General features: G+C 37.7%; 2 protein-coding genes across 7 annotated transcripts; one reads left to right on the top strand and one right to left on the bottom strand.

The window, feature by feature from the left end:
• Positions 1-16,634: 16,634 nt before the first annotated feature.
• On the bottom strand, positions 16,635-72,394 carry LOC139765487 (solute carrier family 41 member 1). 6 transcript variants are annotated; one of them, XM_071692911.1, is made up of 10 exons: positions 72,264-72,394; positions 55,114-55,354; positions 31,601-31,810; positions 31,027-31,206; positions 27,720-27,864; positions 26,262-26,408; positions 24,579-24,726; positions 22,665-22,873; positions 22,298-22,446; positions 16,635-20,222 (listed from the first exon to the last, which is right to left on the bottom strand). In XM_071692911.1, the coding sequence occupies exons 2-10, from the start codon at positions 55,333-55,335 to the stop codon at positions 20,037-20,039; spliced, it is 1,596 nt and encodes a 531-aa protein (XP_071549012.1). In that variant the 5' UTR covers positions 55,336-55,354; positions 72,264-72,394; the 3' UTR covers positions 16,635-20,036. The 6 variants fall into 6 exon arrangements, with proteins under 6 accessions (XP_071549012.1, XP_071549013.1, XP_071549017.1 ...); XM_071692912.1 differs by lacking the exon at positions 72,264-72,394 and adding an exon at positions 59,177-59,341; XM_071692916.1 differs by lacking the exon at positions 72,264-72,394 and adding an exon at positions 59,177-59,313 and having other exon boundaries at positions 31,601-31,723.
• Positions 72,395-102,251: 29,857 nt separating this feature from the next.
• On the top strand, positions 102,252-123,110 carry CCT7 (chaperonin containing TCP1 subunit 7). Its single transcript, XM_071692910.1, has 11 exons — positions 102,252-102,374; positions 104,480-104,632; positions 104,803-104,910; positions 105,120-105,278; positions 105,717-105,908; positions 110,710-110,874; positions 112,319-112,452; positions 112,665-112,817; positions 115,370-115,521; positions 120,875-121,063; positions 122,561-123,110. The coding sequence occupies exons 1-11, from the start codon at positions 102,372-102,374 to the stop codon at positions 122,776-122,778; spliced, it is 1,626 nt and encodes a 541-aa protein (XP_071549011.1). The 5' UTR covers positions 102,252-102,371; the 3' UTR covers positions 122,779-123,110.
• Positions 123,111-132,270: the final 9,160 nt, after the last annotated feature.

Below are 132,270 nucleotides of genomic sequence, written 5' to 3'. Positions count from 1 at the left end.
CTGAGAGCATGTCATCCCAGATTCACCAAAGATATATAAACAACATTTTCATCTGCGTAGATTATTCACTGGGGAACCTCAGTAACCGACTCCCAGAAACTTCAGACTTTAAGATTTAGAATAAACCTGAATAATAATGCTAAGATTCCTTTCTTGTATGTAATAGTGAGTGCCACAACAGGATCCTTCATCACCGCGTTTATAGAAAGCTAACCAACCAAGGTAAATGCATAAATGGAATAAGTGAATGCACTGACAATTACAAGAGGATGGTCATTAGGACATACGTGAGAAGAGAGATTAAGGTGTGCTCAACCTGGCAATTTCTACACCAAGAACTTCAATGTGTCCAGCAAATGTTGATTAATAATGGATATTCAAATAATGAATTTGATGAATTTGTGAACACCATAAGAGAGCTACATCTCGTGGCAAACAACCTCAACGTAAAAACACTAAAGTTTATTACAGGAACACATTTCCGACAACATATCGAAAGGACGAGAAGGTCTTGCGAAATATTAAGGCCAGAAACTGTAAAGCGATTGATGAAGACAAGGAAATCAGTCTGATGATATACTACAACTATCCCAAAACATGTTCACTAATAATGAACAATACGGTAGGTCGCTCTGGAAGTTTGAATCGTACCAAAGACGTATACGAGTACCGATGCAATATTGAGAAATTTCAACCCCACCACATAGACTACATTCGACATACAACCTGCATCTTGAGCCGCCGCCTCTCACTCCATTTACGAGGCGGAATCCAACAACATCATGAACAAAAGCATGGAACGAGACTAACAAGATTATAGTGAATAACACCAAAATCATTACTAAGTGCAGTAATCAGAGGAGACTACAGATATTAGAAGCCATTCACATTCGAGAGAAAGCACCCGTCATTAACATCCAAACGGGACCACCGCCACACAAGTCTCTAACAGCCCGCCAGTAGGACGTAGACCTAATGCCGTTTTAGAACGGATGGGGCACGTCACTGACCCGCCAGACGGTACCGATTCTGCCATTTCTAGACAGCAGGAACGCGGTCCTGGGTTAAGATGGTCAGAGAGAATCAGACGAGCCCAACCTGACCTCAGCTCTACATCCGGACAATAATGGTCTCGCTTGGCTCTACTTTTGTGTATTTAGTGATGGACTTTCTATATTCTTACCTCTTTTAATAATGTTGTGTTTTTCCTCAACTAAGTTCTATATTTCTGTTTCCATATGTTGTACCTGGATTGTAACTCATACTACCCTTCATGATAGTGTTAATTTGTTTCGCTTTTAGTGTATTTCCTTAATTTATGCGCTATGTGCTGTGTTTTTCCCGAGATTTTTGATGATTGATATTATCATCATTTTTTTGCGTTTAACATGTCCAAGTTTTGTGACGCAGTTTTTCTCTTTTTGTAGATTCCTGATTATGCCTCCGTGAAGGCAAAAGCTTGATTGAAAGTAAAGGTTGATTATGGACACCTGGTGTCTGAGCATCCACCTAATGGTAGAATACCGAGAAAATTAGAGAACACAAGAAAGAAGATTTATAAGTAAATATGTTGTCGTAGAGAAAACCTGCTCCCAGCTTACTGACGCATTGCTGGTCCTGTTCTTATGTTCAATTTACAATTAATGGTCACTGTCGGGCGCCAAGAATTTTTACGTCAACAGACATTAGTAGGAGGAGCGTGTACCCCGCCAGACTCGGGCTAATAAGTGGCCGGGTAACTGCGTTCCTCCACGTGCAGCAAGCGTGGCCGAGAGTTGGAGGTGGTGTGGGCTGGGGAGGTGGGAGGATTTGGAAATTCCTAGAGGGTTCAGGGACCTCAAGGGGGAACGAGGTGAATATGGAGGGTCAAGGAGATCCTTGCCACTGGTGGAGCAGCTGTGATCGGAACACGGTGATCATGGTGAAGAGGCAGGACAGGGCTGTCGCCAGATTCATCTGAATTCGTATTGGAAAATGATACTAGTTAACCCACACTGTAGCACATCTGAGTGTTGCAGACTGAGAGAACTCGTGATGTGAAATAGCCGATGCTTATTTTCCATGCATCTCATGCAGCGCCGGTGCATCAACCCCCAGCGACCGGCGAGTCTGTACTGCACCCATTAATTTGACCTGAATCTTAACTCCTTTGAGCACAATGATGCGGCTCTTGTCGATGATAGCCTGGCCTTGACCTAGCCCTTAAGGGTTAGATCAAAGGGAGGACCTTCTCGCTCAAGAGTAGTATAGTCATGTCCATTGCTCAAGGTATTATATCTTCCGAGATGCATTCTCGTGTCTTTGGAAATGTCATTTCTCATATATTTTTGAACAGCTATTGCACATGAAGACTCCATGTCACACAGACAAAGATACACATGTACTGGATTGCCACCAACACACCACATTACCCTGGGAACATCCTCGCCAACTAGAAATCTAGAATGATCAATTTATGATTATTAGTCCAGCTTAATTTCACTGGTAGCTAGAACAGTTAAATCAAGGGTCCCCTGACATTGCAATATATATATATATATATATATATATATATATATATATATATATATATATATATATATATATATATATATATATATATACACGTGGACACACACACACACACATACACATACACACACACAAAGGGACAGAAACAGAGATACAGGACCCAAAACATACATGCCCCTCCATACGCATACATACGCGGAGAAACATACAAAGGCCGTGATGATGATGATTAACCTTTGCCGAAATCTAGTAAGACTAAAACCTGACACGACAGGAAGCTGAGCATCAAATCAAGTATTAAAAAGGTTATTAGAACAGTTCTTCAGATATGAGGGAAAAAAAACCAGATTGAATCGAATAGCACGTATCTTACACTGTAACTATAATTATCATTAATCTCTGCAGGTAATACTCGGGATCCAAACCAAATAAGGAAATTTATGTTCAAAGTTTGACGCAGTGTGTGAAATTAAAAGAGCATGGCACATCGACAGAACCATAGTTCTCACAATACTTATCCCGCTTGCTTACAAGTCACAACTGGCGCTTAGTATTGGAGGGCTTACTTGCTGGCTTTTGCATGATCACTCAGTGCACAGCATGACATATGTCAACGCCAGAACACATGGGCATAGCGATATCACGGTGGAAGGAACAGGATTTTGTCATGTACACTTGCAGGTACCATGGCTTCTTTTCCCTTCAGTTCATCTATTACAGTGTATATAAATACGTAAGATTTGAAAGTATTCACAGAATCACAGCAGTTACACCACACTGCTTCGGATGAGGTCGTGAACTAGCAGACGTGATCCGTATAGCAGTTCCACTGATGGAGCATAATTTTGACCTGGCAAGTAAGTACAGTCGTGCTACTCCTGCAGTTCCCAGTAGGGTTTGCTCCAACCCACTGTGACGTGAGATTTGTGGTTTGTCATTTTACTTGTTCATTGTGAAAATTTTCGCTGAATAACTACGTTCAGATTTCATTAAGTACTGCCATTCTGGTGGAAAAAGTACAACTCTTGGTCCCGTCCTTTTCATATATTTTGCCTCTCCCAACAATTTTCACTATATTCATAAACGCTACTTACGTTAGTTTACTAAAGTACTACTTCGAAATACACGTAAATGAAGTGTGGGTCCCAGTTCACCTTTACGAGAAAAAGGCTGAAATCGACAATAAACGTAGAAAAAAACTTTTATTGCACTAATTTTCATTCTGTTCAGGAGCAAAATGATGTTGGCCAATCAGAAATTCATCGTTGAAAATTAGGTTACTTGATTGTAACTTTCTGCATCTGACACATCAACTATATCCTTATCGCCAAGTGCACTCTTTAGCCCGCACTATTTACCAACCAAACCTCGTCGAGAATCATTCCTGTTATACATCACATATGTATCATATCTTAACTCTTAAACTTCTAACTTGTTCAATAGTCTATAACAAGCTGTTGTAGGTTGGTGGTAAAGAAAAAAAAAATCACGTTAGGGATTCGAAGCTTCACGCGCCTGATTATGAACCAACGGCCTTATTGCACGTAGGAAGTTACATATTCCTTCTTAAAAGCCTAGTATACATTTGTCTGTTAGTCTTCAAAGTTTTGTGTGTAAAGATCTGGAAAAGAGTAATCTATGCAGTTTTAAATGACAGAAGTTTAACGAAACACTGGGACTTGTGTCATACCATAAAACAAATCGTTCGAATAGATATGAATGAGAATTCATACTTACAGAATGCGTACGATCACATGAAAACACGCTGATTTTCTAAGTGTACGAGGTATAATGAGCATAATATTGTCACGTACCTTTGTATTGTTGAAGTGAAATGTAAAGAACCATACAAAGTGTCTTTAGTACGTCTCAGACCGTTCCAGATTCTTGAATCTTAAGATGAATGTACACGACCCTAACACTTTACTGCCTGTGCCTGACACTGAGATGACGGCGGTAATAAAGTACACAATAAACAAAAACCGGCGAGGAGCAAGAAATCGTAAAAAAGACTTTTAATAATACTCTAAGGCAGATTTGAAAATTCATGGAAATTATCGCAATCTCTCACTAAGAAATTTAGTATTCAAGAGAAGATTACGTACTTTTTAGTTTCAGCCACTGAATACCAATGCACTACGAACTTATATATTTTATATATCTATACATGCACGGCAATGGTATACTTATTGTTATCATATGCTGCTCTACATTTCTTTCCTATGCCTTCAAGTCTGCATATCCTTTATAGTTCTTAAAATCTTGCCCTCAACCATCACTTGGTTCAATATTGAGGTAAAATACAAGGGAAAGCAAACAGCAACAGACAACCAAATTCATTTCCAGGCTATTTAAAAAGGAAATGATCAGAATCAGAAATTAACTCGACTCTAATTATACAAAGGCGCAAATAAAATCAGTCGCGAAATTTTACGTATATGTCATGCTAATTTAATTTACTCTTTCTGGTAAATCGTCCCACAGATCAACAATGCTGCTGAAGAAAAAGTACCTTCTATCATTCGAAGTTAAACTCTTGTCCACGAACTCGTATCCAGTGCCACGCGCGACAAGTCTGATTTAGCCTTGAGTACTTGAGAATATCCGTATCATTCAAGACTTAATTTTGGAAACCTTCATCAAATCACCTCTTAACAACAGATACAGGTGTCTAGTCTTACTAAAGTAATTATCATCATTTTGGTGATCATTGCTATCATCATCATCATAACTTTATTATTATTATTATTATTATCATTATCATTATTATCATTATTATTATTATTATTATTATTATCATAAAGGTAACTCTGGTACAAGGTTGTTCTAATGGGTTTACCTTCGTTAAGGACTGTTAAAATTTGTGCATCTTCATTAAGGAATGTTCAGGTGTGTTCATCTCCAGTAAGTATTGTATGGTTGTGTTCCCCTTTGATAAACACTATGATGGTATCGTCACCTTCAGCAGGTATTTGGTCGTGCTCAAGGTCATCGGCCATCTAGGCGAGAGTTGCTAGCAGGACGGCGACCAGGAAAACATTTCCAGTTTGGGTCCGTTTGGCCTGCTTGAGTAGTAGGATGGGGGAACCTGAATCTCTCTCTCTCTCTCTCTCTCTCTCTCTCTCTCTCTCTCTCTCTCTCTCTCTCTCTCTCTCTCTCCTCTCTCTCCCCGCCTGCAAGAGTGTGCACCTCGGGAGAAAATTAATTTTTCCAAGGCTAAATAATCGGGAACATAGCCTCATCAAAGAACTCGTATCAAAGGAGCCTTGGGCTGCGACGCCCTTAGAAAGACACAGGGCAACATCAGGACTACCAGAATAAATTCTTCCCGAGATAGCTATGAATAAAAAGAATATGAAAAACGTATGAGTATTGCTGAGGAAGGTAGATGGCATTATGTTACTTCGTTAGCGAGAAGTCAATAGGGCTTGTGACTTGAAGCAGAGAGTATTACAAGGATAATACGTGCAATGACGTGAGAGGATAGCCTCAAGGTGAAACTGATATTTTTGAGTGGTCACCGGAAGTCCTAAGATGACTCATGTGATCAGAGAGAATTTTGTGGTTCTCTTCAAATATGACCAGACCAACGTTTAAGAAAAACAAGTGAAGTGACCAATAAACAATGGAAGAATGTTTGGCTTGGCAAGATCATTTCTAAGCTGCTTCCTAGACGTCTAGTTCGTAGACCCACCACAAATCCGTATTTGGAGTTGTTGTATGAGTGCGAACTTTATTTGAACAATGACTTTTCTAGCTGCTTCTACTAAACTGTTAAATGATAAACAGGAAATGGCACATTATGTATCGTTATATGAGGTGTGCAAACTTACTGAACATGAAAGAAATACAGACAATATTACGAATGCTGAAAATGACATATTTGAGGTACAGGGGTAACTGTAAGCTGGCTAAGTGTCCAGTAAGTACATAGCTTTTTTTTTTGTTTTACAGTGGACAATGTACGAATATGAAGAATACTGTAAATATATACGATTTTAAACCTTTGTCTCTTATGTGGTTGATGATCACCCGATTCTTTTGAAGCAAAAACACTTGACTTCCGGAAGATTCATATTTTACAGGGGAATCCCTGTTACTTCACTCGTCAGTGTACCTCATGAACCACTTGCTGATAATCCCAGTCACACATCAAATCAAATTCTATCTCGTCCTTCAGTGATCTCCATATTTACTTCACACACAAGGACAACTTTTAACATCACGTAATGATGAGTAAAGTTTGCAGAAGTGAGATTTATTATTGCATGTATGTACCTGGTGAGAACGCTGTAGTATGTAATAGGCCCAACTTCCTGTATAAGTGCTGTCCTCGTGGACGGCACTTGCCGCCGCCTATCTGCGCCTTTACTCCTGCTAGTTTTTCAGCCACTGTTGCCTCAGATGCGGACCGTGGTCGGGGCTGTCCAAGGTCAGCACAGTGTAGACGGTGTACCGTTCCCCCCGCACAGTAAGACTCGTGCAACAGTAAAATGCCTTACTTGTTATGTTGCTTTTGGTCATGCCTGCAAAGAGTGGTTTTGAAGGGTACTTAGAACAAACACATAAGTCATGAGACTATCACAATAAATCTAGGATACTTGGCGCAAGTGAACTAAAAGTTTTCCTGTATAACGGACTGGCAGCCATCGTTGTTCACTTCACCGACTGAGCTGCGTATCTTTTAAATGATTACACCTGTCTCGGATGGCTCTTCTGACCATCCATAAATGACTCCTTAGCTTACCACAAATAGCCTGCTCACCTGACTCAGGCTACGCTCGCCAAAAATTGTTTTCTAACATGTCTAATGATCCCCGAGTCTGCCAGTAATAGTCCCTCGTGAGATTCCTTTATATACCATGAATATCCCAGGTGAACCTTCACATACCAGTAGTGACCTGCTCACCAACAATAGTGACCCTTTTTCTTCAACTAATTGCCACACTTGCCACTGTAACCCCCCTTTGTGACCATTTCCTTGCCTCTAGAGATTCCCAAAGCGACCATTACTCACCGCAAGGAAACCTTCGCCCGCTGTTAAGGACCTTTTCCCGCAGCCCCATCTCCACATACCTTCGGGGACAAACTGCATTTTTTTTTTCATCTTGAAAGTAATCAAACAGTGAGACATTTGAAGATTCTGGTGATATCAGATGCTCTTGAAAATGTGTGACTTACATTCAGTGGCAAATGTTCGTTGTTCATGCCTTGCATATAGTTGGTTTTTGAGTGGAAAGATTTTTTACTATGGTTTAAATGTTTCTTATGTGACGTGTAACGTGCTTACAATATCAGAGGCAGTTTAAGGTTGGTTGAACATTAATTGCATGTGGAGCAAATATCATATCCAGGACAGGGCAGTAATAGTCCCGAAATACCTCAATTACCTATATAATAACACTGTTCCCTTTGGCGAAACTTAAATTTCCCGTATCGTCAGCAATAGACCCCTCATGGAGCGGGAAATATTTTCGTCCATTTTTGTGGAATTCATTGTATCCCATTAAACAGTATATGTAGCATGCAAAATGCGATGAACGTAAGTATTTATATTGAATGTTTGTGGTAAATATGATCTAACTTTTATAACATGAAAACATTTGAGACTCAAAGTGTAATGTTTGTATGTGCAAAGTGCAAAAATTAATTCATAATATCATTTGTGAAGATCATCCAGTAAGTGCAATTTTATAAAGGTTAGTTATCTCCAAACCACTATTATTTCCTGGCTCCGCTTGTACTTCAGATGCTTGTCTTAAGAGTTGGTAACCTTGCCGATGTGTCCTTTACTAGGTAGGGTCTTGTAGGGCTGGTAAAAATTTGAGACAATGTTTGATCGAGTTAGAAACTCCTGAGAAAATATTGATTCGTAAGTTTCTTTTGCAGTAGCTGCTTTTCTTAAAGTTATATGCCGACATCTTTTGATAACCAATAATAATCATTGTACAAACCAATGCATCAACCATTTATTTATTATTTAACTGTTTATGAATCCTCAAACCTTTTTTCTGGTAAAAAAAAAAAAAAAAGTAATCTAGTAGTACGTGGGAAGCGAAATAGTTTGCTGCTTTAGTGACATCTACTTAAATATATATTTTTACCTCATAATCATATGATATAAAGCTGGAGGGTAGGATGCGTTGGCAATTAAATGTTTGAGAACAATATGTGGTGTGATAAGTAATAAAAGGGTAAGAAAGAGGTGTGGTAATAAGAAGAGTGTAGTTGAGACGGCTGGAGGTGTGATAAAATGGTTTGAATATGTGAGAGGAATAAGTGAGGAGAGGTTGACAAAAGAGGATACCAGTAAAAAATGGAGGGGACAAGGAACAGAGGGAGATTAAATTGTACCCAGAAAGATGGAGTGAAATCAATTGTGTTGAGAGCAAGGCTTGAACGTGAAGGATGGTGAAAAGCTTGCAGGAGATCAGGTGAACTGGAGCCAGTGTGGTATATAGGGGTCGTGTATGTCATTGGACTGAACATGGCATATAAAGCAGCCAGGGAAAACCACAGAAAGGTACGGCCTGGTTGTGGTTAGGCGCTGTAGTTTTAGTATGTTACACATGACAGTTAGAGAATGAATTTGAGCAAATGAGACCTTTCCTTGTTTGTCCTTGGCACTACCTTGCGGGACACACTGAATTTGTATGGAAAAAAATACTGTTGTATAGCTTAAAAGTCCTTTTCCGATTAATTTGACCTCAAAGAAAAATAGAATATTAAAATTCATGGAATGGCTGTAATAAATGTTCTAAGCCACCATAAGTAATAAATAGTACATATCTATTGGACAAGAAGAGATGGAACATCACCTTTGACAAGGCTGTGTCATAAACTCTAGACATCTATCCCTTTCATTATCACAAAAAACAATTCAACACATCCCAAGACCAATAAAGCTCTCATGCAACTACCATGCTCATGATGTAACTACCATAATGAAGATGCTGAACACACACTGTTCAGTTTCTTCACATTCTTTACACATGTAGACATACATCACCACACTTTGTGACCCATATTTCTGGACACATCCCCTTACATACATTCTCTAACTGTCACATGGAATATACCGAAATCACAGCTCCCTATCCACAACTATAAACTATGGTCCAGCTTGGTGGCGATGGCCTGCTTCCTGAGTGCTGTGGGAGTTTCATTCAGGACAAGATGTGTGTGTGTGTGTGTGTGTGTGTGTGTGTGTGTGTAAAGTGTGTGAAAGAAGACAGCTGAGAGTGAATGTAAATAAGAGCAAGGTTATTAGGTACAGTACGTTTGAGGGACAAGTCAATTGGGAGGTAAGTTTGAATGGAGAAAAACTGGAGGAACTGAAGTGTTTTAGATATCTGGGAGTGGATTTGGCGGCGGATGGAACCATGGAAGCGGAAGTGAATTATAGGGTGGGGAAGGGGGCGAAAGTTCTGGGAGTGTTGAAGAATGTGTGGAAGTCGAGAACATTATCTCGGAAAGCAAAAATGGGTGTTTGAAGGCATAGTGGTTCCAACAATGTTATATGATTGCGAGGCATGGGCTACAGATAGAGTTGTGCGGAGGAGGTTGGATGTGCTGGAAATGAGATGTTTGAGGACAATATGCGGTGTGAGGTGGTTTGATCGAGTAAGTAATAATAGGGTAAGAGAGATGTGTGGTAATAAAAACAGTGTGGTTGAGAAAGCAGAAGAGGGTGTTTTGAAATGGTTTGGTTGCATGGAGAGAATGAGTGAGGAAAGATTAACCAAGAGGATATATGTGTCAGAGGTGGAGGGAACGAGGAGAAGTGGGAGACCAAACTGGAGGTGGAAAGATGGAGTGAAAAAGATTTTGAGTGATCAGGGCGTGAACATGCAGAAGGGTGAAAGGCGTGCAAGGAATAGAGTGATTTGGAACGATGTGGTATACCGGGGTCAATGTGCTGTCAATGGATTGAACCAGGGCATGTGAGGCGTCTGGGGTAAACCATGGAAAGTTCTGTGGGGCCTGGATGTGGAAAGGGAGCTGTGGTTTCAGTGCATTATTACATGACAGCTAGAGACTGAGTGTGAACAAATGTGGCCTTTGTTGTCTTTTCCTAGCGCTACCTCACGCACATCTGGGGGGAGGGGGTTGTTATTTCATGTGTGGCGGGGTGGTGATGGGAATGAATAAAGGCAGACAGTATGAATTATGTACATGTGTATATATGTATATGTCTGTATGTGTATATATATGTGTACATTGAGATGTATAGGTATGTATATTTGCGAGTGTGGACGTGTATGTATATACATGTGTATGTGGGTGGGTTGGGCCATTCTTTCATCTGTTTCCTTGCGCTACCTCGCTAATGCAGGAGACAGCAACAAAGCAAAATAAATAAATAAATAAATAAATATAACATATATAAGATATAATATATACATATGCACACACATGTACATAGATATATTAATATACACATACATTTACATACACATGATTTTCATACTCGTCACCATCATCCATTCCTGACAACACACCAACCCACAGGAAACAGCATAAATACACAAAACATAAAATGAAAACATATACACTTTTTTCTTTCCACAACTGATCAATGCCCCCTGCATCTATGAGGTAGTGCCTCGAAACAGATGAAGAGAGGCTACATCCACACTCAAGCTTTCATGTGTAATGCACCAAATCCTCAGCTCCCTATCCGAATCTGAGCCCCACAAACCTTTCCATTGTTTACCCCAGTCATTTCATATGCCCTGGTTCAGTCCAATGACAGCACATCAGTGGAAGAATTCATGTAATTACAGGTTGTCCTAAAAGTCCCTATATGAAATTCCCACAGCACACAGGAACCTGTCATGTCCACCAAGCTTGACCATAGTTTGTACTTGTGGATAGGGAGCTGTGGTTTCAGTGCATTCCATGTGACAGCTAGAGAATGGATGTAAGCAGATGTGGCCTTTTTTCGTCTAGTCCTGGTTCTTCCTCACTAATGCAGGAAACGGCAATCAAGTATGAAAAAACAATTATATGAAGGAAAATTTTGTAAAACGACAAATTATGTACTCTTGGTTTCATTTAAACCCTTTACCATTCTCTTTTGCTAAATATTTTAGTGACTGTTGCAATCAACCTGTCATTTTTCTATTTAAAGCATTTCATTCTTTTTCTGACTTTTCACACAAGAAAGTAACAGGTTACCTCTATACTTATATTAGCACAATATCACAGCAATTACTTTTCCAAATTATTTCTCTGAAAAAAAATAATTTTTCAAAATTGGAGAAAAACTTTTACTTTCCATAAAACTGATACTGTAATTCAAAGGTACCTGATTAAAGATAACTGTATGATGAAGGTTATTGATACAGTAATATTATTAACAGAGTATGTTTTCTTTTTATTAATCATCTATAATTCTAAGTTCCATAAAACACCTACTTATCTTTGAACATACATCACTCTTTATCAACTGCTTAAAGTGATAATGGAAGTAAAGAACTGATGACAAGGCACTAGACACATGTGATTATTATTTCAAATCCAGCTTCTGTAATTTTTGCCTGAGGTATTTAAGATTTCTATCTTTATCATGCAGATAAGTCTTGGAAATATAAGGATAGAAAAGTAACCATTATAAAAAATATATTTTTACAGTATTTCATAATGTACAAAATGTATTTCCAGTATAATAAAACACCATTAGAATTACATAATTTACAACCTATACTTCTGTACAGATCAAGGTAATATAATAAAAAATGTAAAGTTCCATTGTACTTTTTAAGTAACTTTCCTTTCACTATGTTATACATCTTCAAACATCAAAAAAAAAAATATATATTCTTAGCATAATCTTTTATGATATACATTAAAACATAAAAATAAAGTTACTAGAAATTACAGTTTTTAATGAAACAAAATAAAGGTTTCATGAAAAAATAAGTAATGAATACATTTCAATAAATTCCTGAAGAAAAAACACATATATCTATAAAACAACTACAGCACTTTATGATTTATTTTTTCAAAATCACTGTCACTGATGCTTTTATTTACTTCAAAGCTATTACATATGTAGAAAGGGTTAAGTACTTTAAGCACTATGAATTAAAATTATCAAAATAGTTCGATTCTAAAAGTATCACAATTTCTGAAATAGTAGTACTCTTCACACATCCTTTGTGCATTCTAAATTCTTGTTAATTTTTAAATGTGCATTTATAACTACACTGAACACATATTTGAACATTTACATAACATTATGCATTTTCTGACTTTGAAAAGTATATGATCAACTGATGCTTGATTTTAAGATTTGTGCTGTCTGAGAAGGAAATCTGCTACTTGAACCTGTTTCCCTCTCACCTTAACCCACTTTTATAATCAATAAACTATCTTTTCATTACAAGGACTTTGTAGACAGAACTGCAATGTGAACCTTTAATTCTGCACAAAAGAATTCTGAGATCTACATGGATGGAATATACAACATGCATTCATTAATATTATTCTGTTAATTCTATCTAAAATCAAATAATTCTGCCTTTGGTTGTGAATACATTTACAATTACAGGAAAATTGTTTGGGAGAATAGCAAAAGTAAATTCAAAGGTGACTGTGTTGGAGAATGAAGGTCCTTAATGCTGTGTTCATACACTTCTTGGATGATCAAAAGTCAGACCTTTTTCAAGCCCAATGAAACCATTTTTTTAATTAATATTCACTAGGTTTAAGCATTATCAGTTCTAAATATTTGTAATTTTAAGATAACAGTATTATGCTATAAACTATTAACCACTATACCCTGAGAATTGAACCCTGGACCATCTGTGCCTGGAGTTCAATTCTCATAATATAGTGGTAAGCAGATTTCATCAGATATCTTGTGTATTGTGTGCATTACATGATTGAGATATATTACAGTATTAATTAAAAACACAGATAATCAGTAGAAAAGGTGCATTCCATGAAATAAGGAAAAGTTCAAGGAAACAAAAATATTTTGGAAAATATTTTTCAGGGTGATAAGTTGGAATTCTGACCAAATAGCAATATTAAGGCTATTTTTGAGACTCCAAGCCCAAAATTTTAACAATGAAAAACTCAAGCTCATTCATTCTTTTGTAGAGCCATACAAACACTTGAACAGGAATTCATATATTTATAAAAAGATTTTCAGCATGGTTGGTAAAATGACAATGTTTAGAAAGTAATGAAAGACAAGATAAGCTGCTGAGGATTTAAGGGTCATTTTGAAAGAATACAAAGATAAGATGGGCTTTATCACACTGACTATACAATCCAAACTATGTGATGCTAAAGAAACATGGGTCTGTAAAAAGAGAATGGGTATAAGAGAGTAAATGGACTGGGTTGTTAATAATAGAAAAGGAGTTGAGTATACAAACCAGGGATTCACAAACTTCAGAATCTGTCAACCCAAATCCTTCATCAACCCCTCATAACATTTTTTTTTTTTAATAATATATATTTTTGTTGTTGACTGGTTGGTGAGGATATTCAATGTATATATATGGCTCATGGTGAAGTGCCTGGGGATCGATGGAATGCATGCATAGTGCCATTGCACAAAGGCAAAGGGGATAAAGGTGAGTGTTCAAATTACAGAGGTATAAGTTTGTTGAGTATTCCTGGGAAATTATATAGGAGGGTATTGATTATGAGGATGAAGGCATGTACAGAGCATCAGATTGGGGAAGAGCAGTGTGGTTTCAGAAGTGGTAAAGGATGTGTGGATCAGGTGTTTGCTTTGAAGAATGTATGTGAGAAATACTTAGAAAAACAAATGGATTTGTATGTAGCAGTTATGGACCTGGAGAAGGCATATGATAAGAGTTGACAGAGATGCTCTGTGGATGGTATTAAGAGTATATGGTGAGGTAGGCAAGTTGCTAGAAGCAGTGAAAAGTTTTTATCGAGGATGTAAGGCATGTGTACGAGTAGGAAGAGAGGAAAGTGATTGGTTCCCAGTGAATGTCAGTTTGCAGCAGGGGTGCATGATGTCTCCATAGTTGTTTAATTTGTTTATGGATGGGGTTGTTAGGGAGGTGAATGCAAGAGTTTTGGAGAGGAGGCAACTATGCAGTCTGTTGTGGATGAAAGGGCTTAGCAAGCGAGTCAGTTGTAGTTCGCTGATGATACAGCGCTGGTGGCTGATTCGTGTGGTGAAACTACAGAAGCTGGTGACTGAGTTTGGTAAAGTGTGTGAAAGAAGAAAGCTGAGAGTAAATGTGAATAAGAGCAAGGTTATGAGGTACAGTAGGGTTGAGGGACAAGTCAACTGGGAGGTAAGTTTGAATGGAGAAAAACTGGAGGAAGTGAAGTTTTTAGATATCCGGGAGTGGATTTGGCAGCGGATGGAACCATGGAAGCAGAAGTGAGTCACAGGGTAGGGAAGGGGGCAAAGGTTCTTGTAGAGTTGAAGAATGTGTGGAAGGCGAGAACATTATCTCAGAAAGCAAAAATGGGTATATTTGAAGGAATCGTGGTTCCAACAATGTTATATGATTGCGAGGCGTGGGCTATAGACAGGGTTATGCCGAGGAGGGTGGATGTGTTGGAAATGAGATGTTTGAGGACAATATGTGGTGTGAGGTGGTTTGATCGAGTAAGTAATGAATGGGTAAGAGAGAGGTGCGGTAATAAAAAGAGTGTGGTTGAGAGAGCAGAAAAGGGTGTATTGAAATGGTTTGGTCACATGGAGAGAATGAGTGAGGAAAGATTAACAAAGAGGATATATATGTTGGAGGTGGAGGGAATGAGGAGTGGGAGACCAAATTGGAGGGGGAAGGATGGAGTGAAGAAGATTTTGAGTGATCGGGGCCTGAACATGCAGGAGGGTGAAAGGCGTGCAAGGAATAGAGTGAACTGGAACAATGTGGTATACCGGGGTTGACAGGCTGTCAATGGATTGAACCAGGGCATGTGAAGCATCTGGGGTTTTATGGGGCCTGGATGTGGAAAGTGGGCTTTGGTTTCAGTGCATTATACATGACAGCTAGAGACTAAGTGTAAACGAATGTGGCCTTTGTTGTCTTTTCCTAGCGCTACCTCACGTGTGTGGAGGAAAGGGGGGTGTCATTTCATGTGTGGCAGGGTGGCGATGGGAATGAATAAAGGCAGTAAGAATGAATTATGTACATGTGTATATATGCCTGTATATGTATATATATGTATATGTTGAAATGTATAGGTATGTATATGTGCGTGTGTGGGTGGGTTGGGCCATTCTTTCGTCCGTTTCCTTAGGGATAGGGTATGAAAGAATACTTCCCTTGTATTCCCTGCGTGTCGTAAAAGGTGACTAAAAGGGGAGGGAATGGGGAGCTGGAAATTCTCCCCTGCACAGTTCCATCGACCCCTTGGGGACTATAATGACCACTTTGGGAACCACTAATGTAAACTGATATACTAGCGAACAAGAAAATTAGATGAGGATACAAAGTCATCAAGTTAATAGTTACAAATCATGAGATAGTGGAATGAAGTTGCTTGAGCATATCCAGAGAAAGGGTATAGAGAACATATTCAAGGGAGATGATACGTGGATACAGGGAAAGACTAAAGGTTAAGTGGAAAGGAAGTGATTACAGAGGCAGAGTGTGTACAGTGATGTGGATCCCTCAATGGAAAAATATACAGAAATTTCCAGATATTGCAAAATGGATGATTTAATTTTTTTTGTTTGTGTCAAACCCACAACTCTCTTGTCAGAACTACTTGTAATCTAACTTGTATTACTTTTCAAGTAAATGCAAAAATTCAGTGATCAAACTCTGTTTGGAATTTTCATGTCTGAAGGAATAGCAATGAAATTTATGTAATTATTAGGTGAAAAAGAAAGGGGGGCAGGGGGATGAAGGAGTATTACAGCAAAAGAGATGTACTGGAGAGGTTTGTTGATTTAAGAAAGGGAAAAAGGCAAATATCATTTTGATAGCAATGCATAATTTTGTATGGAGTTTGGAACAGAATCAATGAAAGGAAAAAAGCTTGCTGCATCACAACCAAAAGGAACAGAAAACTGATCTGTGGATATCCTAAACAAGAACCATTGTAAATGACCATCACCTAAGTAGCATTACTTGTCTTGTAAAACTGGTTACACAAATAAGAACAAAAAGAATCACATTATAATATTTATTCCAAACTTAATCAAACAAACTTAAGTAAATCAAGAGATGCAGTTAAGTGTTTCATGTATGAGAGAGGAATGGCTCAATATTAACAAGAAATGATGAATGATTTGCAGCTTGTAATATGTTCTGCAACAATCAAAACACTTTTATTACTTAATTAATTCATTTCACCAGAATCTTGAAACAATAAAGCTTCAGCATTATCAGTAAAAATTTACTAAATTATAATTTCTTAATACTGATGAAATAAAATACACAATAAAATATTTATCCACATTGCACACTGACAAATAAAAAACATCTGTCTGTCTATCTTTCTCTATTATGTTTGAGCCATTTCCTGTCTTTACAAATGAGTGGGTCTATGGAACCTGAAATATATGTATGCAATTAGCCCTGACCCTAAATTTGTCAAAAAAGCTCAAAAACACTTCAATTCAGGAATTTCCAATGGCAGATATATCATCATAATGTTGATTAATCAACAGTATTTTCATTATGTAATTTCACTGACTGCATATACAATTTAGAAAAAACTCACATGACTTCTATGAATGTGAAAAATCATTATATGATAATTATTACTACACCACTGGCATTCTCAGTATCACAGATATGATGCATCAAACAAAAGTCTTTAGAGTAAAGATGTTTTGGCATATGCTTTACCTTTTCCTCATATCTACTAGTTCTTAGTGGATTATCAATGCAGATAATGTACTGGATTTTAGTATAACCATTCTACACAATGCAATGGACTTTGAAAAGAAAATCAAAGATTAATAGTACATAATTTCTATAGATATCATAAAATCACTACATTTTAAACTTGCCAACCTGGTAACAGTACAACCATAATTGAAAAAAAGGAAACAAATAAATGCAACAAATATATGGCTACAAAATAACCCTCTGATCACTTACAGTCACAACCATTTGTGCACATAAATAATTAAAATATAACTTTGTGTCATACACTTGAGGTGTACAGTAGCTACCTGTGCACATAAAAGAATAAGCCACAACCATGTGTGAACATCTGTGCTCAAAATGCAGACTGTATTCATATCAAGCCATGTGTGCATACAGTGCTATGTAACAATACAGATCAATTGGGGAAACCTGTTAGTATCATTAAACTTTGACTTCAAAAATATAAAAAATTCTTTTGATATTTGCAGTGATTATATAATCATTACCAACATACTCAGATGCATATCTCAAGGGCAAAATAGAAAATTACAAAGAATAATTTAATGCATTTCATAAAAAAGTACAAAAGTATGGGAGAGCATGAAAAGAATTTTTCATGAGTGATCTGAAAAATATTAACAAGTGCTTCAACTGGTCATACATAATAAGTCTCATACTACCCAAAGTGTCAGTATCCATACAATAAAAAAGTGCCATTTCTCACACAAGTTTTCATTAATGCATCACACAAATTTTACACTAAGGAAGAATTATCATACTTACACGTGGATACATTAAATAAACATACACACACAGGCACTGGCACACATGCAAACACATCCATTTACACACATATATGCACACACAAACATGTAAACACCACACAAAAATGCAATACACACAAGTATACACAGACAGACAAACATTGGCACATATGTACACACATATTACCATATGCATTGGCATACATGTGCACTCAAAAGCACGTACACACTCAACCAGTAGCAGATGCATCTGCAAGAATCAGAATCATCTATGCCTGAAGAAAAAATTACAAGGGAGCAATTCAACAAATGCACCTACAGTTCTGGTAAGGGGAAAGATCAATACTTTGAGAGGCCCCAAAAAGTAGTCTGATGAACAAAAATTGAAGGCTCTGTGGTACGACTGGTGAAAAAAAAAATGTACGTGTCTAAGAATGAACAAACCCAGCACCAGATAACAAAAGATGCCAAGTAAACAAACTGTAGCCTTGATTGTTGTAAGCCATCAAAATCTCATTAACAGAAGATAATGTGATTGAGTTTAGGTAAACAAGTTTCTGAAAAACTTGGCAATAGTAAAAGCTCAACACCATATTTACAATAATGAGGAACTATATGATGCCAGTTTGCAACTTTGCCAGCTCTAAGACTGTGTTCCTTAGAAGTTTACACCACAAATCCTTAGCTGCAAAGAAATCTGTCTGCTGGAGCTATTACCTTGACAAGAATCAAAATAACAGCTCGCTATAAATCAACTAAAAGAAAACTGAAGTTTTCTAAAAGCTAGGTTAAACAATATTCCTCCCTGCCAGTTATTTTTCCAAAAGAAGAAACAGAGAAGGGGGGCCAAGTAAGGATTTTCCCTCCAAGGCTCAGTCCTTTGTTCTTAACGCTACCTCCATGATGCAGGAAAAGGTGAATATGTACGGGGGAAAAAAGATCAACACAGTGGGAAAATAGAGAGTTCTATGTGTACAGCAACTACAGATTTTGGTCCTGATCCTAAGTGGTTTTTTTAACAATGAAAAGAAAACTGAAGGAGGGATGATAGTTCAAACAGCTGGAAGAACAAATCAAAATAAACACAGAGATTAAAATTTTTTGTAGAAACTCAGGAAGCAAAGAACACTGTAAAGAAACATGACTGCAAAATTAGAGTGATGGAAGAAAATCAAGGCAAAAAGCAAACGCAATAATGTAGGAATTTTGGGAGAAAAAGTGATAGCTAAGCAAGTAAAATGCTCATTCCTCTTTTTATAAGTGAGTACAGAAGGAAAACGAGGTCAAGAGTTAAGAAATAATTCTGAAGCTGAGAAAGTAAAACCCAAATCCATCATGGCTAGCAGCAGAGCAGGGATTAGGGACCATCTATTAAGAAAAAGGTTACAAAAATAAATGAAAGGGTTGGCAAATATACTCTGAAATGGAACAAAGATTGCACCACAACTAAGGGAACAGAGCTACAGAAAGAGGCTAGTAACCAAAGAATTACCTACAACAGATTAGAGAAGGAAGAGAGGATATATGACAAAAATAAAATTTGTATAAATTTGTCAATATATAATGAAATGTGCCTTTAAACTAGAAAGAGCAAGTCAATCATAGTTTGTAACAGGAAACTATGTAAGAATAAACTTACAATTGTTGTGAAAAAATGCAACTGAATGAGCAGCATAGACAGGAAAATGTAAATGCAGTTCAAAAGACTGTATAGTATGATACAAAAATAATTTAATAGATGGGGGCCTTTGAAAGTACACTTCCCTTCCCTTACTATACAAACAGGCAAATCACAAATACACACACACACACAAAACATACACACAATATATTTATATATATATATAGAGATATATACATTCAGTAAATAACTACTAAAAGATCTAACAGATCCATGATAAATAATTCCCAAGAATAAACTCCAAATTTAGTCCCCAAGATCACTATCTCCATCACCAACAATATAAAGGAAGTGGAACGCTATGGCTAAGAGCCCTGTTCCCAGAAGATCTCCAAGGGCAGTCAGGTATGGAATGGCAGAGTTGTCTGGATCAATGGACATCTTCCACATCCAGTGCACCATTACATGTGCAACATACAGTAGGATTGCCACCTGAAAATTAAGAAAAATTAGCATAAAATCTTATGACATCTACTCATTACCCACATACTGCAAAAACAAGTATCAAAACAATAAACTTATATCACCATCATTACCACCACCAATACTGCAATCACACTAACAGGAATGTAATGACACCTCATGAAGATGTGTGGCACTATACATGTCCCCAGTGAGGTCCAAGGGCAAGTGTATGACCTATTCTCTCATTCTTGGTTATCTTAAAGCTTACCCGCACTGTTACACGAAAAAACTATGAAATGCAATCATTAATCCTTGATTCTTTTCTTCCACATTCATGCCAGACCCTTCCACTCTCCAAAGCCAATTATCCTAATGTGTTCAGTTTCCATCATTCTTGTTAGCTATTTGCCTTTTCATATAATAATTCATTATCTGATTATCTTTTCATCCTGGAGTTAAGATTATTACCCATGTATCTCATGTTTATCGTAAAAATCAACTAAGGCATGTAGGAGTGCTCGGTTAAAGTAGATACAGAAGGATCCAAGCAAGGATTTTATTTTACAGTTTCAGTTTCTGATGCTTCATCATTAAAAGGAAAAGCAAAAACAAAAAATAATCTACTAATATTCTTTAAAAGTTTTCAAATTTTACTTCTGATATTGATTTTTTCAACTTTTAAGTTGCTATGATATTAAGATTACTGTTGTGCAATTAAGAGGATTTTCAAGAAGTTTGTTTATTCATCTATAACTGCCCTAGGATCCCTTTCTTGAAAGGGTTCTGGTGTTACTGTAGGACCATTTTTCTAGGAATGCCAAGGTTGTGCTACTTTCAGCAGCAAGGAAATGATGAACTCCTTCAGAGTGAGTTCTTTGAGAAGACTGTACTCCATTTTATCAACAAATGAAAATTCAGCCTTGCCGAAGATGACATTTCACATGATATGTAACCGAAGGCAAACAGACTCTAATTACACCTCTAAGAGGAACTAACTCTTAATATTTTTCAGGACAAATGTTATTCCCTTGGTCTCCACTATCATACGTTATTCCTTTTATAGATAACTCCCACTTGTAACAAACAGGTTTGCCAGAGTTCAGAATGCCATGAAATGTTAATGCAACAGCAAGATAACACACCTAAAACTAGTCACTGAAAAATATTTGGTTTTATGCACAAATCACTAGAAATACCAGAAAAATACTGTGTAAGGATCTAGCATACATGAATTTCAGTCATTCTTTTTAATCGCCATCTTAAGCTTTACACTGAACATAGTAAGAACAAACAGCAGTTTCTGGAAAACGGGAATCTTCGTAATTTTGCTCAAGTACTCCAAAGATTAAATCTACAACAAAGTAAAGGTGAAGCAAACTATTTATCTAATAGACTTTGTATCACCTATAAAATAACTGAAGATGAAACTATTCATGCATGTGTAGTTTCGATAATCTAGTGTCTCAAGAGTCTTTAATCTTAGTAGCCAATGCCATTATCCTCTTACTACAAGCCCTTATATCATTACCAAAATCTAAATTAGTAATAAAGATACTGCCAACTGATGATCCACATTAATTAAGTCCTATTCACACAGGTTTATATAACAAAATCAGCAGCTTTAATCAATTCCTGATATTCAGCAGGTGAATACACAACAAAGATCACTTACAAACATTTTACTATATTTTTCACATGCTTGTATAAATATTATATCTTTTTATAATCATACAACCCAAAGACCCCTTTTATGGGGCTCCCACAGCTTCTACGCTGCACCCCAATCAGGAACAGGGATATGATGGACTCCTTTCGAATGAAAACTTCCTTAACAAGGCTGTACTCTTCTTCATCCATTGATGATGATATGACCTAAATAAAGGTAACTTTTCACCTACGGTGTAATCCCATGCAAGTAGAGTCTGTTGATACTTGTATAAGATCTTAACTTTCTATTTCAATTTTTAGTTGTTAGAATTATTTGTATCAGAATAATCTATCAAAATTCTGAATTCATTATGATATCTATTTTTCTTAATTCCTATCTTTCTCAAAACTTGCACTTTTCAGCTACATATATAGGTTGTGTAATTTTTTCTTACCTGGAGGAATGCAGCCAACAAATATGTAACAACAAAGATAGGAGTGAGGGATGTGTGGCCAGCCTTCAGGTAGGAGATGGTGTACATGAAGACCAAATGTCCTGGCACAACTAGGAGTAAAAGAACTCTAGCTGTTCGAGGATGACCAGCTGTGTACAGGCATTCAGGTTAGTGCATATGAAAAATCATTAGAAAATTTAAATGCACCAGCAAATAAATCCTGATAAAATAGGTGCATGTAGTTCATACTAATATCAAGTACCTTAATCGACATATCATAGTTATAAGGTATCCTAACATTTACACTGTAATGATTATAAGAAAAAATTTTCAGTAAAAATGCACAAATACTTGTTAATATACTCACTTCTAGCACAGTATGCAGAACAGGGATTGATACAAAGTTCTTCACCAAACTTAGGCATCTTTCCTAGTGGAGCAGCAGCATGGAGAGCAGTGGAGATACGTGAAGCTTGTACTGCTACTAGATTTCCTCCTACACCATTTATCACAGGTTGGAATACAGCTATGCCCTTGTAGCTGGATACCGTGAAGTCTAGAATCAGACCTCCCAAACTGAAATACACAAGGAATTTTCAAAATCAATTTACCCAGTTGCCATATATATTTGCCTTCACCAGTTCATTCACTGCATCTGTCCATCTTTTATGTTGTTTAAATCTCCTTGTATCTTCATTTACAGATCATCTTTGATACTTTCTAGTCTACTATACATTTCAAAAGTCTTTCATCCTTATGCTTTTCAAATTATTCCTCATATAGTATACCTAATTCATACCTTCCTTCTATACTTTGCTTAGTTCTCTACTTCATATGATTATACCCCATTAATTTCATTTAAACTCATCTTCCTTTTCATTTGTATTATCCAAACTTACAGAAAATGAAAACGCATGGCTTCCAATCTTTCGTATGTATTACATAACATTCTCATGGGTACTAATTACAAAAAGCATAAGGACATACATATAAAAAGGTAGGAACTATGTTCCCATGTAAGGTTTGGTCACACATGCATAAACCTAAGCGAGACATCCAATTTTCCTTCTATATCAGTCAACTAAATACATCATCAAAGCAACATACCATGCTATCCAGTTTCTATACTGTGACAATTTCCATCTTCTCCATAATGGGTTGAATGTAGGCTATAATTATCCCTTCTCACTCTCACCTCACACATTATCCAACCAACAAATACAATAAATGACCATGAAAAAAATTATAGACATCAATACTCTAATAATCTCATACGAAGTCATGGTCTTTGTTATATGAACAGAACCTGAGCACATTACTTCCTTCAACACAAAGTTACTTTATGCGGCACTTCTTATGGTTGATTGCAAGACTGTATGTATCACTACCATTGAAAGCCATCATAACTCCAAGAAAATACAGGTTTAACTGAACGGCCAAATGATGTATGATAATACATGCAGCAAGGTGAGTTAACAGCTGGAGGCTGGGTAAAAGCTGGTACTGGTAATTAGGCAAGGGCAGTAAGTTTATAAACTGTAAGATTTGAATCAATTCAGTTAATGATTGGTAGGGGTCTGGTTGTTCATGTTTCCTGAAATAGCCATTTAGTCAAGAAGTCTGACTCCTGTTTGATAAAGTCTATGCTTATTTTTCTGACAGGTATGAGCAGTAAAGTACTAAAGGAAACAAGCTCTCACTTCATGCACTAAGTACTTTATCAATCCGTGTCTATATATCAGTCAGTGAATAAGCTTCAGTGTGATGAAGCGCAAACCAACCAAATCTTTTATTTCTAATCCAGTAATATCTTGATGATCAAATCAAAGGAGGGTAAGTCTATTAATTATGAATGAACACATATAATCAAAGATATACCACTTATGCTTTGATGTCTTTCAATAAATCTATCAAACAGAGCAGCCTAACTTGCTGCATATACCTAAAAAAAACGAAAATCTAGTCTTTGCAATGTAGTACAATTTCTAATAAAACTGTATTATCAAAGTAACTATTGTAATACTGTGCACTTGCAAGATTTCACATCTGAAGCATTTACGAGCATGTTCAACCACACATATGCCATATCTCACTTTCTGTGATAATGCAATTATAGCTTTCTGTCTGTCAATCAGGGGTCTAGATGGACAACTACAAACTACGCAACTGATGAAGTATTAGGTATATGTTGCAACATTCACACCACAGTGAAATATTTATACTATTTTCTAAACCATATATCAAGAGTAATGTCCAGTAACATTTAAAGCCTCATGTCTACCTGGAGATCATCATGGCAGAGATAACAGGAGTCCATCCAGAGTACAGAACTTCTTTTGTATGCTTGTTGCGGGAGGCAAGCCACACCCAAAGTGGAAGAGAAAGTAGGTAACCAGCAACAATCAATGGGGACAACCACAAATCCGTATCTGAGATCAAGAAAAAATAAATATAAAATCATTAAGACATCTTTTTATGCTACATTGTATGGTAAGCTTTCCTATTATAAAAAAAAAAACTTTTATAACACGATTTGTTAAATTTTTGTCATGAGGAAACGCATCTGCCTCACTAGAATGGTAGTTGCATAGTATGCCTCTGGACAGGACAGAAAGACCAAATGGTAGTTTGGTAATTAAGTCAGAGTGGAAAAAAGGGGCAACTGATAGTTTGATAATATGAATCTGGCAGTAAACTGAAATGAGTCAATGAAGAGATGAATTCTAACTTGCTATTGTCTTGTTGATATGTGATTTTCCAACCAGACGATGTCAAGAGAAGGAAGTGAGTACTTAGAGACAATGCCAGCCACATCTGCTTATTGCATCAACATCTATGTACAGAATAAGCTCTGTGATCCATGGTTTTGCTTTGGATCCTGTTCTGAAACAACATGAGCCTATCACTTCCTCCTCAGCTGTAATGAAGCCCAGAAGAGGATAGGTACTTTGTGAATATCATTCTAAAGAGGAATGACTTCAGCAAGCTATGAGTCATGAGGGATGCTGTAGAGACAAATCTACAGCAATTTCTGGCATCTTGGACAATGGAGGCGATTGATGGGTGCTAGTTTCTTTTGTGCTTGTATGGACTACTCTAAAGTACTGATATTCCAACAGCCAGGGTAATTTATATTTATGGTCTTTTATAGCTGTAATTTCAGAAGTTCATCAACCCCAGGTATGACATCTGCTGGCAATCCAAACTTTCAATCCTGTTTAATTATGTGTCAGTATGATGCTTGATATTCACAAGTATGAAGTAATAAAGAAGTGGTGAGATTTCATTTTTTGTCTAGTCCTACTTTTCAACTGGAATATGCTCGATGGCTGGTGCAATAGTGTTCATCATTTGTCTCTTTTCACCATAAATATATTACACATATTTTCGTTTGGATCTTTATTACCTGAAAGCATTTGCTGTGTTTATTCATGACATGAAAGATCCTGCCTAAATCATGCAAATCTAGTTTTGAGTAAAGATATGGTGTTAGTTTCTATTTCTGATACTATAAACATCCATTAATTCATAACTTGATAGCATTAAGGTCTTTGACAAATATCTTCAATATATCCTTATAAGTTAGCAAGTTTGTGCCAAAATCATCCCATTCAGCAAAAGCATGAAATAAAAGTTGAAGTATGAGCTTTAGCACATAACCATACTTACTAACTACTTGGCCCAGTTATTAAAACCTATTCCATATGTTGAGACACAGACCACCTTAATAAAGTTGGCAAAAATATATTACCATCCTCTTGAAAAGTGGATGTTTTCTATAAATTTCTAATGAACTTAACCTTAAATCCCCAATGCTGATATGATGAAGTATGACAAACAAAATTACAATAAAACTTGAATAATGAACAATGTTACATATATGTAAAATTAAAGAAATAACTACGTTTGAAAACAATACTAGGACGAGAGTTTATAATGTATGATACTCTAAATTAAACAATACCTTTTGCATTATACAGAATTGAGGCTATCCATGCTAATAAACCAAGGGTAGTAAGATCCCCAAGAGATGCAGCAATAGGAGTAGCTACATTGTCTGGATTAATACTGCATTTTCTTGATGTAAGAATCACTCCTGCCATTATCAAACCTAAAAGTATAGGAAAAATCATATAAACATTTTACAGTACAGCCAGTGATATTTTAGATATATCACTTATCTTTCTTTTTTAACAATCTATGTACTACTACATTCTTCTCCAAGAACAAAGAGTGGATTAATTTCAAAAAACAAAAACTATCATGGACACAATTAACAAATAGATTTGCAAATTCTGTGTCCCCTACCAAAACTTATGAGTAAAGACGAAAACTTCATTCCTGCAAGAGCACACAGTTATTAAAAAATTTTCTTACTTGACAAAAGTTCATTGTTTCCTTTTATAATGTTCACTATAACTACACGTTATTCATTACAAAATATATCTTTTTCATTAGAACATTATGTCTAGTATCTTTCTAAGAAAAGCCTTCTGATGTAGTTATTAATTTTGGTGAATGAAAACCAACCATCAATATACGTGCTGCAACAAATTTACTGTTGAATCAGGTAGACTTCACTGTGGAATTATTTGTCTTAAGGATATGTATCTCTGAAGTGAGATGTCACCCTATATATTACAATGTATTACTCCTCATCACAGAGATGATCTGCACAGGTTTTCTGAAAATCAAATACATCTCATCCAGCAATATGCTCAGATTATACAAGCCTGCCTGCCACAAGGATAATCAACAACCAGTGTCACTCTTTAATGACCTTATTCATCATAAATACCCAAGATGAAAGAAATGCTATTCCCTCAGACTGGACACCCTGCTGACTTAGTACAATGCTTATTGCATCAATAAAACTTATTGCATTTATAAAACAAAATAGCACATTTTTGAAGTCCTAAAGACAAAAAAGGAAATGTTCACAGTACTAGTCTTACTGCTGAAGAAAAGAGCCTCATAATACAATGAGTATATAACCTGCCATTTCTAAACCTTCAAATGATACCTCTTCCATTCAATTTTGCCATAGCAAAGATGCATGGAGCAAAGGCAAAAGCTATGAGGGAGAAGAAAATGGAACTAAATTACAGATAAATCAGAGGCTATTATCTAAACTTACCTGTACTCACATTATCTATTACCATTAGCTTTATTCCTATTTCCACATGATGGATTACATGCATACAGGTATAAACTTTTTGTGGGCATTAATTTTTGAGAACTGGGTCCCCTATCCCACAGGCTGAAAAGGGCAGGGTCACCCAATTCCAATGAGAAGGGGTAGGTGGGTGGAGGTGGGGAATGCTAGAGGAGAGGGAGGAACCTGTTACCTTGCTCTCCCATGTAATGACAATTAAAGAGTAAAATTATATTTCTAACCAAAACATACACTAATCTGCCTTACTTAGGATTAATGATGCTAAAGATGCAGTGACAAGAGCTGCAGCACAAAGAAGCAATGTATGAATGATATCAAAGTGCCCTTCAGGGATCCATCCCATCACAACAGCAGCTACTGATGCCAGGAATCCAACCACTATGGCTTGGCACTGAGGAAATAACATATTATTTCAGAGAAACATCACAAACAAAGACAAAGTTATGAAAATCACTGCATGTTTAAAGATTAAACAAATTTAAGAAATGTACAAAAACTATAATAACTGGTGCAGTATAAGATATGTTACAAATGAGGATAAGTTGTAACAGTGTCACCTAACAAAATTTCTATGCCTACTCTTTATCTGCTCACTCACTTTATCTTCCTGTAATCTCTTATCATCAATTCTATGGTGCATTATCCTGAAAAGGAAAAAGGAAGAAAACTTAACTTCTAAAGGTACCTGTAAGGATATTTCCCAATCAATGACCTTCAGCATGAGTTGAAATATTTCACTTTAACTTCTGTGATGAGCAGTCAAGTCAGTTAGAACCTAAACTTTAATGGCAATCAATTTATAACCTCCCTGTGCTCAGTGGTAAAGGCACAAACACTAGCAAAATTGTAATCCAAATACTGACTGTAATCTAGCTGTTTCTAAGGAAGCATGCTGAGCTTGTGGGGAAATTTTCTACCCCCATGTTTTGGAAAAATCTTGCTGAGCCTGAGTGGAAACTTTTTTCCCAATATTTTGGAAACAATCTAAGTCTTAACTCTATGATGTAAGTCAACTGTGTCCAAAGAGCAAAACAGTATTACAGGCTTAGCCAATGACATCATATCATCCATCAATAAAGTAAGGAATTCTAATCACAGAACGCAAGACATGGGGTTAAATATAAAATAAAGTTGTTGAAATTTTTTCTGTACTGAATTCAATGACCCATACAACTATTCAGAGTTAGCTGAAGTGGTAAACATATCAAAACGTCAGGCAGAAGTGATGATCATAAAGTGTCCTTAAGTAAAAGAGGTGTCCAGTGGGAGATGAAAAATCTCTCTAATGAATCATGCAAGTAACTACTATTATAAGCTATTTCTTTTTAATCACTTTTCAAATTTTGATTCAAATGATAACAGACATGCAACACAGCGCAGATTATATTTGTAATAAAGAAGTTCAGATCAAGTTTCATCATGAAAGTTAATCAATGCACCCCTCCACACTTTGCATGTTGGATGTGTTCTATGAAAAGGCCAAGAGAAATCAATCTATGTGGTGCTAACTTTCCATAAAGTATAACAAGGACACATTCCACAGCCCTTCTATTTGCACTCCTGTCTCACAAACAGTGATACAATATTCTTTCATAATACAAAAATAATTTCTAATAATAATGGATCTTGAAACCCACACCACAAGCCATAGATACATGAGAGGAGGAGAAAGGAGATAGCTGATAACCAGATGCTACATTGTTAAAGGTATCACAATCTTATTATTTGTTTTGTTTTTCTACTTCCTGTATAATATCATACACCCAATAGTCTGTATTCTACTGGGAAAAGTGTTCAAGAGTTGGTATGATCTTTAGTCCCATTCTTAGCTAATCAACAAGTAGAGTGAAGATAAGCCTTTGGGATTAGGCCTTATAGCTTGTAAGGATGAATGCTACTCAAATCTGCAATAACATAAGTATGATTTACTCTGGAATAATCTTGGATGAATGTACAACGTACAACATACATCCAACTCTTTATCTGGGTGCATACAGAGCTCATATAAGGGCAAGTCGGGAGCCAAAACAACATCATATTGTCATTCTTTATGGATGGGGAGGTCCATCCTGGAATGTCTGATTTACCTTAAGTAATGCAGACCTTTCATTCTTTTTGCCAAAACCTTTGATATCCTTATCAGCAAAAATCACTGGCCAGTACACTTGCTCAAACCAAACAGCATACTAAAGCCATGAAATTGGAAAGGTGATTTCTATTCTTTTTATCAACTCTCACTAAACAAAATCAGTGGGCTACAGGGAGTTCAGGGACTGCCAAAATATTGCTCTGATGTTAGACCAGATAGGTGTTTTGTTGTCCTATCTGATGTAGCACTTGGGTCTGCTGCCTTCAAAATATGATACTGTCAAACAGAAGTTCCAGACATTATCTAAGGTATGCTTTTTTTTTTTATAATTTTCTTTGGTTTTTCATATTTTTCTCCAAGTTTACCTTCCTTCATGTGGGTATGCTCTCAGATTCTCATGGGATTTTGACGATTCGTGAGAAATACAGGTTTTGGAGATTAAAACTCATTTGCTACCAGAAGTAGAACCCTCCCTATGAAATTTTTTTATCATCTCCCCTTTCCTTCACTCCCTTCTTTCATTCTCAGAAAAATTTCTTTTGGCCTGAAGCACACAAACACTCACAAAAAATAAAAAAAAGTTTTGACTCCCACATCAGTTGATAGATGCATCTTCCTGGTGCCCTGGCTGTCGTTGACTGACTACTGAGCTTTAAGTAATTAGCATCATTCTAATTCTAAACGCCAGTGGAGTTCAGAAAAGGGAGGAAATTCTCATGAACTACCCCTCTCAAATAAAATGGGGGTAAAATGAAATCTAACTTCTTGTAAGCAAGTGGTCATTTCTGATTCTTACATGGCTCTGTCTCTGGCCAATAATAATTTTTCACTTTTCAAAACCATGAGTACATTGTCTTCTACTAACTTCATTCATCGAAGTATGGGTGAGGTGTGTCACTCTTCTGTCAAAATTACTTACATCCAGCTCAGTTGACAGTAAACGTGCCTGAGGGTCTTTAGGTTTTATGGATTGTCTTCTCAGAAAAGCCATTAACAACGAGTAAAACTGTAAACAATTGCTATCCTTCATTACTTTTACCAATAACTTTGACATTAGATGAATCCTGAGCATCTTTAATTATGATATCAGAGATACAGTAACTTACTAATCCTTTTCTAATCTAAATGAGAAGTGATGTGGCAGGACATATGAGCCAAAGATACCAACACAACACATTTTTTTTATTAAGCTATTGCGAGTCACACCTTTTAAAAAGATTCAATGTACATTTTCACTTACAGGGAATATGTGCAACATATCATAATAAGAAAGCAATGCATCAAACCTGATAAATCTTGAAATTAAATTGAAGTTATCATGCTACATTAAAAATCAATAAATCTTATGTAGCATTTACATACAGACATATTAAATTCGAATAAAATCAAATGACATTATGTTTGCTGTTTCTACTCTCTGTATATCTTTCTTTACAATCTGATACAATACTTTAAACTACCAACCTGAATAAGTGCCATGTTTCCAACAATCATTGAAAGGCACTCTTCTTTGTTGTCAAGATGACCCAAGTTGGCATGTGTGGAGAGACGTGAAGCTAAAGTCATCTCTAAATTTCCTTTCAGGCCTAGGAGTGCAGGTACCATGATGAAAAGTTCACTTACATCTTGAAAGACATCCCAGTGCTATAAAGAAACAATATAAATGTAACACAATTTTAATGAGTATATGATAAACTATTTGAGAAAAAATCTAAATATTGTAGAAATAGTTATAAACTGCTGACAGTCTGGGCTACCATTGACATATAACTTAATTTCTTTTTACAATCATGTTTACCAGAAAGAAAAAGGATGCACACATGATGTTAAGACAAACACAAAGACTGCCTTTTAAAAAAGTATATACTCAAAATTATGATAAAAGTAACTTTAGAATAAAAATGATGATAAGCTACAGTATAAGTAGTTCCTAAAAGGCTACACAAAGACATAAACTAACAGCAAATTACACCCATATCTGCCGGTAAACTTATTCGAACCAAAAACAAAATCAACAATAACAGCAAAAGGTCATTACCTGAACAAGGTCAAGTACCAGTCCTGCTCCCACCATGCCCAGACCTGCTACTAGGAATGGTAGCATAACTTGCATGAGAATGGCCAGGCTGCTTTCTTCATCCCCTCGCAATTCTGCCCCTCTCTGGAGAAGGGATAATCCCTGGTCATCATCTGATCCTGACGATGTGGAATGCCCCTCAAATAGCCCATCCCCCTCCTCAATACGACCCTGAAATGTAAGGCTCTGAGTGTATGGCTGAAATCATACCTCAGTTACCCCAATATGCTTTTCTTGATATTCTCAGAGTGGTAGACAAGTAACTAGAAAGCAATGTACCCAGTGTCTTAAAAAAAAAAAAAAAAAAAAAAAAATAAAAAAAATCATAACCAATAAAACTTAACGGCAATACCTTAGTATTCTTATAAAAAGTGATGTATTTTTGTATTCTTATAAAAAGTGATGTGTTTACACCCGCACACACGAACACATACGCCCTTCTTTATATATATAACTGACCAGCCTGAAGGTGTCGACCCCAGCTAACAAAGGAATACAAAGGGATTCAAACAGCAACAGACCACTGGGTCCTTTCAAGGTTGCCTGCGAGAGTGGTAGATATTGGAAATTTACAGAATAGTATGGTAAACGTTAGATGGAATGCAGAGATACAGTGGTGCAAATAACGTTGTTGCGGTCTTGAAGTAAAATACCTATCAAGACTGTTCTTAAGCACATCATTCCACTTATCTAAAATCCTGTTGAAGAAAAAGTACTTCACCTCATTTGGGGTAAACATTCACCCACAAGTTTGTATCCATTACTAAAAGTGAAATCGGATGAATCAAGCCTTAAGCAAATTGATAGATCAAGATTATCAAATCCTTTGATAATTTTGAATACTTGAATTAAATCACCTATTAAGCTTTTCTTCACTAAGCTAAAAAGATTCGGTTCATTGGCTCTCATACGATTAGTTTCTCAGCCAGGGAATCATCTTGGTAGCTCAACACTGCATTCTCTCCATTCTGTATATGTCATTTTTTTTAGGTAGGGTAACCAATACCGAACGCAAAATTCAAGATGGGGAACCATAAGTCATTGACTTGCACTTAAATTCGAAGGCCCTACCTGTGAATCCAAGAATTCTGCTTGCTCTTTTCAATGCTTCTGTCCAAAGCTTACTTGGCTTTTGGTTACCAGAGATTAATACACCCATGTCTTTTTGCAGATGATCCAAAGGTCATGTGGAAAGTGAAAAACATGGAGGACTGCATTTACTTACAAGGGGACCTTGACAAACTCCAAAGGTAAGGTGATCTAATTCAAGGCTGATAAACTTCAACACTTCAACCCCAGTAAAGATAAGGTAATAAGGATGGTCACAATGAAAGAAGGCTTTGATATGATTTTCATCTTGCAGGAAGCTGTATGTGAGAAAGATTTGGGAGTCAACATTATCCCTAACCTGTCATAAGACTTCCATCTTAGGGGAATAGTTAGAGACCAACTATCTGCTATCAAAAATCAGTACTGCATATAAGTTCATGGATAAGGAAGTACTCATCAAGCTATTCACATCATACATAATGCCAAAACTAGAATATGCTACTCAACTTTGGTCACCACACTTTAAAAAACACAAACAGCTAACTGAGAAAAACCAGGAGAGAGCAACAGAATTGGTACCACAATTAAGATACCCAAGTCAGAAGGAAAGGCTAAAAGCTTTAAATCTGTCCATCCTGGAAGAGAGAAGAGGGCAGGGTGACCTGAATGGAGCCTTTAAGATTTTAAGACTGATCAATGATGCAGACAATAAACAGTTCTAGAGAGATGTACGGATAGAAAATCCAGAGGTATACACAAAACTTGTTAAAACAGATATAAAGAAGTACCTTTATAGTATCAGGGTGGTAGATGAATGAAATTGGATGACTGAGGACATGGTAAAACTCCTTCTCCATACTGTACAAACAAGTAAATACAAATAGGTAATTACAAAATATGGATTCAAACATACCACAGAGAAGAGACAAGAGAAAGAGATGAAGAAACCACCTAAGAATAAATGTTTGATGTTATGGGAATTTGCTAAAAAGTATGACCAGAAGTTAACACAACTAAATGAAGACTTAAGGAAACAGGAATCAAATAAAGGATCATTAAAGGTGTCATGAGATGAAAAAGGAACTGAAGGAATTAAAAAAGTAAAAGACGCGAACAAAAATTTGCTTCAGATGAAGATCAGAGGATGCATTACCAAAGAAATAAAGCTAAAATAATTAAAGATTAGGCAAAAGTCAGAAGGGATATTCTTGATGTCTTAGGGGTTGTTGAAAATGAAGAACTGCCAAAACACGAGCTAAAGAAACTACTGAAAAAAGTGGGCTGGGATGGGGAGTAGTACACTAGTAGTTTCTGGGGCCGCTCAACTGAATCAGAACATGGTGAATGATGTGGTGGAAAAGAAACCTGGGGACACTGTAAGAAAGAAACCCTGCAGATTGAGTGAAGCTATAGATAAAATAACATGCACAGCAATCAAAAAAATTTATGGTCCAGCTGATTATAAGTCTAGAAAAATGCAGAGCAGACATGGTCAGATTACAGAGAAAACCAGAAATGCAGCTGATGAAACAAAACATTTGGGCTCAACTATAATATTGGTGGTAACAAAATTTGAGAGATCAATAAACCAGAAGGTTGACTACCAAAATCTTTAATCATTTTTGGACTAGATGAAAAGCCTACACTAGACAGAGAGGAAAGGGGAAAGAAAGAATAAATGCTCTTTAAAAGATTAATGGATACTTTGGAACTGCCAGATGCAATTTCAGAGATAAAGGAAAAGGTACTGTTGGACACAAGCAAGACATCAGAAGATGCCCAATTACGGTGATGTATTCTTTAGAGTCATCTGGCCAGGATATGCTTTGACAGGCAAAGAAACTTAAAAACAAGGCAGACCTCGGTAGAGCATCCATCAAGCATAACAGACTATGGGAAGAGAGATGAGAAGTAAAGAATACAGATAGGCGGCATAAATGAGAGATGCCAAACAAGCAAGAGGATTGAACGTCTCTGCCTGCTCCACAGACAGATCAGTAATGATGGAAATATCAGAGTGAAAGTTATGTCAATAGATGCTGATGGATTTATAGTATATGTAAAAGAGTTGAAATTTAGGGATTGCATTACAGAAAACCTACCTGATATTGACAGAGTCATGGAAACAAAGCTAACTTAATGCATAAGATCTCACTGCTATGCCCAGTGGAGTACATGACAGCAAGGAGGGAAAGAGAAGGCAGAGGAGGGGTGGGTTCAACCCTCTTATCAAATGATAGCCATCCATAAGTTTCAGGAAATAGTGAAAAGTAGCCCATTCAGACAAGACACAGTGGTGTTGATACCATATAATCCTCCTCAGCACTGCTATGATTAGGAATAAATGTAAACAAACAATGAAGGAACAGACAGGATGGTAGAGGCAGCAGTATAACGCTCTTCTCAAAGATGGTAAAGTACTGATAATGGGACATTTCACTTATATAGACTGGAGGAATTTTGATTCTCATGATGACAGGGAGTCATGAAGACAAGTTTTTAGAGTGCAAACAGGAAATTCCCTATACCAACATATCAATGGATGTACTACAATGAGAAGAAACAATACACCATCATTACAGAACCTTACTTCTCACAAACTAGTAAGGATATAAGAAACTGATAAAAGTAATGATAATGGAATATTTCAATTATAATGAGAAGTCTGAAAGAATTTGGATTCTTATAGTGAAAAGGAGTCATGGAAACAAAGGCTTTTAATGTATACAGGATGATTTCCTATAACATGTCAATGGACATACTAAGATGAGGGGAACTGATACCCTATCATTACTGGCCTTTCTCTTCACATATGTTACTATGGATATGGAAAATACAGTAGGATACACCGACTGAAAAAATGTTATCACGTAATGCCCAAGTTTGACTATGTTTTAAATGAGGTAGCTAAAAGAGCAGAGGCGAGAAACAACCTAAAGAAGAGATATAATCATGGAAAGACCAACACAATTTCTCTGTTAACACAGGAGGGGAAATGAAATTTACGATGAAGGAGAAGGAAAACTGGTAACTAAACTCAAATATGAAGGGGAAAAATGGTTTAATCAAAATTGTCAAAAAGCAAAGTAGCTTTGAGATGGATAGTGGCACAGATAAAGGTGACACACATCAGGCAGTCTTTTCTAGATACAAAAGAGCAAGGATTGGGTACTAAAAAATAATATTGTGGACAAGGCAGGGGATAATCTAAAACTTTTTTCATAAGCTCATCAGGAATAAATTGTCAGTAAAAGAGCAGCTAATCAGGCTATGGAATTCAAAGGAAGGAATTGTTGAAAATGCTGCAAGGATGTATCGAAAATGAATTACAAGTTCAAAAGTGTTTTCTCTGTGAAAGACACTACAGCCTAATCACAAATGAGCTGAAGGGGAGAAAATGGTTTTGAAAGCATTGAGACATCTAAAAAAAAATTAACATGCCTACCAAAAAGGTCTTGACCCAAACAAGGCTCAAGATGAAATTTCACCTTATGTGCTTAAGATGTGGGCAGAGACACTACACAAACCTCTTGTAATGCTGTTCAAGATATCACTGGAAAGAGGCAAAATGCTAAAGGAGTGACAGATGTCATTACTATCTATAAGAAAGGAAACCAGGAATAAGCACTAAACTACTGACAGATCTCAATGATGTGTGTGATCTGTTAGGTTTTGGCAAATATGAAAGCAAATGGATGACATTATATAACAGAGAGGTTAAATTACTTATGTGAAAGGAAGCATGATCTTAAGAGAGGTCATGTGTAACTGACATCTTAGATATCTATGAGAGAAATATTTTTCAAACAGATCCATGACATAGATTCTGGAAAGTTCCTTAACAAATGTAGTGACAGGAAAACCAAAGGATGTAGCATAAGAGTAAGCAAGAAACTTGTTAAAAAGTTGTATAGAAGTACTTTCACTGTATATGAGTTGTGGATGAATGGAATAAAACGTTTGAAGACATGATGAATGCACACTGCATATATAAATTTCAGAAATTGTATGATAAAGAATGTTCAAAAGATGGGGCCCCACATGTTACACTTCCTCACCATTCATTTCAACTAAGAAAAAATTAATTACATAAACAAGGAAATATGTATGGGGATAAATGATAAGTTTAAAAGCGTTTTCACACTGAAGGATGATACTACACCAGTGCTATAAAGGTGGGCACAGACGAAGTTTTGGAAAGTTTAAGTTAAACTGAAATTGTATAATCATGCAATTAAAATAACTTGACCTACATATTGCACATAGCCTTGATGAAGTTTCCCCATACGTGCAGACAGAATGTGTGGAGGCACTTGTTAAGCCTCCTGAAATACTGTTCATCTAGACACATAGAAAGAATCGTTTCAAAGGTGCGGAAGAATGGAAATGTCATGCCTATATCTAAGACAGGAGACTGTGAAATCATGTTGAACTAAAAGCATGTCTTGTTGACAAGTGTGGTTTGTAAACCACATGAAAAGATAATCAGAACACATATGGACAACTACCTGAAAGGGAGAAACTTCTTAACTGAGACATGGTTTCAGCCACAAGAGGATGTGCATCATGAACCTTTTAAACTTATACGAGAAGGTGAAGACTTAACAAACATTTCATTGAAATGGACTGATGTTACAAATGGGGTAACACAGTACTTGGTCTTAGGCACACTGCTATTCTTAGTGTATATAAATGATTTGCCTGAAGGTCTAGATTCATACTAAACATGCTTGCAGATGATGCAATGGTTGTGGGAGAAATAAGAAATGAAAATGATTGCATCAACTTACAGTAGGAACCTGGACAAACTCCACAATGGGTCTGACAAATGAATATTCCATAGAAATATACCTTTCATGCTATTGCACACTGCCTAAGAGACAAAAGGAATTTCAATTCTTAAACCAGGTACTTTTCATCTTTTAGTCTTCTTAACTGTATTCAATCAAAAAAAAAACATGTTTGTTACCTGGGCAACACTATTTGAACGCTTCAGATGAGCTCCATCCCCCAGATTAGACGAAGTAATCTGGTTTATACAAACTACTTGCCTCACAATGATACTGCACTATTCTAACAAACAATATGGAAGCTGGTGCCAAAAATAATTTGTTATGTATTCAGTCCATGTAATCTTCCTCTCTTGGACTCTGTGGAGTTTCTTGCACACCTTCAGTCTTGAATGATGTATATTACTGACAATGTACCCACATCATTACCCAACTTCACTAAGACAACAACAAGTGAGGTCTTGAGATATCTGGTACCACAACTAAATATGTAATTTCAAAATAAATTACACACTTTATAATCTGAGGGTGTTGCCAATTATTCTGGGGTAAAGTATTCAGTGCCTAGCTCTTGGTGAGTAATGGCCTCTTCACAGCACCCGTCTAGTCAGTAATTGTACATCAAATGAGGAGTTAAAATGAAATATTCATACTAACTTTTCCCAAGCATGAAATCATATTCAACCTAGTTACTACTATACATTTCAGTATCATACTTACATTCCTTTGAGGAAAAATAAAAAAGTTGGAAAAAATATTAGATACTAAATCAGAGGAAAAGATAAAGCTAAGAAATCATTAGATACTAAATCAGACTACAAGTATGACAATGATATAGGGGAAAGTCCTCTTAAATCTACATGGAAACCATGGAAATGTGCTGTCCAAGAGGACTCAGGGTAGGTCCAGTAAATATCCATTAATATCTTTTTGCAGGTTGTTAATTTTCTATAAATAAAGCTTTAGAGTTCTAATTTATATACATATCTTACAAACATTTAATAAATAATATCAACTACAAGGCCATTACATCGTTTACCATAAAATCAGGCATGAGAAGCCTATGATCATGTCTAATATGATACTAAAGCATTCTGCAGTTTGCATCTGCCTTTTTTCCACCGTTAACTATAACATCTATTGTCAACTAAATAACATCTCTGATGCCTGTTCCCTCATGGAACTCCCTCAAGTGGGTGGCCATGACAAAAAAAAAATATCCATAACTAGAAAATTCCAGTGCTGCTTCTTAGTCTTCATTTTCTCACTCTTAATAGCCCACTGGCAGAGGACAACTCTAGCGCAGTGCTTGCTGAGGCGCCTACCTAACGTTCCTAATGGTTACTTCTGCCAACTACTTCTACCTAATGCTCCTGCCTAATGTCCCTACCTACTACTTCTACCTAATGCTCCTACCTATTGCTCCAGCCAAAATGTTCCCATCTACTACTTCTATATATTGTTCTTCCCTTTTGCCAAAAGACTCACTAAGTAATCATCGCTAACCCTCCTGGTACTTAGGCATGTAGTACTGGAAACCAGCCAGTTATCATAATTCTAACAGGCCTATGCTATGGTATAATGCACTGCACTACCAGAATGTATTACATTATGCTTACGAAATCTGAACTCTGAACTCTTATCATTCCACAATCATGTCCTTGTACATGTTGCATTCTACTGATATACATAAATATTCTCCGTATGTTTTTTTTTTTTTTTTGCTTTGTCGCTGTCTCCCGCGTTTGCGAGGTAGCGCAAGGAAACAGACGAAAGAAATGGCCCAACCCACCCCCATACACATGTATATACATACGTCCACACACGCAAATATACATACCTACACAGCCTTCCATGGTTTACCCCAGACGCTTCACATGCCTTGATTCAATCCACTGACAGCACGTCAACCCCGGTATACCACATCGCTCCAATTCACTCTATTCCTTGCCCTCCTTACACCCTCCTGCATGTTCAGGCCCCGATCACACAAAATCTTTTTCACTCCATCTTTCCACCTCCAATTTGGTCTCCCTCTTCTCCTCATTCCCTCCACCTCTGAAACATATATCCTCTTGGTCAAGCTTTCCTCACTCATTCTCTCCATGTGCCCAAACCATTTCAAAACACCCTCTTCTGCTCTCTCAACCATGCTCTTTTTATTTCCACACATCTCTCTTACCCTTACGTTACTTACTCGATCAAACCACCTCACACCACACATTGTCCTCAAACATCTCATTTCCAGCACATCCATCCTCCTGCGCACAACTCTATCCATAGCCCACGCCTCGCAACCATACAACATTGTTGGAACCACTATTCCTTCAAACATACCCATTTTTGCTTTCCGAGATAATGTATATATATGTATATATATGAATGTATTCATATATGTATTCATATTCATATATGTTTTTTTTTTTTTTTATACTTTGTCGCTGTCTCCCGTGTTTGCGAGGTAGCGCAAGGAAACAGACGAAAGAAATGGCCCAACCCCCCCCATACACATGTACATACACACGTCCACACACACAAATATACATACCTACACAGCTTTCCATGGTTTACCCCGGACGCTTCACATGCCTTGATTCAATCCACTGACAGCACGTCAACCCCTGTATACCACATCGCTCCAATTCACTCTATTCCTTGCCCTCCTTTCACCCTCCTGCATGTTCAGGCCCCGATCACACAAAATCTTTTTCACTCCATCTTTCCACCTCCAATTTGGTCTCCCTCTTCTCCTCGTTCCCTCCACCTCCGACACATATATCCTCTTGGTCAATCTTTCCTCACTCATTCTCTCCATGTGCCCAAACCATTTTAAAACACCCTCTTCTGCTCTCTCAACCACGCTCTTTTTATTTCCACACATCTCTCTTACCCTTACGTTACTTACTCGATCAAACCACCTCACACCACACATTGTCCTCAAACATCTCATTTCCAGCACATCCATCCTCCTGCGCACAACTCTATCCATAGCCCACGCCTCGCAACCATACAACATTGTTGGAACTACTATTCCTTCAAACATACCCATTTTTGCTTTCCGGGATAATGTTCTCGACTTCCACACATTTTTCAAGGCTCCCAAAATTTTCGCCCCCTCCCCCACCCTATGATCCACTTCCGCTTCCATGGTTCCATCCGCTGACAGATCCACTCCTAGATATCTAAAACACTTCACTTCCTCCAGTTTTTCACCATTCAAACTCACCTCCCAATTGACTTGACCCTCAACCCTACTGTACCTAATAACCTTGCTCTTATTCACATTTACTCTTAACTTTCTTCTTCCACACACTTTACCAAACTCAGTCACCAGCTTCTGCAGTTTCTCACATGAATCCGCCACCAGCGCTGTATCATCAGCGAACAACAACTGACTCACTTCCCAAGCTCTCTCATCCCCAACAGACTTCATACTTGCCCCTCTTTCCAAGACTCTTGCATTTACCTCCCTAACAACCCCATCCATAAACAAATTAAACAACCATGGAGACATCACACACCCCTGCCGCAAACCTACATTCACTGAGAACCAATCACTTTCCTCTCTTCCTACACGTACACATGCCTTACATCCTCGATAAAAACTTTTCACTGCTTCTAACAACTTGCCTCCCACACCATATATTCTTAATACCTTCCACAGAGCATCTCTATCAACTCTATCATATGCCTTCTCCAGATCCATAAATGCTACATACAAATCCATTTGCTTTTCTAAGTATTTCTCACATACATTCTTCAAAGCAAACACCTGATCCACACATCCTCTACCACTTCTGAAACCACACTGCTCTTCCCCAATCTGATGCTCTGTACATGCCTTCACCCTTTCAATCAATACCCTCCCATATAATTTACCAGGAATACTCAACAAACTTATACCTCTGTAATTTGAGCACTCACTCTTATCCCCTTTGCCTTTGTACAATGGCACTATGCACGCATTCCGCCAATCCTCAGGCACCTCACCATGAGTCATACATACATTAAATAACCTTACCAACCAGTCAACAATACAGTCACCCCCTTTTTTAATAAATTCCACTGCAATACCATCCAAACCTGCTGCCTTGCCGGCTTTCATCTTCCGCAAAGCTTTTACTACCTCTTCTCTGTTTACCAAATCATTTTCCCTAACCCTCTCACTTTGCACACCACCTCGACCCAAACACCCTATATCTGCTACTCTGTCATCAGACACATTCAACAAACCTTCAAAATACTCATTCCATCTCCTTCTCACATCACCACTACTTGTTATCACCTCCCCATTTACGCCCTTCACTGAAGTTCCCATTTGCTCCCTTGTCTTACGCACCCTATTTACCTCCTTCCAGAACATCTTTTTATTCTCCCTAATATTTACTGATAGTCTCTCACCCCAACTCTCATATATGTATGTATATGAATGTATTCAGGAAGTATATTTAAATCCTTTTGGTGACATCGTTGCTTTTCACAACTATTACAAAGGACTTCTAACTGGTGTTACTATCTGTCTTCATATGAGGTAAATCCTCAATTATAAGCCCATGTTGCAGAGCTACATTTGTGTGAATGACATGATGAGTTTTTGAGTGAAATTCCAACCCTCCATATAGGTTTCCCTTTTTCAAACACTGAATGATACTATGAAGGGCAGTGAAATACTAAGAATATGTACGTCTTTTGCAGCTTTAAGACAATCCAGGATTTTTCTTGGAAAAATAAAATAAAGCAACTGCTTCTGATATGCCCTTACATACAATAATTAACTCAATCAGAAATCAAAAGACAAAATTACAAAAAGAATGACTACAAGTACATGGCAGTCATGTTAGCTCTACCGACTTCCAATATCCTTAGGTCTTTGCATGCCATCAAACTACTTAGTATTTTATTAGGGAACCAATAAGTTTCAACAATGTAGGTCGAAAACAAAATTAATTACTTGCATATTTGTGTGTCTTTCCCTTTATGAATAATAATTAAGTAGTTGGACATCTCCAGCGAGGGTATTGCCATGTAATCTGATTATGAGTATAAGGAAACCCTTCAATATGGCAGGAGAAACCTCTGCCTTTTCCACTTCAAATTTCCACAGACGACTACAAATGTTATGCCACAAAACAAACTTATAAATACAAATGCTCCAGAAATGATTTTGTTGTGTGCATAATCAATGACTAACATTTAGTAGTCTTCTCTCATTCATACTTTATTAGACTGTATAAGAATCATAACTACGCTAGAGTAAATTCCACATGATGGTAGCACAGGTACCTACCATATGTGGTGTATGTAAATAGTCTGAAGCTGGCTACATACAATTATCTAATGACAAACTTACAGCAACAAACTCTGAATGACCATTCACTTCAGAAACAATTACTAAAAGTAAAGCAAGTGAGTACAGAGAGATAATAAGATGACAAAATATGTACAAAACTGTGACAATGAACGTCACGCCCAATAATAACCAATAAACTAATTTCGTTTGTACAAGAACCAGCAAAAAAATCAAAATATCTTCCAACAATTATCTGGTTTTGTAATCATTAATTGTCATCATGTATTCAATACTCATTCCATCTATATGGAATTTGAATATCTGAGCATACGAACCAAAGATTTAGATATAGTGAGTGAAAGAATTTTCAATTACGAGAGAGAAAAAGCAGCCCTACTAATAGAACAGAAAACATCTGCAAGTAACTGAAGTCAAACACAGTCAAAAATCCATTATCAAAATAAGATATGATCTGTGTTCTGTCATTAGCACAACTACACACAAACAAACACAAAAAATCTATCAATCTCAAATCATACAGTGAAAGATGATGTTAAGAAACTGAAAAACTAACAAAAAGACACAAAGACAAATGTACATTACATCATGACATGGTCAAGAATTTGCAAGTATATTACAGAGACAAAATCTCTGAGATGAAGAGAATTATAACCCCTTAAACTCATGAAGGACAATTCGTCCAGATAAGAACTGAGATGGATCTGAAGTGAAGCCCTGTGAGCTTTCACTACAGGGGGTAAGGAAGAGATGTTGGTGTAGGAGAATAATGAAATCTCATATTGCCATTAGTTATCAAGCCCAAATAACTGCCATTATATAAACATGGAATGCTCTACAAGCGGTCTATCTGATAAACAATATAAACAAGAGCTAAAGTGGAACCCTGGAGAAGGAGTAGGTAATAGTTACGATGATGGTGGTGTACGAGGAGATGGTAATAGTAATGCAGTGGTAAGGGTGGCAACAAAGTGGCATGGTAGTGCTGATAGGCAAAGTGGAAAGAGACTAAATACATATGATTCTCTTCTCCCCCCAAAAAAGGAAACTCAAAAACCTCCAGAAGGGATTTACCTGAGACATACAACATGACATTTGGTTTAGACACAAACCTGCGATCCTGTACAAGCAAAGAGGAAAATAAAAGGCTTGAAATTTTACACTATGACTTAAACTTGATGCTTTCATAAAAATGTACAAACCTAATGAGTTTCACTTCAGTATTTCAAAATGTCTTAAAGACATAAAGGTAACGAATGAGTGGAAGAGTCGTGGACAAACTACAAAAAGAAACCTAAATATTGTCCCCTTTACCAAAATATGGGGAACAGTTATTCAGGAAGTGTCAAGAAACCATAACTGAAGAATTAAAACACCACCAACTGCTTCCTATGATAGATGCCCTTCCTGGTAACAACAAAGCTCTTAATAGAAATCTTCCCACACAAGGGATTATGGTAACTGGCAATCATAAGTTACTCTAACTTTTGTCTCTAATCAATCACCATGTAAACTTTAAAAGTTCCTGGAACATCTACAGCTCTAATCAATCCCCATTTAAATGTTACAAGTTCCTGGAACATCTACAGTTAACTCAAACCAATCATGAAAGCAAACATTCATACTGTTGGACTCAAAATTTGTCCTTTACAACACCTTTTCTGACCTTCAGATGGTTATGTAAACACTTCCTGCTTACAGGATAACTATCAAAGCGTACCACTCTTCTACTGTTATGCACAAGTGAAAGTATTGGCTATGCATCATTAAAAACAACCATGATACTAAAGGTAATTTTTGCATGTGCAACAGAGGAAGATACCACTTATAAGCTAATACATCATTTTCTTGTATGAAAGAAGTACACCTGGTGTTTCCCTCCATCCCAAAGTAATTGTTCAAGAAGCCTAAGAATTCTCAAACTGCTCTGACAAGGTGCAGTTAGGTATTGAGCCATTAAGATTCCAAACTTTAACAAGGCACTCTGGATAACTAGACAAAGAAACACCTACACAAACACAAAACGTTTGCTCTACCTTTAGTTTCGAACAAAAATCATCTTATGATTGTCAAGATAAATATGTCAGAAGAAACAAGATAAAATTACCCTAGCTGATCTACATCCAAAGATTATCAATGAAGGGTCAGTGACAGACACTGATGGGCAAATACAGTATGGCGGACAGGTATATTTAGTGTCATTCATATAATTCCAAAGGTCGATCAAATGGTGGTGGTGATGGCAGTGGTGACAATAATGGCAAAGATGACCGTAATGATTTTTATGATGATGTGATAAAAATAATAATAAAAAAAAATGAAAAACACAATGACGTCAATACACATAAAGATATCAATAATAAATCATTAATAACAATAAGCTGATGAAGGTATTGATTATCTATAATCAACATCACAAAAGAAATGGACATGAAAAAGGGAGAAGAAAGAAGATAAGTAACCACTACTATTAAGGTGCATTTGGACACCAACTGCCAACCTTTATCATGGGAGGCTTACCTTGAGAGAACTGGCCTCCACATTGGTGCACTCTCACACACCAAATGTCATTGTGTAGAATACCCTATCACAGACAGTTTTTAAGATATTACCTAACAAAACCTTTATCACTCTAAGTTTTACATTAGCTGCTGAATATGAATACTCTAAAATTTGTTCCAAATAACCCAGTTTCTTGTAAAAAAAAATAACTTGATGCTCAAAGTATTGAAATGTACTGAAAGTAAGTTACTATATGAGCTTTTCAAAAAGAGACCTACTGTTTCTACACGTTCACAGAAGACACCTCTCTTTTAAATCCTTTTATACATTTTTAAAGTACATCCAAAGAAAATGATGGTCATAAACACAAGCTGACATTTCATTACAATGGTTACTAAAAAAAATCTTTCACTTCTACCATCAATAAAATTTCAATTATAGAAATTGAGTCACTTAGTAAGATAAAAAATTCAGTCTTGTAAAAATTTTCCCATACATGGCATTTTAAAACTGTATAAAACAATCCTTCCCCACTTTTTTTTTTATTAACAATGCCAATTTGGCACATCATCCTGAAACTATCTTGTTGAGGCAGTCTGGTGCCAAATAACAAAAATGTTTTACATTCCCACTTCAAAAGAAGTGGTTCGCTTTAAAATACAGCTTAAAATATTGCTGAATACTGTTAAATCCTGCAGCTGAAGCTATTACAATTCCAATGTGCCTATTTGGCACACTCACTCACGTTATGAAAAAACATTGTCATGAAGTTTATTAAATTTCACTGACAGTAAATACTTCCATGTCACCCCTGATATTCAAATACAAAGTAAAATGCCTCACACATAAATATAATTACCATCTTGTATTGGTCTTCCTTGTAAGAAAATGCATAAACTTATAAATCAAAGGACAAAAAGTTTTACCTTTATTCTAACTTTTGTTGTTATGATTGGAGCTGCACTTCCAGGATCTTCCACAATAACTTCGAGCTCCTCTGATTTAAGCGTCACTCCCTGGGCCTCAAGCGCTTTACTTAACATTGGTTCACTGTCCTCAGTACCCTCCATCCGCTCATCTGAGTTGTTCTCCTTTGCTATAACCATTTTGCCAGAGCACTAAACTGAGTTTCTCAACCTCTTCTAAGTTGATTACACTCAATGTATCTAAATTTTTTCTCCGTCAATGTGTTAACACTCAGTAAAAACAAGACTAACTCAGGTTTGAATAGTTAACATTCAAAAAATGTATTTCAGTTTCACTCTGTTAACTACACTTTTTGAAATTCAAAAGTATAATTTGAAAACAATATTTAACTAATTACTCAGATTCTGAAGCCTCTGCATAAAAACCAGGCTATGAAAATGTAATTTCAAAATGATCAGTCAACTTCAAAAAGAGAACTTAATGATCAGGCAGTCAGGAACTGCAGTATCTTGATGTAGCCTATGCCAGACAGTGCACCGCACAAGAGTTTCGGTAAACAAGAGTAAGCCCAGGCATGTGGAGTGTGTAGCACCTACACCTGCCTCACAGGTACTGGCTGCAACATCTTCAAGTCTACCACGCTAACACCCAAGGCCCTAGCCCAGTTGCCAGTGAACAATTTAGGGCATATTGAAATATTTCAATATCAAACTATTCTTACAGGATTTACATTCAACATCAATAAGAAATCTAATAAACTGGAATATCATTAACAAAAAGAAAAGAAAGTGAAAGATAAATCACTAAAAATGGGAAAATTCATCATGTAAAAACCAAGGCCTGCACCTCATCTTAAACTGTTGCCATGTGGTGGGACAACCAGATTATAAAAACTTACAATATAATAAAGCTCTACGTACTCTTGATATTAACAACAGCAAGTATCATCAAAGAAATGAGTGACATTCAGAATAGAGAAAAGTGTATCCGTTTGTGAATCAACTCAGGAGCTATCTGCTAATCAGGATCTCCAGCAGCATGCAGTATATCCCCTGCAGAACAGGTAAAGTCCCTCTTTTTTCCTACATGAGGAAATCCGACTCAAACCAGTTTAATTTACATTCTTTTTTTCATCTACTCACAGGGAGCCAATCAACAAACATGAACAAGATGTAGAGAGAATTTTTGTGTAAGTGAGAAGTGTTTAGAAGTATGCATATGGTAGCAAAGGTGTGTGTGAATGTAAGGTTACTGTAAGAAGGTAAGGTTATTGTAAACCTGCATGCATGAGGAGAAGGGACAGTGGGGTGGGGAGGGGAGGGGAGGAGGGAGGTTGGTATCTAAAAGGATGGATCTGAATTTGAACTCAGTAAGGGCAAGAAGTGAGTAGTGGTATTCTGAAGTCAGTAAGGATCAGAAAGGTGTAGTGATATACGAGTCTATATTAGTGATGAAATGTGTTAGCATATAGTGTAGAAGTACAAGACTGTGGTGTGTGCATTAATCTATTTTGATAATCTATTTGTGCATGTGGGGAGCAAGCTTCACACACATGAGGATTAATCTCTTGACCTTATATTTCTATAGCAGACATTTGAATAAATCACTGTTATCCGCATTAGTTTCATCTTTGTTTTGCTTATTCCTCATTTCTATTACTTTGTTGCTAAAGATCTGTTGTTTCATGTCTTTCTTGACACCTTCTTTTTTCTTGAATTGTGTCCAGTAAAGTACTCTGGTTTAGGAGTCAATTCAGATCTCAAAGAACTGGTATATGGTAACATCAGAAAAGCCTCCTTCCTCCAGATCAATGACTTAAATTATGGAATCATCCTTCCTCCAGATCAATGACTCAATTATAGAATCATTCTCATTTCAATCCAATGGGCCTTCTCTGGCAGCTGTATATGTTTTCTCAAGTGCAATGAGCATGCTGCTGAAGCAACAGCCTTCGAGATGCTATCTGGTTAAAGAGCATTATTACTTTCACAATGCCATATAAATATTGCCTGTGTATCCCTCACTCAGTCTAGTAGTACTGGATGCTCTGAGTTTTCAAAGACACCAATATTCTGAAAATATACTTAACATATCATCTCACCTATGTCTACATCTTTTACTTCCGGATTCTTTCATTTAACTGTTTGTCTCTTATGAATCTATGTAACAGCTTTTGGTGATTCTCATAAACATTCATATTGTTCCTTTTCTTTTTTCCTCTCTTCTTAATATAGTCATTCTTGACATTGCACCTTTTTAATGGTGCCTGACTTCTGTACTTCTTATTCCTTTTCTGCCCTATTTGTCTGCATTTCCTTGCACATCTAAACCTATTAAACCTTTCTTTTCTCCTTTTTTCTATCCCTTTCTCTCACTTCCACTCTAAAGGTACCAATCTCACTCCTTTGTTATAGATTTTGCATAATCAGCTCAACAATTCTCAACCCTCAAACCATGGAGTTTTGCCTCCTAATCTCTCCTTACAGTATGTGTTCAGTTCTTAATAGTTTCATTCCCTTTCCTCTCTCTCCACATCTGGGTTGGCTCATCCTTAGACCTATCTTCTTATGTTATGTCACCTCAAGTACTATAAAACCACTTTTACCAAGTGAAGCTCAGTTTCAACAAAACACAGACTAGATCCAGTCCTGATGGCGCCAATATAAATATGACTTTAATGAATTCCCTGACATGCTGGGATATTGCAGAACCTCGAATCTCCAAGTATTATGCACATGTGCAGATCAAATTGTCTAGTCTTTCAGCATCCTGACTATTCCTTCCACCCATCCACTGTCCACTCTCCTTATGACTGGAATCCTGCAATGAAAGCTCTACATATATTGTAACTTGCTGAGATCTGTCTCAAGTATACCCATTTCTTGCTTATTGTTATTAAAACCATCTTTACATTCAAGTTGCCACTGTCTCATCAATTAATCAGCAATAATGAACATGATTTTTCTTAGAGTCTGCGCTGTTGTTTCTTCCTCTTTCTCTAATACTGGTAGGAGCTCTTTCTGATTCCCGTCTTGTTCAAATTTTCTGCTCTCTATATTAGCTCTATAACATCCATCATCTCCTATCTGTTATGTCTATTTCTATAAACAATCTCTCATCTACTATGTCCATTTCCATAATACAACCTCTCATCTGCTATGTCCATTTCTATAAACAATCTCTCATCTGCTATGTCCATTTCTATAACCACCCAGTTGAACTTCTCACTGCTTATTAGTTTGTAAGCCTATTTTTGCAACTCTCTATTGTAAATCTGACTCTCTGTGGACATCCCATGTCTCTCCTAAGGTATCCTCTAACTTTTTTGCTTTTTCTATTTCTCTTCACTGTGCACAGAACTTCTAACACAGTGTTCCCACATTCCTCTGATCTTCCTTAATGAGTATATCATTTCTGGATTCGTTATTTTCCACTTGTAGGCCAAAAATCTTTCTAGCTCTACTCTTTATTCAGAGAAAGCTCATTTGGATTCTGTTGCTTGCTATCTCCATCAGTTCATCATTCATCTGCATCTTTTAACTTATCTAATAACTTCCCCTTCAGGTTTAATACCATCATAATAAACAAAATATTTTCCAAGAATTTACTACTCACAGCTTTCTATAAACATCCTAGTATCTCCCTTCAACCTTTCTAGTCATTTAATTCTTAATTAATTCTGTAGCCTATCTGTACCCTCTGATACTGATATTTTGTGATTCAGATGTTAGTCTTATAGTTCCTCATGCTTAACAGGCCACTGCCAGAAGGCAACTCCAGCGCAGTATTTCCAGAGGCTCCTACCTAAAGTTTCATATGACTACTTCTACCGAATGTTCCAACCTTAATATTCCTACCTACTACTTCTACCTAATGCTCCTGTCTAATTTTCCTACCTACTACTGCTATTTACTGCTACTACCATTTTGCCAAAAGGAAGGACTAGTGCACAGCATATGCCACATGAAAATCTAGAGTTATGTGAGGAATGAGTTGTGTATTATGTGTAACAATGAGAGATTGAATGTTTATGGACAGAATGCTAGCAGTCCATGTGGGGGTGAGGCAGAAAGAAAAGACATCTTCCTGGGTCACTGGAGTACAAAAAGACAGCTGAAGTGCTGGCCCACTATGTCACCATTACTAATCCTCCTGATACCCAAGCACATAGTACCGGTAATATATCTACCTGGTCAGTGGCTGCCTACCAACTATTACCAACACTTCCTCACACACACACAAAGTCATTATTTCTCATCACAGCCCATAATCCCGAAGGGCTTGTTCTTCCATCACATTACACCTACATTTGCATATCTATCTGTTATAACAAGCTTCATCTCAGACCATTCGACCATTATAATTCTATAGTCTCTCTTACTTTTCCTTTATTTGGTTTTTTATATGTTTTCAACTGCATAATGAATATAAATTTATACCAATAAATCCACTCTGATAAACTTACAACGAAATCATATCCAATTTTTTGTTGTAGCCTAATACTGCTTTCATACCACACAATAGTGGAATGTAACATTTAGTAGCCTCATCAAATTGTTTTTGAGTATACACTCAGCAATTTTCTTGATTCTTATTGGTATAAATGCACTGTTTAATTCTTCCTCTTCTAAACAGCTCAGCACTTACAATCCTTGAATCACAGCACTGAACACTACTCAAAAATATTCACCTGAGAGTATCATGTGATCCTGCAAAATCTAGGCATAAACAATTAACAACATTCAAAAGACACTATCCCATTATCTTTTTCTTGCTTAGATACATTTAATTTACAGTTTACCTGTCTTTACTAGTGTAACATTTCTCTTCAGTACGATAACAGTATGACTGTTCAACAAATCACTGATATCTCATAAATGCAATATGGGGTGAGTTTTACACTCATGGGGGTCCGATCTCTTGAAATGTATCATCATAAAGCTTTTTTACCTTCTGTTTACTGTCTGTATTCACAGTTTCATGACTAAGCTTCTTCCATTTATCCATAACTGATACATTAAATATTTTTCTTTACACATTTTCTAACCCTTTCTGTTTCTTGCTATGACCTCTCACTGTTCTTTACTCACTTTTTCAAAGAACTGTTTGCTGATAACATAAAACTAATTTAGAAACTCCAAGGCTGTAGTCAAGTCTCCCCTCACTCTCTTACTTTCTTTAGTGTGTGTGTGTGTGTGTGTGATTACTGTTTGTGAGCCAGATGACCACAGCCACTCCATAAACTTCCTCGAGGGTAAGAGGGATAATCACTTGACCAACATCTGTCACAACAATCTTGTACCAACTAGTGCTCGTATAGATACCAGAATTGTGCAATCCACAAAAAATGCACAGCTAAGCAAGCAAATAGTTTAGTTTTCCCATAGATGTGTATGTCAACTAATATACTACTATAACACAACCAAAGTGAAAACATTCATCACTTAATGTTCACCATTAAATACATAATACATAACATAGTATTACTGCAATTCAACAAGTATGTAACTTTACATCAATTAATGTTCACCATTAAATATATAATGTATGTCATCATAATACTAATGCAATACAACTACTATGTAACTTTACATCAAGTAATGTTCAACGAATTACCACTAAATGTATAATTCATAAAAAAGACAACTTGCTCTGTAAACCTTCCTGTACTATGGAGATAGAATTCACTAATGTGCTTATCCAAAGCATAGAAGTATCCAGCTCTACCTTGATCTTAATTACAAATAATATATCAATGAATAGATGATTTAATAAATGAATAAAGAATGGTTTATTGAATTCAAGCAGCAATTCCACTGAAGATTGTGGTTTAGGTATTACACGATTGGGGGGGGGGGGGTCATAACAGTACTAGTTAATTAATAAATGATTAGTTTAATTAATAATTAACTAGTACTGTTATGACCCCCCCCCCCCAATCGTGTAATACCTAAACCACAATCTTCAGTGGAATTGCTGCTTGAATTCAATAAACCCTTTATTCATTTATTAAAGCATCTATTCATTGATATATTATTTGTAATTACAATTTGTGTGTTACTGGGGGAGTGTTTTGCACTCATGTTGCCCAATCTCTTAACCTTGCATATATGTACATGTCTTACTCCTCTGTATGCACACACACATACACTAACTTATGCTAGGTAACCATTCTGTCCAGCTCCTTGGGGTGAATGAATAGCTATAATCTGAACCTATGCGGGTATGATCCCAGGTGGTCTCTGCATGCGTGACATGTATGTGTGTGTTAGTTATAATGATAATAATAGTCATAACGAACAGTTTATTGAATTTGGCACCTATTCTGCTGAAAATAGTTTAAAGAATACAGAACTGGAAGATCATAATAGTAACTAATCAACAAGTCATAAAATAGCATGTAATTATGCTTTGAACAAGCACATGAGTAAGGTGCATCTACATAGTCAAGGTGACAGATGTACAATACAGATTTTGTGTGTGTCTGTATGTGTAATCATTACCTATTTGTAACTAATCATTTAAACAGCATGGGAAGAAAGTTCTACATTCATGGGGTTCCATCTCCAACTTTTTATCCTATAATACGTTCCATAAACTTATGTATAATGTCAGCATTCAAAAGATGTAAATAGTTCATTCTCTTCATCCATTACTCAGATATTCTGAAAGTATTTCTCTACATTTTTCTAGCAATTTTTTGATGTTGCTTTAAAAGAGTGTTTTGTATGCCTATCGCAGGTCTCAATGTCATTTGCTTGAAATATACGCAAATATAAATTGTATAAAACATTTGATAAACATGATTGAAACCTTAAGCTCTAAATTAGAATGCCTTACTCTATGTTGGCGTGAGATAGTGTGGGTGAACAGGGGAGGGCCTATGCTGGCAGCCTGAATACTCCTTTTCTATGTAAGCATACTGTAGTATAATTATGGGTTTCTTCCCAGCATGATTTCATACTACATACAACTAAACACATCAAACAATTCTTGACTTTTTCAAGACAGGTATTCAACCTACACATTCATATCAATTACATATCATAGATACTTTTTACATGTTATATATACAGTCAAAACTTTACAGACATGAATAAATGAACTAACAAATCTCTTTCCACCAAAAATATTAACACTGATACCATAGAAATTCTAATCTTAAAAACAATAGTGCAAGCATACATGTGACATCAAGTTCTGGTAATATATAAGCATCCTCTTTAATGTTCTATGGGTGACTGACCTCCATCACATATTTTCTAATTGTGGCAGTAAGCTGCTAGTGAAATCTATGGCTAATTGGTTCAAGTAAACATCAGATGGGATTTTAAAGAGGAAAAGGGAAGATTTTAAATGTCAAGTAACAATGGAAGCAGCTATACTAGGTTCATTAGAAAAAAATTGGATGAAGATTATGGGTTAGTGGTTTAAACTCTATTTCTTGAAAAAAAATTTAGGTTCTCATGCTTTGTGTATTCATTGTTTATCAATTTAGCTTGTTCTAATCATCCACATTTCCACCAGTATGAAAATACTGCCCTGTGTCCTATTACCACTAGTTTGCACTTGGCTGAACGGAAGCTAATTACTGAAAAAAGCTGGAGCTTCCCTAGGTGTCTCTGTAGATGGCTACAATCCTTAATGCTACTTATTTCCCTCATAACTTTAACATCCACAAAAATATTCATGCATAATGCAAGACTTCATCAAGCAATTCACACAGCTACAGAACATCAGTAGCCCAAAACTAATCCACTGGAGGCTCTACTCATTAACCAATTTGAAATGGCACATGTGACATGTGTCCTTTGTTCCTTTCTGCTCTTGTAACTTTCAACCAACCAGACACTTATACATGCCTGTACATCCATTTTGTTTCTTTAAAAACCTCCAAATGCCCTCAGGCAGTCCAAAAATGTACAGTCAACTTACCTAACTCTTCGTTCTAGGCCAGTATTCCCTTCTTCAAAGAAGTGTAGAAGACTTGTTACACATGACCTCCCCAAGAACCCATACCACCTGTCACTTAGCTAGTAATTCATTTTCAAGCACTTATCCAATTTCTTTCAAGTATGAGAATGCAAATAATATACATATGCTGTGATGGAAATTACTGTCTTGTGAGGCTGGAATTTTCTTAACTTCAGTGACAGTTATGATGAAACTATATATCCATACAAGATATTCTTAGCTTAACAATTCACATGAAAACATGCCGTGTAACAGAACCATATATAGTGGTGTACAAACATTAAGAAAAACCTTGGTGATGTATTCAAACTGCTTAATTAGCAATTCAGCTTTGATATTATTGTCTCATTATGCAAGGACTTTCCCTTTACTACCTCTGCTGATTATAAACTGGGGTAGCATACCTATAACAGATTTGCTGTTGTATCTACTAAAATGTGTCTATATTCTAACATAAAACAAACAACATGCTATTCAACTTTAAAAAATCCTCTAAACTACTGGTGAACAGCAGTGTGTTACTTTCTTAAAAAAAAAGTGTAACATTAGTCACAAAATGCTGAAAAAAAAAGGTCAGCAGACCAGGTTTTACTTTATGATGTTTTTTTCCTTCATCATTTTTCTAATTTCTATATTCAATTTTGATTTTTCAGGCGCAAGTGGAACATCACAACTTTCCTGAGAAAATGTGTAACATTTATTGTGGGGCTACTGCTTGAGCACATTGACATGATTATGCCTAAAAAAATTCTTGAGTTTTTACCAGCACCAGCTAGTCTTTTTCATTTCATCCATTCACATTAGCTATTCGAACCATTTAGAACTTCAAGAATAAAACTCAGGATGTGTTTCAATAATCTGAACATATACATATTTATCTACTGATATTAGCAAATCTAATTCACACACATGTACTATCTCACCTTCTTGTATCTAATTAAGTCATGTGCAGCAATATCAGTCAGTTCATAGGTGTCATCATCATCATCTGAAACATACGGCACCATTTTGCCCCGGCGAAGGCGAAGGTGTGGACTTTCTCCAGTTGTCTTCTGTGCCCGCTTTCCACTACGGCCTCTGCCCTTAGAACCTCCTGTCGTACTACTATGTTTTCTATCTTCTTGGTTCTGTTTCCTTCCATCCATCACGAATGATATTTAAAACCTGAAAAAAGTAAAAAGTCCAACTACTGAGAATGTATCAATGGATGGAGATGATAAACTTGTCTTTTGTTAAAAATTTAGATGGAAAAATCAATTAATCATACTGCAGATTAAAGATTACCTTAAGATTATACAGAAATATACTTACTTAATTTCCTGCTATGGAAGTCCCTTCTACCTCTATGAGGCTCCTACACCACTCAGGGAGCAGGCTACGTCCACTGGACGGGACAATGCATCATATAGCGTGGTAATATTATGTGTGCATCTAGGTGGAGAGTGTGCAGTGCAACTGAGTAGTAAATGCTCTGTGTCTTCATTATGGTAGTTGCATCATAGGCACATATACTCATTTACTTATTGCACAACTACCCTAAGATCAATTACCTTAACACCAATTTCTATGAATGAGTCCTCGTGTTACCCCGGCCCTCTTTCTAAAGGCTCCTGCTGTCCAAGGTTGTACTAATTCCAGTAGAAGGAATATGCGGATTCCTTAAATTGAGAAAATCTTTGATAAGACTGTACTCCCAAACATAATGTCCCACCAAAAGTGATGTTTCACTTGCATAATAACCTTGAGCAAGAGGAGTCAGGTAGAATCTATGTACATATATGTGTGTTACCAGACTCTGCCTGAAAGGAATTACGCCTTAGGTGAAAAGTCTGAGTTGGTGAGGTTGTCTTATTGGGAGCACTGACATATCAAAGAACATTTCACTTCAAAGGAGTGCATCATTTCCCTGCTACTGAAAATAGTAAAGCCTTTGAGCTACACAGGCTCTTGGAAAGAGTTCTTGGGGTAGTTATAAACACTAATATATATATATATATATATATATATATATATACATATATATATATATATATATATATATATATATATATATATATATATATATATACATCTCCACACACATGAAACTGCATGCCATACAACAGTACCTTATCATTCCTCCGTGATCATCATCACCAATCCCATAAGCATGAGCAACACACAAAACTGCATGCATTATGATAACAATTCAATATCATAGGGTCATTTACACCATTCTCATATGCATGAGCTGGATGAAGTACATATCAGCACAATTCTTTTGTGGGAATCAATTTTGCAGGCTGGCAAAAAAAAAGGCAGACATCTAATTTCCTGAGGATTAGCTTCAGCTATGCTACCCTCAATCATCTCTTTGATAATTCTCAAATCTTCAAGGGAAGCCCTAGAAGTAAGCCACAGTCACCATCATTCTATGCATTACATAAACATTCTGACCACAATACTACTCTAAACTAGTCGAGAGTAATCAAGATATAATTACTTCATTAATTATGAATCTTCTGCACGGTCCAGGGAGGTGATAAACAAATGTGTGATGACTACTAATGTTTTTATATCTGATGTGAAGTAATCAAAAGCTGGCAGGTAAAAATGATAATAATAATATAATAACAATAATAATAATAATAATAATGATAATAATAATAATAATAATAATGATAATAATAATAATATGTGATCATACAATTAATCAGCACTATTCTAGATTGCACTTTATGTATATACTGAACATTTCCTCAATGTTCAATAAGTTTTTAGTCTCTATGTGATACCATTACTATTTGTCTGTATTTCAATTTTTTTTCTTTAAAATCTTCTACTCACTCCTTGCTTATTGCATACTTTTTTTTTTTCATGCTCTTCTAATTCACTCACTCTTTTTCTAACAATGGGTACCTTCTTTGCTGCACCATATATATTCTTTTAAATTGGGGCTAACCCGTTCAGTGTTTCTCTTCACTCAAACACTGGTCTCCTACAGTATCTCTAAAAATGGTCACTGCTGAATTCAAGTACTGTCACTAATATAATTCATTCTATGATGTCTGGCAATAAAAGTTTGCTGGCTGGAGGAAAGTGCCCATTAGCAATAAAGAGCAATTTGAACACCTCAGTTACAATTTCTTTTCTTCATACATTCTTCAACAAAGTCAACCATGTTATAGTCATTTCAGCAGACATAATTACTCTGAACCAAAGAAAATACCTTCAGTAAAAACCAGCACCTGTCTCCACCTATATCATTGGCAATGCCCTAGAAACTCCAGCCTGACAGTCTATCATTTACTTTCTATTCAGCAACAACTAACAATTCCTTCAAAGGAATATAACTTTAAGGGGCCCTTATACTATCTACTCTCATTAGTTTCCACTACATGTTCATTGAGGCTGTGGTCTATTTCCAAAGTGTACATAATTACATAGTAGAGAAAAGGAGTTTGACAACCACTGGGCCTGGACCTTAAACTTATTTACAACCCAAACAAATCTTGAAGTTCTCTACTATATGCATTCACGGTCTCATCTCTTCCATCATTCCATTCATCCACCAGACTATAAGTACAAAAGTGCAGTACCAATAGTCCTCTAAACTGTCATCATTTATTCATAAATGTTTCATAACATCCTTAATGGTTAGTTTCTGGGAAACTTTCGTCAACCTTTCTCTGATAAAGCTCAAAAAGGATATGAAGTCAATCTCACTGAAAAGTGTTAATGGTCATATATTTTCCCTTTTTCTTCTCTTACAAAGGGTAAACGTATAGTGCTGCCCTCTCACTGTAATTCAGCTTCTTTTTAATGCATACAACCTATTACATATGTTTTTTTTAGAGCGTTCCTCTCTGTATAAACTCCCTATTATTGCACATTTGTCTCCACATCTAAAATTTCCTATCTGTGTGTGTATTCATGAGCAGTTTGCCAGTCAATGTGGATTGATTTCCATATGTATTTCTTTTTTCAGTAAAATGTACTAACATGCATATTTCATTTACTACATGCTGTCTAAACCTCTTCCTCGGGAACGTCTATACCGTGAAAGCGTGTCTTTATGGGAATGAAGAAACTTCCTCTTGTATTTACACGAGTTTTATGAGGAACATCATAATTGTCTATAAAAAGTAATGATAAGTTTTCATAGCATATGAAAAGAAAGATGATCCCCTGTATTTCCAAAGATGGACACCTCGGTTAAAGTTAAATATATCCAGTTACTTGGAGTTTGTAAATGACGTATATACGTGACGTCAAAGGGAAAGTAGTAATGTCTCATTTTTTATTCTGTATATAACGTTTCGCTGGTATTATACACTCTTCTTTCTCCTATTATATAAAATTAACGTCTACGGTTTGGGTAAGAGGATAATGTGTCGTACACGGAAATGGCAATGGCCGAGCGAAAGTTCCCATCAAGGGTGTGCAGATGCACTCCTAGAATTCACATTCTGTACACATTTCTAACGAACTACACATTTTCTCTTCTTAAATCCCCCACTGTTAACTGGACAATTCAAATTACTGCAGATATCATCCAATACCAAAATTTAGAGTCAGCGTGGTTAAAAACCCATGCCCCCAAATTCCTAGCTACATACGCTCGTTCATACAAGTATAATATTACCTCTACCCACAACTGCCTTATTGAATGATAATTAGGTAACCACCAACTTTAATCTAAAAACTTATTGCAGTAACAAAATACTTCATTTTACAATATCTGATGATTTCAGTAAACATAATTCAATACTATTGTCTGAATGAAAACTTACACGCTTTATCAAATTCATCCTTGAAGCGATTACATGTAAAAAAAAAAATATTTAAATATAACAAAATATACGTATACCTGCAGTTATCAATAATAAAACGATAAACATCCTCACATTCGTAAACTTTCAAAAGATATTCCTAAGGAACAGGTTACTCTCAACCTTACCCTGAAACATGATCGAGACTTATTCCAATCATTCTACACAAACCTACCTTGAAACAGTGAGAAAAGCAGTTGCTCAAAATATTCCACAGGGTATTATTGCTTGAGGAGCTGTTGCACTAGACAGCAAGGCACGGCGGGAATAAAGAGTAGGTGAGAAGGCCCACGATACCCCACAATTTAAACACCCTCCACACCTGCGCGGTATCTGTAGCATGCCAACAAAGTCGCCGCCAAATTATATACCTTACTCCTTCACTGTTTCGATATATCCCCATTGCGATTTGTTTTTTTCTTTGACGAAAAATAACACAATGCCCATGACATAATCTGGAAAATCCAAAGGAGAATAGGGGACTCAGAGCGAAATGAGAGGGAAAATTCCAGAAGAGAACAGTTCTTAAAATATACAAAGCTGCCACCTGACAGGGATGCCTAGTAGTTTCTTTTTTTTTTTTTTTCAAACAACAGGTGTGCAATAACCACTACAAGTATGATCTTGGTGATAAAAGAAGTGCTACTGCATTATCAGTGTCATCCATTCACCTGATATTTCAAATTACGTAACAGTTAGGCAACAGATTACGCGATGAAATGGACTGACCTAATTCCCACGGGATCAATTGTGACTACGACGTATATTTCTTAATATAAACCTACCACACACCCAGTGTCGTATCAGGCATTTTCTGCTTTAAGCACCTTCGAATAATACAAATATAGGCACAAAATATGTTCATAAAAAATCTTTAAAATGTTGCAGATCCACATACAAAATCATAACTGCTTGATTACAGTCATAGTCCTATGATAATTCCCAAAATTAATTTTCAATCACAATCCATAAACGTTTCCCGATAGCATATATCAAACAAAGACTTAAAAACAATATCAAACTAAGAATAAAAAATCTCTCTCTCTCTCTCTCTCTCTCTCTCTCTCTCTCTCTCTCTCTCTCTCTCTCTCTCTCTCTCTCTCAGAGAAAGAAGAGTGCAATCAATTCCTGCAGAAATACAACAGAAGATAAGAAGAGGGTTAAGCTAAAAATATGCGAGTCCATAACGTAAGATAGTTATACAATTTAATGGACTTGTAACAATAAAAATAGAGGACACAAATGGAATACGCGCACAAGCTTTCAATTCTAAACTAGAAAACTAGATAAATGGCTGAAAACAGTTCCTGCAAAACACATGATCAACAAGTATATTAGGTGTGTGGAGGCTCAGAGAAATATTATATTCAACCAAGCAAGACACGACGAGCACTTTCGCTAGCCCTGCCTACTGGCAATCTCCCGATGTAACTCTCTCTCTCTCTCTCTCTCTCTCTCTCTCTCTCTCTCTCTCTCTCTCTCTCTCTCTCTCTCTCTCTCCAGGTTTCTTCCTTAAAAAAAAAAAAACGCTTACGGTATACAGCACTCAGGAACCAAGATATGGGAATGTCACAACAACAGGAGAATATAAGCCTTCAATCTACCTGGACATAAGGTCTATACTCGCCTACCCAAGGTAAACTCACAAGAAAATGCTGTTTCCAAAAGCTTACGAAAGATTTGAAGCCATGGGGCTTTATAATCTTGTGCCTCCTCCCCTCCAAAGCAGACCTTTCAAAAATATATCTGAAAAATAGCGTAAAGGTACACGCATCTGAATTCAAGTAAATGCCTAACATTAAAAAAATGCAAATATGGAAACTGGAAAAACTGCTATTATCATTGACTAGACTGATTATAGTGAGACCCAATGACAGGTATTGCTAGAATTTTCTTAGCTGAAAAAACAAAACAAAAAAAAAAATCTCAAAGAGACAGCGAGGGATTTCGAATATCAACCGAAGCATCTGGAAAGGTTGAGCTGACCATATTGCCACTAAACTGCCATACCTTGAACCCTATAGTATGGTCTATAATGTCATTGAAAATTTTTAATCGTTAGCACTTACATAAATCTTTAAAAAAAAAAAATGTCTTGGTAAATGGACCAATTACTCGTGTTCCACCCTCGTAAATGAACGAGTTTGTCATGATCAAATGGCCTATATGGCAACTCAAAAGCCCGCCAGGATTGGAAATAGTGAAGGCTGAAGTACCTTGGGAGCGACGAATCTTCCCATTTTCAAAACTTCCCAAATCTATCAGGCCCCGTGTTGATTTAAATTGGATCCTATCACTTTCAGAGCCCTTCCCCATACTATCCAGCCTTGGGGTTAATTTAAGGAAAATTTGATTTTCTCGTCCTCAAAGCTCCCCTAAACTCTTAAGACCCTGCGAGGTGGCCTTCTCAATACGCCACCGTCTCCAAATAAAAAATGTATATACAAATATGCAGCACCCATTTGGTCACCCCTCTTGAGGGAACATCTAGATCTAATGCAAAGGGAGCCAAGGAAGGAGACAGAGGTTGTTTCAACAGTATGGGAAGTGTGCTACAGTCGCGGGAAAGGAGAACGCGGAATTACCCACATCGGAAGACAGAAGCAGCATCATGACGTATGAATAACTTTCAAATATTGTATAAAGACGGGCATGACCGACTGCACAGTGAAAGAAAAATGTTAATATGGGAGGAAACTGCATCAATGGAATAAGGTAAGTGATGAGTATAAATACGGAAATATATTTAGTCGTGATGGTACAGAAAGTTCTAGAAGTTGGGTCCTTTGAGAGTAGAGCTCCTTCCCGCACTGTATGAACAGATAAAAAAAATTCTTAACGTGATACTCGTAACCCACAAATATGTAACCACCAACAAACAAATAACATAAGCAACAGACATGAGAGAACCAGTATCTGAAACTTAGGAAAGAATTGTAGGACAATACAACTGGGACAAAATGGAGTATTACAAACAGGTAATGGGAGAGAAGCAATAAAATTATACAAAAATACATATCAATTTCTTGTTAACAAGAAACAATTGGAATTCACATACAATATAGGGCTTGTCAAACCATATGGTGTTCACAATGGCAAGGAAGGAAAGTAGAGAATGAAGGAGGAAGGGGTTTAGCCTTTTAAGTAAGACAACCTAAAGTTTCTGGAACTACTGATAGATGACATTCCTATAATACAATATTTAATAAAACATGATAAAAAATTACACAACCATTACTATAACATTAAGAAAAACTAGAATAGTTGAGGAACCCCATCAAGTAGTGTCAGCAAAAGAACCTTGTATGCCTCCCCATACATTTTCAAAGGTGTCACACTTACAATTTAGTACTTTGTCATCTCTCCTTTGGTCTTTATTACCATCTTCAGATGGCTGGTCATGGAACTGAGGCAATGTACTGATGAGGTGTTGCAGGAAGCAGAAGCCTCATTGTGTGCTCTGAGCACACAGTGCTCCTAAAAATGTCATGTGTACTCACATTTTCTTACTTCCATGCCAGAATTTGGGCCTTCTCCTCCTTAGAAAGGTAAAAGCTGAATATCCTGAAGCACAGGTGGAAGAAAGACTGTGCCTGGGAGCAAAATTCCCAAAATGGAGTGGCAGCCACAAATAGTAAGAAAAACCTTCCCTAAAGACAGCCTGAGGCACACCATGGTGGGTTGCAGGAGCTCACACTGTTAGAAACACAAATCTCAGCAACCCGATGTACAATAAATTCATCCTGAGAGCGTCATATGCCTGTACCCACAATAAAATGTGAAAATATATGGAGGGCAGATAATGATTTTTGCAGACTATTTAACGAAAATAATGAAGGCACAATCAGGATGTATAAGGCATTGATACAAGCCCTAATTAACAACAAGTTCCAAAAAATGTGGGCCTTATCAACAAGAAAATGTGAGAAATTTTGGATTCACAAGGGGAAAAGAAATTGTGGAAATATAAATTCCCAGAATGTGTCAAGGAAAACATCTAGTACCAATATGTCCCATGAATATGTAGGGCTGAAACACCATCGCAATACTTAATCTCATTTTTATGTATTTTAGGCTAGAAATATAGACCAATGATACTGCACTATACCACAATTGGAAACAATTATTATGCAGTTCTCATACTTGAGTATGTGGTTAATAAAGAAATGAAAATAGAATCTGGGGAGACAATATCTTTCAGAAAAGATACAATGGTGGAAATCATTAAAATAAATAGAAACATAAATAGGAAATCATATACTGCAGTCAGAATATGGAACAGCAATACAAGAATTTCTGTGTAATCTATGATAAGGGGTCAGGAGATAGGTAGCAGTTACAGGTAATGGAGACAGAGGATCATATGAGAAAGAAGGGAGGTCTCAAAGAAAGTCATGTATAGTAACTAAAAAAACTGACTGAAGACATTGATGGCACAGTTATCAGGCAGAACTTGAAATGCAGGGGATAAAGAGAGAAAAAAATGAACAATGCAAATGATAATTTCAAATTCTTGTATAAACCTACGTAAATCTATCATGAAGAAACGGTCACCTGAAGAATAATTAATCAGGCTCAAAGACTCAAAGGGAAGGGCTACTGAATTTGAACAGGGAACATGAGAAAATTAACCTTAAATTTTAACTATTTACAGTGGAGGCTGCAGTGCCACTGTAATAACAAGATAGTACATGGGGATACCATGGAAAGAACTGAGACAAGATATCAGTATGTAACTGAATGGTTTTGATTCACATAAGGGACATGGTTAGATGTAATCTCACAATGCATACTAATAGTGTGCAAAAACACTTGACATAGGCCACTAGAGATGTTCAGAAACCTAACGAGGGAGGAAATACGAAACCTTTATCCATGATGAAGGATGAAAATGCATTTAAACTTCAAGGTAGGATCACTGACAAGCACAAAGAGTGAAAAATGATAAAAGATCATATGATATCTAAGAAAATGTGAGTAATGGGGCCCTAACAGATGTAGAACTTCCTCCCAAACAGGTAATCTCAAATATGTATTCATGTATGAAATTCAAAAACAAACACAAACAAACAGCCAAGCAAAACAAACACAAAAATACACTTACACTCTCTCTGTAAACCCTTCTTTCAATCTATCTGTCAGTTTACCTGTATATCTATCTCTCTCCTTTTCTTTGGCATTTATATTCTCATAACATTAACAAAAAAAAGTATGTTGAATATATACCATAATGCAGATGACTATGATTCTGGTATTTTATATCAAATGCTTACATACAATGAATTCCTAAAGTTTCTTGCAAACATTGCTGGCATACTAATGAAATTCAGTGCACGAGACAGGAAGACCACAAAGGGTGATGAAATTTCAAGGGGATACCCAGAACTGAAGGTAATCAATGAAGGACACCACCATCATGTTGGTTCATGAGTTCCTGGGATTAAATGTACTTGAAAGGGAAAGGTATGTCCCAGCAATATGACACAATAGAGAGTGCCTAAGACAGGGAAGTGTGATAGTTCCAAAAAGCAATTCATGTACATAATTTTGATGGAAGTGGGATCCAGGATGAAAGTTTTTGTAATATAAATTCCAGTAATGCCATAATTTCAAATCAAACTTTTCAGGTAGGTGTTTTTGGAAGTGTTTGGCCATAGGGATATTCTGAATAAAATACCTAAAATGTTCCATTTGGTGATGCACAGCTATGCTTACAAAGTTTATAAAATATAGATACTAAATGACAGGTATTATAGAGAATGAAATATAAAATGAGTTGTTATTGTATCACAAATAAACAACAAGTTGTGGGTTCAAAGAGATTCTGACATACAAATGGACATGTCTGCATTGTGAAGACAACTGTGCAGATATCTTTTTACACATTGATACTCATGAAGTGCAAAAAACATGGCTTACACTGGTGCAAAAGTATAATCATTCATAAAAAAAAGCCTACAGAAGCACTAAGAATTCTATAATTCATGCATATATGCTTATGTAATTTAATATATAATCATGTTAATCTCTGCAATCTACATTAAACCAAAAAGACCCACAATGACATCATGGCCAAGGCAAGCTGTACTCTTTACTTATGTGATCTGAGGAGGTGCCATGAATACATTAGGGCATCAGTATACAAAGCACTCATCATGCTATGCACTGAATACTACATGTACAGTATCTGGGACACTACCCATGATGTTAATGAACAGAAGCACAACATAAAACTAACTGAAAGCGTAACTACTACCTACAGTTTACATCTATAATCCTGCTTTGTAAACACCAAACTAGACCCTATGACAAAAGCTGACAAGAAAATCATCTCAATGTTCGAAAGATACATGGGTTATTAAAAATTAAAAAAAATTATGTATATGTGCCCCACAGATATACAGTTAAGACAAAAACATCAACATTTGCAATGTGTCTCCTGTTTTAAAGTACATTATCATTTATGTACCATCCATAAGAAGTAATAAGTTTGACAGTGTAATATATTAGAACTGAAGGTAGTATAAAGAAATGGATTTGAATGCCAGGTTACGTTAAATACGTCAAAAGTTTTGCTATATTCAGTTATAAGTTCAAAAGGCATCTTACATGATCATAGCAAACGCATATGCCTGCATATTTCCTATCCAATGTTGAGTGCTGATTAATATCTTGTATTCATTTAAAATTCATATGTCTTAAATGCAAGACTTTTATTACCATATTACCACTACATCATGATATACATAATCAGCTTCTCTGGAATTGTTTTACTTTGTTAAAGCCCAATCTTAAAGAATAAACACCACTGCACATCTCATGGTATTAATGGTGTACTGTATCTTTACCATCACAAAAATTACTTTTATGTAACAAAACAGAGCAGATATTCAGGTACCACAATGGTAATATGGGCTTTTGAGTTTTATTCTCTAACTAAATATGTAAAATTATGATCATGAATATACTTTTCTATTCTAAGATTTGCAAGGTCCAATACTGTTCTCTGATGTGCCACTACCAGAAGATCAAGTGTGTATTTCTGACTATGGGGGCATTTAGGTGGGTGTGTGTGCTCTGCATGATGTGTATGTGTGTAATTACCTATTTGTAATTCATAGGAAGGAAGGTTTACTCTTATGGGGCTCCATCGCTTTAACATTCTCTATTATCATACTGTCCTCTTATTCCATACATCCAATACTCTTATACAATAAGAGTACTCTTAAAATTTTTAATGAGTTTCTTGCTTAATTTGATGTTATGACCTCTATCCCTAATTTCTCAAAAATTGTTTGCAGTTTGTGTCATAAATCTTTTAAAAACTTAAAAGTGAAGGTCACCCCTCACTCTTCTCTCTTACAAGGTGGTTAAACCTAAAGCCTCTAGCCTTTCCCTGTAATTCAGCCCTTTTAATTTTTTACCATCTTTTTCATCTGGACCTTCTCCATTAGCTCTTGGTGCTTTTTAATGTATGTTTGTGACCAAATTAAACAAACTTTAGCAGCATACTCTACTTTGGCATCATATGGGAAATATATAACTTGCTGAGTATTTTCTTATCCATTTACCTGAAAGCTATTCTAATATTTTCCAACATATAGACTGTCTCCTTAACTATTCTCCTAATGTGGGACTCTGGTGACATGTTTAGGACGTTGTTGACTCCTAAGTCCTTCTCACACAGAATCCTGATGCATATTTTCAACTAATTTATGATTATATTGAGGCCTCCTTTCACTGTCCCATCCTCATTACTTTACATTTGCTAAGAGTGAATTTCATTAACCAAGTATCAAAGAGACTTGAATGTCCATTTAGGTCACCTTGTAAGTTGATGTAATCCTTCTCATGTGTGTATGTGTTCATGAATGTGCAACTTTTTTAAACAATAACTTTACTGTCACTTGCTTCTCAATAAATGTATTACCATTATATTTTTCTTATAATCATGTTCGATAACAAAGTCAGGAAGTTCAAATTGAGATAACCATATGAGATATGTGTAAATGTTATCGAACATTTTTTTTTTTTCTTATACTTTGTCGCTACCTCGCAAACGCGGGAGACAGCGACAAAGTATATAAAAAAAAAAAAAAAAATGTTCGATAACATTTACACATATCTCATATGGTTATCTCAATTTGAACTTCCTGACTTTGTCTTTCTCATCTTCATCTATGTTAAAACATCCCTCGGGACATAGAAGGCAACTAGAAAGATGGTGGGGTGGGAAAGCTCTCTTTGTGTTTCAGGGAAGAAATCATCCTTGCCTTGAATTTCAATTTCTAAAAGTGGAAACAGAAGTCAAGCAAGGAGTGCTCACTGTTCATATCCTTTGAAGATTCAGGGTGAGTTGTCTGAATATGTATGGATATAACCAGGATGTATAGAAAGGAAGAGATTGACAGGTAGTATGTTTGGAGAGAGGAATCTGGATGATCTAGCTACAAGTGAAACTAAACTCTACAGGAAAGGGGAGAAGTGGTTGGTAATGTCAAGGGGTAAAGTCTTGGGTTGGTTTGAGGGCAAGAGCAAAGGAGAGAGTGGCACTTATGCTAAAGGAGAAGTTGTGGGAATGTACTAAAAAGTGCAAGGATGTGAGTTCCAGACTGATATGGGTTAAAATGAAATTGAATGATGAAAGATGGGCAATTGTAAATGCTTTTGTACCTGGTAATGTGAGGCAATAGGAATGGGTTAAAGCTACAAGTAGAGATTTTATCACAAGTGTGAGGAATGTGTGCAAATAAGAAGGGAGAAGGGTGAGGTGTTCCAGGTGTGGGTTTGCATCACGGGAAACTGTTTAATCTGATTATGGATAGGGTGATGAGGAAGGTAAATGTAAAAATCTTAAAAATAAGGGCAAGTTTATTTCATTCAGTTGGTGGCAAAGCCTGGGAGGTGAATCTGTCTCTGTTTTCAGATGACAAGTCTCCAGTGGTAGACGAGTAAAAAAAAAAAAAAAAAAAAAATGCAAGTGCTGGTGTAAGAATTCAAAGAAGTGTGTGAAAGGAGAAGGCTAAGAGTTAACATGAATAAAAGTAAGGTTACAAGGTATCGCAAGGAAGTGAGTGAGGTTGGTTTGTGTGTGAAAGTTAAATGAGAGAACCTGCAGGAAGTAGTTTTACTAACCTGGGAGTAGGCATGGTAATGGATGGAACCATAATTGCTCAAGCAAACCACAGGATGGTTAAGGGGCAAATGTCTTTGATCCAACAATGTGTGAAAAGACAGGTCATTGTTTGCAAGAGTAAATATGGGTATGTTTGATGGTACAGTAAAATCAGCAGTAATGCATGAATGCAAGATGTAGGTCCTACATGCAAAAAAAAAAAAAGAAGAGTGTGGTTGTGCTGGAAATGATTTGCGTAGGGAAAATATGTAGGTTGATCATGCAGGGAATGACTGTGTAAGACAGAGGTGCAGTAGTATGCAAAGCATAACTAAGAAAGATGAACAGGGTGTATTGATATAGTTTGGCTATATGGAGAGGATAAGTGAAGGGAGATTGACTAAGAGAATAACAAATTCAGAAGTAGAGGGAGCAAGGGGAGGACCAACAAGGTGACAAGGATGGAGAGAATCAGAGTTATTGGGACCTGAACATGCAGGAAGGTGAAGCATGTATGAGATACAGCAAACTGGAGCAATATGGTTCACAAGAGTTGATGTTCTGTCAATGGGTTGAACCAGTGTATAAGATGTGGTTAGGGGGAACCATGGAAAGATTTGTGGGGCTTGGCTGCAGATGGGAGCTGTCTAAATCATCATAACACCTTGAGAGTAATTACGAATAAATAAGAATATTTTTCGTCCATTCTTAGTGCTGCCTTACTAAACAAGTAATGGAAAAAACACAAAAAAAGTATTTATCAACAGTAAAAAGTAAGAAAAAGTATTTAACTACTGTCAAACATCTTAAATGGCCCTAAAAGCTAGGTTGTTTAAGACTGAACATTGTACATATGCGATTTGTAATAATGTCAAATTATGTAAACACTGGAAAAATGAATAATCATATAAAAATCAATTCAAAAGTACTACCTGCTTTAGAGGTTATATTGAATAAACAAAAAATCTAAGAACTATTTAGTAATGTGACTAAAAAAAGAAATATTGCAATATGACATGACTCATTTTTCTTCCAGAGGGAAGAAACAGAGGTGAGAACCCCAGCACAATATCAACAATTACACTCTTAAAGTTTTTGGTATGAAAACTACAGCAGACAAACCCAACTCTCCAAACATGGGAGGTTACAATACAATGAGGTAAGTCAAGACTGGGTTATGCTATTTCAATACAAGGTAGTTAGGTTATTTCAAGACTAGGGTAATTTACAGTTATGATAATTTAGGTGTGTGTGTGTGTGTGTTGTAAATGTTACCAATTACTGAATGGGATTCATAAAATATATATTTAACAAAGTTAAAGGATATATTCATTTGAATGCTAAAAAGTGCTAAAATTCTTAATGCATTTTGTTCACATGCATAAAAGACCAGTCTAACAAATAATTTACCTGAATCCAAATGTAACAGTTACATGCAAAGGAAAACTGTGATAAACAGAAAACAACAATAGTTACATCTCAATGAAAACTGTAATAAATTCAAAACAGTATAGTCTGCTCATGGCAGTAAACTAAAAAATAACATCAAACTGGAGAAATTCAATTTTAGTTCTCTGTTAATTAACATGAGAGGAATCAATGGGAGATGACATCACTGCTATCACTTAGGAGCAATCTAATTTTACTTGCAAGCACTCTAAAAGCTAATTTCTGTGATGCAAAAAGGTCAAAGAATCCAATGATGATGTGAACTATCACTCTTAATATTTGAAATGCACATAATTTGTTTTCAGTTTGCCCAATAAGAGTACCATATATTGATGTAATTATATTATTATGGCCACACGGGCTTATTCATCCAGGGTGCAATTTGGTTTCATTTCAGCAAATGTCTATATATATGTGTAATTTGTTGGATTCCAGAACATTAAAGGAAAGTGAAGATGTGTGATAGAAACCTGAAATTTGGCCACTACTCCAAACACTAGCTTAGAAAAATTACCCAGAAATATTTCAACATACCTAACCTTAATGGAAATGTGATTAATTAATTTCTGCATAGTAGTCAGTGCAATGCTCCACCTCTCTGTCTGAGATTTTTCTAAAGTTCGTATGTTTTTCCAATTCATTTATATTATTGTGAGCAAAATACTAAATATCTAACAACACCAAAGCAGAGTAATATAAGGTAGATTAAAATAAGTATTCTGTGTTCTATGGTATTTAAGTTATAATTTGTTGGGTTTACTAGCTGATGTGCTTTGTAGACTAGCTTAAGTTGAATTAATTGTTTCAAGTGCTTTCCTGATTAGCTATGGTTAGGATGGTCAATATTTTCTTTTTCAGCTTATCCCAAAATTTTCCTTCATTTTTCAATACCTTTTTCACTTAAATACTTTAACAATACTTAAGGTACGTGAGTAACCAAAAGCTTTTTATTTTTGTGTCCCACTGTAAAAAAGAAATTCTAACATATTAAGCATTTCTATAACATTTAATATTCTGTTTTCCTTATTTTACCGCAGCAAGATACAAAACACAACTTGGTAAATATGTGTTTCCAATACTACCCGCCTGGGTATCTGGAGGGTTAGTTAATGGCTGTTTAGAGAAACAGCACTTCAGTGTTTTACACTCCTCTGACCCAGGTAGCTGCCTTTTCTTTCTGCCCCAATCACATGTAGACAACTGGCATTTTGTCCACAAACATGCAATCTCTCCTTATCCCACATAACACTCAACAACACATAACTCGGACAACTCATTCTTCCTAACTCTAGATTCTCCTACAATGAGCACTATGTGCTAGCCCTGCCTTTTGGCAAACTGTTAGGAGCAATCAATAGAGGTAGTAGGTAGCAAAATTACAGAGGAGCATTTGGAAGACACATTAAGGAGAAGGCGTAGGTAGAAACATTAGGTGAGGGCATTAAGCAAAAGTAGTTGGATAGAACACTAGGCAGGAACATTAAGCAGAAGCCTCCATAAACATTAGAGTTGTCCTCTGCCAGTGGCCTGTTAAGGGTGAGGCACTACAGCACTGGAGTTCACCAGCTATGGAGACTCTTTAGGTGTGGCCACTCCCTTCAGGGAGTTACCGAACGGTATGTGCATCAGAGATGTAGACAGACAGATAAATACGTACTGTGGTTTATAGGCATTACAGAATGACAAATACGACTGAAATAACATATGGTTTTGTAAGGAAAGCATGTCAGTGAACTCCTTACACTAAGTAAAAGTGATTTAGCAGTGCATTAAATTGATGTAATGATGCTAAGCCGCTTTACTATAACAATCAAAAAACAATGGAGAGGGATATAAAGATCAGGAAAATGTTGAGTCAATTATCAGTAGGTGAAATGATTTTAAAATCCAGAGAATATCTGAAAACCTCGTTTAACTTCCCCTAACAGCCAAAATAAAATGTAACTATTAAATACATTGATGTCTTGCCCCATGGTGAAGAATTACAAGAGTGATACGAGACAAGGAAAACAAATACAACACAAAATCTGGATGTAAACATTAACAACAAACACATGTATATATGAAACTACACCAATCACACTTAACAAATAACAATGAAAACATTAGTTACTATGGGGAAGTTACATACAGTTTTCATAAGTTCTTTTGATTTTTGCCAGTGTTTCACCTTTTAAAATATCTCCATATATTGTGTGAGCTTTATAGCACTACTATGAATATATTATTATTGTATGAGTACTTAAGTCATTTAATCACTAAGTGTATGGAATCCATTAATATGAGTTTCACTGAAATCATTGTTATTTATGTGCCTCCCCTAAAATGTAGAATTATCCATTAACTTATTATTTTTCACCATACAACAAGAAAAGGCAATCTGTAAAGCTTTTCAGTGCCAGGCAGTCTTGAAATTGGGTAGTTCCACATTAGCCCCTAATTCGAACCGACACATCTCTTTCATAACCTCGCAGTTTAACACTCGAAATTCAAATTCTGGCAAATTTCACATGGCTTTAATCCATACCCTGCCATTTTGAGGTTGGGAAAAGTATATATTTTCGTCACAATTGTCTTAATCATGTCTTCTCTTTTACTTTTACTTCACCTATTATGCAATTTATAGTATTGTATCAAACTTTCTTCTACAAAACATGCATACTCTAGTACCTACAATATACAACATTCAGATACTTACCTCCATTCTTTTTTCCTATAAATGAAGCATAATCCCTGGCCAAGTTCACAAAATATGATAAAATGACACGAGCGGCCTTGGCTCAGCTGCATGCGTGTAAACAAAAACAGGTTGACCAACATATACCCTTCACTTGCTACTCCCATCCCTCATGTCTACTCTTCTTTGTCTGGATTTTTCTTTTTATGTTAATTGTTATTATTATACTCAGTTGAAAATTAACAAAATATAGATCTATAGATAAATAAAAATTCATAACTTTAGAGAGATTGCTCCATACCATGTTTGTATGGCTACGGTAAAGAGAATGGTTATGGTGTTGACATATCACAGGGGAATCTCATATATTAGATTAATGTTAACTCTATTATATATGTCCCTTTTCATATTCATATGGGCTGCCCATACCCAGGCAGCTTGGTCTTCAACGAACCAAATTAGCTCAATGATATCCAGAAATGTCTCCAGTAACGAACCAGACATGTCCCGTTGTAAAATACCATTGGGTACAAGAGTTCCCGCGTTCATCCCACGATCGTGCACTCAAGGGTGTTTTGGCGTAGCTAACGAGTCTTAGAATATCATTAATATGTCCATGTAGCTATATAGTTCGAGGTATATTATTATGGAACACGTGATATGAATCCCAAAGAAAACCACTTGAGATCCTAGCAGCATACAGACATATGACCTTTAAAGATCTCCGGGATTGACGGGGAACCTACAGTCAAATCGAATCCTGTCACATGCTGAATTGTCTTTGAAGCTTCCCGGAATCATCATAGTAATATTAATCTTATCTCTCACTCTCCTATTTTATTTTTCTGCACTGGTATACTGATTCTCTTCTCTAGGTGATTTGAATATATATATATATATATATATATATATATATATATATATATATATATATATATATATATATATATGTATATATATATATATATATATATATATATATATATATATATATATATATATATATATATATATATTCGTAAGAATTAGCCTAAGTGTAGCAAAGTACATAAAGACGATGGGGCAGTTTCTCAAAAGTATTTCATATTTTACTTATAGAGTATTTGTATACTGATTAACACATGTGTTTCACAAGGATTCCATATGTTTCGTGCATCTCCTAAATGTATCTTTTATCACACCTACACCGTCCAACCCGGGGTTGAGCCCACAGTTATTTGAACTGTGGACGCGGCAATCAGCCCACTTGCAACGTGTCCGTCCTCTTATCGTGGCTGCTTGGTACTTGCATTCTTTAGGTGTGTGTGTGTGTCAAGGAAGGAAAAGAGAGGATTAAGGAATGACCTTATCATAACTTTGTGTTTTGAAACCAATTTGATGCAATACACAACAGTTCTTTGAAAGATTTAAGTGCACCTCTTTTAACTAAGTAGGAAAAAAAAAAATAAGGAAGTACTTCTATAAAATAAGGGAAGTGGAGGAATGGAATGAAATGAATTATAAGATTATGAAAGTAAACAGCACAAAAATCTAAACGGATGATGAAGTCCAAGATATGGAGCCCAACGATTGCGGAACTCCCCATACAGTACAGATAGGTAATCACACACACCACACACACACACACACACACACACACACATATATATATATATATATATATATATATATATATATATATATATATATATATATATATATATATATATTATTATTTTTTTATTATACTTTGTCGCTGTCTCCCGCGTTTGCGAGGTAGCGCAAGGAAACAGACGAAAGAAATGGCCCAACCCCCCCCCCCCCCCCACCCCCATACCCATGTATATACATACGTCCACACACGCAAATATACATACCTACACAGCTTTCCATGGTTTACCCCAGACGCTTCACATGCCTTGATTCAATCCACTGACATATATACATATATATACATATATATATATATATATATATATATATATATATACATATATACATATATATATATATTCCTATGAGTCCAAGGGAAAAACGAAACACGATAAGCTCCCAAGTGCACTCCCGTGCAACAATCAACTGATATACAGCAGACACACAGCGAAGAGACGCAGCTAGGACGCCATTTGGACAATCGCATGTTTACCAAATGGCATCCTAGCTACGTCCCCCCGCTGCACATCAACTGACTTATATTCTCTCTTGTGTCGCCCCTGATGATGTGATCACTACACGAAAGTGCACCCGGGAACCCGTGCCTCACCTTCCCCGTGGACCCAGAATATATTTGATCGCGCAAGATTGTGATCCTTCCCAATATATACATATATATATATATATATACATATATATATATATATATATATATATATATATATATATATATATATTTTTTTTTTTTTTTTTTTTTTTTTTTTTTTGCTTTGTCGCTGTCTCTCGCGTTTGCGAGGTAGCGCAAGGAAACAGACGAAAGAAATGGCCCAACCCACCCCCATACACATGCCCCGACTCAATCCACTGACAGCACGCCAACCCCGGCACACCACATCGCTCCAATTCACTCTATTCCCCGCCCTCCCCTCACCCTCCTGCACTATCCCTGGGGATAGGGGATTAAGAATACTTCCCACGTATTCCCTGCGTGTCGTAGAAGGCGACTAAAAGGGGAGGGAGCGGGGGGCTGGAAATCCTCCCCTCTCGTTTTTTTTTCTTTTTTTAATTTTCCAAAAGAAGGAACAGAGGGGGCCAGGTGAGGATATTCCAAAAAAGGCCCAGTCCTCTGTTCTTAACGCTACCTCGCTAACGCGGGAAATGGCAAATAGTTTAAAAGAAAAAGAATATATATATATATATATATATATATATATATATATATATATATATATATATATATATTTCCCATTTTAGAAAGTTAAAAAAAATGATTTGGTAAACAGAGAAGAGGTAGTAAAAGCTTTGCGGAAGATGAAAGCCGGCAAGGCAGCAGGTTTGGATGGTATTGCAGTGGAATTTATTAAAAAAGGGGGTGACTGTATTGTTGACTGGTTGGTAAGCTTATTTAATGTATGTATGACTCATGGTGAGGTGCCTGAGGATTGGCGGAATGCGTGCATAGTGCCATTGTACAAAGGCAAAGGGGATAAGAGTGAGTGCTCAGATTACAGAGGTATAAGTTTGTTGAGTATTCCTGGTAAATTATATGGGAGGGTATTGATTGAGAGGGTGAAGGCATGTACAGAGCATCAGATTGGGGAAGAGCAGTGTGGTTTCAGAAGTGGTAGAGGATGTGTGGATCAGGTGTTTGCTTTGAAGAATGTATGTGAGAAATACTTAGAAAAGCAAATGGATTTGTATGTAGCATTTATGGATCTGGAGAAGGCATATGATAGAGTTGATAGAGATGCTCTGTGGAAGGTATTAAGAATATATGGTGTGGGAGGCAAGTTGTTAGAAGCAGTGAAAAGTTTTTATCGAGGATGTAAGGCATGTGTACGTGCAGGAAGAGAGGAAAGTGATTGGTTCTCAGTGAATGTAGGTTTGCGGCAGGGGTGTGTGATGTCTCCATGGTTGTTTAATTTGTTTATGGATGGGGTTGTTAGGGAGGTGAATGCAAGAGTTTTGGAAAGAGGGGCAAGTATGAAGTCTGTTGGGGATGAGAGAGCTTGGGAAGTGAGTCAGTTGTTGTTCGCTGATGATACAGCGCTGGTGGCTGATTCATGTGAGAAACTACAGAAGCTGGTGACTGAGTTTGGTAAAGTGTGTGAAAGAAAAAAGTTAAGAGTAAATGTGAATAAGAGCAAGGTTATTAGGTACAGTAGGGTTGAGGGTCAAGTCAACTGGGAGGTGAGTTTGAATGGAGAAAAACTGGAGGAAGTGAAGTGTTTTAGATATCTGGGAGTGGATCTGGCAGCGGATGGAACCATGGAAGCGGAAGTGGATCATAGGGTAGGGGAGGTGGCGAAAATTCTGGGAGCCTTGAAGAATGTGTGGAAGTCGAGAACATTATCTCGGAGAGCAAAAATGGGTATGTTTGAAGGAATAGTGGTTCCAACAATGTTGTATGGTTGCGAGGCGTGGACTATGGATAGAGTTGTGCGCAGGAGGATGGATGTGCTGGAAATGAGATGTTTGAGGACAATGTGTGGTGTGAGGTGGTTTGATCGAGTAAGTAACGTAAGGGTAAGAGAGATGTGTGGAAATAAAAAGAGCGTGGTTGAGAGAGCAGAGGAGGGTGTTTTGAAATGGTTTGGTCACATGGAGAGAATGAGTGAGGAAAGATTGACCAAGAGGATATATGTGTCGGAGGTGGAGGGAACGAGGAGAAGAGGGAGACCAAATTGGAGGTGGAAAGATGGAGTGAAAAAGATTTTGTGTGATCGGGGCCTGAACATGCAGGAGGGTGAAAGGAGGGCAAGGAATAGAGTGAGTTGGAGCGATGTGGTATACCGGGGTTGACGTGCTGTCAGTGGATTGAATCAGGGCATGTGAAGCGTCTGGGGTAAACCATGGAAAGCTGTGTAGGTATGTATATTTGCGTGTGTGGACGTATGTATATACATGTGTATGGGGGTGGGTTGGGCCATTTCTTTCGTCTGTTTCCTTGCGCTACCTCGCAAACGCGGGAGACAGCGACAAAGCAAAAAAAAAAAAAAAAAAAAAATACATATATATATATATATATATATATATATATATATATATATATATATATATATATATATGTGTGTGTGTGTGTGTGTGTGTGTGTGTGTGTGTTTGCGGATTGGGATGGTGCGTAAACAATAATGAGAGATTTTGAGTTTTATACTACTAGCGTTCCGGTTTCTGTAGAAGCCTTCTTGCGAGAAACTAAGGCAACTCCGTGTACTTCTATATATCGCAATCACCCCTCCCATATATATATATATATATATATATATATATATATATATATATATATATATATATATATATATATGATTCTTGATATATGCACTAATATTCATACTACTATCATTATCATCAATGATGATAATAATAACAGTTGTTAAAAAAAAAAATCCCCAAAAGAGCTGGCAGGGAGCAATTATGTATCTTTATTTGCTCCAAATTTGTTCTTGAAGTACTTACACGCACATAATTATTGTTAAATTCAAATACATGATTATCATCTTCCAGCCAAATTAAGAATGGATATTCATGAATTAATGAAGACGGTCACCCAATAGCTGTAGCTACGGAGATGACCAGAACCATACGCACTTCAACCGGTACAAATTGCTTGTCAAAATCAAACCAAATCTCTCCTTCAGTAGATACACCTATAAACCCTTAACCAGGAACTAGGGAATTGCATATTAAAATAAAGAGCAGTCAGGGAGAAGCTGGCATTTTCTGGCCATTACTGAGCACGTCTATATACACAACCAGGAACTCCGCAGGGAAGGTTAGCGGGTCAGATCTCACACCTGACCTTAGGAAACTTTGGAGGGATGTGTGGCTTGTCTTTAGTACGTAGAAAACTAGCTAATCAAGTGAATATATATATATATATATATATATATATATATATATATATATATATATATATATATATATGTGTGTGTGTGTGTGTGTACCCCTGCGAGACGAGATTGACTAGACTGTGAAGCTGTGATCACGTCATCCCAGCAAGTCGAAGACCCTGGGTTCGAATACTGGGAGGTTGCAAAGCCTTTGTTTCACGTAGCTGCATACAATGTAGGTGTGTCCCGGGAAGCAGTTTAGGTGTGCGTCGCTGAGGGCAGCGATAAGGCTTCCTGGTGCGCAGCAGAAGTAGTGAATTTAGACTATGTTTGTAAGAGCACAAGTAGAATGGCAGACTAGGAGAGGAGCACCATCAGATGAGACTGGGAAGGCCTTGGTGCACTGGTTAGCACATCCCATTGAGTAGGCTGAGATTTTGGGTTCGAATCCTGGGCAACGCAAAACCTTTTTTCAACTAATTACACAAACTAATGAAGCTTAATTTCAACTAATTGCACATAAAGTGACGAAGCTTTACATTCGTATTGATTCGTAAACTGATAAAGCTTTACATTCGTATTGACTCTTACACTGATGAAGCTTTACATTCGTATTGTTTCTGATTTTTATTGTTTTTGAGTATTTCTGAAATGGATTTACGTTCGGGCGAAGCCGCCTAGTGCTAAAATTTTCGATCATAATTTTTTGAACGTAATATTTTCGCCATTCGCTTTTTCCTCGCTCACTTTGTTTCACTCGGCCACTGTTGGATTTCTGAAATAGCATTCCCTCATATTTTCCGACAGTTCTCTTTACTTCTCCGATGTGCCCTATTTAAATTAACTGTTCCATGTCTAGATCGTGAGAATCAATGAGAAACGTAAAAGCTGCTGTCAAGCTTCCTTGTAGCCTTGTCTCCTCAAATATGGGCAAGTCATCGGCTACTAACCTCTCCCTGTAGCTACGCTTCCTTATTTTGGGTAAATTTTTGTTACCAGCTGTTGAACACCGCAGCATAAGAATATAGGTTACGACTTCGTAAGTGGTGAGGCTAAACTGGGGACGCAAACACTCGGATTGCAATATAACCTGTCTAAATGTTTTGAGCATCTTTCCAGAAGTGTTCGTGGAAGCTCATTTTACATTTGTCAGTACAAAGCTTATAATCTGTACACTTCTCCACAAGCGTTATTCTTAGGACGGATTAGTTAGGTACATTGTGTCAACCCGAAAGTCTCTACCGGAAATGTTACTATAAATGACGAACTACAGGACAATAAATCATAACTTGGCTTCACTTCACAACAGCTTTTTATCATTATTATTACTATCATTTTCTGGTTTTATTTTCTTGACTTACCTTCTCTGAGATCCCACACGTGCCACGTAAATGCAGTCTTTACTCTTGTAGCAAGAACATCATCTATCTGCTGAATATGTTCATATTCCACACCTTTACTAGATACTAATTGGTTCTTAATACTCACATGAATGACTTAGAAACCTTCAATCCTCTCAGAAATTCGAAGAAAATCCAATACTTTTCCCTCGTATCTATTTTGAAAGGCAAACTGCAACATCCAACCTGTATAACCCCACTTACACAACCATCTACCTTAAACTTTAAAGTCAGATTCAGAACTGATTACATCATTTTTCTTGTTTACGTTGCGAATTATGAAATCAAAAGACAACTGAATCTTTAGGTGACCTAATTCAAGACAAGTTTTATGAAACAAGCTGGTTACCTAATACAGCTTTAATGTGGAAAATGTTGCTTTAGATATAAAAGGGACTGGTAACCCTTGTCAAGTAACTTTTAAGTAGGGTGGCCCAAGTGAAAGATTGCACCAGTAGATCATCCGGCAGGTATTGCAGGACATGATAAACTAACCTTGGTAAAATTCCCTGATAGTTTTCTTTTTATTAAAAATTCTCTGATTTTCCCCCACAGGGATTTCTTTTTTTGCTTCATACATATATAAATATATGTACATACATGTTTTCCCCTGTCTTGAGCGGACCCAAGCTTTTTCTTGGAGACGTGTTTTTCTTCCAATTTACGTCATCCTATCAAATTATCTAACTTTTCGAGCTTTTGTTTTTTCTAAAGTTGCCTTGTTTTACGATCTACCTTTGGTTCATGGATCCTTTATAATTCCAGTGTAAGAGGAACACCACTTCCAGAGTTAAGCTACTCAACCCAAATATCCTCAGATCTTACTGCACACGTAACATCCCTGACCGTATAATACCCACCCTTATCCAGCCCCATCTCTCTGAGCCCTACATCGTCATTATTTGATCTATTAAATCTCGCTACCCTACTGATTATGCGTAACCCACCTGAACCAACCGGGCCCCACTCTGCTACGTACCTTAGTACTACCACCGTAAATATTTAAATTTTTTACCGCCTCCACCAGCAAATCCAGCAACATTCGCCTATGAGTTTCTAATTAGTATTTTGTTTTCCTACATATGGCATATTGAATACCGTATTTTCATATTTACGAGGAATCTGTTTTCAGTGTCACTGCGGTGGCACAGCCAAACAAGTGTATCAAGCAACGGTTCCTATATTACACAACTCGTGACGTCAGAAGAATCCCTCAAGTTTCTTACGTTCGACGAATGTTGTGAACCTGGTCTTTGTATCCTTAAAATAATATTCAGTTTTTACGTTTTACCTTCTCATTCTTTTTTCTTTTTTTTTTTTTTAGGAGTTACGATCTGGTTCTCTTTTAAGTGGAAGGCTCTCTGCTTCTTCCAAAACTTGGATTATTTTCGCTTTTTATCTCTAACCATTCTTACTTTGCATAGGTCTGACTGAAGCCTTCACCCAAAAAATTAATCATATATATATATGTATATATATATATATATATATATATATATATATATATATATATATATATATATGTATATATATATTCAGGGCCGCTTTGCGGGGGGGGGGGGGGAGACAGGTGCAGTTTGCCCCGCGCCCACTTCTTCAAGGGGAGCCCCCGGAAGTCTTAAAAGATGAAAAAGATATAAAGGAGAAAGATAGAAAAATGTGATAATGACTTGAACAAAGTAGACAGTGGTAAGATTATTTCTATTCTAGAATTTTGGTTTATTCTATTTCACACACGAAAAAAATGTGTCGGCTAATTTTAGAATAAGATCGAATGTACTTGAAACCGAAAAAAAAGAGTCTCCACTGACGTCATTCGGGTTTTGCTCCCACACGCAACATCCCCACTGTGTTCAGGGGCAGACTGGGGACTCATCACAAGGACCGGGGAAAAACAGTGCTCCCAACAATTCCACTGAGAAGCGAGGGTCCCCACCTCAGACAACATACTCCAGGACCACTGTTACCTGTGGGCGGCTCAATATATATATATATATATATATATATATATATAGATAGATAGATAGATAGATAGATAGATAGATAGATATTGAGAACCTACCTACGACGAGGTTTTGCCTCGATGGGAACGTTAATGCGTCGAGAGAGATTTGTTAGCGCACTTGCCTGACCAGATGGGCAAGATTATCAACGGCCGTTTTGCAGACCCCGAGATTCCTCTATACTACTAGGAAATTAATCTGACTAAAAACAACAACAAAGTGAAGGATAACCCGTGTAACTGTATACCTTCTTTCCCTTGAACAATTCTCTGGGTTCAGTTTGCAAGCCTGTTATGATATTAGTTCATTGCCTTATATACTCAACGAAGATTTTCATTTTTCTGTCCCGGCTATAATAATGATAATAATAAGGATGATAACAATAATTATAATTATGATGATAATATTTACACAAATACCACTTGCCGTGAACAGATCTGTTGCTGGCCTTGCCACCCACACTACCTTCATAATGTTGCAAAAAACGTGGTATATCTGTTTATCTGTTATATATAGGTGTATATATATATATATATATATATATATATATATATATATATATATATATATATATATATATATATATATTATACTTAGTCGGTGTTTCCCGCGTTAGCGAGGAGGCGCAGGGAAACACGAAAGAATGGCCCAACCCACTCACATACACATAATCGCCGACACACGCACATATAAATTCCTGCGTATACATACACAGTCATATACATATATACACATGTACATATTCATACTAGCTGCCTTCATCCATTCTCGTCGCCAACCCGCCACAAAAAATGGCACCCCCTTCCCCTCCCCGCGCGCGCGAGGTAGCGCTAGGAAAAGACAACAAAGGCCTCATTCGTTCACACTCAGTTTCTAGCTGTCATGTGCAATGCACTGAAACCACAGTTTCCTTTCCACAACCAGGCCCCACAAAACTTTCCATGGTTTACCCCAGACGCTTCACATGCCCTGGTTCAGTCCATTGACTGCAAGTCGACCCCGGTATACCACATCGTTCCAATTCACTCTGTCCCTTGCACGCCTTTCACTCTCCTGTATGTTCAGGACCCGATCGCTCAGTTGTTTTTCTCACTCCATAATCCAACTTCCAATCTGGTCTCTCATTTCTCGTTCCTTCCACCTCTGACACATATATCCTCTTTGTCAATCTTTCCTCACTCATTCTCTACATATGACCAAACCATTTCAATACACCTCTGCTCCCTTAACCACACTCTTTTTATTACCACACATCTCTCTTGCCCTTTCATTACTTACTCGATCAAACCACTTCACACCACATATTGTCCTCAAACACTTCATTTCCAACACATCCACCCTCCTTCGCACAACCCTGTCTATAGCCCATGCCTCGCAACCATATAACATTGTTGGAACCACTATTCCTTCAAACATACCCATTTTTGCTCTCCAAGATAATGTTCTCGCCTACCACACATTCTTCAACGCTCCAAGAACCTTCGCCCCCCTCCCCCACCGTGTGACTCACTTCCGCTTCCATGGTTCCATCCGCTGCTAAATCCACTCCCAGATATCTAAACACTTCACTTCCTCCAGTTTTTTCTCCATTCAAACTTACCTCCCAATTGACTTGTCCTTCAACCCTATTGAACCTAATAACCTTGCTCTTATTCACATTTACTCTCCGCTTTCTTCTTTCACAGTTTCTCACTCGAATGAGCCACCAGCGCTGTATCATCAGCGAACAACTGACTCACTTCCCAAGCCCTCTCATCCACAACAGACTGCATACTTGCCCCTCTCCCCAAAACTCTTGCATTCACCTCCCTAACAACCCCATCCATAAACGAATGAAAAAACCATGGAGACATCACGCACCCCTGCCGCAAACCGACATTCACTAGGAACAAATCACTTTCCTCTCTTCCTACTCGTACATATGCCTTGCATGTACAGAGCATCGGATTGGGGAAGAGCAGTGTGGTTTCAGAAGTGGTAGAGGATGTGTGGATCAGGTGTTTGCTTTGAAGAATGTATGTGAGAAATACTTAGAAAAGCAAATGGATTTGTATGTAGCATTTATGGATCTGGAGAAGGCATATGATAGAGTTGATAGAGATGCTCTGTGGAAGGTATTAAGAATATATGGTGTGGGAGGCAAGTTGTTAGAAGCAGTGAAAAGTTTTTATCGAGGATGTAAGGCATGTGTACGTGTAGGAAGAGAGGAAAGTGATTGGTTCTCAGTGAATGTAGGTTTGCGGCAGGGGTGTGTGATGTCTCCATGGTTGTTTAATTTGTTTATGGATGGGGTTGTTAGGGAGGTAAATGCAAGAGTTTTGGAAAGAGGGGCAAGTATGAAGTCTGTTGGGGATGAGAGAGCTTGGGAAGTGAGTCAGTTGTTGTTCGCTGATGATACAGCGCTGGTGGCGGATTCATGTGAGAAACTGCAGAAGCTGGTGACGGAGTTTGGTAAAGTGTGTGGAAGAAGAAAGTTAAGAGTAAATGTGAATAAGAGCAAGGTTATTAGGTACAGTAGGGTTGAGGGTCAAGTCAATTGGGAGGTGAGTTTGAATGGAGAAAAACTGGAGGAAGTGAAGTGTTTTAGATATCTGGGAGTGGATCTGTCAGCGGATGGAACCATGGAAGCGGAAGTGGATCATAGGGTGGGGGAGGGGGCGAAAATTTTGGGAGCCTTGAAAAATGTGTGGAAGTCGAGAACATTATCCCGGAAAGCAAAAATGGGTATGTTTGAAGGAATAGTGGTTCCAACAATGTTGTATGGTTGCGAGGCGTGGGCTATGGATAGAGTTGTGCACAGGAGGATGGATGTGCTGGAAATGAGATGTTTGAGGACAATGTGTGGTGTGAGGTGGTTTGATCGAGTAAGTAACGTAAGGGTAAGAGAGATGTGTGGAAATAAAAAGAGCGTGGTTGAGAGAGCAGAAGAGGGTGTTTTGAAATGGTTTGGGCACATGGAGAGAATGAGTGAGGAAAGATTGACCAAGAGGATATATGTGTCGGAGGTGGAGGGAACGAGGAGAAGAGGGAGACCAAATTGGAGGTGGAAAGATGGAGTGAAAAGGATTTTGTGTGATCGGGGCCTGAACATGCAGGAGGGTGAAAGGAGGGCAAGAAATAGAGTGAATTGGAGCGATGTGGTATACAGGGGTTGACGTGCTGTCAGTGGATTGAATCAAGGCATGTGAAGCGTCCGGGGTAAACCATGGAAAGCTGTGTAGGTATGTATATTTGCGTGTGTGGACGTGTGTATGTACATGTGTATGGGGGGGGGGGCATTTCTTTCGTCTGTTTCCTTGCGCTACCTCGCAAACGCGGGAGACAGCGACAAAGTATAAAAAAAAAAAAAAAATATATACACTTGATCGTCGTTTCGTTTCCTGCGTTAGGGAGGTAGCGCCAAGAACAGAAGAATTAAGACCCGCTCACATTCATTCTCTAGCTGTCATGTGTAATGCTCTGTAACTGTAGCTCCTTATCCACAAGCAGGTCCCCTAGACCTTTCACTCTATCTCTTGCACGCCTCAGGCTCCGATCACTCAAAATCTTTTTCACTCCATCCTTCCATCTCCAATTTGGTGTCCCTGATTTCCTTGTTTTCTCCACTTCTGACACATATATCCTCTCTAACAACCTTTCCTCATTCATTCTTTCCATATGTCCACATCATTTCAACACACCCTCTTCAGCTCTGTCAACCACATTCTTTTTAAAACCACACATCTCTTACCTTTCCATTACTTACTCGATCAAACCACCGCACACTTCATATTGTCCTCAAGCATTTTATTTCCAACACCACATCCATCCTCCTCTGCACAGCGAACGTTTGATCCATACATCCCCTGCCACTTCTGAAACCACACTGCTAATACTCCATCACCTCACAACTATCCGTATATACAATGAGAATCCTTATCAATCAGTCAAGAAGTCACACCTTTTCTCTTCACCATACCACTCTCCATGAGTCACTTTGCATACCGCCGCAACCCAAACACCCCATATTTGCTACCATATTTATCGAACATTCAATAGGCCTTCATAATACGCCATCACTGTCTGTTACACACACACACACACACACACATTATATATATATATATATATATATATATATATATATATATATATATATATATATATATATATATATATATATATATAATGACTTACAAGCGCGTCTTGTTATTACGTGTGTTTGGAATAACTATGTTGTGTTGTAATTAACAGAGCATTATTTGAAATTCTGATGGTCTGCATTATGCTGGACATTAAGTTTCTTCTTAAAACGGCCAAGCAGTTAATTTCACACAGGGGACATTAGCGAGGTATTATTACGAGTAAAGAATCATAACAAACGCTGAAGACCTTGAGCATGACGGTACAACACACTTCAAGCACGGCGACGGTACGACATTTGGGGTATGATGGCCACAGGCCCTTACGTCGCCATAAGGGTCGTACTGTCATCCTCAACAGTTTTAGAAATTGTATAAGATTTTAGATTTGTAGAGATTTCATATTGTACGTAGAGTACACAAAGACTATTACAGTACACAGCATTACCGTAAAAAAAGGATCAGCCTCGCAAAAATACGGATCGTGGTTTTACCTGTAGCATTCATATCTCTATACTGATATCGTTTTGCCGACATATTCTAATAACTACCTTATAATCTCATAAGAATATATATATATATATATATATATATATATATATATATATATATATATATATATATGAACAAAGTGCACCGGAACGCGCACCTTCATAGAACATACAAACCTCCAACAGCTAGGATCGAACCCGGGACCCCTGTGCAACAGGCGGGAATCTACCGCTAGGCTATATATATATATATATATATATATATATATATATATATATATATATATATATATTATCCCTTGGGACAGGGTAGAAAGAATATTTCCCACGTATTCCCCGCGTGTCATAGGCGACTAAAAGGGGTGGGAGCTAGGACTGTTTAACTTTTCCAGAAAAAGGAACAAAGAAGGGGGCCAAGGGAAGATTGTACTTTTAAGGCTCAGTCATCTGTTCTTAATGCTACCTCGCTAACACAGGAAATGGCGAATATGCGTGAAAAATTATGTATTCCAGAGGTAGTTTAAAGGAAATTGTAACAAACGGGGGTTAGTCATGCGTAATATTCAATGTATAAAATGTATACAGGAGTTTTATGGGTAGACCCAGGATCACAGGTAGACCCTCTTTGGTCACAATAAAAGAAGGTGTGATACCGGCATTGGTGATGATACAAATGTAGGCCAGAATACATTCATATAGTGTATGACACATGTAGAATATAGGAATAAACTACAATCTCTTTGGAAGAAATGATTCAAAGTGACAAATACATGATATGGAATACCTCTTAGGACAAAGGAAACTGTAGATATAAGAAAATATCCTCAAGAGAATCGGTAAATTGCTGCATTGCAGTTAACATACTTGATCGGGTGGGGGGGGGGGGGAAGGGTTCATAGTTTTATATAACTTCATACTTGTACCTGTAACTCAGACTATTCTGGCCGTGACAGTGTCACTCCCTCGAGCAAACTCAATATTTTCATGACGTAATACTGTTCGTTTCATGGGTCGTGCGTCTGAATTTAAAGGGTTCCTTTATTCAAACACTCATAGTTGCCATATCTAAGTTATGAGGTTTAGGTCTTCGTGAACCTGTTGTAAGGAGAGTGTTGAGAATGGATCCAGTGGTATGAAGTCTGATGGGAGGTTAGAAAAAGGCAGTTTTTAGCAAGGGTATTTAGCATGGCTATATCGCTCATCCCCGATATGCGCAAGTACCTATAGAAACTTTATATCATAATCATTATCATCGGATACCAAAAGTAAAGATTTATTATTGAAGGGATTAGATTCTTTCCGGGGAATATCAAATGAAAGAACTGGATGAGGTGAATGGAGTCAAATAGGATTACAGCATAAGCTTGTGGTTGGACAGTGCCATAACAGATCACGATGGGTAGAGCTAACTAATTCCTGAGAATTTCCAGCTGGGAATAACCTTCATTATTGGCGCTACATACATCATAAGCAGCACTCTGCATCAGGTCTGGTCTGTAAGGATTCATCAGTATAGATGAGTAGGGTATCGTCGGGCATGTTATTCAGCAGCCTATCATCACCCATCACATAAGTGACATTTGAAAGATATGAGGACTAAGTCGACCCGTGAGATGATAAACATAATATTGAGAAGTCAGATGTTCCAGGATTTTTACCTTTATTGGCATTAGATCCCACAGGAATTGTGTTATCCGAATACCAAGGTTTGAGCCATTTGTTACCTTAGTAGTGTAGCCTAGCTGGTTCTAGCAGTTCATCAGTTTAGTTCGTGATGGGAGTCGTAGTCACTGACAGTATATAAAGAGATGCGCGAAATTGGGGTTTGATATAGGGTTTGTGAGAGACCCTTGGTAATACATGTGATAATGGGTCTCTAGATAAATCTAGGAACTTAAGTGTAGTGCGAGTTTCGTTCTTGTACTGACAGTTCTAGTTACCATAGGACAATCTGCGATTAGTCTCATAGCTTTGTTTGGGACAACAGCAAGAGAAGAGAATAAATGTGTATCAACCATTGACAGTTGAAGCGAATGATTGGTCATTACATACCACTTATTGAATTGGGAAAAGCACCTAATCAGTTTTAGCACCGAAACTAAAGTATTTTGCGTGTAAGAACACGGATTGGGGTTGGCTGAGCAAGGAGACTAGTTTTCTGAGCCTGATAATGAAGTTCGTGGGTCACTGAGGACACTTTTATTCTGGGTGTGACAAGATCACCCTGATTGGTACAAAGTCACATAGGCCATGAGGCCATTTACATCATCCTAGGATAAAAGTGGGAGCTTTTCATTTCTAACATGACCGTCATTAATCCTTCGTTTTGGCGGTGTTAATGTCAAGGTCAATCTGAGTGGCGGAAGGCGAAAATTGGTCAAGGAAGACGTGAGTCTCCCGGTGAAGAGGTATTAAGACAGATATCGCTGGCATAGCTCAACACACCATCATTAGTATCATGATCAAGGCTCGGCAGGTGTTTATGCAAGAGGTCACTGATCAATCTCAGAACTTGACGGGTGTTTAGGTACAAGAGGAAGCGAATCGCTGATGATGCCGCTGAATTAGAACAATCACGATGCATTCTCAGGTTCAAGAAGCTCTAAACAAGAAAAGAAACATCTTCAAACTCATCATTTGCACGTATTCACGACTCGAGAACTTTGAGGGATTTGTTGATTGAATGAATGAAAAACGACACTCTCAGCTGTTACCTGTTGCTCAGCTGTTGGAGAACATGAACAGTTGACCCAACAGAAGCATGTCGTTGATTTGGCTTAGGTTGACAAATCCAGTATCTGCCGTGAAACAGCAACATTTTCCTAGCTGCAAAATATATGATTCATCAGCGAAAATATCATTCAGGTATGGAAAGTATGCCACCTTGGTGGATTCCATTAAACGACTTTAACATCCCTGAAATTGCATTTCCTAGGTTTCAGATTCCGACGATGACGAAAAAATAAAAACTATTCCATTTATTTAAGTCTTAAAATCTAATGAACAATTAATTTTGCTCATGATTCCATATTAGCCAATACGTCTTGAATATCAATTTAACATTTCAAGTTTTATATTCATCACATACGTATAATGAAGATGAACCCATGATATTCTAGGTTAATGTATGAACTTTTGTTTTAATATCTACCTGCTCACCTTTCCTACTCGAGCGAGGTATAGTCAGGAACACGACTGAGCCCTCGGGCAAAAACCCTCGCATGGCTTCTGTTCCTACTTCATGAAACTCGTGTTTTTTTTTTTTTCTCTCTCTCTCGACAAAGATGTGATACAAAAGACAAAGGATTTCGAGATCCCATCCCCACCCTGTTTCTGCTCTTAATCGTCTTCTACCCTTACATAGATAGTGATCTAACCTTCCTAATACCCAGGGATATGCTTGGGTGAAACAGTAGGCCGATTTAAAAGGTGTGGTACTGAATCCTTTAAGCATAACGGTACGACCCTTGAAATGATGGCCCGGCCTCTGATCCAACGCTTAAAGGTCAGGTCAAAGGGCAGGCTGACATACCTAAGAATTGCAATGCTACCCATAAGGTTTGTACCGCCGTCCCAAACATGGTGTGGTTGTAACGAGCCGGTGCTAGGGTTCGGCTGGTGGGGGTTGGGGGGGGGGGGGGGGTAATGGGGGTAAAGTGGGAGCACCAAGCCCCTGAGGACACCAGACCTAGGTGGGTAGTCGGCCCGTCACTACGGCGCCGTCTGGTGGCCGCCCAGATGACCATCATATGCGTCTTAACATACTCGGTGCGCATGTCCGAGCCGGCCGGGTTGGCAACGAGTGTGACCTGCTGTCTTAAGAATGCCGAATACAATATCCTGTGAAGGCCAGATGACGACTGAATTTTAGCGAGTTGTTGTAAAAGTAATTAACCATGTATAAAAAAAAAATAAAGTATAACGCACCTGTTGTTTATGGAACAGGTACAATGAAAATATATTTAGGCAACTCATGTGTAACGAATTTCACCAACCCGTTTAGAGGAAGATAAACGTTTCACTCCATAGCAAACCTATTGATCCTTGATATTTGTACTTGGTCTCCCTCACAGAGGGTATGAACGATGTATACAACAGTATCTATTCCTTCGATTCACATCTACGATTCGATATGTAAGGGAAATATATTCGCTCAATCACTGATTCTCACGTTACATACCATGGTTGTAAGTGCAAAATTTAAGATTGTTACAAATCCATGTTACATCATGATGTACACTTGTAAGGATGAATCCTATCTAATGGTAGTCTTCAATAATTCTTGTAATGATTGCTTGTAACCAACTTTATTTTTCGTGTACATTATCATCCATGATCATACCTGTTCGATAATTTTCTCGACCAGTAGATGAAGCATAGTCATCGTCCCATATACATCGTATGTATCACTATCTTTATGGCAGAATTATGCGTTGCACGTAGGTACTTCCCTCCATAAATCGCTCTTGATCCTCGCAAGCTCCCTGATTTACTATTCCTATCCCGTCCCCATCACTGGCTTCTTCTTCATGCTCCCCACCCAGTTCTCGCGAAAGTTAAGTTTCCTCTGCGTGATTCTATGTATGTTACCCTCTGCTCCACACGCGAAGGAGCAGTTGGCCAGTTCCTGTGACCTCTCAGTCCTCTGATACAAACGTAGCCAGACTGCGCAAAGTTCATTACTCAGCTCCTTTGTTGACCCTGTGCTTTCTAAATATAACTCCATGAGCGCCTCGGTACGACCTTTTGGGCTTGAGAGCCTGGCCTGGCTTCTGATCTTACACTAAGGCTCAGGTCAAAATCCAGGCCGTACCCTTGTTCTCAAGACGTACCATTGTACTCAAGGGTCGTATCGTCCACGGTGCTCACATGTTAACGTCCACGTACATCTCTTGTATCCTTCTGTCTCACAGGGGCCGCAACAGACTTAGGATCACGTGTTTATCTTCAGATCTGGTTGGCAAGAATGGCAATGAATGACCTTCCCTTGAGATTTCTATCTTGGAAAAGGGGTTTCCTTTTATCAGAGCACTTGATAACGAACACTGATAATTCTGTATCAGTGAGGGCTTCCGCATAGATGGTTTTCAGTGTGTCATAAGTTTCTTTTGATTCGTACTTGATCATTTCTAGCTCATGGCGATCTGCTTGCGAACATTTTGCTCATCATATATTTCTCTCCAGGATAGTAGCCTAAAATGTCATCGACTGGGCTGCGTTACCAGAGATTCAAACCAGTACTTGAGATCAACATAGCTGTAAGTGTTTTTCCATAGGGAACTAGCTGTAAGTCAATTTCAGGTATATGTAATCGGTAATTATCATCCATATGGTTTTATGTAAGGCATCGAAGGAACCTTTCATCTCCCGGAAGACTCGTCGGTAGGCGCTGCTGGCAGTACCGGAATTTTATCTGCACTTTTTTTTTCCCCCCCCCCCGTCCCATTTTTCACTTATATAACAGCAGTTCCGCCGCTCTTGTATAATCCACCCATCTTGCTTCCTCACCCTTTAAGATATTCGGAAGGAGCCAGCTGGCAACTGCATAAACTGCCGTGAGCTGCGGCCTACACGGCGGCGTCTGGCGGAGAGACAGGAAGTCGCAGCTTAGCTTGGCCAGGTATCGTAGTTGCAACATGCTTCGGGGTTCTTCGTCTCGCTGAATACATTGAGTGTCTGGTAATCCTCTCAATCCTCCACTCCACGTTTGTTTTGTGTTTTCGCGTCAATTTTGATATCCTTTATTCTAATTTCTCCAATGATAACAGTAACTCTGTACTGATTGGCTCTATTTTTCCAATAGGTCTCTTCATTTTCGCAGCGTTCATCGTCGAATCTGTTGTTTCAAAACACCAACTGTTGCACAATGTGTTTGTCTGTCTGTCAGATTGCTATGCTACCAGCATATGCCACTGTCTGCTTTGCTCCACAAGGACTTCTCTCATTAAAACTTTGATGACCTTATCCATTTAAACAGAGGCGGCAATAAGACTTGCCTGCTTTACAACACAGTGTGATAAAAACAATTTATTTTGATAAAAAAAAAGCAGTTCTGTATTTACAAGGTGTACACATGCTAATGACTCCTCTTTCCGGTCTTCCTTTACTGAATTCTTCTTCCTGTTGTTGATTGCACAATTTTCAGCAAGTCGCTGAATCGGAGTCAGAATAATTAGTGTAGATATTGATGCCAAACTTTCAAGACTTCTCCATTGTTCAAAAGGCAAACATCAGATTTCTGTTCTGTCTTTCCTCAGTAATGGTTTTTTAAGGCTTCTTCCTTGCCTTTCATATGTATATATATATATATATATATATATATATATATATATATATATATATATATATATATAATTTCTCATGATTTAAATATATGTCTCATAGCGAGAACCTCCTTGACATGGTACTTCACAAGTCTGGACACATTTGTAACGTTCACTGTTTACCTTATCAGGTGTTCAACAGGCATGCCATGAAAATTTGCATGTACGGAGTATGTGTATGAAAGTTCATGGTATGCCAGTGAAACATCATGAACTTAAAAGATGATGAATTCTTCTTAGGGGTCTGGATTTTCTGAGAGACCCTTCACAATGAAGTTATAAACTAGGATTGCTGTTGCTTTCCCCCCATTCCTCAGGTTTCTAGGCTCTCCACACGGATCTGGTTCAGCAGAAAACCATCACCACGAGGTGATTTCCCATTACTTATTTTCTTCAATGTCTTCTGTTCACGCATTTGTTATATCTTGTTTTCATTCCTCTTACTCTTGTAGTTGTCCTGAACCTCTTCCTCAATTTCACCATTACATTCATATCACTGAAGTATTATGTCCATCATTTGATCTTAAATAATACGTTAACTTCACATTTCCTACAGGTTCCCACAAGATTTTGAAGTATACATTTATTACCTCATTTCCCCACAAAGATTTCTTTTTTGTCGTCTTCTAAGATTGTTCTTTGCCGTAAATTGCATTTCCCTCACGAGACATATTCCAGCCTTTGTTTCTGGTCGTCTTTTTCTTCTGTCTTTCCATTTCTCCATTTCTTCCATGATGTGACTTTCTTCCTCTTTTCATCATTCTTCTACTTCATGAACTACCTCTGCTCCTGAACCCTCACTCTCTTTTACTACCTTCCATTTGTTTTGTGTGCCACCGTCCTCTGCAGTTTGAACCATTTCTGTGAGGCTCTTCAGTACATCCCTCTGAAAGTCAGTCATGGTCTGTGGTTCGGGTCAATTGATTCTCCAGATTTCATACAAAAAAAATGTTACTTGAGGTAATAGCTTGTAAAAAGGAATTGTAAATTGGTTTCTTTTAAGTCTAACATATGTGTTTTTATTCATCATGTTTGTAGAAAGCAGTCACATTATTTCCTCTGAAATAATGTATAAATCTTTCTCCTGAGAATTTTCTTCATTTCCTGAAAGATGCAATTAATGATTGGTATTCATTTTCCCAACCAGTGTGCTCCTTTGACGTCATTCAAGTCACCCATTATTATTTCACATATGTCATTGTCCGGTGTGTGGGACCTGCTATATTCCAGATGTTGACAGAATATGTCTTTTACTAACTTAATGTTCCATTTGCAGGGCGTCGACCGGTGAAATGCGGTGTTGTTCTCTTTTAAGAGGTAAGACTGTACATATGAGAGATGAAAAAAGGTAGCAAGTGTTAATATGAACTATATGGGTGTTTTTTATCGACCCATCTCGTGGAGGTGGAAAGGTCATATGTAGGAAGAGAGTTTCACGGCTTCGCTGGACAAGGAAAGGACGACGAAACGAAAAGGAATGGTTGAAGACAGGTGATAGCAGGAGACTTGATGAGGCAAGAGACTGTTGATTCCTCTCTTGTTTGCCTGTGTGTAAGTGGCTACGGTGAGTGTTCTAACCTTGACTTTAAATGAAAGATGTTCCCCTTTTGCCACTGGAGGAGTCCATCCAGTTTCCCCTGCGTATACTCAATCACATGTCATCAACCGTGTCGACCACTGTAAGAATCCAGGGTTGTCCCTCTCCTCGATCACTTTATCTTGACCCGCTTATGGCACGTTTAGTCTGGGTCAAAACCTGAGCCAAAGCTTTATTTCCCAACAGATTTTCTCTCCCTTCACCCAGCCGACACTAGGCTCATTAGGCCTATCGCGGAGGGCTAGGTTCCTCAACATGGACGCCCCTGGTAGGTTCATTAGGCCTGCCTGTCAGTAAAGGTCATGTCCCCGGATATGAACATCCCTTGTATGTTCATTAGGCCCGTCAGTGATGGCCGTGTCCTCGTATATGGACACCTTAGGGAGGGTCTTTCAGAGAGGGCCTTGTCCCCGGACATGGTTACATAAGGGAATATCATTAGGTCTGTCATAAAGGGCATGTCTCCGGCCATGACCGTGCTAGGGAGGCTCATCAGGCCTGTCGCAAGGGGCCACGTCCCCGGAGGTAGATACACCTGGAGAATCTCGAGCCGAGTTACAAGCCTCCTTGCTGCCTGGAACCTGGCGCACCCGTGGTGCTTTACCCCATCCCTAGTTGGATCCCCCCATCCACAGGAAGGATGAACAACTGGGTGGGATGCGCGCCTTCTGCCCATATCGGGGAGTCGAACCCCGGGACTTTGAATTACATTTGGCAACGCTGACCGCAAAGTACGGGCCTAATGAATATATGTAAAAACCTTCAACAACCAGACACCAACCAGTACCCTTGGAAGAGCTGAAACAGAACTTTTAATGAGCCACAAAGAAGAACTTCCACGAAAACGACCAATGAGATGGATGTCATTTTCATTACCATCACTTATACGGTCAAGTGTAAAGTAAAATCAACAACTTTTGTTTACTTTTATATTTTCAGATGTGACGCTACAGGTGGACTGATATTGTCCCATCCACTGTAGTGCCCACAGAACTTTTCGTGATTTTACGAACGATATTTCCTGTCTGAAATGGTAAAGAATAATAGTGATGACTTTGGAAGCAAAGCAGCGAAATGAGGTGTTCTGGTCATAACACATAAACTACCGACGGCTGCGGTGGCCAGCTGACCTCACAGTGGCTCCTTATCGCCAATAGCAAAGCAACACGTCACTGTTGAGTCAGGGCCAATGACAAGGCCGATGGCCTCGTTTGTTATAAGACAGATACACATCCGGTATCTAGGGACCTTTCTGTTTTCTTAAAATGTGCCACTGGAGTACGAGGGCTGCATGCAGAGGGATAGCGTTCGTGGCGCCTATTTGTATGTCGAGAGACTGCTGCAGCCGATATAGATCAAAGGTCTAATTTCTCACGCAAGATTTATATATGTGTGTGTGTGTGTGTGTGTGTGTGTGTGTATGTGTGTGTGGAATAAACGGCGACGCCTGAGGATGGTGTGTAGAGAGATGTGTGACTTGGTATAAGACTCTGACATACGGTGGTGAAATGCAGCCTCGCCGATGCACATCCCTCCGACATCAGTTCGGAGGGACAATCTCCAGACTATGGGGGGAGCTCTGGGCTATGAAATTAATCACTTGTGTTGTGTTTTAGGTATTCAGGTGAGTGATGGCATTGGCGTGAGACATTTGCCTGATTGAAGCCGTTCCATGGCTGGGCCAAAGCATTGCTCACCGGGTGAGGCTCATGACACAAGATAAGCACGTCCTTCTAGATCGATCGTATATTTCGAACACGGGCTGTTGGGAGAAGGTGCCACCTAGCCTTCAGGGGGGGAATGGAAGTGCGGTTATCGTTAGTATGTCGACCCGTCCCTCGATGTGGTGACAGTGAGAAACTTACATCCTGAACGGCCTACAAACATTTCCTGCCGAGGGTTCATTCTTGGAAGACAAAGTTAGAACTATTGTATAAACACACACACACACACACACACACACACACACACACACATACACACGGACAAAAGATGTGCCACGTCTCGTGATTGAAGGAGACGAGGAGGATGTTCTCAGCTGCAGACCAGCATCGCTGGAGGGGGATAATCACAAGCAATCGGGGTTCAGAAGACAGGTTCATATATAACGAATCTACAAGACATATACGTCAGACTCACCACCATAAAAAGAATAAGAGAGAAAAAAAAAGAGGGATTGTGTGTCTTTTTGGTCAGCCAGAACGCAATATACAACGTCTTACAACATTGGTTAGTTAAAATAATGTCTTTTCATGTAGGTTCAAGTGATATTCCCTCACCAGACACCCAAGATTATCTGAACTGAAGACAGCTACGACGAACGCATGTCAGAGGCGCCGCTTCAAACTGGGGTATAATAACGAGGTGAATCCCAGCAAGGCTCGGGCCTGAGCCCACTCTGGTTCCTGGTCTGTGTAAACGACGTGCCGGAGGGCTATGAATCACACCCGAATATAATGTGCGTGTTTATGCTCAGGTCACGAGGAAAGTAGGAAGCGTCCAGGACTTTAATAGCCTCTATGGAGACATCATTTCGTATCTTTCGTTCAGTCGCACGAAACGCAGTAAGAAAAACGGGACAGCGTGAGTGGAGGCAGCGTTATGATTGTTGTTACCTTTTCATGCAACAAGTTCCTCGGGTCATGTGTCGAGGAGGACCTGGGTATGAACATAACACCCAGCATATCAGGAAAGTTGGCAAGGCGGTGGGTTATTTGCTTCTAGATACTAACACTGCCCTCAAGCACAAAAGACAAGAGAATACTGCTCAAGATATATGTATTTAAACTATATATTTAAGACAAATTGAAGCATGCATCGCCATCGTGAGCAACCTACACGGATTTGCTGAATGTGGACCAAAGCCGGACACCAAGGAATGGACGTACAAAGTAAAGAAAGAAAAACGAGGCTAGTTACAAGGAGAGGTTAGCGGCCATGGGATTTCCCATGTGGAAGCGAGAGGAGAGGAGAGACTCGAGTACTTTCACGCCTCTGCATTGATCTGACATTGTCGATTGTCAGCAGGTCCTCAGAAGTATCAAAAAAAAAAAAAAAAAAAGAAAAGGACGTGCGGAAGTACATCGTAAGTAATTAAGAAGCAAGTTAGAAAAGACATAAAGAACGTTTACAATCGCGAAGTAGTGGAGGAGGAACGTAACAAGCACAGTGTGAAGAAACGGTAAATACAGATAATATACAATAAGTTAAGACATTTTATGATTGTAAAGAGCCCAGAGTTTAGGGTCCCAAGAGACCAGAAGATGGGGTCCCAAGCGCGTATAAAACACATACAGAGAGAGAGAGAACATTGCAAAACTTTTTTTTTTCCTCTACCTTTTCACCTAACAATTACAAATGCTAATTCTTATTGTCAAGGTCTTGGGCGTCTTTATGATCCACTTGTACCCAGTCTCCTCGCCACCACTTATATTGAAGGTGGAGTAGGTAGCACCAGCTGGGTTGTTACCACTGGTATTCTGAAGTTCCTACGTTTCCGACAGGAGTTAACGACTCCAGACTTTGCGGAGAAGGAAGCCGCCGACTGGTGATTATATTCAGTTTTGTTTGCGGAGGTGGACTGTGTAATCTGCAAAATCGCTTGAACCTGACCGTGAGACCAAGGAGACCTAGGTTCGGTTCGAGAGGTGATCATGACTTTCTACCTTGCAACATCTCGACCAGAACAGACCAGATAACCGTCAGCAGCATTCAGCCTTGCCCGAGGACACCCGATACTGCGAGGGCAGCGAAGGTAAACTGCCGCGAGTGCTACTTGAGGTGCATTCTGATGGTGTGGGCAGAAGACCAGCATGATGAGTGATGTTCTCTGGTGAGAGTGTGGTGAGTACCTGAGGCTGGTGGTGGTGAGTGTGGTGAGTACCTGAGGCTGGTGCTGGTGGTGAGTGTGGTGAACACCTGAGGCAAGTGGTGGTGGTGAGTGTGGTGAGCATCTGAGACAGTGTTGTTGTTGTTGGTGGTGGTAAACGTGGATGAGGACCTGAGGCAGTGGCGGTGGTGAGTGGTTAGCACCCGAGACAGGAGGTGGTGGTGAGTGTGAGCAACTGAGAGAATGGTAGTGGTGGTGAGTGTGGTGAACACCAAAGAGAATGGTGGTGGTGGTGAGCGTGGTGAATACCTGAGGGAGTGGTGGTGAGTGTGGTAAACACCTGAGAGAATAGTGGTGGTGGCGGTGAGTGTGGTAAACACCTGAGGGAGTGGTGGTGAGTGTGGTAAACACCAGAGGGAGTGGTGATGAGAACATTGAATATAACAAAGTATGCTTTACTGTATCTTTATTCACCGTGAAAATTAAGTGTTAGGAATTGATTGGGAATACATTTTGTGGAAGGTAACAAAGTTTTTGATACAGTTTTCAGAAGAGACTGTCTTCCATACATTCTGTGGTGAGGCCAGTCACTCCCTCTAATGATACTTCGGGACAGTAAACTAGTAGCGCGCCAATTCGTCACTTGTCTTTATAAGATTTTTCTACATTCGCAACGTAGAATGAAATGGAAATTTAGATGATAGGAAGACAGATATAAAGACGTTTAAGAATATCATTAAAAATGATATAGTAAGTGAATTCGAAACGAAAAATACATAGACGATTCTGAAATGTAGCGAAGTAGCATCAGATTTGAAAATGAAATAGTTTCGAAAGAAATGAATCTGTACAGATGAAAATTTAGATATATTTACAGGGAGTCGGTAAATGAAAGAATAAATGGTTTTAGATCATGGATGGAAAGAAGGGGCAAGAATTCTAAATGGAAGTATGTATAAGCACGAGGAATAACTGACAGAACCAGGTGGTGAGCGAAGAGAAACATAGATCAAATGAAACAGAAAAATAAGGAATCAACTGTATTGATTCCGAACGACTTGCCAGTTCTACTGATGGGTTATTTTTCGACCATTTGGAAGATGAAGCTTAGAGGAACTTCGCTCGGGACAGGAGGTGAAAAACCTTGCCGAGGGGTGGCTGGAAATCTACATGGGATGGGAAGGGTAACAGAAGAATTTAAGGCAGTAAATTGTATGCTCGAGAACAGGAAAAGCCCGGGAATGGATTAACTACCAGTTATGCTGCTCAAGAAAAGTGGAGACATGCTACGGCTAGTCATTTGAGCATCGAATAAACGAAGGGTCCCACAGAGTGTGGAAAGACGCCTGTCCACCCAGTTCATGAGGAAAATTATAGTTATAAGTGTTGGAACTATAGTGAAATATGACCGTTCCCCTACACTGGTGAGATCTGTGAGGGAACAGTATGTAGAAGACTGCGAGCTTTGGTAGAGGTAGACTACAGCTGGAGGTGTGCCAAAATGACTTCAGGCCAAACAGGTGAACTACAGATCTAATCTCTGCTCTAAGGATTACCACAGACAAGAACTGAGGATGAGAGAGAGAGAAAAAAAAAGAATAAGTGGAATAAAACTGACATAATCCCCAGAAGGAAACTGTGGTAAGATGCAGGAAGGCCTTGGGTATGGTATTGAACTTAAAGGTGGGTGAGGGCCTTAGAAGTGTCTGCATGACACGCAGGAGTGTGATGAGGTCACAGTACGGAAAGGAAAACTAGTTTGGAATAGAGTCAGGTGTTCAGCAGGGCGGTGTTGGGTCGGCCTTCCGGCTTGTGTGCCTCATGATTGATGCACGTGGACGATTGACATCAAGATCGAAGCGATAATATCTTTCGATGACGCAGATGATTTTGCATCAGTAACTGAGCCGGAACAGCGTTAACAAATGGCTATTTAAAAGTAAGGGCGATACATTAGGGCAGGAAGGAATGAAGGTCAACGGAGAGAAGTCAGAAGCGGTGTAACTTTGTCAGCCAGAGAGACAGAAAGTAAACAACAATGGGTAGTGTGAGACTAGAAATGGTCGACAGTGTCAAGTTTCTGGTAGTGACTGTAAGGAAAAGAGAAAATGGATGTGGAAGTTAACAGGGTCACTAATGGCTTCTCAAGGAAAGTAGGCATTGAGGACTCGTGTGTATCTCAAGAAAAATAAGAAATATCATAGACTGAATCCTTCTCCGATCGACATTAGTTTATGTAGCAGAGACTGAAGCTCACAAACAAAACAAAGTAATATCCCTGAAGGAGACCTCCACAGGGTGTGACAATGTTTCAACACATCTACTTGAGAAGGCAGCAGGCGACCGTAGCAGCCTCCCTGACACACCTCTGTAATAATTCCATGAAAAATAGTATATTTCCTGAGCCGATGAAGATCTTCAAGGTAGTTCCTATACAGGGAGTAAAAGTCTGTGGCTTGCGATTAACTACTGACCTGTATCCATTTTTACGTCTCTGAGGAAAGTTCAGTTTGTTATTGTTTCTTTAAACTCATTTATTTTCTAAACGAATACCAAGTATTTCAAGGGAAACTTAATCCCCGAGACTATGACACATCCTCATTGGCTACATCTACAAGGGACAAGACTAGATATTATTCTCAATATGTTCTTGGACCTGTCAATATGATTAACACCATCGATCGTTACAGACTTCGACATATGTTTAAATATTCAGGTTTTCGGAGAACACGGCAAAAGAAAATGGAAACAACTCGTCTCTCTCGGCAATGTATCAATCTGTCAAGGTTTTGCCCCTGAATACCGCAGGGACTTGTCCTAGAGCCCTTGATTTTCCAGACAAGTGCCAGTTTCTTTCAGAAACCCGACCTTACCTTCTTTACTGACAACTCGACCATCTGGGTCACCTCAACACTCAAATCTGTGTACGGAAGGACATACCCAATCCCAGGCTTGTCATACATAGCAGAAATTGAATTTCTAAGATATCTTTCAAGATACTCTATAGGGGGCCAAAACCCATACATGGTACCGAACTCCTCTACGTTAGACAAATACAATTATAAACACTAACTTCTGAAGGCTAACACATCAAGGGGTAATCAGTTAGGAACGTATCCAGGACGTGGCCAAGGGGGTTGGCCGATTACAAACTGGCCAGGATCAATATGAAAAACTCGCCAGTGTTGTGTCTTACAGACCTTAACGTTTGTTGAGGTATTAGGATGGTTAATTAAGTCACTGATATTAATAAAATTCTCGTAAAATCAAAATGCAGGTTTTGTACAGGAGTAAGCCCATTCTAGTGACAACCATTATTGACTTGAAATAAATCTGTGAAACTTAAGAGCATGGAACAGCTGATAGCGAAATGAAAGTAGTCGTTTTATATAGAACAAATTGATACGCTATTTGACGTTGAAGGAAATCTTATTATAAACAAAACCAAACGGCACACGCTTGTTTCATTGTTCACCAGTGCAGTCAACACGGAAACAAACAGGTATTTGTTTTTTATCTTCCTGGGGAGGAAGAGTTAATAGTTATCAAAACTCACTGATTATCATGAAGTTTATTGTACAGTGCTCCTCACTCGATACTCCTTCGCGGGTACTTAATGGTAGAAATTACACTGCCTTGGCTGTTTAGTAGCAAATAGTAAAAATCAGCGGGATTCCACCAAGAATGTTCGGTCTGAGAGACTAAGTTTGATGCTTCATATAGAACTGGCTGGTCTATCGACCCCTAATATACTCCACTACCAATTGAATTAGTATCCACTAGACATAAATACATTTTTTGTTTTGGCCCACAAATGGGTCATTAGCGTTATTGCATGTGCACCTTACTTGCTGTCACTTTGTTCATTTTTGTCAATTTGCCCTCACTGAATCTGTATTCAGATACATAGACCGTTTTTGAGTTCAAGACTATAAATAGCATTTTAAACTACCCGACCCGAATCAACATTGTAGAAAAATGGGTCAAAGGAATGCTGCCACAGCGCATGCAGAGATCCATCATATCTGGAACATTCCACCAACTAATCTCAAGGATACCAAGTCAAACTTCAGCTTTAGATTTGGTTGTAAGAAATATACATCCTTCAACACCACCCTATCTTGATCGTCATTATCTTGTATATCACTGTGTACACTGTTGTTATATCTTTTCTTAGAAGACTGAATCAACTTTGTGTGTGTGTGTGTGCTACCAGAACAAAAATACAATTCAATTTGATAAAGATATATGCTTTCTTTGGTAAGTATATTGACCTGTTTTTTCACGTTGTTACGTCATGATTCTCAGTGGGATTGCTTATATAACACTTCGAGACCATTTTCTTTCATACTTTTCGACTTCTTGAAAACTGTCAGTGAAACCGATGAATAAAGTATTATATATTGGATGTGAAAACCATTAACATATTGTATTTAGACTCTTTGAACAGGGGAGGATTAATAAGATTCAAAGGTTTATCGAGCTCTTTATACTCGTCCTCACTTTAATTGTGCCCTTATTGAAGCCTTTTATGGAGATTTTTGTATCAAGTAGAGTGATAGCGAAAGTAATGACAAAGCTACATTTTTTGTTTCAAGTGTGATTATATAAGGTGAAAATTCTTTATTCTATGTATATGCATGGTGTTGGATTTAATTGCTGATGACTGCTTTGTGGACATTAGGCTAAAAATATCTTATCGCGCATTCATACATGTATACCATGATTTTTTTTCTATTTTTTGGTCCATATCAGTTTGTTTGATCAGTAATTATATTTTCAGAAAACTCTAGAAGGTTCTAGGAGTTTGTGCCGTCGAGGTGGATTTCTAGCGGTGTGTGTCCGGTGTGCCGCATTGTTTTGACGGGTTGTGATAGCGGGAGTGTCACTCACAAATACCAAAATGGTAAGAAATATAATAAGGTTAACGATATATGGTTGCATTGCCGGGTTATTTATGACTGTTTTAAATAACGTAAGGGTTTTGAAGGGATCTTGTAGTAAAATAAAGGAGAACTAATGACATTAAGTGTCACATGGTTATGCATGTCGTCTGCTGGTTAGTCATGTTTTGTATATACATCAGATTCATGGAAGAGTGATTTGGAAATTCGTCTGAATGAGATATTGGCCGATGCATCAAAATTTTTTTTAGCTTCTTTTCCATCCTAATTGTACTGGTATAGATGTTAGTGGGATATGGTGAGCAGTGGTAGGGGCGCGGTGCTATTGTTAGATATGAAATTGGGGTTTTAGTTTTATTATAAAGAAATCGTTTGTTTTAACATACTCATGATTGTCTGTGACATTTAGTCTTTACTAGAATACGGAGGAAGATATGGCTGGGATTAATTTGGAAAATGTTGATTAATTTGGAAAGTGTTGAGAAGAGTATAGTAATGTTCTTCCCCCCCAAAAAATAATGTTTTGATGAGCAAGATATACTTTAAATTCTGTCAGGACTGACAAGGATGAAGACTTAGACGGATTATGGTCATTACGTATTTTCCCTGCTAACGTAATATTTCGCTTTTTATGCTGGAAAGTTGTAATTGTTGAGAATATGAAAATGAAGATAGTAAATTTAAAGTTTACCAGCACAATGAAACTGGTGTGAAGATTGAGGAGAAAGGTTGGAATGGAGTATTAGAGAATTAGATTATATTTAGTGATCTAATTCTCTATTACTCCATACCAACTTTTCTCCTCAATCTTCACACCAGTTTCATTGTGCTTGATTAATGTAAATATATCAAACTTAAAGATTACTCAAAATCTATGAAAACCTCACCTACCTCTCATAGCTTGTGAGATTTAGTAATATCTTAATGCTCATTATTGTAATTGTGATGTGCCAAGTCAAACTCATGATTCACGTCATGATAACTGCCAACTAACGTCACCGAACAATGACAGACTGAGCAGCCCATGTGCTGTCACCTAGGCTCCCCACATGCAGCCATTTCAGTTAGCTTAAGATAGTGATTTTGTTCTGTATTGCTAATGCAGTGTGTAGAGAATATAATAGTATTTATATTGAATGATATAGAATAGGTCGATTGTGATTAGGGGAAATGTGTCATTATATGATGTAACAATAGGTAATTTATATGTAAAATATCGACGTAACCCAGAAAACCTCACCTGATCTCTCTTGCAGTCAAGATTTTTAACGTTTGATATTTAGGAAGAAATATGCCAGTCACACCCATGATTGAGTTCTGTGCAAATGGTGCTTAATTTCATGAAACGTATGACAATGTGGTCGTGCATTCCTCAGGAACAGACTAATTTATATTCAATTATTTCCTCTATCATTTTGGCTATTAGGTAAGGTTTTATGGGTTCTTTTTAATTTTTAAAGGAATTACCTACTTTTATGATAACTTAGTTTTACAGAAAAGCATCTCCATGTGCCTAAATTCCTCATTTGCTTGGTGTTTTAGTTTGTCGAGTTAGGTTTCCATTGGTCCAACTCACTCTATAAGTTTCCAGTTTCTCCAGTTAGGTTACTAGATTGTTAATATATAGACATATATTTGTACCTGATTATGTTTAGGACACGTGCATGGTAGATGCTAAGTCGCTGGATTGATTCCTTTCATCTTTTTATATTGAATTTTTTAGTAGCTTCACAGGGCACCTGATTTCATGCCATGAATGAGAAATTTGTGGTGTTGGTGTGCTACTTCTCCCCAGTCCTGCAGCCATGTGAAAATTAATTCATATTGATTTATCAAATATTAGCAAGTGTGATTTTTCTGGCTTTCATCAGAGAACAACATAGATTACAGTTTGTGGTTATTGAGTCATGAGTTCCATTGCGATATGGATGGTAGTAATGATAGGTTGGATTTTACCTAGATTAAGGGTGCATAGAGATTTTGGGTTTTGGGGATTACATTCTCAGAATAGCAGCATCAGTTGCCATGCACTCCTGTGAACAATTTGGGGTTATGAAGGTTTCTCAGTTATTTACAGTTTGTATTTCGTTTTTCATTTCTCTTTCAGCATCCACAGATCATTTTAATGAAAGAGGGGACAGACTCCTCCCAAGGGAAACCACAGTTGATCTCAAATATCAATGCCTGCGCTGCTGTTGTTGATGCCATACGGACAACACTTGGACCGCGTGGCATGGACAAACTTGTTGTTGATACCAGGGTATGTGCCCTTTAAAGTATAATTAGTTTGGAATTGAGTACTGTTTCTTAGAAACATTGACAGCAGTATTTTCCTTATAATAGAGAATCAGAACTTGATAACTGATGGTTAGTGTTTCTTTGATTTTGTCTTGGTAAGTTTGGGAACTCATAAAAGTTTTTGTATTTCAGGGAAAAGCAACAATCAGTAATGATGGTGCTACCATACTGAAGCAGTTGGATATTGTTCACCCTGCTGCTAAAACTTTAGTAGATATTGCAAAGTCTCAGGATGCTGAGGTAAATCTTTTTCTTTATGTATTCATCTAAGCCATGAAAATGCCTTTTGTTTTAATCTTTACACCTAAATCCTATGTATTATAAGTACTGCTGCACATTTTATTGATTTTATTTTGAAAAAAGATGCTGCCAAAGATGCATTGCTACTAGATTCACTTGAATTCATATATTTTCATTATTCTGAGAATATTTTGCATTAATCTTTACAGGTAGGAGATGGTACTACCACAGTTGTGTTGCTGGCAGGTCAGTTCCTTGAACAGTGCAAAAGCCTCATTGAAGAAGGTGTCCATCCTCATGCTATTATCAGAACTTTTCGTCGTGCTACTAACCTGGCCATAGACAAGATTAATGAGATTGCTGTTAAGGTTAGTTTTTGGTATGAAAGCTTTCTAAGCTTTTGATGTTGTTAAAGAAGAATTTTGGGTATCATCTCAATGACTTTTTTCTAAATTTTTGTACCTGCTGCAGAGGTCATATTTGAATCATGCCCTAGTGAGATTAATGGAAAATGATTAATCATCTTGCATGTATGTGTATACTAAGATAATTTGAATTGTTCCCATTTTGTCAAAAAGTTTTCAATATTAGCAAATTTGTAATTGGGAAATTGCACTTTGTTCAACAATATTTGCATTTATCATTGACATGCTGATTGGAAACTGTTAGAGGGACAAAAGAAAGAACATGAACAGTACAGTGTCTTTATTATAGTAAATTTGTGAGGAACTTGGAAATGAGTGTGCAATAATTATAGTGTTGTAGATGAGTAATCAGAATTTTTTATTTTCATGTTTTCATTGCAGATAAATAAGCAAGATCCAGTTGAGTTACGATCCATTTTGGAGAAATGTGCTGCAACCTCCCTTAATAGTAAGCTAATTCACCAGCAGAGGGATTTCTTTGCAAAAATGGTTGTGGATGCTGTTATGTCTTTAGATAGTCTCCTGCCCCTTGACATGATTGGTATCAAGAAAGTACCAGGTGGTGCCTTAGAGGTAAGTACAATAGAGTGCCCTAATTTTTCTTATATTGGTATGCTTGTACAGTGCTGTAAATTGTCTTCGGTTTGGAAAGTTTCACGATTGTCCTATATTAAAATTTTGAATTTATTGGCATATTTGGTTAGGATCTTAGGGTTTAAGTGTTGTTAATTATAGTTGTACCCTCTTCAAGTTCTTATATCCTTGTACTACACAAGTTCTCTCTGTCTATTGTTGTTAATTTTCACTGGACTGTATGTACGAAAACAAAGATTACTCATCCAGTCTTTTGAATTGGGACAAATCCTTTGCCAAGCACACACACAACTAATTTTTTCCAGTTACTGGGCTCTCTTTACACCCCAGATACATCCTCCTCACATGTACTGCATCTTATCACTTTAACCCATAAGCAATGGCAGACACCAAGTGATTTTACCTTAGGAAACAGCAGCTAACATGAGGTGATGTTCTCTAAAGAAACAGTGGTTGACATCAATTGTTAAGCTAACTTTATCTGTCTCTTTAAATTTTAGTATCTTAGAATGGAGTATCTTATCACGTAGGTGGCATGGCAAAAAAATCTGCTGTCCTCTGTAACCTTACAATCATTGTAAGTGCATAGTCATTCTACAAAAAGATATGTACAATCAGTATTGGACAACTTAGGTTAGCAGGAATGCTTATGTTGCGTATTTGGCGAGGTATTTGAGGTCTTTGTGATGTGTGTTAAATCATGGTTCGTTTCTCATGTACACAATATCTAAAGATTGAGTTGGTAGATGTGGACAAAATTTTTACCACACGGGCTGTGTGAAAAGTTGTGCATTTGATTTGAATTTGGAGGTTATTGATTGAAAGTCATAGGTCGCATAGGGCATAAGGGTAGCTTGAACACTTTCTAGCTTTATTTGTGTTTTTTAGCCAGTTGCATTGAAGGTGAAAAGCTAATGTACATATTGCTATCAATATCTGATAAGTTGGATGCAAGTAGATATAAATAATCTTGATTCAAAAAGATATATTAAAGTTTGGTAAAGTGTGTGGAAGAAGAAAGTTAAGAGTAAATGTGAATAAGAGCAAGGTTATTAGGTACAGTAGGGTTGAGGGTCAAGTCAATTGGGAGGTGAGTTTGAATGGAGAAAAACTGGAGGAAGTGAAGTGTTTTAGATATCTGGGAGTGGATCTGGCAGCGGATGGAACCATGGAAGCGGAAGTGGATCATAGGGTGGGGGAGGGGGCGAAAATTCTGGGGGCCTTGAAGAATGTGTGGATGTCGAGAACATTATCTCGGAAAGCAAAAATGGGTATGTTTGAAGGAATAGTGGTTCCAACAATGTTGTATGGTTGCGAGGCGTGGGCTATGGATAGAGTTATGCGCAGGAGGATGGATGTGCTGGAAATGAGATGTTTGAGGACAATGTGTGGTGTGAGGTGGTTTGATCGAGTGAGTAACGTAAGGGTAAGAGAGATGTGTGGAAATAAAAAGAGCGTGGTTGAGAGAGCAGAAGAGGGTGTTTTGAAGTGGTTTGGGCACATGGAGAGGATGAGTGAGGAAAGATTGACCAAGAGGATATATGTGTCGGAGGTGGAGGGAGCAAGGAGAAGAGGGAGACCAAATTGGAGGTGGAAAGATGGAGTGAAAAAGATTTTGTGTGATCGGGGCCTGAACATGCAGGAGGGTGAAAGGAGGGCAAGGAATAGAGTGAATTGGAGCGATGTGGTATACCGGGGTTGACGTTCTGTCAGTGGATTGAATCAAGGCATGTGAAGCGTCTGGGGTAAACCATGGAAAGCTGTGTAGGTATGTATATTTGCGTGTGTGGACGTATGTATATACATGTGTATGGGGGGGGGGGGTTGGGCCATTTCTTTCGTCTGTTTCCTTGCGCTACCTCGCAAACGCGGGAGACAGCGACAAAGTATAAAAAAAAAAAAAAAAGGAATTACTGATATGATCTAATCTTTGTAGATTGCAACTTTTAAGATAGGGAAAGCAAGATGTTTGATAAAAGACTATACAGTATTGCTCTCGTGGGCTGATGGCTGATTAGGAGGGAAGTTGTCTGCTAGAAGCCAAATTGCATTACATCTCATATTTTTCCGAGGAACATAAATTAGATATTAATGAGTGTAATAGACATCTACCTTATATCTTCAAGACTGGTGATGTTTAGGGAGTAGCAAAGATTACTCTGAAATAGAAGAAAATAGCTCCAAAAGCAATGTGAATCACCCTCCAGTTTGGAATGTGGCTTGCATGAGGCACGAGCTTATCTTCCCATGCTCATGATGGTCAATCATTTTCCGCTCTTCAGCAGTGCTAAGGTGTTTCCTGGGCCTCTTAGCATATGCAGCAGTGATAGCACTCTAATCTGCCATAAGTCAGTACAAAAAGTTAGGCCTTTGTACCATAAAAAAAACTACCATTGTATGAAAATACTAGCATTGCATTTGTGTGTTTCGACTTAAGTGGGCACTTACCCCAAAGCGGTGGGCATTGATCAGACCATGTCTTCTATAGTCTTAGAATTTCTGCTTAAATTTTCTTTTGAAGTATGATGGCACAAAAGATGGTTTTGCAGGATAAGATTAACATAATGTAAAATTATGGTTATGTATGCAGAGAGAACAGTATATAAAGACAAAATTGAGTTGATTTGCAACAGGGTTTCATGTGTTTTGCTGACATCTAGCATCCCAAACCAAGGTTAGGAACATCCCAAACTCAGTTTATTAGGTCCTTAGCTTACCAGACTAAATTTGTGTTCAGACAGACTATTATGAGAATGTCTTGTTAGATCCCAGTCTTAGTCTAGTGGGGTCCAAAGAGTTTGTTAGAAGCCAAATTCGGATTCATTGAAGTCTGTTAGAATGGAGGTTTGTTGTATAAAACTTGCTAGAATGGAGGTTGTATAACACTTGCTAGAATGGAGGTTGTATAACACTTGCATTTCACCCAACTGGAATATTTTTGTGTGCTAACACCTTATAAACTAAGAGAAATTACTGAACTAGAATATGTGGAAGTATCCTCAAGTGTCTGCATAAAGGATAAAAGCTGTAAAAAATTAAACCCTTTAAAATGTGATGGAATAGATATTTTGTAACTTGAATATGGAAAATTTTGAAAGAACTAACTTCCAACCAGCTGATGATAAGCTCTTGCTTGAATGACAGATTAGCAGTAATGTGCCGCATAAGTCTGTTGAATAACAGTTGTGTAGTAAGTGTCAGGGTGTCAAGTTTAATCTCTTTTTTTATTTATTTATTATACTTTGTCGCTGTCTCCCGCGTTTGCGAGGTAGCGCAAGGAAACAGACGAAAGAAATGGCCAACCCCCCCATACACATGTATATACATACGTCCACACACGCAAATATACATACCTACACAGCTTTCCATGGTTTACCCCAGACACTTCACATGCCTTGATTCAATCCACTGACAGCACGTCAACCCCGGTATACCACATCGCTCCAATTCACTCTATTCCTTGCCCTCCTTTCACCCTCCTGCATGTTCAGGCCCCGATCACACAAAATCTTTTTCACTCCATCTTTCCACCTCCAATTTGGTCTCCCTCTTCTCCTCATTCCCTCCACCTCCGACACATATATCCTCTTGGTCAATCTTTCCTCACTCATTCTCTCCATGTGCCCAAACCACTTCAAAACACCCTCTTCTGCTCTCTCAACCACGCTCTTTTTATTTCCACACATCTCTCTTACCCTTACGTTACTCACTCGATCAAACCACCTCACACCACACATTGTCCTCAAACATCTCATTTCCAGCACATCCATCCTCCTGCGCACAACTCTATCCATAGCCCACGCCTCGCAACCATACAACATTGTTGGAACCACTATTCCTTCAAACATACCCATTTTTGCTTTCCGAGATAATGTTCTCGACTTCCACACATTCTTCAAGGCCCCCAGAATTTTCGCCCCCTCCCCCACCGTATGATCCACTTCCGCTTCCATGGTTTCATCCGCTGCCAGATCCACTCCCAGATATCTAAAACACTTCACTTCCTCCAGTTTTTCTCCATTCAAACTCACCTCCCAATTGACTTGACCCTCAACCCTACTGTACCTAATAACCTTGCTCTTATTCACATTTACTCTTAACTTTCTTCTTCCACACACTTTACCAAACTCAGTCACCAGCTTCTGCAGTTTAATCTCTTATTGGCCAATATTCTTAACATTATGGGAAACCTGGAGGATTTCATTAGAACAGAACTGATGGATATCCTCTAACGTGTACCGGGTCATTCTTGTCACATCATAAACAAAGATTGGGACTTAAGCATTAAACAGACAGACAGACCAAGTACTCACCAAAGAACCACAGTCCCTGATTAATTTGTGGGTGAAAAGGTTATTCCGTGTACTGCAAATGCATGAGGTGACTATCTGGTGTATTATTATGGAATGTGAGCGGTTAAGAAATATTTTACAAAAATTGGATGTGAAAACTGAGAATTTTACAAATGGGAAAATGACACTGGACATGCAGTTTAGAATGGGTTGTTATACAAAAGCATAAGTTTTGTGGTACTTTACATACATAAGTTCTTAAGAGTTGGAATGACATGGGTAGTGTGTCAGAATTTTCACATAGAAAGTACTCTTATGTTGATTTGTGTGTGTTTTGTAAATTTTCTAACTCTATAGGCAAACTTTTATGAGTTGCAATCAATTCTATCTGCTTTGTAATAGATTGCATATATGATTTGGATTGTTAGTTCAAAAGTAATATTTGAAGCAGAAAAACATTCCTCATAATGTGTTGAACTTTTTTCCAGGATTCACGTTTGATTGATGGTGTGGCCTTTAAGAAGACTTTCTCTTATGCTGGTTTTGAGATGCAGCCAAAACGGTATGAGAAACCTAAAATAGCACTATTGAATATTGAACTGGAACTCAAGGCAGAAAGGGACAATGCTGAAATTAGAGTAAATAATGTTGAGGTATGAAGTACTTCGGTTTGTTCGTTTAATAGATTTTTGCTTTTAGTCAAGATATTTTAGTGAATAAATATCCTATATTCATATGCATTCAGGCTTTGAATAGAGATGTTGCCAGTATATTATTAGATATATTATTTTTAGAAGTATATTGCTCCTTTTACCTTAACCTCTTAAGATGGATTATCCATACAGATTTATTAACAAATATACAGTAATAGAGCACACTGGAATAGTTCATCCACTTGGTTGGATTTTGCTTCTGTGTTGTGCTACAGCCATGCAATAGCCTCAATGACGTGCCAGTCATTTTGGGTTTATCTGTGTGTTGTCCATGGCTTTTTAATAAGTGCTCCTCTTGCAAATGAATTATTGTCTTAATTGGAATGAAATATGCTTAACTAGCTGATCCTTATTTTTGCTGTTTATTCCAACTTATTTTTACATTTTAATCTTTGTTAGAAAACAAAATGAGGCCCCTTTTTTTTTTTTTTTCCATTATTGACATTGTGTTGTTGGGAAAGTGGGAAAGGTGGTGAGGTATAGAATAAGGTAAGGCTGCTTATCATGATCATCCAAAGGGGAGCCTCTATTACATCTTCTTTTCTCATCAAATTGCTTTCCCTGACTCTCTCATCTTGCATACATCTACACCCATACTATCCCACCTGTGCCACCCCATCATCAAACACATGGCATAACCATTTAAAATTTCATTCCATCTCTTCATCTCATCTTGGCCCATTACTACTTTATTTGTTCCCATCACTTATGGTCCCTTTGTTCTGTTTTTTCACATTACTAGATGCCTTCCAAAACATTTTCTTTCTTTGTTTCCTGCATTAGAGGGGTAACACAAACAACAGACAAAGAAAGGCCTCATTCACTCACATGCATTATGTAGCTGTCACGTGGAATGCAATGAAACCACAACCCCCAAATCCACAACTAGGGCCTGCACACCTTTTAGTGGTTTGCTCTGACCAGTTCATCTAGTGTTTGGAATGAATGAATATTGGCCCTGTTTGCACACACTTCTCTGTAGCTGTCTTGTATGATATACCAAAACTGAAGCTCACCAAGAGTTACATTGGTAGATTTCATGTAATAAGGTTAGTGTGTAGTGAATGAAACAGAAAAATCATTGTTGTATTATATTATGGAACTCATTCCTGAAGAATTTATTTGCCCATTTAGTCTTACACTCCATAAAAAATTGATTAAGGAGCTCTATTTTGGTTGGGATTGATGTGTATTTTGATTATTATTATTGATGATTATTGATTGTTTGCCAATTTAGGTGTGTATTGTTGAGGTTCTGTAATAATGTAGACTGTATACCTATTTTTGCAATGTTACTTTGATATATAGTTTGGGAATTGTTTTTTGCTAGTAAGTGTAAATAGGCTTGATAGTGATTATGAAGTCCAGATATAATATCTTGCAGGAGTATCAAAGGATTGTTGATACTGAGTGGAATATTCTGTATGAAAAGCTGGAGCTCATCCACAAGTCTGGGGCAAAGGTTGTTCTTTCGAAACTTCCAATTGGTGATGTAGCCACCCAGTATTTTGCAGACAGGTAATTACATGTTATAAGCATTTGAGTTCTAATTTGCATTGATATTAGGTATTTTTTGAACAGAAGAAGCATAAGATTTACATTGTGTAGTTATGACATTATAAGGTCATGTTTGTTGTGTAGTTATGACGTTATACGGTCATGTTTGTTATGATTATCATAGATGATTTTTTGCTGATAGAAGATTTTTATGACTAAAGACCTTAATGCAGGGACATGTTCTGTGCTGGTCGTGTTGTTGATGAGGACATGAAACGAACCATCAAGGCTTGTGGAGGAGCTTTGATGACGACTGCACATGACCTCTCTGATTCTGTTCTTGGAACTTGTGAAGTCTTTGAGGAAAGGCAGATTGGTGCTGAGCGGTAAGAAATATTTTTTTATTTTTTCCATTACCTCTTGGGGCTTCTTTAAGAGCTAAACATTTTTTTTTTCTGCATATTGGTTATTAAGATACATTTTTGTAAACTAGTTAGTCTACTTACAAATCTGCTTATCTCGGTATTTAAACTGTACAAAGCTTGCAGCATCTGATCATATTTTTCTTGTCTTAAGCTCCAGTGATATTCTTTTGACATTGTTCACTTGAGTTCATGAAGCATTGGCTAATAACTGATAGATGATAATATCTTTAGTCAGAAAGAGACTCCATATATGACAAGCTGATAGTTTATTTTCATAATTACAAAGGTTTCAGTATGATAACCAATAGAAGCAGACAGACCTATAAGTTTTGTTTTCTTACTGTCAGAAAACAAATTCCATTTTTTACTCCATTTTGCAAATTTACCTAATTTTTTAAGATATGTTGTACCTAGGTAATGTATTTATTAAAGTTGATTTGAACACACCTGTGTTGTGATTATCAAAGGGTTAGATAATCTTCTAGGAAAGAGTGATCTGACACACTTGTTTTTGTTTCTAGTTGGTAACACCTAGGAAAGAGTGAACTGATACACTGATCTATGTTTTTCGCTTTGTTATTTTATCTTTTTAAGAAATAAACGAGGGGCTGGAAATCCTCCCCTCCTGTTTTGCTTTTCCAAAAGAAGGAACAGAGATGCGGGCCAATTGAGGATTTTTACCTCAGGCACGGTCATCTGTTCGTAACACTGTCTTGCTAATGCGGGAAATGGCGAATATGTACGAAGAAAGAAATAACAGAAAATGTATGCTTGAATGTAGTAATGACCCCGTTTTTTCTCTTGTTGATGTATGCTAAAATGACTTAAGAATTTTCATTTGTATGGTTCGTGCATTTTCTTCATATGTGTATATATCTTAATTCCTTTCCCATGTTCACAGTGCAGCTTTTTGAACAGAATGATAAATGGTTACATTTGTATGTGAGAGGGACATGTAAGGACAGAGATAAGTGGAGACTTTTGCTGTGTCCACCCCTTGATGGAGTTCCTGGAGGGAATGGGTGTCAGAGATACAGATTGATAGATAGATAGATTTGCAGAGGCTGTGAGCCGTACTTATGTGATGTTGCACAGCTTTGTTACAGGAGTAAAAACTCTAGTAGATTTTACAAGGAGTTTTTCATTCAAAATTTCACTGTTTTCATGTAGACTAGGTATATCATTTGCATGTGTGTTTACAAAGAATTACATCGATTCAGTAGAAATGAGAAAAGCACTGGCATACTGATACATCTTGCAGTATGGAAGGGCTTGAGTGATTAAAGAATGATAGAGGTGTTGCAGTAAAATGAGCTTATGTGAGAGCTGAAAAGGGTGTTCTGAAATGGCTTTGACGAATGGAGAGGATGAGTGAGGTGAGGATATCAAATAGGGTTTATATGTCAGAAGTTGAGGAACATGGAAAAGGGAGAAACTAAGGAGATGGAAGGCTGGAGTGACAATGATTTGCAGGTTTATGACCTGAACATGCAAGAAGGTATGAGGTTTGCAAGGGTTATTGCGAGTTGGAATGATGTTATATAAAGGGTATGGCATCCTGTTATTGAACTGAACCAGTGCATATGAAGCAGTGGCGACTGGTTATGGGTATGATGCTCTGATGGTGCGTTAACAATGACTTGAGTGAATTGGGCTATATCTTCATCTGTTCCAGATGCTACCTTGCAAACATGGTGGATGTGTTGGAAATGGAATGTTTGATGACAGTATATGGTTGAGGCAGTTTGATTAAGTACATATTGAAAGGGTAAGAGAGAGATGTGGTCATTAAAAAGAGTGTTGTTGAGAGCAGAAGAGGGTGTGTTGAAATGGTTTGGGTGTATGGAGAGAATGAATGAAGAAAGGTTGACAAAGGAATATATATCAGAAGTGGGTGGAACAAGAAGTGGGAGACTAAATTGGAGGTGGAAAGATGGAGTGAAAGTGAGGACAGTATGCGATGTGAGGCAGTTTGATTGAGTACCTAATGAAAGGGTAAGAGAGAGGTGTGGTAATAAAAAAGTGTGGTTGGGAGAGCAGAAGAGGGTGTGTTGAAATGTGTTAGGCGTGTGGAGAGAATGAGTGCGGAAAGTTTGACAAAGAGGATATATGTCAGAAGTGGATGGAACAAGAAGAAGTGGGAGACCAAATTGGAAGTGGAAGGATGGAGTGAAAATGATTTTGAGTGAATGGGACTTGAACATGCAGGAGGGTGGAAGGCATGCATGGAATAGAGTGAATTGTAATGATGTATACTAGGGTTGATGTGCCATCTGTGGCCTGAACTAGGGCATGTTAAGCATCTGGGGTAAACCATGGAAAGGTCTGTGGGGCCTGGATGTGGATAGGAAGTTGTCATTTTGGTGCAGTACACATTACAGCAAGAGAATGGATAACAGCAGATGTGGCATTTTTTCATCTGTTTTCTGGTGTTACCTCATTGACACAGGGTGGTGATGCTATTTTGTTTATATAAAGGAAATATCTCAGTTTTTTATTATCTTTTTCAACAGATTTAACTTGTTCAGGGGGTGCCCTCAGACAAAGACCTGTACAATTGTTTTACGTGGTGGAGCAGAGCAGTTTTTAGAGGAGACTGAAAGATCCCTGCACGATGCAATTATGATTGTCCGTAGGGCACTGAAGCATGATGCTGTTGTGGCAGGTATGTACTGGCTTGTTGAATTTTGTTGAACTGTGCATTATATAGGCGACAGATGTATATCATTCACTGTTTACCTTCATTTTGATTCCTTGTCGTACTGTGGATGAACACACACATCTTACTAGTAAAGCCTAGCCTAGAGGATGAATATGTACTTCTTAATTTTCTTGCTTCTAATTTGAATAAGCCCATGCTTTTTAGTAGTATATTAGATGCTGTATGTCACCCACAATCAGATCTTTCAGTTACAAATCAGAATGGCAGGAAGATGTCACATCCAAACTCTTGGAAAAGTACTGAGGATAGGAATTGTATCTGTTCAGAAGAAGACCACAAACTCGATGTCACCCAAAGTAAACATAGATTTTACTTTTACTTGACGAACACACCTCGACCACAATATTGATAAACCTAAATTCACTTCATCTTTGACAAATGGATTTACCATCTTGCTCATTTAAATAATGAGCTAGATGGTAAATTTATTTTTGCGACAGTAATTGTCTTGGATTATGTTATCAGGGTTGCACCCTATGTTTTAACTGCATAGTAAATCATGATTAGATAATAGCATTTACTATTGTATTACTGGGACACAAAGTACATAAATTATATTATTGTTTATTATACTTTGTCGCTGTCTCCCGCGTTAGCGTGGTAGCGCAAGGAAACACAAAAGAATGGCCCAGCCCACCCACATACACATGTATATACATACATGCCCACACATGCACATATACATACCTATACATTTCAACATATACATACATATACATACACAGACATACATATATGCACATGTGTACATTCCTACTTGCTGCCTTCATCCATTCTCGTCGCCACATGGAATGACACCCCCATCCCCCCGCACGCATGCGAGGTAGCGCTAGGGAAAGATGACAAAGACCACATTCGTTCATACTCAGTCTCTAGCTGTCATGTGTAAACCACAGCTCCCTTTCCACATCTAAACCCCACAGAACTTTCCACGGTTTACCCCAGACGCTTCACATGCCCTTGTTCAATCCATTGACAGCATGTTAACCCCAGTATACCACATTGTTCCAATTCACTGTATTCCTTGCACGCCTTTCACTATCCTGTATGTTCAGGCCCTGATCGCTCAAAATTTTTTTCACTCCAACCTTCCACCTCCAATTTGGTCTCCAACTTCTCCTCGTTCCCTCCACCTCTTACACATATATCCTCTTTGTCAGTCTTTCCTCACTCCTTCTTTCCATGTGAGCAAACCATTTTAGTACACCCTCTTCTGCTCTCTCAAATACTCTCTTTTTATTACCACACATCTCTCTTACACTTTCATTACTTACTCGATCAAACCACCTCACACTACGTATTGTCCTCAAACATCTTATTTCCAACATGTCCACCGTCCTCCGCACAACCCTATTTATAGCCCACACCTCACAACCATAAAATGTTGGAACCACTATTCCTTCAAACATACCCATTTTTACTCTCCAAGATAGCAGTCTCGCCTTCCACACATACTTAACGCTCCCAGAAACTTCGCCCCCTCCCCTCACTTCTGCTTCCATGGTTCCATCCGCTGCTAAATCCACATAATGTTAATAGAATTAACATACTCATGTATCTTCTGTACACAATTACAAATTGAAATGCTGTACTTCTGTCAGTAGGACTTCCTAATAGTTTTTGTGTCTTTTCATGGCACTGGCACATCTGCTTGAAGTTTGGCACTTCTCATTTATTTTCAGAGGTTTATGGTACAGTTTTAGAAAAGAAACTCTTTGAGGAATTCGCTGGGATTTTTTAGACCAGATTCTTTTATTTACAAATTTGGCTGTTGGATCTTTTCACTATTATATCAGCAAAATTTTTTGAATAAGGCCATTGTTAATCAGGTTTTGGGTATATAGCAGTATAGTAGAAAGCACAAGTACAGAAGATGTGTAAAGATGTAGTGAGAATTGGGTAACGCTAGGGATATTTCATGTGAAGGTGTTGGAGAATGATTGGGATCAGATGCAATGGAAGCATTTTTAGTTTTGAGGTGATATGAATAGAGATGGGTGGGTTGGGCCATTCTTTCGTCTGTTTCCTTGTGCTACCTCGCTAACGTGGGAGACAGTGACAAAGCAAAAAAAAAAAAATAAAAATGAATAGAGATGATGTTTTTGATTAACAAACCAATGGAGAGTTTAAAGGGAAATGCTTAGAAGTACTATGAGTTTTGAGATTCATATTTCATTATAAACTTTAAGCATCTGTTCAAGCTGCTACCATGCTTAGTTAAGTAAGTTGGTGGTGAAAGAAAAATTATAATCCAAGTTGAACATGAGATTTTGTAGAGTGCATAATTGAGTTATTGACCATTTGATTTGAAGCACAGAATATTTCATATAAAGATTATGGTAACATTGTTGATGAAGTTATCCTTTTGATATAGTTAATGATTATGGTGATGCTTATAGCTACATCGTAAAGTTAGTGTCTTATAGGGCATTTATAAGATTGAATTAAAAATGATTTTCTTTTAGAAAGACTTGCTTGGTTATATCAGGTACAGTAAAGGTTTCACAAGTTTGACCCCTTATTCAAATTTGTTGTTGAAATTGAGATGATGTATGCTCATCCAGCATTTGTGTATTCAATCAGAATTCCTGTGGAAATTTGCCCAAATTTGGTGACACTAAGTGAAAATTTTTACCCTGAGGCATATTGTCATGGGTTGATGAAAGGGGGTACAGGAATTTTGAGCTTCATGTTGCCTCCAGAGGAGACCATCTTTCCCTTGCTTCTGATTGTGGCACAGCCCCATAGCTGCTGGAGCCCCATCAGAATTGATGAAAATGATTAGAAAATTATGTATTTATTTATTATACTTAATTGCTGTTACGTATTTGCTTGCCTTCATCCATTTCTGTTGCTACCCTGCCCTACAGGAAACAGTATTGCTACCCCCTGCTTCAGCAAGGCAGTGCCAGGAAAACAGACAGAATGGCCACATTCATTCTCTTGCTGTCATGTGTAATGCACTGAAACCACAGACATTTCCATGGTTTACCCCAGATGTTTTACATACCCTGGTTCAGTCCATTGACAGCTCGTTGATTAGAAAATATTGGATGATATACTGTTTGCTCGGTTTTATGGCCTTTCGAGCTGTAAAACACATGCTTTGAAGCCCCAGTTTGATATAATCTTAATTGAAGCATATCTTCATCTGTTCTTGTTTCATCTTGCTAAGATGGATATGGCAGATATATATGAAGAAAACTAGAAAATTTCATTCTATATATGAAAAGTTAAAAATACGAAATATCAAGCCAGAACCAGAGAGAAATTTTCAGATGTAAAATGTATTTCAAAGACAAGATTTTTTTTATGTATATATTTGATGTGCACACAATTCCTCTGAAACTTTGCTTTGCAGTGCAGCATATGTATGGTACTACAGAGTTTTGTATGAAAGCTTTGATTCAGGCAATGAAACAGTGTCATAATACTAGATACCAGGAAAATAACATTTCTGTCATCTGTATGAGAGAAACCTAATGATTTTATAAATGGTTTATCACCAAACTGATGTGTTAGTGAAGCTTAGTTTCATCGAAATGTATGTGTTCAGGTTAAGCCATGGACTAGTTTGTGAGCCTTGGAATTGTAGTATATTGTGACAGTTTGAAAATAAATGTTTTTTTTTTTTTTTTTTATACTTTGTCGCTGTCTCCCGCGTTTGCGAGGTAGCGCAAGGAAACAGACGAAAGAAATGGCCCAACCCCCCCCCCCCATACACATGTACATACACACGTCCACACACGCAAATATACATACCTACACAGCTTTCCATGGTTTACCCCAGACGCTTCACATGCCTTGCTTCAATCCACTGACAGCACGTCAACCCCTGTATACCACATGACTCCAATTCACTCTATTTCTTGCCCTCCTTTCACCCTCCTGCATGTTCAGGCCCCGATCACACAAAATCTTTTTCACTCCATCTTTCCACCTCCAATTTGGTCTCCCTCTTCTCCTCGTTCCCTCCACCTCCGACACATATATCCTCTTGGTCAATCTCTCCTCACTCATTCTCTCCATGTGCCCAAACCATTTCAAAACACCCTCTTCTGCTCTCTCAACCACGCTCTTTTTATTTCCACACATCTCTCTTACCCTTACGTTACTTACTCGATCAAACCACCTCACACCACACATTGTCCTCAAACATCTCATTTCCAGCACATCCATCCTCCTGCGCACATCTCTATCCATAGCCCACGCCTCGCAACCATACAACATTGTTGGAACCACTATTCCCTCAAACATACCCATTTTTGCTTTCCGAGATAATGTTCTCGACTTCCACACATTTTTCAAGGCTCCCAAAATTTTCGCCCCCTCCCCCACCCTATGATCCACTTCCGCTTCCATGGTTCCATCCGCTGACAGATCCACTCCCAGATATCTAAAACACTTCACTTCCTCCAGTTTTTCTCCATTCAAACTCACCTCCCAATTGACTTGACCCTCACCCCTACTGTACCTAATAACCTTGCTCTTATTCACATTTACTCTCAACTTTCTTCTTCCACACACTTTACCAAACTCAGTCACCAGCTTCTGCAGTTTCTCACATGAATCAGCCACCAGCGCTGTATCATCAGCGAACAACAACTGACTCACTTCCCAAGCTCTCTCATCCCCAACAGACTTCATACTTGCCCCTCTTTCCAGGACTCTTGCATTTACCTCCCTTACAACCCCATCCATAAACAAATTAAACAACCATGGAGACATCACACACCCCTGCCGCAAGCCTACATACATAAATGTATGTAAATAAAAACATTGTTCAACTGTTTCTGGTACTTCCTTGCAATTGCAGGAAAAGAAATTAGGTATACAAAAAAAAGGTACTTGTTGCTATCAATTCTGCAGCTGTTCAATATATTAGGTATAGTAGGAAGATTTATAAGACACTGACTAGTACTTGAGCAAAATATTTACATTGACAGTTTCCATACACCCATTACATGAATATCTGAGGACTTGTTTGCTTCCTCTGAACACTGAAAATTAGTGTTAACCATATGTTTTTAGTGATCAAGATTCTTTGAAGGGCTTTGGGGATTGTGGTAAGTTACTGCAGGTTTCCAGCATTTCTTTTTGAGTCAAATTCCTTAATTTCTTGCAACATTATGCTTTAAGCTATGCTATACTTTGTCAGATTTTGATTGCCAGGCGTTTGGATTATTGCAATTACTCTTTAGTTTCATGCTTGAATGAAGAGATTAGGCTTAGAAATTTTCTGCACCTGTTTTAAGTGAGATGTTATGTCATGTATTTAAGATTGATATCCTTACAGGTGGTGGTGCTGTTGAGTTGGAAGTAAGCAGATATCTGAGGGAATATTCTCGTGCAATTGCTGGCAAAGAACAGCTGTTTTTGGCTGCTTATGCAAAGGCACTGGAAATAATACCCAGACAGTTATGTGATAATGCTGGCTTTGATTCCACCACCATCCTTAATAAACTGAGGGCTCGTCATGCTGAAGGTTTGTTCTTGTATTTGTAATTATAGTATTTACAGTTGAGTTTAGATGTATATGGATTACTTGAAAATTCCTTGGCTGGAGCAAGTTATTCCCTCTTCAGATAAATAGGAAATTTGGAGTTTTTTTTTTTTTTTTTTTTTTTTTTTTTTTTTTTTTTTTTTTTTTACAAAAGAGCTTATTTCAGCAAAAGGTATTCTCTTGCTGTCAGGAAAAGTAGCGTGTTTATTAAGGATTCTTTTTACATTCTGAAGTTATTTTTGAATGGAATGACTAAGGGTATAGAATGGCTGCTTGTGTTTGTGTGGCATGTTGGTGGGAGATGTGTGAGAAAGGATAGTGAGTGGTGGGATGACTTTTGTTAATGAGATAGGAAAGATAGATGTGTGGACATTAATTACAGGAAATGAATACAAGAGATTACTTTTATTTTGTTCTTAAGATTTCTGTGAAATTCTTCAGGATTATAGTTATTATCTTCTTTATATGGTACAAAATTATGAGAAAGATGTTTGGGAAATTGAAGTTGTTCAGTAGTTGACTAAAGGTAAATACTCCTCTGGTAATGTGGATTCGGTGTGATCGATAATAGGTTATTGATAATTGATCATAGTGCACTCCATGAAAACTGTAGAGTAGTTTAAGTTTAGTGAATGACTTGTTACTTGTTCCAGTTGGAACAGGCATCAGAGATATAGATAGAATGAATGCTGATAGTGAATAGTGGAGATGCAGATGTTTATTCTTGTAGGTAAGATGTGAAGATTTAAAGGAGATAATATGAATGTAGACATTAGTTTCCATTGATGGAACTTAATGTTAAACAAAGAAATAAGGGAATTTTTTGTGAAAGTATGGATTTCACTGTACAATATTTAGGATGTGTGAATAATGTTGTATGGTATTTATTTATTTGATTTACCATACTAGGTTAGGGAGTAATGATAATAGATGAGTAAATTGTGGTTGTACTGATACGTGTTTGTGCATAAGGTAAGTTTTAAGAGAGAGTGATTCCTGTTTAGTTCATTTCATGGGGCTTAAATAATGAATGTTTATTGCTTTATATTTGCCATAATTGAATTCTTATTTCCCTCAAAGGCTCAGTCCTCTGTTCTTAATGCTACCTCGCTAACATGTGAAGTGGCGAATATTATGAAAAAAAAGTTGTATCTTTACTTCTCATGTGACCATTTACTTGTCTTTAGTGCTACATTTTTCTTGAAAAATTGTGTTTAACTGAATTCAAGTTTTTTTAGTTGGTGTTGAATTACCTTGCCATCTAGTTTACGAGTTAATGCTAAATAGATGGTAAATGTAATCTTGACAACCATGAGTTGTATGATGATAATAGGTCTAGGAGAAAAATTTAAGATTCATCGTCCTGTCAAGTAATTGAATAAAGATGACAAAGAAAAATCAGAAATGATAATAGTGCGAGTGGAAGATTCATCTCAAAATATTTGGGATCATTTACCCATGATATCTTTCTTTTCACAGGTGGTAAATGGTATGGTGTAGATGTCATGAATGAAGATATTACGGACAATTTTGGAGCCTGTGTTTGGGAACCAGCTTTAGTCAAGATCAATGCCCTAACTGCTGCCTCTGAGGCTGCCTGTCTCATCCTTTCTGTTGACGAGACAATAAAATCACCTCGGTCAGCTGCAGAAAATGCGGGTATGCCAGGAGGCAGGGGACGTGGAAGGCCCATGTGAATATGAGTGCTTGACTAAGGCTGGAATTGTTTATGTGCACAAGACAATATTGTTTTTCAAGAACTGCTGAAAAGTTTCCTACCATTCTGGCTGTAAGTGCATACTAATTCAGTATGAGGATTCTGGAGTGGTGTTACTTAATCAAAAGTATTCAGTACTTTTAAATTTGAATGCTTATTGCAGAAATAACAGCTAAATTTTTCTTCATTGATCTCTCTATTTGCTTTTCATTTGTTTGCCTGGTGAAACTCAAGTGCCCAGTGTTGCAGTAGTGCCCTTCTTACACATGCATCTGAAGATTAAACCTTTTGATAATAAAGAATTTAACTGGTTTTATCATATCCTTTTCCTTAGTTTACTTGGCTGAATATATTTTTAGCATTCTGTACAGAAAGTTTTACAAGAGGCTGCATAACAGAAATATTTACCTAAATTACAACTTAATAGGAGTGACAATTGACTAGATCTATGGCAGTTAGAATGTCTTAGATACTTTGTTATATTAAAGTAAATTTAGGTCTTCAATTGGTTGAAATGTTAAAATAATAATGTTGCATTGAACAATAAATCACCAGGTACAAAACCAGTAGGATTAATGGAACAGTCTTAGAAACTTGTCCTAAATGTAATCCATCAAGGAGATATTACATAAGATGAAAGGGACAGGAAAACACCACTAATACTTATTGAATTTGTCACATGACAGGATTAAGTACAATGTAGAGTAAGTCATAGCAAATGGTACATTTAAAAGACAGATGTTAGTGAAAGCCTTGCTTAAGATTGAATGTGGCAAAGCAGCAGGAATGGGTGAGATTGCAATTTATTTTCTAAAGAAAGTGGGTGCTTCGTAATTGTTTATTAGTCAGGCTATTCATTGTTTGCCTGACCCAAAGTAAGGTTCTTGGAGACTTTCAGAATACAAGTGTTGTGTCCTTGAAGTGAGTGCTTGCATTACATATGTAACACTTTAATGGAAAAAACTAGAAAGGTGCATATTATAGCTATTGATCTATTTATCATTTTGTATTGTGTCTAATAAGCTTTTCTGGGACTAAATTTCTCGGTCATAACTGATGTCTTATGAATACTCTTGGCTCAGTGTATGGGAGAGTCATAACTGACAGTGCAAGGCTCAGAATATTTGAATAAGGTGGACCTAATGTAGTTTCAGGAAAGGTATAGGGTGTATGAACCAGTGGTGTGCTTTGAAGAATTTTAAAAATACTTTGAGAAAGATAGTGAATTGTATGTAGCATTTATGGATCTGGAGAAAGCATATGGTGGGACTGACAGAGGCCTGATGAAAGGTTTTGCAAGTGAATGAATGATTGGGTTAAATGAAAAACTACAGATTGCAGTGAGAAGCTTTTACAAGGAGAGTGAGGCATGTATGTGGGTAGGAGGGTGAGTGGTTTCCAGTATAGGTTATTGATTAGTTGTTAAGATGGATGATGTCATCATGGCTGTTTAATGTTTATGGATGGGGATATGAGGAAGGTGAATGTGTGCAGTGTTCTGGGAATAGGAAGCATATGAGTTGAATTAATTGCTGTTTGCAGATGATGCACTGCTTGTGCCATACTCCAGAGGGAAACTTCAGAAGTTGGTTAATGAGTTGGGGAGAGTGTTCGAGGGGGAAAAGTTATAAGGTGCTGTAGTTGAAAGATACAAAATGGTCTGAGTGTAAATTTGAGTGGGGAGACCATGGAGGAATATGAGAATTGGGAAAGATCTGAAAGTTACAAAGAAAAAACAGGTTTTGATATGGAAAATGCAAGCTGCTTGTTGTCCTTTCATTTGTTTGTAGTGTGTAATGTAGTATTTCTAAACATTCATATATGCCAACAATGCTATGCTTGTGTACAAAATAAGAGCAGAGTGTGGAACCAAGTTCAAGATAAGGAAACAAAACCGGTATCTTTGCCAGTCTCTTATTCATTTTTAGTGATAAGTAGTGATAAGAGGTATTTCTAAGTATTTTTTTTTTTTTCATCCAGTGCTGTGCATGTGTATGAAATAGTATAGTATTTAAACCAAGTTCAACAGAGGAAGAAAGAAAGCATTCCTCATCCCTTTATTTTATCAGAAGTAATCAGATGTTTGGAACTGTCCTTTCTAAGCATTTTCTCTTACTTTCGTATTGATCTATCCTTATGAGAAGGAAAAAAATGTAGATTCACACTGCAATCAGTGCAACTGTTTAAGGGATAAAGTCTTTTCTGTTTGTTCCATCTGTGTTTCTAATTTCTTCTGATGGTACATTGAGTACACTCTAGCTTTCTTGTCAGGCTCTTGTATATTTTTGTTTGATGACTTTTTTGAGTATTCTTGCAGCCTTAATGAATATATTTTCCCTATTGAAAGGCTTTTAAGTTCATATTCTTATCTTGTCAACAATTAGTTTACTTTTTTCTTTTTCTTTATAGGCTGTAAGATACAAGATCTTTCAGCCTCATTAATGGAAATTTGTTTTATGCCCTCGATTTTGCTCATGAAGTGGTTTTGAATTCTCATGTATGATAAACACATGAGAATTCAAAACACTTCATGAGCAAAATAGTGGCTGTATGGCACAGATGTATTCACTTTTGATGCTTTATATGATAAACATTATTTTTCAGTTTTGTCTGTTGTAATGAAAATTTTCATTATCATTCACCTCGTCACCTGGCTTGATAGTGGTACCTTTTCAATATGATTTTTCAATTCTAGTTTCTCATTTCTGATGACTCCTTGATCTTTGATGTTTGTCTCTGTCTGTAACATTCTTTGTTGGGTCTTTATTTTGTGATATGAGATTTTTTCTGAATTCTCTCGTTGAGTTCCACAAGTATTTGATTTTTCTTTTTATATATCTAACAAACATCTTCATCTGTATTTTACATCTCTTTTAATGAAAGTTCTCTATCATTTCACTCATTACTTTTTTTTTGTTAGCCGAGATAGTACGGGCAACTGAAGACAATTGAGGCCATCTCATTGACACTGGATTAATACCTTGTCCTGAGCCAGGTACCCATTTTATCAACCAGCCACTTGTGATGGATGAACTACCAGGTTGATTGTGGACCAACTGCCGCAACCAGGATTTGAACTTATGGGCTTGACTTTCGTGGCCCATGAATCTGTTACAGTCAGGAATTCTAAGTGCTACACCATAGAGGTTGAATAGTGCTAGTTTCTCATTATTCCCTTTGAATTGTAGTGTTATATTTATAATGACAACGTGATGTTTGAAATTTTTTTCACTTTCTATAGCTACTTCTGTAGGGCCTTGAAACAATGTTATCAGTGTACTGGTAATTGTACCGTGACTTACCTACTCAAGCTTATCTCTCTTAAATTGCATCAGGCACACTTAAACTTTCTCTTGCTTCATTTTGGTGTACTTTCAGTTGCCCTTAAAATCACTCCACGTGATCCAAAGACAAGTCATTTTCATATAATGTAGGATCATCTTTTGCCAGGGAATAAATCTCCTTAATAGCTGCTTAATTTACTATCAAGAAAATTCATGAAAATATGCTTTCACTGGTATGGCTCGAGAATGTCTGGCTTTGTGTAATTATCACACACTGCCATATTTGTCACCATCCGGGCTCAATGTATGGTCTTGCATCAGGGGCAAAATTTGATGCATAAAAATCTGTTTAGAGGTGTCACTCAGCTTGTGACATTAGCAGGTTAAGAAGGAACATTTACTGTTGGTAGTAAGGAGATTTGTAAAGTAATTAGTAAGTGTGAATCGGTGATCCGGTACCCTAAACTTCATTATGGTAAATGACACTTATGGTGATCTTTTGTGCATAGTTGAATTTACTGCTGTATTATTGAACTTCTTCATTGACACATGCCTGAATATCCTATTTCAGGAGCAGACTTTTGGAACCCTGTCATGTTAGAGAGGAATGCCAAGCTCCGTAAGCAGAAATGCATGGTAATACTGAAGAGGGAATGTGAATCATTACTGTGAACTGTCATCCCAAAGGTAAACAGCAAATTAAATGGTGATCCCTCTTTTTTAATGTAGCTTGAATGGTGCCACTACGTCATTAGTCTTCAAGGAGATTGTTTATAGTATGCCCATGTTTTCTATTCCAGGACCAAAGTCCTGGGATCCTAAACCAGTCAGCCCACAGTCAACCCAGCTGTTCATCCGTCCCTAGGGGTTGGTTGATAAGATGGGTACCTAACTCAGGCTAGGGTATACATATTATTTTTATACTGAATCACCATTTCCTGCATCAGCTAGGTAGTGTCAGGAAACAAAGAATGGGCCACTCAACTCATATACACATATATACATAAACGTCCATACACGCTCATATACATACATATACATATCAACATATACATACACATACACAGACATATATATACTTGTACATGTTCATGCTTGCCTTCATCCATTCTAGGCGCTACCTTACGATTTATTAAGCCATCGCTTCCCCCCCCCCCCCTGGTTCAGCGAGGTAGCTCCAGGAAAACAGACAAAAAAGGCCATGTTCACACTCGGTCTTTATCTGTCAGTGTAGTGCACCGAAACCACAGCTCCCTATCCACATCTAGGTCCCACAGACTTTTCCATGGTTTATCTCAGACATTTCACATACCCTGGATGGCCTTGATTAGGGCCTCAGCTGCACATGCCATCTCAGGTAACATAGAAAAAAGTTCTGAATTTTTTCGAGAGCTTGGACCCTGATATAAGCCCCCCTGCCCCCTCCCCCCTCCAAAAAAAAAAAAAAAATCTGAAATTTACCTGCACAGTCTTAATTCGTAAGAGAGGAGGTAGAGTGCATATAAAAAAGTACTGACATCAATAAACCAACATTAAGGAATGTACTTAAATAACTAAAGTCTGAAGTGTAGATTAGCAAGAATCGTAGAAACACACTTTAATAAACCCAAAACAGAAAGAAACACACGTCTTTCTAAGCTTCTGAAAACTATGCACCTTTATGGCTGCATCTGACGGAGTAGTTTGAAAAGTGACTGAAAAGCATATCTTGCTCTTGCATAGAAAGCCAGATGAACTAAGAAGGAGGTTCAAATCTACAAAAGAAAAAAAGAAGAATTACGTTTTCGTTAAAGAATATCTTAGTCACTGAAGATTAACATCAAAGAAATTGCATAGCCGTGATTTACAGGTATTCATATTCGACCCTGATCCAGGTAAGGTTCAAATCTTAAAAAAAAAGAAGTATTTTACGTTTTCGTTGTAGAATGTCTTATTCACTGATGATTAACATCGAAGTAATTGTTTAGCTGTGATTTACAGGTAATCTTATTCGACCCTGAGCCAGGGGGTAGCGATGCTGTTTCCTGTGGGACAAAGTAGCGACAGGAATGGATGAAGGCAAGTAAGTATGAATATGTACATGTGTACATATTCATATGTCTGTTTATGTGTATCTATACGTATGCATATGGGCGTTTATGTATTTATGTGCATATGAGTGAATGGGCCATTCTTCGTCTGTTTCCCTTCGCTACCTCGCTGACGCTGGGGAGACGGCGATCAAGTAAAGTGTGTGGAAGAAGAAAGTTAAGAGTAAATGTGAATAAGAGCAAGGTTATTAGGTACAGTAGGGTTGAGGGTCAAGTCAATTGGGAGGTGAGTTTGAATGGAGAAAAACTGGAGGAAGTGAAGTGTTTTAGATATCTGGGAGTGGATCTGGCAGCGGATGGAACCATGGAAGCGGAAGTGGATCATAGGGTGGGGGAGGGGGCGAAGATTCTGGGGGCCTTGAAGAATGTGTGGAAGTCGAGAACATTATCTCGGAAAGCAAAAATGGGTATGTTTGAAGGAATAGTGGTTCCAACAATGTTGTATGGTTGCGAGGCGTGGGCTATGGATAGAGTTGTGCGCAGGAGGATGGATGTGCTGGAAATGAGATGTTTGAGGACAATGTGTGGTGTGAGGTGGTTTGATAAAAAGAGCGTGGTTGAGAGAGCAGAAGAGGGTGTTTTGAAGTGGTTTGGGCACATGGAGAGGATGAGTGAGGAAAGATTGACCAAGAGGATATATGTGTCGGAGGTGGAGGGAACAAGGAGAAGAGGGAGACCAAATTGGAGGTGGAAAGATGGAGTGAAAAAGATTTTGTGCGATCGGGGCCTGAATATGCAGGAGGGTGAAAGGAGGGTAAGGAATAGAGTGAATTGGAGCGATGTGGTATACCGGGGTTGACGTGCTGTCAGTGGATTGAATCAAGGCATGTGAAGCGTCTGGGGTAAGCCATGGAAAGCTGTGTAGGTATGTATATTTGCGTGTGTGGACGTATGTATATACATGTGTATGGGGGGGGGGGGGTTGGGCCATTTCTTTCGTCTGTTTCCTTGCGCTACCTCGCAAACGCGGGAGACAGCGACAGTATAATGAAATAATAATATATATATATATGGCACAACTCGTGCAGTTGAGAATAGAACTTTGTTAATGTCAATCGACGAATTTCGTTAGATGTAATGATCGCATGATATGGATTATTAAAACGATTTGCACCGTGCAACACGTAGGATTTATCAGTCGATGATATCTAGGACAGCAGGTGGCAAGTTGAGAGTAACGAGTAAAAGTTGATTTAACAGATTTTGCAGTATGTAAAATGAGGGCTACGTGAAATGGAGCCAGTAGGTTGTAGTTTGAAGAGCGTCCGTTAGATGGGAGAGCGGAGAGGCCCCCCAAAAAAAAAGTTAGAAAAAATGATTTCCTCATGGCCCTTATTTTGCTTGTCTCCCAAACATGGTTAAGAATCTTATACTCAGCATGGATCTCTACACTTGATTGCTCAATGCTCGATACTGGTGTGTTGTTCTGTGGCTATTGTCGGTTATATAGCGGGCTAATCAACTTTGCGTAATGCAGCAGTTTTAGGATGGCTTTGTTACGTTTGGGTTATGCCGCATATGAAAGCATGACATCATTGGTTCTGTTCACAGTATCGTCATTCCATTTGCCAGCCCTACGCAGAGACCTAGATTTACCAAGTCAAGCTGAACTCAACCTATTTAGCCTTCGTAACCCAACCAGCCAAACCTAACGTAAGTATTTCGTCAACCAGTCGTAACCTAACCTAATGTTACGACATATAGAGTGGATCGTTCGATACTATTACCAGGGAATGGAACGCTGGTTCTGTGAATAAGTAATGCCACTTATCTAGTAGACCACATTATTCATCTTAAATGATAATGAAATATAAAAAAATGATATGCATATCGGCAAAATAATGCTGGACACAATACTACAGATTACTCGGCAAAATATCGGTTTAAGCTTTTATGCCAACTAGTCGGCACCGGTGAGTCCTAGGTTATTTTGCCGAGTAGCGTTTAAATCGTTGATGCCGATTTGTCTACCTCTTAAATTTTCTTATGACATTCTTAAATCGTTCTGTGGCACTAGAAAACCGTCCGAATTTAAGCAAACATGATTAAAGTATTACATTATGCCTCTAGTACAGTATTTGGTCTACATGGTTGGCCAGCAGATGAAGGTAGATTTGGAACCAGATTTCAAGTGGATTGATTGCGACAACTTGAATGATTTAGTCGGATTTCCTTGGTCTGTTATTATCAGCCTTTTATTTTTTGTAAGAAACCTGGATCTTTATGCCGAATACCTTTTAAATCCTCTAAGGCAAATATGAAGTCCTTTCATGTTGGATGGCCTCTTCCTTGTAAAATGTGTATGAAATCTGGAGGAAAGGTCATTTCAGCTCTCAAGAGTAATTGAAAACATTTGCAGATTTCTTTGTGAATTTTAAGCAAAAGGTGTTCTCCGGATGCAGGGTTGAATGATTGATTTTGAATTTTAGATGCTTTGAACAGGTGGTTTGCTCTCTAAAGTGGCGTGCATCCTGTTCGACCCCAAGTTGAAGTATTTAATATCTTGAATAGCAAATTCCAAAAACTTGTACATCAGTAAAGAAAGATCCCTGCACTCATAGGAAAATTTTCTTTGTACATGATACCATTTGAAATTTGATGCTGTCAAACAAAGTTCTAGATAAAAGTTTACTGTTAACCCACTGAGGTAAATAAGAAGGGCACTTAGATATCTAAATCATCTTTTGTGGTTAATCTGAAATGGTCATCTTGATCAGAATTGAATCATCTTAAGTTCAGAAGCAAAAGCCAATGATTATAGGCAGTGCGGTAATAGCGATTGTGGTAAAACTGCTAGTTTTCACATAACCGACTGTATGATCGTTTGCTCGGCATAGGATACGCTTTTGGGACACATGAAGGTACTCTGGATTTTTTTTTTTTTTAATGAAGTCCAGATTTATAATGAGTGTTTATTGAATCGATGGTTATTAGTCCAACATTCATTTGTTAGGTGGCCCATACCGCGATTGATGGAAGCTATAATTATTGGTGTTGCAAATTAATGTTGGTACAACCGTTCTGAAAATTATTACGTAAGAAATCATTCAAAAATTATTTATTTTATTGCCACATTGGAGCTATGGGCGAGCTAGTCTGAAATACCAATGATGCAGTGCGCTATTATTTTTAAACCATACCGATATCGGTACAGCATATTAGGTGATGATTAAGTATTGTGATGTAGATATAGCATATCGTTGTTGCTAGAATATGCCACTGATGTTAGCTAGAGCATATTAGTTAAAGCATGCCAATGTTGGTAGAGTATACTATTGTTGGTAAAGCGTACCAATTTTGTTAGAATGTGCCACTGATGATTCAGCATAGAATTGCTGGTAGAGGATAACCATTGTTGGTACATGTGATCAGTGCAGTGCAGATTATATCGGTCTTGCACTGAGGTACATGGTGGAGGTTGCTAACGTTAGCTCAATTGAGTTATAGCAGTGTAATCTTCTCAAGATATCCACGGTGCCACTTATAGGCTTAAAGCCGCGTTTGTGCAGTACTTACGGCAAACACGACACGGAACGAACCAAGAAAACTTTGCCGACATTATTGGAAATCTTTAACGATGAGTTGTGGGAAGCTGTAACCCGTAAACATTTTATATAACCATTGGAGAAGTCATCAGGAAGCCATGAAGAGGCCAGTGTGGACCGGTAAGCTAGAGGCGAGGCACTTGTATCTCAGACACTGGACCGATAACCTGGATTGTAGACCCGCAGCGTAGCAGGATCATTCACCACGGGCAGCCGCTGTGTTTGACCTAGGGAGGGTAGTTGCTCTTAAGGCGAGCTGAGGTCCTTGGAAAGGGCTGCCCTCAGGGGGGAGCAATGTTGCTCTGTGAAGGAAATCCTATCAGGGTAAAGCAGCTCTGCCCTCGTAGCAGAAAAAAAAATCTCGCCGGGAACCAGTTATCTGTTGGTTGGGAAGTTTTATTCAAAGGGAACATTGCAGCTTTGGATAGGAAACCTGATAGTGATATTAATGTGGCTGGAGGAGGAAGTTAGGATCGCGATGTGTGGGTGGGAAATGCCACCGTCAGATGGCCGGCCGCTTATTAGGGGAGCACTTATTGGGGGAACAATGTTT

This window comes from Panulirus ornatus, chromosome 55 (assembly GCF_036320965.1).
Source record: "Panulirus ornatus isolate Po-2019 chromosome 55, ASM3632096v1, whole genome shotgun sequence".
Lineage (NCBI taxonomy): Eukaryota > Metazoa > Arthropoda > Malacostraca > Decapoda > Palinuridae > Panulirus > Panulirus ornatus.
The sequence above is the reverse complement of the archived record's forward strand: the minus strand, read 5'-3'. Positions and strand labels throughout refer to the sequence as shown.

What these genes read in the sequence shown, in the direction of transcription:
- LOC139765487 (XM_071692911.1), bottom strand. Translation starts at nt 55,335, where the DNA reads ATGGATGGAAGGAAACAGAACCAAGAAGATAGAAAACATAGTAGTACG. An exon ending in TCTGCCATGATGATCTCCAG is followed by an intron (nt 22,874 to 24,578) that starts GTAGACATGAGG and finishes TGTGTATTTCAG; the next exon opens with TTTGGGAGGTCTGATTCTAG. An exon ending in TGTTGGCTGCATTCCTCCAG is followed by an intron (nt 20,223 to 22,297) that starts GTAAGAAAAAAT and finishes CTTAATTTTCAG; the next exon opens with GTGGCAATCCTACTGTATGT.
- CCT7 (XM_071692910.1), top strand. An exon ending in TACCAGGTGGTGCCTTAGAG is followed by an intron (nt 105,909 to 110,709) that starts GTAAGTACAATA and finishes ACTTTTTTCCAG; the next exon opens with GATTCACGTTTGATTGATGG. An exon ending in AGGCAGATTGGTGCTGAGCG is followed by an intron (nt 112,818 to 115,369) that starts GTAAGAAATATT and finishes CTTTTTCAACAG; the next exon opens with ATTTAACTTGTTCAGGGGGT.